Below are 129738 nucleotides of genomic sequence, written 5' to 3'. Positions count from 1 at the left end.
CCAGCAAAAGTCTTGTTTCCCAGGATGACAGGTCTCAATAATCATAATCAGCTCTTTGTGTCACAACATTTTTGTCTCTGCTGCCTGCATGTCAGGCCGTCTTCCTCTCTTTCTGCCTGAGTGTGCGGAGGGCCCGCACCCTTACGTCAGCTTCAGGGCTCTCAGGCATCTCTCTAAGACAGTGATGGCGAACCTTTTGAGCTCGGCATGTCAGCATTTTGAAAAACCCTAACTTAACTCTGGTGCCGTGTCACATATAGAAATTTTTTGATCTTTGCAACCAGAGTAAAACAAAGACTTATATTTCTGATATTTATTTTATATATTTAAATGCCATTTAACAAAGAAAAATAAAAAAAAAATGAGTTCGCGTGTCAGAGGCTCGCCATTACTGCTCTAAGAGGATCCCTTACTTCCCGGACCCAAGTGTCACAGGATGTGGGTCTTCCACTGGAGTCTCAGGAGCCACATCTCCACTCGGCAAGAACCCATGGTCTTTTTTCTACTCTTTCTCTTTCTTTCTCTTTTTCTTTCTTCCTTTCTTCTTTCTTTCTTCCTTTTTTTCTTTCTTTCTTTTCTTTCTTTCTTCTTTCTTTCTTTCTTGCTCTTTCTTTCTTTCTTTCTTTCTTTCTTTCTTTCATTCTTTCTCCTTTCTTCCTCTTTTTCTTCTTTCCCTTTACATCAGGCAGCCTCACCTCCTCTATCTGAAGGTCAGGAGGTCAGGAGGTTTCACCAACCTGAGTGTTAACAGGTTGCAGTTAGGAGGCCTCACTTGTTTTAAATCAGTGTCAAGATTGTGCTTGATCAAGTAACCAAAAAAAAAAAAAAAAAAAAAAAGGTCTTTGGAAATATAGTTATGGAAATGGCATTAAGAATTCACAGAGTGCCCTGACCGGTTTGGCTCAGTGGATAGAGCGTCGGCCTGGGGACTGAAAGGTCCCGGGTTCGATTCCGGTCAAGGGCATGTACTTTGGCTGTGGGCGCATCCCCAGTGGGGGTTGTGCAGGAGGCAGCCAACCGATGTTTCTCTCTCATCGATGTTTCTAGCTCTCTATTCTTCTCCCTTCCTCTCTGTAAAAAAATCAATAAAATATATTTAAAAAAAAAAAAAGAATTCACGGAGTGATATTAAAGTTTTGACTGTTTAAGAAAAGCCAATTCAGGTGTTTTTACATGATTTTGATGGGCATAAAATTGATATGGTATTTAGATCCATGAGAATAATTTACCAGAATGATGTACCATTTATTTTAAATGTTGAAATGCACCCTTTTCTGCAAATCACAACTTTACAAGTATTTAAATATATGATCAAAACGTTGGATATACACTTTGAAATGAAGAGCAGGACCTAATTTTTCAAAACATTGAGGGTGATGCATTACCAGGGTTAGAGGACCCAACGTCTGGATTCCACAGAATAATTGTTTGACTCTACAGAGCGATGCCCACTCCTGGTTCTAGAAGGGGCTGCCAGGCATCCTACCTCTTGAAAGTCCCTGGTGTAAGCCTTGAGGTTCTGGCTCTCCTAAGGCCTCGGGCAGCTTCTGACCTGCAGGGACGTTTGTCCTCTCCCTCAGACACTTGCGGAGCCAAGGCCATGCCATCTCCGTGGGAGCCGGCTCCACCGCTCCTGCTCTTCCCTCTGCTGCTGTCCCATCCCAAAGAGACCAGCTCCAGGTGCAGCTCAGAGGCCTGTCTCCTGGTGCCCAGCACTCGGCCCCAGCAGGGGGCAGGGTCTCCCCTCCACCCCACGCTCAGACTTCCTTCATGGCCCCTTCTGTCTGATGAGCAGCTTCTAACTTGAAACAAAAAACTTGAAATTGTGGGGCTTTCTACACAATGGCGAGCCTCTCGAGGTCAAAATGCCTAGCCGTCACGGTCTCTGCCTCACCAGGGCCTTCCTCACCTTCCCCACGAGGCCTTTGCTGGCTCCCAAAGCACCTGTGCCCCTGCACCGCCTCCGGGTGGAAACACGGAATCCACCCCTCATGTCTCTGTGGCTTCTCTCCACCACGCACCCTTAGTCCCTCTGGGACCAGCACACGACCCTGGAGGCACCTCCCAACAGTCTCACCTGGCTCGGTGAGAACCTGAGTCAAGGCCGACGTTTCTCGATGTCACGTTCACGCTGCACCTTCACACAGTGTGGCCAGGCTCTGCACCCACCACCCCTCCTGCAACTCTCTGGTGCACAACTTCTCTGGCATATCAGCTCTGCAGGCCTGGCCCTCTCAGCCCTGGACCCTGCAGTCTCCACCTCTCACTTCCTGGGAAGTGTCCACCCACTCACCTCTGTTCATTCTCCTTCCACCCATCAGGCTGGCCACGCCCACCAGGTGCCACACCGGACTTGCCACGCCCACTAGGTGCCACACCAGACCTGCCACATCATGGGCCGTGGCAGCTGGCTGCTTACCTGTCAGCTCAGGGAGAAGTGAGACTTGGGCATGGGCAGCAGCTGTCGGGGCAGGACGACAGGGACAGACATGGGAGGGCTGACAGGCAGGAGCAGCAGAATGAGAAACTGGGCTCTGGGAGGAAAAGAGGACAGACAGGGCCCCAGAGGACAACCAGACTTCCAGCTGGGGACTGGCCAGTGAGCAGAAAGGAAAGCTTCCAGGAGCACAGGCTGAGGTCCAGTGAGACTCAGAGAGAAGCAAGGAGCCGGTGGCATGGAGGTCAGTATAGAGTCAGGATCGAAGAGGGGGCCTGAGTCATCAGTGCCTGTGGCTAAACGCTCATGCCTAGGCTGGGGGGCGGGGGGAGGGGGCAGCTCTGTGACCTAAGGGACAGCAGGGTCTGTGCTCCCAGTATCTTCTCAAGCAGGCAACTGAGAAACAGTTTCATTTCTTATAAATTTATTACATAATATTATAATAATTATTATCAATAATAATAATAATATAAGAAACATAGATCTCTGTGGGGTGTATCACAACATCAGGGTCAGGAGGCCTCAGGACTGGAGCAGGGGGAAAGCCCCTGGATGGAACTCCATACAAAAGGAGGGTGAAGCGGTACTGACCCTGTAAAGTTAAAAACCCAAATTGAACGGAACCAAAAACCCACAGGTGAATGTGAGACCGAGTGTGTATGTGGCAGCCTGTTACAGTCACGGCTGCTGTGTGATCTGGTCTGTTAGTGAAGGGTGGCTGGGTGTGACTCTGCCCAGGGAATGAGGCCGCTGGGCTGGGATGGGGTGGGCGGGCACAGACCTGCGTGCCAGGCCCCTGGGCTGTGAAAACGTCTGTTTTCTGGGTTTTTTATTTTTATTAAAAAAAGCTAGAAATATAAACAGAAACTTGTGAGTGACGTGGATGGAGCTTAGTCCAGACGCCAAACCCTAGGTTTAAAAACGTCCCAGGGCCCCCCCACCCCACAGGTCATTGCTGAGTGTGGGGAGTCACAGTAAGGGGGGCTGGGATGCCCTCGGGGGTCTCTGCTTCTCCCCAGGGTTAACGGTGGCCTGACTCTAGGGTTCTCCCTAGGATCCCCCAGAAGCCTGGTGGGGGGGGGCAGACACTGCCTCCAAGGGCCCTGGGGGGACACCCCCAGCAGCAGAGCTGGCCGGTAGCCTGCTCGAGCCAGGCAGGACTCTGGAGGGGCAGGCGGGACAAACGCAAGTCCCAGGGGACAGAGGGGCCTCTGACTTTCTTTGGAAGCGGATGGGGTGCTTTCAGGCATGCACCCTGCACATGCTCCCGAAACCCTGGCACTGGTTCAGGGCCCCCCGCGGCCCGCTCCCTCCTCAGGCACACACGGGGCTCCGAGGCACTCAGTCGCACCCAGAGTTTCACACAGTCACACGCTTGCACACACACAGGCGGGACAGGAGACTTTGGGGTCTGAGGCAGAGGCTTCTTTGCTGTAGTTGCCCAACAATGTGGGGAGGAGGCTAGACCCCTCCTGGGGAGGAACCCCATGAGGGGAATGGCTGGGAGCAGGTGCCAGGGCCTGTCCCCACCCTTGGCGTGGGTCTCCCAGGCCCCCAGGCCCTGCTAGTGCCCTGCAGGCCTGGCTGCCCGCTGCCCCTCCTCCACGCAGCACCGGAAGGGTCGTGGGGCACACTAGAGCTCAGCGAGGGGAGAAAGCCGAGGCAGGGCCCCAGGGCGGCTACTAGGACCCTGGCCAACCCCAGACCAGCTGGAGCATCCTCCGCCCACGTGGGGTGGCAGTGGCAGTGAGGGGCCAGAGATGGAAGACTGGGCAGCCACAGCGGAACCAGTAGGAGGCTGGGGGCGGGAAGGGAAGCTATTAAGGACAGAGATATTTGTTCCTTTTCTCGTTCCAAATATAGAGTGGATTAAAATATGCAAAACAGGGGGCTCCTAGGCCCCCAACCGAGAACCCCAATGTCTCCCCCCTCCCCCCCCCCGAGTCACCAAGGTGTGTCCTGACCCCTCGCATGCTGGACTAGGTCCCCCCTCTGGGAGCAGCCTCCGGAAGCTGTGTGGGAGCCGGTCAGGCTGGAGACTCCTCCCCATCCCCTCCGGCTCCACCCTTTCACCCGCATTCCTGACCGTGTGCTGGGGTGGGGCTCCCCGGCCGTGGGAGGGCGCTAAGCAATGTACAGGGCAAGTCTCCGAGCCACGGCAAACAGGACGATTCATGCAACATTCCTGGCCCGGGCGCCTTAGTTGGGGCAGGGGCCGAGCCCGCGGCCCGGGGTGGGGGTGGGGGTGGGGGCCCTGCCCGCAGGGCGCGGCCGGCGCGTGGAGGGGGTGGGGCGTCAGCTGCCCTCCAGCTGCCTGAGCGCGCGCTCGATGTTCATGCGGTGGCCCACGCGCGTGACGCCCAGCTCCACGAAGTCGTCCTTGGTGAGGGCCGGCAGGTGCGCGCCCTCGATCTCGTGGTCCTCGAAGCGGTCGCGGTGCTCGCCCAGGTGGATGCTCTCCAGCCAGTCGCCCACGTCGAACTTGCTCCACAGCTGCAAGGGCTTCTGCTGGAAGGGCCTGCGCGGGCCGGGGCCTCCCGGGCCGGGCCCGGGGGTGGGCGAGGGCAGCGGCGAGGGCGAGGGCGAGCGGCTGCGCGCGCTCACGCTGCGCACCACGAAGCGCACCTCCTTCGGCTCATGCGGGATGGAGAGGCTGGACGACTTGAGGATGGTGGGAGGCGTGAGGCCGAAGGGCCGCCCCGCGCCCCCCGCGCCCGCCCCCAGCCCCTCCACCCGCTCCAGCGACGCGGGCTTCACTGGGCTCGGGGCGCGCCGCGCCAGGGGGTAGCGGCCGCCGGGCCGCACCTGGAAGGAGGCCCCGCCGCCCGGGCCCCCAGGGCTGCGCTGCGCTGAGATGGAGCTCAGCTCACCGAGGCTGCTGAAGAGCCTGCGGAGGGAGAGGGGTCAAGGCCAGGTGAGGGGCGCCGGGCGGGGTAGGGAGGGCTCAGGGGAGCGGGGTCACTGGCCGGGAGGACGCTCAGAGGGGGCTGGGACTGGTGGGGTAGCCTTAGGGCCAGAGGAAGCAAGAGGGGGGATAGCCATGGTTATTCCCCGCCATTTTTGTGGCTCCCAGGTGAGAACCAGTGCCATGCTGGTGTGTGTGTGTGGCCGGGGGGGGGGGGGGGGGGAGAAGGGGGGGACCCTAGACTGAGTGGAATGAGGAGGAAGAAAACCAGCAGCCCCTTCACTCCACAGGGGCTCCAAGACCCGCCAGCCACCAGAGGAAAGGCAGCCTCTCCTGCAAAGGGCTGCTGCCCATCCACCCGGCCCTGCAGGGGCGGCTCTGGCAGAAACCTCACCAGTCCCCATGCAGCTCTGTTCTCAGGAGACCCCGAGCAACTAGGGCTGGCTGCAGGGAGCTGTGTTGTGAGAAAGGCTGGCTGTGGCTGCAGCACGAGCCTGAACAAGTCCGTGACACCAGACAGACCACACGGACAAGCAGCACGTGCAGGGCGGGCCTGAGGCAGCGACACCATGACACCGTCTCCCTGCACAGGCCTGCGCACGGCAGCAGCAACAGCATCCACACGTGTCACAGACATGCAGTGGCAGGGACCTGCTCATGACAGGGACGCAGCACATGTGTGCGGGCATGCACACGCACACATACACACCCACACACACAATTGACAGATGGTACCTCACTTCCCAACATCATCTGGTGGGACCCTCCAGTCCCTCGCCAGCGTGGCCATGCCGGGAGGCCTGCTGGGGGACTCCCATGACACCCCCCTTCCATCCCCTAGTGTGGCCAGAAGCCTCAGGAGGCTGCCAGGGGCCCCGCAGCCCCGCGAAGCCGAGCAGAGCGGAGCCCCGGCGGCCAGGTGCAGCGCATGGACAGAGGCATGGGATGAGCATGCTCACTTACACAGCCGGCGCTCAGGACCACCGCGCAGCTAGACAGAGCAGCCACATGCAGATGGGCAGGAGAGAGCAATGAGAGAGAGTGTTAGCAGCCCGGCCCACACAGCAGGCACGCGGCCCACAGTCACGACCACAGTCAGGGCAGCCAGGGGCAGGGACCCCTGGCCGGACAACCAGTGAGGGAGGAACTCCAGTGCAGTGGGCCCAGGTGTGATGGGGGGAGGGGGCAAATCTGAAGCTGCTGGGGGTATGGGAGGAGCCCAGACTGGGGCAGATCTGGCTGGCTCCTGGTTTGCCTGAGACCTGTTCTCTGGTGTGTGAGGTACAGACCACAGAGTCCCACCCACAGGCTGTAATGACCACCCCCAGCCAGGCTCCAACCCCGAGTGCAGCAAGTGCTCAGCAGGCTTCTGGTACCTGATGTCTCGTGTCCCCTCACACTCCACTCTGCTTCCATCCCACCTGCCTCTGCTGGCTAAGGAATCCCCTCAGGGCACCCCCACCCATCTCGTGCCGTCCTGGACTGGCACCCATCCCACAGCATGGGGTGTTCTCAGCATCCAACCTCCCCTTAAAGCAGGTTTTGTCTTTTCGTCTCCCACCTGAGCAGGGCAGCCTCTCCCTGGAGACCCAGTTCTGTCCCTCCTTCCACTGGCCCTCTCTCCTAGCCTCTTTTGCTACCATCTCCTCCCAACTCATTCAACCCACAGCAGAGCCTCTTGAAGAGGCGAGACCATGCCCTCCGCCCCAGCAGAGAGGAGCTCCAAGGACACCTGGGGTAGGCCCAGGAACAGACACCAACCAGAAGAAGCCCCTGCCGGACCAAACCTGATCTCCATGGCACCGTGGAGCGGCAGAGGCAAGAAGAACGTCCAGGGGGGCACTGCAAGGGGGTGGTGGGTGCCGGAGGTAGTGACACTAGGGAGGGGGCAGTGCTGGGAAGATGCTAAGTGGCCTGTGGGATTGGGCCCAACACAGGCACCCCCACCAGGGCCCTCACACAGCAACCCTAGCCTGGGACAGAAGTGTAATGATGACTTGACAGGATCACAGCCAAGCTGCAAAGATGGTCTGTGTAGGCAGTGCTGGAGCCCTCCTGCCTGACGGGTGAGTCGGAAGCCTGGGGTGAGGGTGGGCGGGCTCCAGAGAACCTGGGGAGACTCTCCCTTGGAGGGGTGCTGGGTTCAGGGAGGTGGGCACCGGCCAGACTGGGGCTGGTGCCAGGAGGTGCTACGAGTGAGGGACTGAAGGGCCATGTGCCACCAAGCTGGAGTGGAGGGAGAGGGCCAGCTCATGCCTAAGGTACCCAGATCATGTTGGAGGCAGGAGGCCTAGAGAAGCCTAGGGCATGGTCCAGGGCACAGCAGGAGTGGCTGGGGTACCACCGCCCAGGTGTCTGCTCCTCCTTCCCTACCTGTTGGGGACAGGGAACTGCCCACATCGTCCCAAGGGCAGGAGTCCCCGCCGTGTCTGCACACCCATCACTGTCCATCACCCCTCTCAGCTGTCTGACTGCCCCCCAGCCAGGCTCCCACGCCACAGCACCTGCCAGCCTGCCACCCTGTAACACACAGTCCCATCGCCCTGACGCCCTGGCACCCCTCCTCCAGGCAGCTCAGCAGCCTCCCAGCATCTCTTCCAGCGTCTGGATCTTGTACTGTCCTGCCTCCTGACACCTCAGCCAGCCAGTGAGGTCTGGCCAGGCCGTCAGCAGGACCCCTTGCTGACCTGTTGCCTTTTACAGTGCCCTTCCCACTACCCTTCCTCCCTACTCAGGTTTCCCAAGCTGCCCTCTTAGTTGGCACTTTCTCCCCCATCTTTGCTACAGCTAATGTGCCCACATGGGTGGCCTGGCCAGTCTGGGTCTCCAAACATGCTCTTCCTCCCCCCAGGCCTCCCCCTACCAGGGGCCTGCAGCCACCATCGGCCTCCCCATGATGTCAGCCTCATGGCTGCCAGTGCCCAGCTGCCAGCAGTAACCCAGCCCTGCTCCTTGGCCCCAGCCACCTGTGAATCCAAGGTCTCACCCAGGACCTTGCATCCCACTTCCTCACAGCTTCCCTGAACTCGTGGTACCGAACACAAAGCCAGGAACACAGATGCACTGAAAAAAGACACCAAACAAAAGTGACATGACTCCCAGGCTAGACCACTTGTGGGCCGCTGGTGGCAACAGGCCAGAACACGTCCACGCTCCACGCTCTGGCCTGGCCTCTGCCTCGGGGCTCTGGGGCAGCGCTGAAATAGGACAGGCAAAGGCCTGGGGCCTCTGTTGTGTGGGAACCTCGTTTAGGGAGCTAAGCCTGAACAGGAGCACAGAATTAGACACAGGCTTGTAAGCTCCACCCACGCCAGTCACAGCGCCCACCCCTGCTGACGGCTCCAACCTTGACGTGCTACAAACGCCCCTACACCCCCTCGTCTGCAGCCCCTTCCCGATCCCCCATCACATCTTCTGGGAACACAATGCATGTGTCCCAACCTCGTGTCGCCTACAAGGACATCCTGGCCCCAGCGCCCCCACTCTGGCCAGCACACAGCAAGCGTCTGTCCAGGTTTCAGAAGAACTAGCCCTGCAGTCACACGGGGTTTCCTCCAGATCCCTGTCACACATGTGAACAGGACGGGGCCCAGTAGGAAAGGGTTTCTTTGGCATCTCAGGAACTTTTGGGAGGCACTGACTAGTGATCTACTAAAGAAGCTGACAGGCGTGAGACTACAGCACACAACATGTCAAAGGCATTAGGAAGTACTGCAGGGAAGAAACCTTTTAACTTGGTGTTTCCCAAGCTATGTTGCTACAAACTGTCCCCTATAAAGCCAGATGTGAGGGCCATACGGCTGTGAAACAGCCACAGCAGAACTGAGTGTTGCCGCGGGGCTCAGAGACTCTGTGGACCCCACACCACTTGTGGGGTCAGATCTGACCACAGAGCCTGGAAGACAAATGGAGTTCAGGCAGATGGGGACCTCAGAGAAAATGTGGGCTCTGAGCAGACAAGCGTTCTGTCCCCCAGGCTAGACCCAAAGCTGGGATCACAAAGCAGGTGGATGGCCTGGTATCAATATCCCCCAAGCCAAAGGTCCTGGCTGGACCTTCCAGGCAGTAACCAGCAGCTGCATCCTCCACCTTCACCCGAAAAACAAAGAATGCCCCCAGCAAATGGGCTGGTCATTCCTACGAGCTACCGAGCTTCAGATCCATGACACACCGGGCGGCTGAACTCGCCCAGAAAGATCTCAGGCCCCAGAGTATCTTGTGGCCAAAGGACATCAGAGCCTGGACTGAGGCACCCACTGAGTGGGAAAGGTGGGCAGAGAGGGGCATGTCTGACAGGTGAGGACAGAAGTGGGTCTAGAACACATGTGGGACTGGGACAGGAAGCAGAAGTGTGATGTATGGCCAGTGCCTGGGGCCTCTACCAGGAACAGTCCTGGGAAGGAGAGAGCCTCCCTGGACATTTGTCTCCAAGGCAGGACCGGCAGAAGTGTTGTCACTGAATGAGAAATGACTGTCAGACTCTAGCCACCACTGTCTGTAGGACAAGAGCAGCCGCGACAGGACCCAGCCACTGCCAGCCACGGGGAGCATGATCCCGTGTACCACAGTGCCCTGCGCACACGGCACACGGCACCCTGCTCCGAGGGCAGAAAGGGGAGCAAAGGGAGAGGGAGGAAGTGTGAGCAGGAGCCCAGGGAGATGCGAAGGAGAGGCAATTTCAGGCACCTGGCAGATTGGGGGCACTGAGTGGGCTCGAGTGCAGGGATTGCAGAGCACAAGTGCACTGGTTACACACTCCTAATAAATAGTGCCGACCACAGAATGGATGCATGCGCTTCTGTGTGAGACGACTGTACATAAACCCCAAGTCTGTCGCCAGTCCCAATGGTGGACAGAGAGCAGGACCCAGGTCAGACAGATGCTGCCACCTCCTGGCTGGAATGCATTCTTCAGCACGTCAGTTCTGTCTGGCCATGGAGACTGTCAGTGTCCGGTAGCAGAGTGGCTGCAGGGATGAACGGAAATGGCACGACATCCTCTCAGGTCACGCCCAGCATGCATTTCCCCACAAGGACTGGAAAATTAGCCTGGCTGCACGCTGGGGGCCAATGATAGCAGAGCCATGAGAGCCTGCCACACTGCAGTCCTGGGCGTGGAGCTTCGCAGGGGGCGCTGCCTGCCATCCCCACCATTTCACAGGAGAGGGACTGTGGTTCACAGCGTCTAAGTGGCTTGTCCAAGATGACAGCGCTCAGATGCGGCCTGCTGAGGGTTGAAATCCAGGGCCATGTGACCCCAAGCTGATGTCAGGCAATGAAGTGAGTTACCGAAGTTGGTGAAGGCCATGTCGCAAGGATGTCTGTTGTTTTAGGCTGCCTGGCACCAGTACCTCTGGAAACAGCACCTGACTTTCCCTGGAGAACCTCCTCCCTCTGTCCCTCTCAGCGCCAGCTCACTAGCTGGGCGGACCCCATGCCCAGGCTTCCGGGACAAGCCTGGCCAATGACAGCCGTGTCTCCCTGGCCCCAGGGATCGGCTCAGGGGAGAGCAGGGAACCATGGGAAGCGAATCAGAAGATAGAATTCTGCAGGAACTACTGAGTGAAGGAGGCTCACTTTCCAGTGGGTGCAGAACAGATGAGATGCAAAGAATGTGCCTTCCCACCCCATGTCTGAGAAATGAAATGAGCACAGGGTTCTGGCACAACCCAGAGCCAGGGGAAAAGAGCCCCTGATGCTGACAGGGGAGAAATGTTGAGGATGACCTGTGGGACGGTGAGTTCAGAGAAGGGAGAGTAGGAAGAGGCCAGCTGAGCAATCCCTCCCCCCTGCCCTGTGACAGCCCCAGCCGTCCCATGGGAGCCAGCACAGAGAATGACAAAATCTGGGCTCGACAACCAGTAAATCTGAGCCACGCATCTGTCCTGTGGGGTTTGTCCTGAGCCACCTCCCTAGATCTCAGCACAAAAGACAGCACTTGCATTGGGCTTCATTCTTTCATCTGTTTAGCAAATGTTTATTGAGGGTCTGCACTGTACCAGGCACTGTGCTACCCACTTTAAATGGCTTTGATTTTCATCGGGACCAAGGGGCACAGAGGGAGGAGGAGCAGAGAGGATGGGGGTGGTTGAGGCTGGTCAGGGAAGCCCACACCTCCGGGTCCTCATCCCAGCTGGACACCGGCCATGCTCACAATGCCTGCTCTGAGGGCACTTTCAACACTGCCCTGCCAGGAAGGGGGCTTTCACATGCCACTGGGAGATGGAAGAGGACAAAAGGGAAGAGGGTCCCAGAGCAAGCCCCTGGGGTGACAGGAGCGGGGCCACACTCTTGGATTTCTGCCCAGCACTGGGAGCTTCCCAAACCCCCACTTATCCTTTGAATCCTGAATTGGAAGAAGACAGATAAGACAAGCCCTTGTGAGTGACACCTGAACCCTCACTGCTTTGTGAACTCTGCCTTCAAAGTGGACAGGAAAAGGCTGGCTACATTTGGTCAAGGTAACAAGAAGTGCAGGGGTGGGGGCCTTAGGGGCAAAGAAGGGTCAACCAGTGACCAGCTCTGCCTCAGACAAGCACCCAAGGAGCCACAGGGGTCTCCATGGGGGCAAAACCCAACCAGGGCACAGGGTGGCCCCTTCAAGTTCCCACCTTGGGCAGGAGGTGGGAAAGTAAGAGAGACAGAGGGATGGGGAAGGTCAGAGAAGGCAAGAGGCCAGATGAAGGGAGCAGGGAGATGGAGTGGCTTCCATATAAGGGCGGCTTCTCCATGCACCTTCAAAACCCCACAGTCTGTCTAAGAGACTCCGAGGTGGTGCTGAGAGACAGAAATGTTTCTGGGACAGAAAACAAAAAGTTGGTGTGGGTCCCCCAAGGAAAAGGACACGAGGCAAGAAAAGCTACATGAAGGGCGTCCCGGCCACATGCAGCCACGTGGCCACAGCAGGGAGGACCCAGGGCCAGAGGGAAGCCAAACAGGGCAGGGAGGTGCGACTCTGGACTGGGCCACAGATGCCACTTAATGGCAGAGCAGCTTTGGTCCAGGGTGAGCTGCAGGAACTCCAGGTGGGAGCCTCCAGGAGAGCTGTGGAGCGGGGGCTCACCCCCAGCCTGGACCTCTGACGGTTATCCTGTCCCACTCTCAGCACCAAAGGGGTGGGGAGAGCAGCAGCCCCGACACTTCAGATCCCCTGAGAGAGCCTCTTGCCTCAGACAGACGAAGCAAGGCCAGATGAAGGACGGAGAGGTAGACAGGAGGACAGGAAGGGGTGGGACAGATGGAACCATGATGGACAAGAGGCAGACAGGGAGGCCCGTGGACATGGGACAGGACCCTCCCCAGCTGCCCTGCTCACCGAGCTGCCGCGATGGGCGACTTCTTAGAAGGGTCCAGCAGGCCGCCCAGGCCACCAGCCGGCTCCTCCCCCAGGGAGCGTGTGTCTTTGTTCAGCTGCTGCAGGCGGGAGCTGAGCTCACTGATCACAGTTGGTTTGTCATCTTCAGGCCCGGGGAGCCCCCGGCTCTCCATGGGGTCCCCCCACAGCTTGGACCTTCTCTGGAAGAGGTAGCGAGGGCGAGCAGGCCCAGCGACAGAGGCCAGCCCGGCGGAGGCGGCATGGTGCTGCTGGGCCATGAGCTCACTGTCCGAGGACTGCTTCAGCAGAGGGTCCCTGAAGGTCACCGGCCCCTTCCCCAGCGGGGACTTGAGCTTGGGCTTGGGAGGCACTGGTGGCTTCTCGAGTAGAAAAGTGTGTCCATCAGCGAAGGAGGTGTGGGTGTCAGCGAGCTCCCCGCTCTCGGAGCTCAGGGTGGACATGCTGGACACTGTGGAGATGGTGCTCGTGGTCTCCAGGTGGGGGTCGCTGGAACTGCGCGTGTCCACCTCCTCCACTCCCGAGTCGGCTGCAGACTCAGGGGCGGGGGGCAGCTCGCTACTCGCCTTCCCTGAGGCCGGGCCTGGCACCGTGGCGGGTGAGGGAACTGGGCCAGGCAGTGTGGTGGTCAGGAGGAGCCCGTTGGCAAACTCTTCGGGGGGTGGCACCAGCCCAATGCGAGCCAGTTCCTCTCTGGTCTCCTCGTCGCTAGAGGACAGCTGGGCCGGAGGCAGGTTCACAGTAAAGACCAGCTCTGGCTCCTCCTCCGAGCTGCCCTGGCCGGGCCCAGGTTCTTTCGGGGCACTGCCAGGGGGCTGCGCCCGTGGGCTGGGCAGGGGCTCTGCCACCACAGCTGACTGTGTGGGTGCAGGGGCCAGCTCTGGGGTGCCTGCGCGCCCGCGCTCCTCTTCGGCCCCTAGCCCGCTGGGCTCCTGCCCGTTGCTGGTGGCGTGGACCACAATGAGGCCGGCAGGCCGCTGCAGGGACGTGTCCAGGACGCTGAGAATCATGGACTTCTTGTCCTCAGGTGACTTCCGCTCCTCCCTGGACGCCTTCTCCGGCTCCCTGCGTGCAGGCACCGGAACCCAGGCGGGGCTCCGCGGAGAGAAGGCGGGGGAAGCCAGGGGTCCTCGCTCGGAGTCGCGGGCTTGAACATCCACAAACAGGGGCCCAGGCCGATCGGCGTCAGGGCTGTGCACAGGCGTGGGGGACCGGGAGGGCGTCTGGGAGGCCAGCGCCCGCTCCCGGGCAGCCAGCGCCAGGGCCAGGGGCGAGCTGGGGTCCAAGGGTTTGCCGGTGAGCGGGTGGATGAAGGTGGAGCCGGAAGGCCCAAGGCTCGGGCCGCTGACCAACGGCTTCAAAGCAGAGACCGGCGAGGGCAGCAGCAGGTCACGGCCGGTGGCGGCCCCGGCCCCCAGGAGCCGCTCGTCGATGGAGCGGGAGGGCTGCAGGGACGGCAGGTCGGCGCTGGGGGGGCTGCCCTCGATGGCGCCCACCGACAGGAACACGGTGGAGCGGCGCCGCTCCTCCAGCCGCCGGTCCTTGGCCGGGCCCCCGAACGCCAGCCCGCCGTCCCCGGGGCTGTAGTCGAGGCCGCCGGGCCGAGGCCCGCGGTGCGTCGGGGAGGGGTCGCGGGCGAAGCTGCCGCCCCCCGGGCCCGGGCTGCCCACGGCCAGGCCCGCGCGCTCCTGGGCCTCCTCCACCTGCAGCTGCTTCACCAGCGGGCTCTTGCGGCGCTGGGGCTTGGACGGCGTGAAGAGGCTGGCGCTGAAGGCGCCCAGGTTGGCGTAGGGGCTGTCGGGGTCCGGCGGCCGGGGCCGGCGCTTGGGGCGCTCCGGTGGAGTGGCCGCGGGCGGGGGCCGGGCGTCGCCCGCCTCGGGGGCCGAATCCTGCAGGATGATCATGGAGCGCGCGCGCTTCTGCCGCTCCGGGTAGGGCAGCGGGCCCAGGGCCGCGCCAGCTTCGTACAGGCCGGCGGCCCCCGCACCCAGACGCGCCTCCAGGCCCGGTTTGAAGCTGGAGCGCACCGTGTCGTACGCCCGGCCCGGCGGGGGCGGCGGCGAGAAGGCGGGGGGCGCCCCCGAGTCGAAATAATAGGGCGCGGGCGGGGGCGGCGGCGCGGTCTGCGGCGGGGGCGGGATGCCGCGACCCTCGCGCCCGGAGTCTTGCATCGACGTGCTCCGCGGGAAGCGCCCCTCCAGCAGGGACGCCAGCTTCTCATCCTCGCCTGCGGACAGAGGGCCCCGTGAGACTGGCCAGGCGCTGGGAGCCGGCGACTTCGGGAAGGCCCCTTGGACCCCAGCACCTGCCATCGGCAGAATCCGCCACGTCTGTCTCACCCCAGGGCAGCCAGGGATCTGCACCCCAATACCATTGCCAGTTTTGGCGGGGGGAGGGTGTTCTTGTGAAGACTGGGGAGAGGAGTCAGTTCAGATATAGGGTAGAGGGGGGCCTGGAGAAACTACCCAAACTCTGACCACACAACTTGGGGCCAAGACCTGCCCCAAACCTGGGACATAAAGGGGCTCAAATGAGATACCCCAGGAGGGTAGGAGCAGCCCTCCAGTCATGCAGATGGGGTGCAGGGCTTCCCGAGTCCAATCACAGCTCAGAACCGATCACAGCCTGCATCCAGCAGGTTTCCGGGGGGGCCTGGGGGCAGCCAGAGGCAGAGAAAAGGGTACTTTCTGAGCAGGAAGGATCCATTGCAGACACAGGGACAGAAGGGCTGTGGCCAGGGAAGCCACGCCTCTGGCAGGGAGACAGCTGATGCCCAGGTAAGGGGGTGCGTGGTGCATGTCCAGTACAGGGTCAGGTGGATGGAGTGGACCGAGAGGCTGCCAGTCACTGGGAGGGAAAGAGGGAGGATGGAAATAGAACTGCAGGCTGACCACCCCACATTTTGGTTTTACTCCCTGCTGGCTGTGCAACCCCAGGCCAAGCCCCGAGCCCCTCTGAGCTTCAGTTCTCTCCTGGGCAACACACATTAAAATAAACCCCACTCTGCCTGCCTCGGACATAGTTAGGGTCTGAGCAAGGGCAGGTGGGAGTGCTCAGAGCCCACATCTCCCTGCTGCCCACCTGCAGACCGGCAGGGCCTCCTTGTAGACACCATGTGGACACCTGTGCTGCAGGTGTGTGCACATAGGCTGCAAGTGTCATGGCCCAACCCAAGGAGAGTGCATTAATGGCTCTCCATGTCAACACACACGTCTCTTGTGGAGTGCCTTTTGGGGATGTGCACCTGGCCTCCCTCTGGACTGGGTGATATTTTTATGAATTCAACAAGATGCCTCTTGCCTGTCCCCAACCGCCTCCCCCGTTAGCCAGCCAGTGCTTGCGCCAGGCCGCCTACGCCCATTTGCTTCTTGGCCTGCTTAACAGCTCTCATATCCCCAGCTCAGCACGGTGGACTTTTGAGTAAAGAGGCCTTACTGTCTGACGTCCCTTAACCTATCAGCATTTCAGTTTCCTCATCTCAGGGGCACTGCCCTCCCTGCTCCCTCCCCCATTGTGGGCCTGTGTGAGGTGGAGCCATTTAGAGCTTACAGAACAGGGCTAAGCACCAAGATAGGACCCAGGTCGTCATCATCATCATATCAGGTCTGCCTTCCACCCCTTTGCTGGACACAGGAACACAGTATATAAACACCCACCGCCCACGTGTGTGAGACAGGTACACAGGGAAGCCGGTGCCCCAGAAGCTGCAGGGGGTGTGATCTGCCAAGTTCTAACTTCAAGTCCCTTGCCTCGGGATGAAATGGAGAGTCTGTATTGATGCCATCTTGGGTGGGCAGAGAGCAGTACCCCAGCACTTGAGTGCTGGCCCCCAAATGCTAGACCAACACCACCAAGCACAAGCAGTGGCCCAGTGTTCACTCAGTGCAGCCCCTGGGGGAGCCTCAGAGCGGCCCTGGAGGTAGGCAGGCACTCGGTGGTCCCCACATTTCCACATCAGGACCCTGAGGTTTCAAGGACTGAACCATGTGCCAAGGCCACACAGCCAGGACAAGGGGCGGGCTCTCCAGGAGTCTGGTAACTTGTTTGGCAGGCCAAGAAGAGGGGTCAAAGATGAGCACCTTTTGCCCTGGCTGTTGTTCTCAGTGGTTAGAGCACTGGCCCATGCACCGAAAGTTCTCGGGTTCGATTCCCAACCCAGGGCACGTGTCTGGGTTGCGGGTTGGAGCAACCAATAGATGTGTCTCTCTCACATCTCTCCTCCCCCTTCCCCCTCCTCTCTCCCCCTCCCCCACTTCCTCCCACTCTCTCTGAAAATCAATGGAAAAAATCCTGGGATGAGGATAAACAAAATGATGAGCCCCTCTCAGCTCATTCACGGCCCAAGCACTGAAAGGTCCAAGAGGGTGAGTGGGAAAGAGCTGCCATCCCCATCTGGGCTCATGTCCCAATGGGCAGGCACTTGGATGTGCACCTGTATGTTCTGGGACTGGGTGTAGCTGAGGGACAGCCTCTGGCAGGGTGAGGTCAGGTGGAGAACAATGCGTCTGGCAGGCCCAGGTCAGAGGGAGGCGGAGACAGATGGCCCCGATGAAGCAGAAGAGGGCTGGGGTCGGTTCCCCAACACCCCAAGGCAATTGGGAGCCCACAGAGGGTCAACTGCAGGGATGAGGGGTGATATCTGCTCTGCAGAAGTCCCCATCTGACCTGTGGGTGGAGCTGGGAAGGGAGGTCTGAAGGACAGCAAAGCTGTGACCCAAGAGCAAGACGTTGAGGCCCGGCCAGGCAGGGCTACGAAGCTGGTGAGGAGCCAGGCACCAGGCATTTGAGGAGGCAGTGTACCCCTAATTTGTCAGGGGAAGCGGAGAATAAGGAGGAAACCATGGAGGACTCCCAGGGCTTCGGCCAGTGGGAGGAGGGAGGAGGGAGGTACCTCTGAGCTCCAAAGTGGCTGCAGTCTCACCAACCCTCTTCCTCCTCCTCCCCCACAGAAAGGACCCACAGCAGTCCCTGAAGGACCATGCCACCTATGATGATGGCCTTTATCAGTAACTCACCACATGATCTCCCAGAAACCCCCACTCGTCCTGCATGTCAAACTCCGACACACCCCTCCAGCCTGCCGACACCCAGGTGTGGCTGGTACCCCGAGTTGTCTCTAACTGGACATGCTCCTTCACACTCACCACAACTGCCAAACTGAGTTGTCTGCATATGTGTCACCTCCCCCAACTGAGCCCCCACACCTGGCCCAGGGTCAGTCTAGAGTGGGCATCGAGCATCAGAGGTCCTAGGGTGAATGAGGGATTGGGGTTTGGGCAACTGGCTGGCCAGGTGGGTGAACAGAAGACAGGTACGGCAGCCGTGTGACCGTGGGCAAGTCACTTGGCCTCTTGGCCTCAGTCTCATCGTCGGTAACACAGGTACTAACTCTAGTGTTACCTCTGCAGGGTTCCTCTAAGGACTGCGTGTGGCAGTGCGCATACACAGCGTTGGCGTGCGTGCTGAAGGGGCATTTACTGGTTAACACACGATGGGTGCGGTGAGGTGTACATCGACAGAGAGATGGGTAAGTGGACAGGTCTGGGGGTAGATGGATGGACAGGTGAGCAGGAGAGGGCACTGGATGCCTAGAAGGATGAGCAGCAGGTGGGGCTTGTTAGATGACCAGGCCCAGGGTCAAAAGAGGACATGGCCAAGTGTGGGGCATGACATCAGCTGGACTGTGATGTCCCATGGAGACAGGTGCAGAGGCAGAGAGACCAAGGACGAGCCTTGAGAAAGTTCCCTGTTGGTGTGGTGTGGTGTGGTGTCCTCCTTGGGGAGGACAGAAGGACCCACCTTGGTGTGTGGGGCTGGGAGAAGCCTGAACATGTGCAGCTGAGAAGTGTCCTAAAACTTGGAGAAGAGTTACATGGACAAGGAAGCAGGAAAACCAACTGCGAATTGAAGTCCAAAAGAGAGGGCTGGTCACGGGCACCAGGAGGAACACCCTGGAGAACACTGGTGACCATGGTGGGAGCAACTTCAATTTTAGGGACAGAGCTAGCCTTCCCCCGGCTGCAGGCGGGGACAGGAGACAGAAAGTATAGGTGACTTTGGAGAAATGGACTGTGAAGGAAAGGAGAGGTATTGAGGAAAGCTGGGGTACGGGGTGGGGGCAGGTTCAAGGGGAGGGTAGTTTTAGGACCAGAAATATGACATGTACTCAGGCATCCAGCATAGAAGACAAGGCCTTAATTAGGGATGGGTGGGAGCCATGGATGGAGGGTACCCACTGGACAGGAAGCCGTAGATAGGTGTGGGGGGGGTCTCAAGAGTCTGTTTTAGCAAAGTATCTCCGAGTTTGCCAAAGGACTGACCCCCACCCCCACCCCCACCCCCACATATGTCCACATATGAGATCTCTGGGCTAGGGCCAGGGAGAGGCAGGACTCAGAGGGGAACTGAAAACCCAGTTGAAGGTGGAGAGAGAGGGTCCTCCAGCCCTGTGTCCACCCGGGTCCCATTCCCTCCGCCCCGTGCAGACCCCAGCCCGGCCGTACCTACAGACTTGGTCCGTGGAATCCCCTTCCGCAGGGAGCCTGGCAGCTTCTCTGGGCCTGGGAGGCCCTGGCGCTCAAACAGTGACTGTGGGAGTCGGGAGGGTACATGGAGGTTCCGCTCACACTCTTCCTAAACCTCATCTCACCCATGCACTATGTCCAACGTGCTGGTGCCCAGGCGCCTGCCTCCATAGCAGGGCCAGGTAGCAGAGGCCTGGGCAGAGTGTTGGGTGGGTTGATGCCAAGGTGGCCAGAGCAGACAGCGGCCCTGGGTGTGGCCCAGGTGAGGCTAGGGGAGCAGCCCAGGAGGTGCCCAGTAGGAGAAGTGGGCCAGGGGATAAAGACACACTATTTGTGGCATGAACAGGGCTGGCACAGAACCTCCCTAAGGCACTGAAAGCCATTCAGCACGGGGTCAACTGTGGCCATTCAGGGGGCTGAGGTGGCCCCAAGTGTCTCCAGGAGTCTGGGGGATCTTCACAACCACTCCTAAAGTGTGGGGTCCAAATGATGGACCTCCACCCCAGAAAATGTGCAAATACCCATGCTCCACCCAGCCCTCAGCCCACCCCCACACCCAGCCACCCAGCAGCTTACACTGATCTCGGCCGGGGTGATCCTCCGGCTGGTGGGCCGCTGTTTGACGGTGGCCGCCCTCGAGTCAGCATCCGCGATGTCAGGCCTCAGTGCGGGCTCCGTGGCGGCCGCCAGGATCTCATCTAGTTTCTCTGCACACCAAGAAGGTGTCTTCTCAGCCACCATGACCTTGAGCAGCCTCACTGTTCTGTCCTTCCCACAAGGCCGGTCCACCCCACGCTGGGCCCACCTCAGACCTCCCACTCCCCAGGGCTGCTTCCAGACCTGGGATGGGGGCCCTCACACACCAGAACCCAGGTTCTGCACCAGCCTGCCTCTCCACCCTTGGCGAGGCTCCAGGGGACCCTGGAGACACCACTCCAGGAAAAGGCCGACTGGCCCTTAGGGGGAGGACCCGGGCACACTGCTGAGAGCCCCGGTCTCCCCAAGATTCCGTGTCCTTTGACTTTCACTTTTCTCCTCAGCACAAGGGGTCACCCTCTGGGCCCAGCGCACAGGACAGCCCTGAGGTCCAGCGGGTGCCCACGAAAGATGCCAATCAATCAAGAATGAAAGAAAACAGCTGAGTGCCCCAGGCTGCTCAGGAAGCCAAAGAACCTTCGTCCAGGTGGGAGGTGCCAAGAAGAGGGTGTGGGGCACAGTTGGGAGGGACAAGGGGGACCCACAGGGCTGAACAAGGCCTGGGGGAAAGGCACCAGGAGCCCCCAGGCACTGTTCTTCTCAAATCCGTTGTAAAAGAAAAGCTCTGTTTGTTTTTATTAAAGCTGGTTGATGCTTTTCAAAGTGTTGTTTTTTATGAACACGACTTGGAGGTTTTGTTAAACAACTGGGTGTGTCTGAGAGCTATCAGGTCCAGCTGGAGGACAGATAGGTCCAGTTGGGGCCAGCGCGGAGTGCAGTAGGGTGCCCACCTGCTGCCAGGGGGCCCTCTTGTTCAGGAGCCCTGCCCACGCCATCCTTCACTCAGGTTCGAGATCCCACCCTCCCAACCAAGGGACTGTGCCAACCCTACAGGCTCACGCGTCAGGTCACCCAAGCGCTCCACGTGGGAGAACGTCTGGGGTCAGCCTCGACACCTCCTACCAGCACCTGCTGTCCCACCTCTGCACCCGCCCACAATCGCCGTGCAAAGCAGATAAAGTCCTGAGATGTCCAGTACCCAACCCAAACCAGACCCACTCTGTACACTCACTTTCCTGGCTTAACCTCTTTATGACTCAGTTTCCTCCTCTGATGAAACAGCACACAAGCGGCACCTGCCTCAGGGTTGTGAGAGCTAGCACATATCTAGAGGTGCCACCACTGTGCCAGCTCTGAGCAGGCACCAAGCACCGAGCACACGTTTGCTACAATCAGCTCCACAGCTGCCCTACAGCCCAGGGCACCCAGCCCGGCCCTGACAGCTCCACTAGAGGCTCCACCAGAGTTTCAACTCACCCGGGCCCAGGTGCAGACCAGGGAGGCCTGTTAGAGGCCCCTTGTTTGTTTTGTAATGAGGTGAATGCCTTCCCTTTGGAGCTGAGACCATTTAGGTTCCAGGCGGTTTCCAGAGTGGGAAGTGCTTCACCTGTCATCCCACAACAGCCACACGAAGAAGAAGAAACTGAAGGTCTGAGAGATAAACTGCCCAGATCACAGACCCCGTAAATGAAAGGTCAGACTTAGCTGCCAGGCTGCCCAGAAACCATAGACAAAAAGAGAGGTATGGAGAGAAACACTTCCGTGGGAATCACAGGACACGTGCTCACCTGAGCTGTGAATTGAGAGGCCCCTTGCCCAGGTCCGGAACTCAGTCCGAGACCCAACGCCACATGCTCAGTGAGGTAGCCAAGCACAGCTGCTGGCTGTGGGCCACGGGACTAGGCCAGACGAGAATTATTTTCAAATTGGAAAGAATAAAAATTCTTCATACTATAAACTAGTGAGATTGACACCCAATCCCCCCCCAAATTAGCAAGTGTATTCTTACAGCATTTCAGATCTTTAGATAAGGGAATGAAGCCCATTAGGAAGCGGGTCTGGGTCCCTGGCGTGTCTCGCCCCCGCCCCCCCCCCCCCCCCAACACCACCAGACTCACACACACAGCTGTCGTGGGGCCGGGGCGGATGCGGCTGTTTGAACAAGCGGGGCCTGTGGGGGCGATGAATCACCATCACTGCCCCTACAACTGGAGGCAGTGCGCAGGCCACAGCACAGCTCCCTGGGAGCCCCGCTAATGAGCCGAGCACAGAACCGATGTGCTCCAGAAATAGTTCGCATGTCGGCCTCAAGGTGTGCACAAAAGTGTCCAGAGAGGAGACGCCATCACCTGTTTTAACGCCTGAAAAGATGCCCAGGAAAGCACTTCACTGGGACTGGGGAAGGGGCGGCGAGGACTCAGAGGGCCAGGCTGCAGGCCGTGCAGGAGACTGTGGACTGCAGGCTGGCACAGGAAAGGCCCGTGGGTCCCAGAGTGAGGACCAGTGGGCACCGGCTACATGGACAATGAGGGGCCACAGAGCCACCTCTGGCTTCCGTGTGGCCTGGAATCCTGTTCACCGAGAGGTGGGAGAAGCTGGCAGAAGCCAGGCCCTGAGATCTGACAGATACTGGCCCTCAGTGCCCAGGCCCAGACTCTGTCCCCACATGGATGCTGTGTCCCTCGAAAGCAGGCCAGACGTACAGGGAGGAGCCTCAGAGGACATGGCAGATGAGGTCTGAAGGTAGCAGCAAGGGATGGGGAAGCCAACAGGTGGGCGATGCTGGGGTAGGAACTCCAGGCTGTCTCCCCAGTGCTGTGGGCCCTGACTCATGCTCTGAGGGACTGGTAGCACTGGGCTTGACCCCAAAACAGATCAGCACGGAAACAGCACCCGTACACCAGGCACAAGGGAGCCCCCAGAGCAGACAAGAAGCAGCAACCTGGGCCAAGTCAAGCACCGGACACTCCCACCCCCGAAGTGCCACAGCTGGGTCCTAAAACCACCCTCCCTGGCTCCAGGCCTCCGCTCTGGGGGTTCCCAGCTCTGCCTCACCAGGCCACCCCAGCTCACCTGAGCCACAAGGCCCCTGACCAAGCCTATCACATCCCCAGGTGACCCTAGCCAGGTCCTTCTACTGTGCCCCCACCAGATCCCAGAGAAAAGGCCATCAGGAGGGTACAGCCCAGGCCTCCAGACCACCCTGAGTGAACTGGAACCTCCTCATACACCAGCGCTTCCTTGGACAGGGGTCAGGCGAAGCTGTGGCCCTGGGGACACAGCAGATGACTCACCCCCTTTCCTTCTCCGAATGGAGGCTTGGAATCAAGAAACAGAGCAAAGGGGGTAAGAGGCAGGCTTCATCCTCAGCACCCGGGCCCCATTCCCCACCCCCTTTGCCCACCTCTCTTTTCCCACCCCTTCTAACAACCAGGACCTCCCAGATCCCCACAACCCCCGACCTACACTCTACGAGACCGAAGGGGCAAATCTGCCCAATGCCAAATTAGTACACAGCTTGAAACTCGAGGCAGAAACAATCACAAGCAGAGACATATGCTTTTGTGTGCATGCACACACACACGTGCACACACACACGTGCACACACACACGTGCACACACACACGTGCACACACACATTTACAGTCCACTCACACATGTACACGAGGCCCATGCAGTTCCACTCACACTCATGCACACTGGTGTGTGTCTACACACACGATGCACACACACTTGTGCACATCCACATACATTGACTCACACATGCGCGCACACACTGCCCATGCATGTTTGCGTACACATATGTTCACACATTTGTGCATGTCCACTCACACACAAGTTCACACATGATGTTCACGCACATGTTTATACATGTCTACTCACACACGATTACACACATGCACGTGCACATCCACACATACTTATACACTCGCTTGTGTATGTCCACTCACACACGTTTACATACATGCTTGTGCACATCCACTCACACACGATGTGCACATGCTTTTGTACGTCCCCACACATCCACTCACACATGTGCACACATTCGTGCTCATGCACACACAGACATGCACACACAGACATGCACACACACGTGGAGACGTCCACAGACAAGTAAGTCAAATTTTTTTAGAGAAAGGGCAAAATCCCATAAAAACCAAGTTTGGAGTCACTGAGGGCATCACTGGTTGCCCTGGAGCATTCTGCACAGGGTGTTTCCAACAAAGGGCAGGCCAGTCAGAGACCGCACACTGGCGTGGCACCTGCCCCAACATTCTCATCACAGAGGAAAAAAGACCCAGAAGCTCAAGATTTACCATGAGAAAGTGGGTGAGTAGGAGGGGACTCAGACCCACTGGACACTCCCAAGTCTGGGTCTCCACTGACCTCTGCAGCCCCAGCATGTCCTTGGTTCTTATTGAGGAGATGAGCACGTGGGAACCCCGATGCGCACTTGCCTAAGAGCACTGGGGGTGTCCTGCCCTTCCTTCTACCACCTGTCTCAGGGGAGGGTCCCTACCCAGCCCCTTCCTCTCTGTTGTTTCTGCCAGCCCCTCAGCCATTCAGGGCTTTGCTTCTCCCCCACACTCTCTCTGAGCCCCCACCCTTGCCACCTGCTTTTTTTGTCACCTCACATCTTCCTTTCTTTCCAGCTATTGAGGTCATCTTCTCGATAGACTACAGGGACCCTAAATGGTCCCATCAGTTCTCAACAGTGTGACACAGAACTGACATGTTAATACTGGCAGTGAGCCAACGGGCCTTATTTCTACCTTTTGAAAGCACCAACACTGGACCGCAAGCTGAGCTCTGTAGTACGTGGGAACCCTGATGCCGGCCTGGCTTCCTCAAACCAGGTATTTCTGGAGGTCAACACCTGGGCTGGCTTCCCAGGACAGCTGTCCTCTGGGGGACGGAATGGATTCTCCTCCAAACAGAGAAAAAAAAAAAGCCTGGGTCCAGCTTCAACCAAAGCTGTGACCCCTCAGTCAGCAGTGTGGACAGAGGCTCTGTGCTAAGCTGTTCCTTCCTCAGCCTTCCCCAAACTCTGCTCCAGAAAAGTGGATGAAGATGACGCCAACCTGAGGCTGCAGGAGTGAGCCCCTGGAAGATGAGGGCTACACAACAGCAGAGGGAAAGCCCTGGACCAGGGCAGAGAGGAGGGAGGATCTGCTGTTCGAGGGTTTCTTCACACAGAGCAGCCACTGGTCCCTGGATTACAGATCTGAGGTTGCCCAAGCACCTCTTCATGCAGAACTGGGGGCTCCCTTCTGAACGTGCTGCTGAGCATGGCTGGGTAACAGCCTCTGGAAGAGGCTCCTGGGACCCGCCCACCAGAGCCTCAAGATGGTGTCTAGCCAGACCTCGCTGCCTAGGGGTATTGGTTCATTGATCAGTTTGGACCCTCAATCAGTGAAGCAGATCAGCTCCCCATGACTAGCCCTGAACCCTTGTGACCCTGAGGCCAGAAGTCTGCTAGCTTCCCTGCTGCACTCTTGAATGAGTGGGTTTTAGCAGGATATAGAATTCTAGGTGGAAAAGCATTTTCACACAAGACTCTGAAGTTATCATTCCATCGTCTCCTAGAAGCTACTACTGCTGATTAGAAATCAGCTGTCAGTCTTCCCTTCCTTCCTAGGTCATCCAGCTTTTTTCTCTGGTGGTTACAATTTTTCTTTCTGTCTATGGTGTTCTGAAGTTTTACTATGACAAGTCTACATGTATAGATTTATTTTATATTTCCTTGCTTGGGACTTACACTTCTTTAAACTGGAGTCTCGTCTCCTTTTTCAATTTTGAAAATTACCAACCATTTACTCTTCAAATGTTGCCTCTTCCCCAAAGTTTTTATTCTTTTGTGTCTCACCTGCCCTTTGATAGTTTGTTATCTCCTTGTCTCCTGTGCTGCATTTTAGGTGATCTCTTCAGACTTATCTTCTAATTCACTGTTTTCTTCTTCAGCTGGGTCTGTGAACAACCCTGCCACACTGAGGAATCCTGTTCATCTCAGAGATTTTTTTTAGTCCCAGTGGCTATAATTTTTGTTTCAATACAGTTTTTTAGGGATCCTTTTAAAATCTTTTTCTTTCTTTTTTTTTTTCTTTTGGTACTGTCTTGTTCTTTCACTATGAATTCTGTCATTTCTCTTAAACTCTGTATTTAAACACATTATTTTGTCTCTTTCATATTCTTCTATGATTTTCAGTTCTTTTGATGCTAATTCCAGTTCTTGGGTGTGGTTCCAGCTTTGGGTCCACAACCATATCTCTTGGCTTTGTGGGGGCATCAGAGCCTCAACCCCTTGCCTTGGGAATCTACATCCTGTCCCAAGCCACCATGGACTATATGGCAGCATCAGCTTCCTGTCTTTTTGGCTCTGATTTCTTTCTTCATTTTTGAGACCTAGGGGATTCCTATTCTTTTGTTTCAAGTTAGCTATGTGTTTTTATTTTATTCATAATATTCATGGGGAAGGAAAATCCTGTCAATTCCGTTGATCTTGGTGGCTGTCCTCCATGATAAACTACAGTCAAGAGTACCAGCTTGGCCAAAACCGGTTTGGCTCAGTGGATAGAGTGTCGGCCTGCGGACTGCAAGGTCCCAGGTTCGATTCCGGTCAAGGGCATGTACCTGGGTTGCGGGCACATCCCCAATGGGAGATGTGCAGGAGGCAGCTGATCGATGTTTCTCTCTCATCGGTGTTTCTAACTCTATCTCTCTCCCTTCCTCTCTGTAAAAAATCAATAAAAAATATTAAAAAAAAAAAAAAGAGTACCAGCTTGTACGGGTGGCTCAGCCCGTGGCCAGGATGGGATCAGGGCTCAGCCAATGACTCAGGTCAGGAATAACTTTAGCAGACTAGGGAAGAACCAAGCCTACGCCAGGGTTGAAGCTCATTCTAGAACCAGGATCAGGGGCAGGACTGGGATAGATCCTGGCTGACGCCAGGGTAAAGTCTGGGGCTAGGACTGGGTATAGACTGTAGAAGGACAGAGCACATTAACAGTCATGTGACTAGGACACGCTCATGATGAGGACGCTGATGGTCACGAATATCAGGACATGGCTACGTATATCTGGACACACCTATGACGAGGCTATTAACAGTCACATATCTCGAGACATGCCCACAACGAGGTTACCAACATCACTCTGGGATTGTGCCCACAACATGCCCCATCAAAGCCCTGACACACTCTTATGTGCCTCCTGCAGCCCACGAGGGCCTGCCCGTCACTGAAGCAGTGAGGTGCACACAGCCCTGTGAGGTCAGCCGCTCGCTGTAATTACCCTGCTCAACCAGTGAGTGAGCTGGTGCTGAGAGGGTAAAACAGATGCACAAGTCACACAGCCAGTGCCCGGCAGAGCCGGGGCAGAGCCCAGGGCCCAGACTCCTGCCCTTTTCTCACGTGGGTGAAACAAAGGAGTAAAGTCAGACTGGAGAGCCACAGGCAGCACATGTGCACGCATGCAGACACACTGGCGGGCCAGGCCCTGCTCCCGCCACCACCTGGTGGCCCCATATCCATCTCCAACCCTGTCATCCAGCCCCTTGGCCCTCATCCCATCCACATGTCTCCCCCTCATCATCCCACCATTCCAGCACCCACCCATTTACCTTAGGCCTCTTCACACATCTGTCTGTCCTTCCTGCCCTCTCTCCCTCTGCCTGGCTTTGGCGCCAGCTCACTCCACCGGGCCACCCACCCTGGGCTGCCCTCAACCTCCCGCCCTCACTGCTCACCAAGTTCTTCAAGCTCAGCCGTCATGGACTTGGAACGCAGGGTCAATGTGGTGCTGGGGGCCCTCTTGGGGGGCGGCGGGGCTGCAAAGAAGAGGGAGGCCTTGGACCTCCTGTCCAGCAGCAGGCAGCGCGGCGTGGCCAGGTGCAGGTGCCACTTGCGCTCCACCGCCTGGATCTCCTCGTACTCCCGTGAGGACGTGTCACATTGCGCCAGGATCTTGTTCAGGCTGCGGCTGGATGCAAACTTCTTCATGGCGCTGGGAGCTCAGGGGGTGCTGAGGGCCGGGCTGGCCAGGGGCCTCAGGAGGTGGTCAAGAGCCCCAGGAGGGGTCACGGTGCTGGCCAGCTCTAGCCTGAGTGCCCACCCTTTAGCCTCTGAAGGCTGAGCAAGGGGCACCAGAGCCATGGGGTGGGGGCTGGGAGGGGTCCCCAGCAGGCGGGACTCTTGCTGCTCCAGGGCTCTCCCAGACCCTGGTGGCCACTGCCCCTCAGGGGACTCTGGTGTGGTCAGCTAAGCCATGGCCTGGGCTGGGCCCGGCCAGCAAAGCCTCCTGGGCCCAGGCTGATCCGCGACATCGCGCAGGGAGAAGACGCTCTTCCTCTTCCCTCAGGTGCCACCTCCCCCTTCCCTCCGACAATGAGCGGAAGGCAGCGTCAACCTCACAGTTGCTATGGCAACCCCGGCCTCCAGGCAGCTGCTGGCAGTGCAGGGAAGGAGGGCTCTTCCACACCAGGGGCTGGGGGAAGCCAGGAAGCAGGGGGCGGGGATCTGAGGAGGGGCAACCTGGGGTCAGGGGTCACAGACTGGGGGCTAGGGGGCCAGTCTAACATCAAGAACTGGGAAAGCACACAAGCCACGAATGGGGCATTTCACTTGGGTTCAGACACCTGATGTCAGCAGTCTGGGGCCAGGAGATGGGCAGAGAAACATGGGCCTGGGACCAGAGGTCTAAGGTCAGGAGCCAGAGGGGAGAGTCTGGGCACCGAGATCTGAAGCCTGACACCTCACCTCTGCGTCGAGCCCCGTCTTCTTCCGGCTTCCTTGTCACCGACACAACCTTCATGACAAGACGGTTCCCGCCCTGGCGGATCAGAGCCACCACCTGCTTATGTCCAACCTTCACCACGTTCACCCCGTTCACCTGGGACAGACAGGTAGGTGGGTGGGGGTGGTCCAGGTGTGTCCTCCTCAGGGCTCAGAGGTCAGCACCCACCCAGACGCACAGGTAAGGATGAGCCTCACCTCGATGAGGAAGTCTCCCGTGCGCAGCCCGGCCCTCCAGGCCACGCCCTCCACATCCACAGACTCGAGGTACTGAAGTGCAGGGAAGGCCGGCGTGGGGGTGAACTCCTCGATGGGGGTCTCTGCTGCAGGGGTGGGCGGGGCGTTAGGGGGGGCTTCACTAGTGTGTCCAGGTGGAGGCGGTTGTCACACAGTAACAGCCCAAGAGTGGTGCAACACGCCGAACAGATAAAACCAGGCAGAGCGCCCTGGGCTGGGCAGTGGGCAGGCGCCACCCAGGACAAGAGCCAGTTCTGGAATCCAAGGTACATCCCTCTGAGAAACTCCCCTCTCACCCCCACCGAGAGGCCCCACTGGGTCAGGCACACGAGAGCAGCAATCTTGGACGTCCACAAGGAGGTGGAGTCCTGCCCTGGACTGAGACATTCCAGACCAAGAGTATAGTCACAGCAGAGGGACAAGGAGGGGTGTGGCCTGGAGAGGGGATGGGGTGACACTGGGGACAGGGGCAGGGGCAGGGAGGAGAGCAGAGGGGCGGAACAAAAGCCCCAAACAGTTTGCAGCCCCTGCCAGCCTGACACCCAGACCCCAACCCTTCATTACCTTTGGCCCCCCGAAGCACGAACCCAAAGCCCTCGTGGTCCCGTTTCTGCAGGATGGCCACCTTGTCATCAATGACATAATCGCTGGTGGAGGAAAGCAGGGAGGGGTGAGGAGAAGCCTGCCAACACGCTGGCCAAGCTGACCCCAGGCGTGCCCCCAAAAGGGTCCCTCAGGCAGCACCCACCCTGGGAGGGCTGCCCTTGGACTGACCTGGGAGGGCAGAAGACAGAAGGCTGGGCGCCACCACTCCCTCCTCCTTCCTCTTCACCCAGGCCTCCTTGCCCAGCTCTCAGCCTCCCTTTACATTTGACATCCCACTCACATGCGTGCCCGCGTGCCCACCTGCCCACCTGCCCTGCGGTACCTGTGAGAGGTGAGGCTGTCATAGGAGCCCACAGTGTAGTGGCGGAAAAGTCGCTTCGTCCGGTCCTCCCGTGTTTCTGAGGGGAGTTTCAGTTGCTGATGGAGGGTCATATCCTCCAAGCGGCCTGAACAGCCCCGCAACCACAGTGGTCACCAGCCTCTGCCCACACCCCCTGGCCTGGTTGTGCCACATGGAAGTGTGTGTGTGTGGGGGGGGGATCCTGGGTCCTGGGCCCAGAGGTCCTGAGGTCAGAGGCTGAGGGGACCATATGGGAAATTCTGGCTTCTGGGGTCAGGGTTCAGAACAGGGCAGGGGCTGTGGGTCATCTCTCCCCCATGCACATGGCAGACCAGCCAAGGCCACAGAGAACTGGAGCCCGTAGTTACCAGCAAAGATGTCCATGTGTGAGGCACATGCATGTGGCCCACAGTTGCATGTAAGTGCTGTGCTCACATGTGCTTGTGCATATGCATGTCTCTGTGTCCAGTCATGTACCTATGTCATGCTACATGCCCACATGCACTGCCATGGAAGCAGCACTGTGTCTTCACTGCACCCCTCACACGGCCCACTGATGCTCAACCTCACGGGGTCCCTTGCCCCAGGTCCAGCCTCTGAGTGCACAGAGTCCAGGTGTGGGGGCTGGGTCCCTTCCCTGATGTCACGACAACGCACAGAGTTTTTTCCCACCTGTACTCTTGATCTTGGCGTCCCTCACAGCCACTGCCCCACCCTGAGCCTCCCTGATCCCCTGCAGACCTGCAGGTTCTTTGGGACATACCCATCCAGCACCTCCCTGCTCCAGGCTCACTTCTGCAGCTGCCCATGAACCAGATTCTCTGCCCCCCAGACCTCATAGCACCTCTGCCTCCAAGGTGTTCCCCCAGATGGTTCCACTGCCACTCACATTTCATCCCTCAATTCCTCCCTCATTCTCTATCATTTCAGTATTTCTCAAGATTAATTTATTCATTCAACAAGTATTTACTGAACTCCTGCTGTGCACCAGGCACTCTTTGTTTTAGGCCTCTGAGAATACAGCAGATAACAGAACCAAGCCCCTACCCTCTAGAGTTTACAATTCTTTCAAAGAGAGGGAGAGCAGACAAGAAATACGTATACACATGTCAAATGCTGGTAAGTGTTAAGAGGACGCAGAACAGGGTTACAGAGAAAGTTCACGGTTCTAGGGTGAGGGAGGGATAATGGATGTAAAGATGGATGGATGGGTGGTCACATGAAGGCCTCGCAAAGGCACAGGCCATGAGGTAGCCACCATAGATTGCATGGGTAAAGGATTTCCTGGGGGGTGGGCACTCAGGGTAGGAAATGAGATCAAATGAGAATCTATGATTTTTTAAAATATATTTTTATTGATTTCAGAGAGGAAGGGAGAGGGAGAGATAGAAACATCAATGATGGGAGAGAATCATTGATCAGCTGTCTCCTGCATGCCCCATCCTGGGGATCGAGCCAGCAACCCAGGTATGTGCCCTTGGCCGGAATCAAACCTGGAACCCTTCAGTCCGCAGGCCGATGCTGTATCCACTGAGCCACACCAGCTAGGGCCCTATGATTTTTGATAACCTATCTCTTCCACTAATTGTGAGCTAACATTTATTTCTGTGATCCTAGCACCTAGATAACTAGAGGGATAGATGGGTGGACAACTGGGTGGGTGGGTGGGTGGGTGGGTGGGTGGGTTGTTGGATGAATGACTATATGATGGATGGAGGGAAGGAGGGATGGAACAAGAAATAGATGGAAGGAGGGATAGAGAGCAGGAAGGATGGATGAAGGGGTCAAAGGGTAACAGATGCATAAACAAATGGGAAGGTGGACTGAGTGGTTTGATGGGGAGGGGATAACTAGATTGGTGGATGGATGGAAGGATGGGTGGACGGATGGATGAACAGACAGACAGATGGACGAGAGGGTGGGTGGATTAATGGACAGACGAATGATGGATGAACAAATGGATTGACGAACAGACAGATGGATAGATGGATGAATAGATGAACAAATGGAGAGATGGATGGAAGAAGGGATGGATGGGTAGATGGACTGATGGATGGATGGATGGGCAGATGGATGGAGGGATGGACCGATGGATAGATGGACAGACAGATAGATAAACAGATGGGTGGGTGGATAGGTGGATAGATCGGTGGGTGAATAGATGGATTGATGGACAGATGGATGGGTGGATGAATGGATGGAGGGGTGCAAGGATGAACTGATGGTAGGACGGGCAGATGGACGGAAGGAGGAATAGATACAAGTAAAGATGGATGGCTGGACAGATGGACAGGTGGGTGGATAGAAGGAGAGGTGGGTGGGTGGGTGGGTGGGTGGGTGGATGGATGGATGGATGGATGGATGGATTGATGAATGGATGGATGGACAGAGGGCTGGATGGATAGGTGGGTAGATGGATGGATGGATGGAAAAATGGGTGGATGAATGAAAGGAAGGAGGGTTGGGTACACTGGGTGGTCTGGGTGGGTTGACAGATGAGTAGATAATGGCAGGACAAGTGGGTGAACCAAAGGATAAAGGATGTAAGAGTAAAGGAAGCAGAGGCTGGATGGAAAGAAGAAAGAGCCCCTCTTAATGCACATGTCAGGGCAAGTACTGGTCTGGGTGGCAGGATCTGCCACTACCTTGTGTGATGCTCAGAATGCTGACAGTCCCCTTCCAGGCTCTCCCTATAGAGAAGGGAAATCCACCCTGCGGGGCCCCTAGGTTTACCACCCTGGCACCCTCCCAAGCACTGATCTGTTCTTTTCTCCTCTCTTTGCACACACTGCCCATCATGACGGACACCCGCTTGGACACTCCTGCACTCACCATCCTGCGTCCAAGGCCAGAGCAGGCCAGGCCTCATCACTGCTAGGTCAGCACCAGACTCCTCCTTGCCTCCACCACACCCTTCTCACATTCACCAACCTGCAGACATGTCCCCCGTGCCTGCCTGCAAAAGGACCCCAACTCCATCGTTCACTAGCCTCCCATTTTCAGATTTTGTCAACCAAAATGTATTTATTATATAACACAAATTCATTTTCCAGTTTCATTAATCAGGCACATGAAGCCAGCTGAAGTGAAAACACACAGCCTGACCCCCCTCCCTTCCAAGTACTGGAAAGGGAGGGAGAGAAGGAGGGAGAGAGGAAGGGAGGGACAGAGGAAGGGAGGGAGGGGAGGACAGCTGCCAGAGCCACAGCCTTCCAGGTGTCCTACAAACCAGCCTCCGAACAGACAGGGCTTCGCCTCATCATCTCCCCCCCACAGCTCAGGGGCTGTAGGAGGCACCCTCTCTGCTAATCCCGGGCATCAGCCTGGCCCCATGTGTGGGCACAGTGCCCCCTCCTTGGCCTCTAGGTCTCTCTCTGTCCCTACTCCAGTCTCAGAATCAGATCTTCCTTTGGATCTGGGCCTGTTGGAAGCAGGTTCCCATTCCTGGGCTGCCTCGGCCTCTGGCACAACCCAGCCCCTGGGTCCCAGATCAGACTCTGCCCAGAGTGCTGGCAGGCCCGGCCTGCACCGAGGACAGAGTTACTCCGTCCCTCCCAGCAGGCAGACTCCATAGGCCTCTCCCTCTGCCCACCCAGGAAATGCTCCTGTCTACCCAGGTACCTTCTGACATTCTTTCGGTGACAAACCCCAGAGCCACCCCCTCTAGGAGCCCTGCACTTGCCCAGAGGCCGATGGCTCCTGCAGCAGGATACTGTGTGCTCTCTCCCTTCCCAAGACTTCAGCCCACCCGCCCCTCAGCCACCTCCAACCACCCTGCCTGGCCCTCACACTGACCCTGAGTGGCCTGCACACTCCAGACAGCACCCCGTCTCCTCCTGCCACCCTGCCACAAACCCTAGTCCACTGTGCTCCCCCTGGAGCCACAGCCACCTAACGGGCCTCACACCTCCACTCCAGCCCACCGCCCCTCCCTGCACACTCAGGTGTCACCCACCCAGAGCCCGTGAATTGCACTGGCCACAGCACAGACCCTGCAGCTACTGCCTGTGTCACAAACGAGGCTGCTCCTCAGGCCGTGGGACCGGCCCTCCTAGAAATGGACCAACAGCCGCTGTCCCCCCTCTGGGACCTGCTAGGGCAAGTGAGTCGGTTTCTGTATGGAAAGTGCGTGAAACCACAGCTGGCACCAGGACGCTGCTCAGAGCACGCCAGGTGGCAGCACGCGCAGACGGGCTCTGCTACCGCCACCATCAGCTGACCATCCAGAGGACTCCTGGTCATCCTTCAAGGCTCAGCTCAGACGCCTCTGCTTCGAAGCCCTGACTCCTCAGGCAACCCTGGGAGCATCTTGTGCTAACACTGCGTTAAGGCCGCACACAAACGTGAAACCACTGTGCTGCCTGCTCTTCTCCAGGCAGAGAGCCAGCCTCTGTGATCCTGGCTCCCAAGACAAGATCCAACCCACGTCAAACACCTAATAAACATATGCTATTCTCAAATTCCAACTCCAGTCCAGACCTCCCTCCCACTCTCCCCAGCCTCAGCCTCGAGTCCCATTGCCCTGGAGCCACACAGTTCTCAAACCAGAACCAACGCTGCCCACCCCATGGGGGAGCACAGACCACTCCCAACTGAGCACATCTGGAGGACCCCTCCTCCCTCTCCCCTCCCCGTCAGGTTTGCACCAAGGCCCCAAACTCTGAAAGCCTTCCTCACCGGAACAGGCCGCCCCATCTACCCTCCACAGGCACACAATGGGGGTCGCATCCCTGTCACACACTCAGCCGCCTAGAGAGCCATGGGGGCAAGGCAGGGCAGAGCCGAGCAAACAGGAGAAGGCAGCTGCTCAGGAGCAGGTCAGAGGCCACGTTCCACACGGGACAGGAGTCCGGGCCACCTCGGGGCAGGCTTCCCTCGGGAAACTCTCAACCCAGATTAAGAGGGCACAGCCACCCAGGGCCCAAGCCCTGTGCAGATAAAGGGGCCCTGAGCCCTTGGTCCAGAGATACCACTGGTGACCACCACTGGCCACTACTCAGGAGAGGTCTCTCTAAGCCAGAAATAACGCTCGTGGGTCTGGGAGACTCCTTGGACTTCTGAGTGCTCACTGCAAGGCTATCTATTCCCCAGCTATGCAGCTGCCCTGGTGTGGGGCCTCCAAAGGTCCTCAGATCACAGCACCCAGAGGGGTCCTTCCTGGAGGCCACGGCCATCCCACCTGCTGCCCTCAGCCTGCCTGGCTGCAGGGCACCCACAACAGCCCCTCTGGGCCCAACTGGCCTCATTTCCTCTTGGCAGATCCAGGCCTCCCTACACTGCCCACCTGGACAATCTGTCCACTTTGGAAAGACGTCTCTCTTCTCACACTGACCTCATTACTTGTCTGCCAGCCATGCAGGAACCACGCACTCCAAGCACCCAGTATTTCTCTTAGGGTCATGGGGGGGGGCAGTTGTATGGTCACCGGGGGGCACATGTGGGATCTGCACAGATGCATGTTCATACATGTGTGTCCTGTGGGCACAGCACACATGCTTCCACTACTGTATGGTGTCCATAGGTACGTGCAGGGTGTGTGTGTGCCGTGTGTCTGCTGTGCACACAAGTTTGCGTCCACGTCGAATATGTGTTTGAGTTTACCCTCGTCTTTTCTCTGAATGTCCACATGTATTCATCTCCAAGCAAGGCCAGAGGGGAGCTAGGGAGCAGCCCAGGGAATGTGGGGGTCACTCACCATGCCGTGTATCATACTGTCTCATCTGCACCTCCTCCACGCAGTCGGCCGGGAACCAGCCCGTGCGGCCTTTCACGGTCCCCTCCCAGAAACCGCCCTCCCCAATGCTGAGCACTGGGGGGACAGAGGCCAGAAAGGCTGTCAGGCAGAGCAGGGCCACAGGGACCCAGGCCTCCCCCACTGCCCCCACCACCACCTCAGGCTCAGGTTCTCCCCACCCACCCATCACCCTTCCCCCCTCCCCTTCCTTTATCCTCCTGGCGTTTTCCCTGGAAAGATTTCGGGATCCACACGGAAGAGAAACGAACAGATGGGCACAGCACAGGATGGGCATGTGGGGGACAGAGAGACACACAGATGGACACGCTCGTGGGGGGACAGGAGGCAGAGGCAGGGGCCACCATCCTGCTCCTGCTCTCCCAGGTGACCCCTCTCCTCCCATTCCATCCTTGCTGTCACCCACCCCAGGGTCACTGACCAGAGTGCAGGGTCACTGCTTTGCCAGGGGATTGGGCCACAGATGGACCAGGCAGGCTGACCCTCAGGACTGTTTCCTCCCCAGGCTCCCCTGGCATAGGGCACCCACGAAGATAGGGCCCCGATGATGGCAGAGAACCCCAGACTGAGGTTCCCCAGAACAGAGGAGCCCCGTGCCAGAAGCCCTCCTAATACACAGACACCCACATAATTGTCACAGACATCACCCACAATGGCACAGGCTCCCCACGGGCACAAGGATTTCCAGGGAAGAAGTCCCAGAAGTGACCTAGGGACCCCATAACCATAGGGAGTCTGTAATGGGATAGCGTCCTTCGAACACAGAGAACCCCGATGACACAGAAACACCCCACGACGAGAGGAGCCTCGGTGGGGACACCGGGAACCCATCACGACGGAGGGACAGGAACCCCGTGCACACAGACCCCCCGGGCACGGAGCCCTTCACGTCGACACAAGGGGTCCCCCGTGGCAGATGCATCCCATCATGACCGCCGGGGCTCAAGTTCCCAGGGCGACCCCAAAATGGCATCAGCCCCTCCAGATCGCGGTGCACCCGACCCCGCCCCCCGCGCCCCTCACCCTTCACGGCCTCGCCGCGGTGCAGCGGGATCTCGCCCTCGCCCTGCGGGCTGTGCGCCTTCACGGCGATGAACTTGCGGCCGGGGACAGCGCTGTAAAGTTTCCGCTTCGGGCCGCGGGGCGGCGGCGCGGGGGGCGCAGGGGGCGCCGGGCCAGGGCCGGGCGCGGGGCCGGGGCCGCCGGGGCCGCCGGGCCCGCTCGGGCTGTAGACGAACACGTAGGTGACGGACGCGATCCCGGGGGGCAGCGGGCACGCGAAGCCGGCGCCCGGGGCCTCCATGGCGCGCGGCCCGGCCCCGCCGCCGGCCTCACCGCAGCCGCCGCCGCAGCGCCCGCCGCCCGCCGCCCGCCGCCGCCCGCCCGCCCGCCGGGGGCCCGGCCCGGGGCCGCTCCATGGGCCGCGCCGCCGCGCCCGGCCCGCTCCCGCCAGCGCACGAGCCGCGCCCGCTCAGGGCTCGGGGGCCGCGGGGCTGCGCTCCCGGGCGCGCCGGGCTCGCTCCATGCCGCGGCTCCCGCGCCCCGCCTCCCCGCGCGGCTCCTCCCTCTGCGGGCGGCGGCGGCCGGCCCTCCCCCGCTCTCCGCGGCCCTTCGCGCGCCCCCACTGGGAGACCACGAGCGAGGGGACTGCGGTGCGCGGAGGGCGGAGGGTCGGGCCGAGGAAGGCGGGGAAGGGGGCGGCGGGACCGGCCGGGGCGGCCAGGTGGGAGCTGGGGCGGGCGGGCGCGCAATGCTTCAGACAGCGAAGGTTACCGCCCAGCCAGAGGCGCTCCCCGCGCGCGGGTCTGCGCACCTGCCCCCGCCCCTCGCTGTCCGGCCTTGGCCTCCTCACGGCCTGACCGCTGGCTGTCATACATCCGGCGCCTTAATCCCCCTCCACCTGGGTCCTCTACTCCTTGGATACCTGCCCGAGGCCCATGCACACTGGTGCTGACCAGCTACCCCGACTGCTGTCCCCCGCTGGGCACCGAACCTGAGGCCTGGGTCCTCCACCTTCGCCCTGCTCAAAAGCCTGCACTGGCTCCCTAGTACCTAGGCAGGCCGGATCCACATCCTCAACCAGTAGCTCTCTGGGACTGAGAAGTGGCCACAGCCCAGCCACACACATGGATACCTTCCTTTCCCTCCTCTGGGATGTTTATGATGGCGTTTCCAACACCTCAATATTCTAATCAAGCTACTCCAGCCCTTGCTACTGTCTCTCAGCCACAACCCCACTTTCCTCTGCCCTGTGATGCTGGTGCGATCTGGGGGGGGGGGGGGGGGGGACTAGGGACTCCCTTCCAGGCTCTGCCAACATGGGGCGCCAGGGAGCCACCACCTCCCTCCACCACCCACCCCACCCCATCTCAGCTCAAATGCCACCTTCTCTCCTTGGACCAAAGGTGACCCCCTCAGAGACCCTCTCCCTCCAGGTTCACCAAACTTCTTCAGCCCCCTCCTGGCCACTCACAGGACAGCGTCCTTACTTGGATCTCTGCCCACCTCACTGCTTCTTAGCCCTGGGCCCTGCTGTCACTGTCCCAAGACCTTCAGGACCTCCTGCTACGAGCTCCCACCACTTCCAGCACTCTAGGTACCAACTAAATGTCTGTAGAAAAATAATACTGATAATTCTGGCGCCCCACACAGAGCAGGTCTTGCTTTTGCGTTTGCTAAAAGGCGAAGGAACATACAAAAGATCAATGAAAGCAGGGCATCCACACAGCTCCAAGCAGGAACGACCCTCTTCAAAACGGAAACACCCAGAAGTTTGTTCTTTCAGCCCAGGGGTGGGGAACCTTCTTTCTGCCAAGAACCATTTGGATATTTATAACATCATTCACGGGCCATACAAAATTATCAACTTAAAAATGAGCCTGCTGTATTTGGTCAAACATTTCATTAACTCACCCCCAATGCTTTGGCAGGGCCAGACGCAATGATTTCACGGGCCTTATACCGCCCATGGGCTGGACATTCCCCACCCCCGTTTTAGCCACTGGACTTTCCCACCCTTGAAAAAAATCCATGGGACATGCAAAAGCTTCAGGGAGAACTGAGATGATTTGGGGCAGGACAGGCAGGCTTGGAGTCTGGGCAAGGAGGCAGACAGAGAAGGCATCACAAATCAAGGCTAGACGAGCAAGGAGAATGACAGGTGATAAAGTGGGTTTTATAAAGCTCCTGATGCACCCCAAGCCCTCTGCAGAGCACAGGCTTAGAAGTCTGGGAATTGGATCTACCTGCTTCCTAGCTCTGTGACTTTGGACAAATCACCTACCCCACCTGAGTGTCAGGACCCTCATCCATAAAATGGCACTGACAGAGAACAGCCTTGTGCAGGGTCAAGGTTAAGCTAGAGCAGTGGTTCTCCACCTTCTGGCCCTTTAAATACAATCTCTCATGTTGTGACCCAACCATAACATTATTTTCGTTGCTGCTTCATCACTGTCATGTTGCTACTGTTATGAATCGTCATGTAAATATCTGATATGCAGGATGGTCTTAAGCGACCCCTGTGAAAGGGTCGTTCGACCGCCAAAGGGGTCACGACCCACAGGTTGAGAACCCCTGAGCTAGACGATGCAGCCCAGCTGTCATTGTGAAAACAGCTGCTTGTGTGACACACTCAACAGTGTCTCCCCAGCACCTTCCCCACGACCCGCTCTGGGGAAACTGGGAAGCTAGAACAATGGCTCCTGCCCTGGCCAGTGTGGCTGGCTCGGTTGTTTGGAGCATCATCCCGTACACCAGAAGGTTGCAGGTTCGATTACAGTCAGGGCACATACCTAGGTTACGAGTCCCATCTTGGGTTGGGTGCGTATGGGAGGCAACCAATCAATGTTTCTCTCTCACATCGATGTTTTTCTCTATCTTCCTTCCTTTTTCTATAAAATCAATAAAAATATGTCCTCCAATGAGGATTTTAAAAAAAGGAACGATGGCTCCTGCCCTGGAGGTGAGGGAGGAGAGATGCCTTAACCAGCGGCGGCTGGCCGGCACTGTGGGCCAGGGGCTTCTCATAGGGACCCCTCACCTGCCCAGATTCAGAAGGCTTCCAGAAGGAAATGACTTAGGTAGGATTAGTCCTACCTTACCGATGAGAACCCAGGCACAGAGGGGTTGGCTGACCTGTCCAAGCCTATGGTCAGCAGGTGCAAGGACTGCATGGACCCCGGCCATCTGTCTGCAGAGCCAGTGCCCCACTCACTCCCCACTGCACAGCCAGCAACGGCCAGTGGGGCTCTAGCCAGGTGTCTGTCCTGTGTCCTGGGGATGCCAAGTGCCTCATATGCCCCTGTTCTCAGGGTCCCACCGCTCACAGTAAAGGGTAAAGAGAAGAACCGCAGTGTCCTGGCTGGAGAGGTGGTAGGAAGATGAAGATCCCCCTGGAGACAGGGCTAAGGACCACCTGCAGGTTTTAAGCTCTCCTGGAGCGGAAGCCATAACCCCTACCACTCACCACCTAGCCCTCCTTCCTGGTATGGCAGGACCCTTTCTCAACCACAGGTCTGATCAGACCCTCTCCTCCCTATATGCTCCCTCAGCTGCCTACTGTCCTCAGAGGAAGTCCAGTTCCCACCAGAGATGAACGTGGGGGAGCTGCCCCGGCCCACAGGGCCTCACCTTCTCCCTTCCTCATCCAGGGAGATCCATGGGGGGAGTCCCCCGCCCCAAGTCTCAGCCCACCAGGTGCTAGACACCGTCGACCTCTCCCTGGCCGCCCCCATGCCGGCTCCTCCCAGCTTGGGTCCTGGCACCCACCAGCCCAGACCCTGCCGGGCCTCCCATCCCCTCCTACCTGATGTTGCTCTGGCTGCCCCTGCCGGCGTCAGTGCCACCGGCGTCGTTCTCTTTGTCACCACCTCGGTCCCGGTCTTTCTCCTCCTGCAGCCGCTGGAGCAGCAGCTGGTGGGGGAGGCTGCGCAGCGTGGGTCCAGGGGAGGCTGCCGGCTGCACCTCGCCCTTCAGGTTGATGTCACTGGCCGAGCGCTGCAGGGGCCGTGGGGAGGCCAAGCCACTGGGGCCGGCCAGCCGCCGCCGCTTTGCATAGCTGGGGGTTTCCCTAAATGGTACTGGGGGCGGGGGGCACATAGGTGAGGCTCTGGGCAGCCAGATGGGGTGGCCAACTTGTCCTGGTTTGCCCGGGCTCTCAGATTTTAGAACTAAAGTCCTGTGTCCCAGGAACTGCCTCAGTCCCAGCAAACCGGGAGAGTTGGCCACGTTCCAAACTGCCTGCAATTGGAGCTTCAGGGGCAGAGCCTGGTCTTCCTGTCGCCAGGCGAGGTCTTAGAACTGCTCGTTTCAGGGGAGACAGGCCAGGCCACATATTTGGTGCCACCTCTCACCAGGTGCCGCTGTGCAGGCCATGGAGCTGCTGCTCCCAGGAGAAATGTGAGGGAGCATCTAGACCAGGGGCTGGCAAACTTCTGTCAAGAACCAGTCGCCGTTTCAAGCTTCGTAAGCCACACAGCCTCTGTTGCAGGACCCAACACTGCCGCCGCCGCAGCACAAAAATAGCCACAAACATATAGAAGCAAATGGGCTGTGGCTGAGTTCCAATAAAACTTTATTTAAAAAGCAGATGAGGATTCGGAAAACATGGTCCAACTATATGCTATTTACAAAAGAATTACCTCAGATCCAAAGACACAAGCAGGTTTAAAGTAAAAAGATAAAAGAAGATATTTCATGTAAATAGAAACCAAAAGAGAGCTAAGTAGCGATATTCATATCAGACAATATAGACTTAAAGATAAAAAGTGCTACAAGAGACAGAGGACATTATGTTGATAAAAGTGTCGATTCATAGATAGATTAACAATTATTAACATATATTCATCAAACAGAGTATCAAACAAAAGTAGGAAATAAACATTGACACATTTGGAGAAATAGATAGTTCTATAATAATACTTAAGGCTTTAACACCTCACTTTCAATAATGGATAGAACATCTACAGAGAAGATCAATAAGGACATAAAAGACTTGAACCAACAGACCTAACAAGATATATACATCTGTGGAGAAAAACAGGGGGGAGGGCAGGGACACTCCACAAAACAACAGCAGAACACACACTCTTCTCAAACGCACATGGAACATTCCTCAGGACAGACCAAAGCAAGTCTCAATCAATTTTATAACACTGAAATCATACACAGTATCTTCTCCAATCACAATAAAACTAGAAATCAAATACAGGGGGGAAAAGGAAATTTCACAAATATGTGAAAATGAAACAACACAATTTTAAACATCCAATGTGTCAAAATAGAAATCAGAAGGAAAATTAGTATATACTTTGTGAAAATGAAAACAAAAATACAACGTACCAAAACTTATGAGATTCGCAAAAGCTATACTATGAGGAAAATTTATAGCTGAAAACACCTATGTTTAAAAAGGATTGAAGTCTCAAAAATCAATATCTTAATTACGTATCTTAAGGAACTAGAAAAAAAGATGCAAACCAAACCCAAAGCTAGCAGAAGGAAAGAAATAATAAAGGTTGGACAGAGATAAATGAAATAAAGACTAGATATACAGAGAGAATCAATGAAACCAAAGCTATTTCTTTGAAAATATCAACAAAATTGAACAAACCTTAGCTAGACTGACTAAGAAAAAAAGAAAAGATGGACACATGTAACTAAAATCAGAAATGAAATATGAGGCATTATACCGATCTTAGAGAATTCAGAAGGAATGTGAGAGAATGCCATGGACAATTATATGCCAACAAATTAGATAAGCTAGACGAGATGGACAAATTCCCAAAACTGACTCCAGAAGAAAGAGAAAATCTAAACAGGCCTATAACAAGCCAAGGGATTGAATCAGTAATCACAAATCTCCCAACAAAGAAAAGTCCAGCATCAGATAGCATTATTGATTACTTCTACCAAACATTTAAAGAATTAACACCAATTCTTCTCAAACTCTTCCTAAAAATGGAAGAGGAAGGAACACTTCCTGACTCATTCTGTGAGTAATTAAAAACTGGGCAAAGGACTTGAACAAACACTTCTCCAAAGAAGAGTACAAGTGGCCAATAAGCCCATGAAAAGATGCTCAGCACCATCAGCCATCAGGGAAATGCAACTGGAAAACCACGATGAGATGTCACTTCGCTCAGACTAGAATAGCCATATTAAAAAAAAAAAAAAATGTAGAACCCTCACACATTCCTGGTAGAATTATAAAATGGTGGAAAACAATTTGGCTGTTCCTCAAAAAGTTAAATGCAGAATTAACATATGATCCAGCAATTCCACTCCTAAGTATATGCCCCAAAACAACTGAAAACAGGTACTCAAGTAAATACTTTTCACACATGTTCATAGCAACACTATTTACAATAGCCAAAAGATAGAAACAACCCAAGTCTCCACCTAAGGATGAATGGATAAACAAGATGTCATATATACAAATAAAAAATATTATTCAGCCATAAAAAGGAATGAAACAGTGATGCATTCTACAATCTGAATAAAGCATGAAAATGTGTTGAGCAAAAAGAAGCCAGACAAGAGTTACATAGTCTGATTCTATTTATATGAAATATCCAGAATGGTAAATCCATACAGGCAGAAAATATATTAGTGACTGACATGGGTTGAAAGAGGGGAATGTGGAATAATTGCTTAGTTATATAGGGTTTTCTCTGGGGTGATTAAAATGTTCTGGAATTCAATAGAATTGGTTGTACAACACTGTGAATGTACTAAATACCACTGAATTATTCCATTTAAAATAGTTAATTTTATGTTATGTGAATTTAATTTTAAATGAAATTTAAATCCTCAATTTTAAAGCCTGAATTTAAATACAAAAAATGCTGACTGGAGCTGGATTTGGCCTGCAGGGCATCGTTTGCCAAGCCCTATTCTAGACGCCTGTGACAGAAGTGTGGGCCATGGACCAGCAGGCTCACCTTGAGCTGGAGCGCCTTAGAAATTCAGAATCTCAGGCTCCATCCAGGTCCACTGAGTCAGATGTGATCAGGTGAGAAGATGTGACATGAGAGTGGGTGGGGGCCTCCCTAGTACACCTTCAGACACAAGTCCGTGCGGACACGGGCTTGAGTGTGCGCATGGGTTGTTGGGGGACGTGGGTCTGAAGGTGGCTGCTCCTAGGCCAGGGTCCTGTTTCAGGCCTGGCAGTCTAGAGGGGCAGGTGGAGCTGCCAGGAGGCCCAAGTGTCCTGTCCCCTCAGGGTGACGGGTCCCAGCCTGGCAGACCCTGCAGGTGGGCTCCTTCCCTGAGGAAGAGGAAGGGGTAGAGGGGCAGAGCTTCCTCCTGCTCCTGTGTGCAGGCCCCACCCAGGTTCAGAGCTGGGATGGACACGGCAACCTGCATCTGTCACTGAGGGCCTGTCCTTGGAGTGAATGTGTGCAGAGGGAGTGGGGAGGACAGACCCCTGGGATGGTCCAGGTCTGAAGACAGGCTCTGCCGTTAACCGGCTGTGACTCAGTTTCCCCCTCGGGAACCGTGAACTAATAATCACTCATGGAGGGTGGGTTGCTGAGAAGGTAAGTTAGACAACAACAGGGTTTATAATAAATACTCATGACTACATTTGCCTGTGGCTCAGGGACATCAGGCTGTATCATCTAAGTGTGCATGTGACAAGTGAGCAGAAAGAGGTGAGCGGCCACAGAGCCAATCACCACCGGCCTAAGTGACTTGGATGCTGGCCCCAGACCTGGACCCACCTACAGCACTTCTAACCCTAACCAGAGAGCGCACCCTGGGCCGGCCAGGCAGTCAGCTGCCATAATGGTGCCCCCAGGAGCCCAAGCATCTCTGTCCACGCCACAAAAATGAGAGGCAGCTGGGGCCCTCCTGCTGCTCAGCTTGGCTCGGGCAAGCCTCCTCCCTTCAATCAGCTGGACTGAGGCCATGGCCAGAGTCCAGACCCACAGAACCGAATCCCACATGAGGTCAGAGGTGAGAAGTGGGTGCAAATAATCGTAAAAGATCATTTTTGCTTAAGAGAAATGGAGGCACAGAGGCCCTAAGCAGCTTTCCCACAGTTAGAGGACCACAAGCAGAAGAGAGACCCCACACGTCCTCGGACCCAGATCCTCCCAGGCTGACAACCACTGCAAGCTCGCGCCCAGCCAGACTGAGATGTCTCCTGCCCAACAGACCTCCAACCTCAGCACAGCTCTGTCAGCCGGAGCCAACGCCACACCACTTCACTCAGCAGATGGACGCTGCTGCCCTGGACCCGCCCACACCCAGGACCTACTACCCATTTCTATGGCCCCGGCCCTGCTCGGGCATCAGGGGCCCATAAGCGAGCCTTACTGCTGAGAGGTCTACTCAGGGGAGATCCTATAGAGCAGTGATGGCAAACCTATGACACGCGTGTCAGAGGTGAAACGCAAACTCATTTTTTGGTTGATTTTTCTTTGTTAAATGGCATTTAAATATGTAAAATAAATATCAAAAATATAAGTCTTTGTTTTACTATGATTGCAAATATCAAAAAATTTCTATATGTGACACGGCACCAGAGTTAAGTTAGGGTTTTTCAAAATGCTGACACGCCGAGCTCAAAAGGTTCGCCATCACTGCTATAGAGAAAGGTCATTAAAGGTGAACTTGGCCTTAATCTCAACCCCAGTCCAAAATTCAACCCCAGACCTGACAGTAACCTTACATTACAACCGAGAAGGGCCCTAGCCCTAAGACCCGCCCTGGCTCGCTGCTATTCATTGTTACTCAGGGCAGAAAGGGGAGCCTGGGAATCTGTGCTCCAGAGAGAGCCATGGGCAGAAGAGCTGGGCCAACCAGGACACAGGGGAGCCAAAAAGGGAGCCACTGTGTGGCCAGGTACCTAGAGGGGTGGCCTCTGGCCAGAAAATACTCTTCCTTGAAGAGGAGGCCCACCCATTCCTGCGGCTCCAGGCTCCCCACCCCAGAGAAGGATAGCAGGGTTCCTAGGACAGATCTCAGACCAGCCCACAGCCCCAGGGACTGGGGGGAGGGGACCTCCCTGAGGCTACCTGTGAGGCGTGCCCTGTGCTCCTGCCTGCCCTGGAGTCGAGACTAGACGGCATGTCTGGTTTTTTTCTGGGACCACAAGTCACTCACACATCTGGCCTTGAGGACAGCACCTCATCCCTGTGTGCTGGCATCACACTGATGTGACCCTGGACGGGAGGGTGACCTGGGCAGGGGCTCACAGCCACTGTCCCAACCCCCGGCTAGTCCTACACTTGACCTATTGGGAAATCGAGCCTTGACCCTAATTTCAACCCCCTCTCAACCTCAGCGGATCCCTAACCCCAGCACTGGCCCCAACCAACAGCCCCAACCTAACCATGCCCTTGACCTTGACCTTGACCCTGACCCTCTGTCCACTCTGCACAGGCCCTTCCCTTCCCTCAGCCCATTCCCCAGCCCTGCAGGGGCCACAGATGGACTCACAAAACAGAGCACAGCTGGCAGCCAGGGCTGGAAGAAGCAGCTCAGGGCATGAGGGCTCCCTTGTCACATTCCCACTGACCCCAGACAACCCCCACAAACCCACCTTCAACTTGGACCTGGGGTGGGCAGAACTCACCGACATCCGAGTCTTTGTGGGTCTTGATGACCTCCGCCAGTTCAAAGTTCCCCGCGATGATGGCCACCTGGGGTGGGAGGACGGGGGAGGCTCAGCCACACCACACTCCCCATCCCTGGGCCCTGGTGGCTCCTGGGGCTCCTGTCTTTGGGGGTTGGTGGCCCCAGGTTCGGACCTTGTCCCCGCCTAACTCTCCCACCAGTCTGCCCAGGACTGAGGGATGTCCTGGGACACAGAGCTGAAATCAGAAGAGCCCTGAGCACACAGGGGCGTGCTGGTCACTCCACCTATTCTCTCAATGGTCCCTCCACACACCACCTTTCCTCTCTGAGCCATGGCTCCCCACTGCCTCCCTCCTGTCACCCTCCCTCTGCCCTTCCCTCACCCCTGCATCTGGTCCTCCCACAGGCCCTCCACTGCCATCTCGGCACCTGCTGGATAGCATGGTGGCCTGATCTGCTCTCCCTACATCTCCTTGGTAGGCCCCAGCTCTCTCCGTGGTCCCCAACTCCTCCCACACATTTCAGGAGACATGGACACCCCTCCATCTAGTCATCCGGTGCCAAGAACCAAACCCGGCCAGAGAAAGGACTCAGAAACATACGGAAATTAGTCAGGAGCTGAGACCACCCTTCTGACCCCCGTCACCTCTGCACCCTCCTGTCTCTGGAAGGTCAGACCCACATCTGTTCTCCCCTGGCCCCAGAGCCCTCTGACCCACCTGTCCCAGAAAGTGAGAGTTCACTATCCACGGTGACCACCCCCATCAGTCAGTCCCCTACTGCTGGCCACCCGGTCCCCCACCCCACCCGGGGGAGATTGCCTCAGGGAAGAACCAAGATCCAGAGAGGTCTAGCCACAAAGAGACAGACACCCGGGGAGTGGCTTCTCGCTCCTGCGCATTCTGGTACCTGGAAGGCCGTCTGGCTGTTGTAATTGCGGACATCCTTGTTGGCGCCGCGGAAAAGCAGGACACGAGCACAGCTTTCCTGTTGGCAGTGTGGGAGTGAGGGCCATGGGGTGACAGCACACACCCACACATTCAGAGCACACACGCATGGCATGAGAGGAGCAGGGCAGGAGTACACACCAGGTCCCATCTGGCCCAGGAGGCCCAGATGCACACAATGCACACCTGTGATTCAGAACACACGTGTGTTCAGGAAACAGACATGCACACGTAGGCCTGCAGGGCCACAGCTCACTGCAGACGCAGAACAAGCATGCATGGAGAGACACCGGATCAGACATGTACACACATGTAGTCACTGCACGGGATCACCCGTACCCACACACACGTGTACACCTACAGTCACACCTGGTTGTAGAGGGCACAGATGTGCAGGGCCGTGTTCCCCGAGGCATTCTGGGCCCCCATGTCAGCTCCGTAGAATAGCAGGTGCTCCAGGTGCTGCACGTGCCCAAAGCGGCAGGCCTAGGGGAAGAGGGGGGTGCTGCTGGGCCTCTGACAGAGCCTGGGACCCCCACGCTTGCAGGGGGGCTGGAATCCCAACTCCTGCAGAGAGAGCCAAAAATGCCCCTACGCCCGACAGAGCCCAGGACCTCACCCCCCTGACAGGGCTCCCTGCCCACCTGGTGGATCTCCTGCCAGCCATTCTCATCAGTGGTCCCCAGCTGAGCATGGTCGTGGAGGAGCAGCTCACAGCAGAGGGCGTCCCCGCCCCCCAGGGCGCTGTGGTACAAGGGCGTCAGGCCACGGCTGTCCTTGTAGTCAGGTGAAGCGCCCAGGTCCAGCAGGGTCTGAGGGCGAGGAGCCTCAGTGTCCACGCTGGACCCAACTTCCTCCCCATCTTGGTCCACATGCCCCTCCAGACCCGGCCCCACCGGTACTAACGGTCAAAGCCGCGGCGTTCCGCTGGCGCGTGGCACAGTGCACAGCCGTGAGCCCGTCGCGTGTGCGGAAGTCCAGGTGGGCACCACCATTCCTCAGCACCTTCAGCAGGTCCGTGGCATTGTCCAGCTGGGCCGCCAGACTCAGGGGACACTCTGGGTTCAAGGGACAGAGGAAGGTTATGTTCCGGCCACTCCAGAGCCATGCTCCTTCCCCGACTGCTTCTCACCTCCTGAGTCAGGGTCGTGGAAATTGGGGTCTAGCCCTTTGTCCAGCAGGCGGGCCACCTTGTCTGTGCTGTGCAGCTGGACGTAGTCCATGAACTTCTTCAGGTTCGCCTGGAACACCCGGACATCCTGGTCAGCCCCATCACAACCACCATCATCAGGCCGTCACCCACCTTCCAACAGCCAGATTCAGGCCTCCTGGGGAGCGTCCACGCTGCCCCGGCTCCGCGCCTGATTCTAGCGCCTCAAGGCCACCCAGGCAAGGACCAGCCCACCCACCCCCCGTCCCCATCAGGGCTCTGTTAGGGGGTCTAAGGTGGCCTGTTTCTTCCCTGGCCCATATTCCACATGCGCTCGCCCCCTGGCAGGCCTCCCGGGGTCGTCTCCACTTACAGGTGGCCCCGCTTCTGCCAGGACCTTGCCCAGCAAAGCCCCCGAGTCCCTGCTGCTACAGAAGCTTCGTGCACAGGCAGGTGCCCGGCTGGAAACACACAAGCACACCAGAAACGGGAGAGGGCAGCACGGGGACCACCCCACAGGAGGGGGTCTCCTCAGGTTGCTCAGGACGACTGAGGGAGAGGCCTCAGCCGGATCCAGGGTGGGTGGTGTCAGGGTGGGGCAGCTGGAGCCCAGGCAGGAGGAGACACAGGGCCGTGGGATGAGGCTGAGACTCGTCCCAGAAACAAGCAGGGCTCGCTGAAGAGCAGGAGTCACCAGTGTCACCTGGCCAGCGGTGCCCAGGGGCGGAGCATCGACCTACGAACCAGGTCACAGTTCCATTCCTGTCAGGGCACAGGCCCAGGCTGCGGGCTCAATCCCCAGTGTGGGGCTGCAGGAGGCAGCCGATCAATCGTTCTCTCTCATCATTGATGCTTCTATCTATCTTTCCCTCTCCCTTCCTCTCTGAAATCAATAAAAATATACTTAAAAAAAAAAAAGGAGTCACCAGTATCCTGTGGGACTTTGGAGGAGAAGTAACCATGGGAGGAACCAGGGTAACAGGGTCACAAAGGGGCCACAATAGTCTCTGCAGCCACAGCGTCACATCGCTGACCACCACGTGCTCTGGGCAGCAGAGAAGTCTGGCATGGAGATTCCAAGGTCACGGAGGGGTCACTGGAGCTTGTCTAGGCTCCAGAGAAGTGCCCAGCAAGCAAACATCCCCTGGCTCATGGGAACCTGAGGTGGGAGCTCAGGGGGTCCACCTGTGGGGAGGGCCTCTAGCACTACACTGCCCCTCCCGCATTCAGAGGAGGCAGCAAGGTGCCCCCTCGCAATGGCATCCGGGAGTGACCTACAGGGGTGTCCCAGCACAGGCCCGAGTCAGGCAGATCTGGGTTCAGCCCAGCTTCACTGGCTGCAGTGAGCAAGCCACTTAACTGCTCAGGACCAGTACCTTCCTGTGCCACACAGGGTGACAGTCCCTTCCCGGAGGGAACTAACGAGATGCCTGACTCCAAGTGCCCAGCCCTGGTGACCACGGAGTGATCCCCTCTCCGCCAGTGACCATGGTGGTGCTTGTTCACTTCTCTCCCCTCCCCCGCCCCAGGTTCTCACCAAGGCATGTGCCCCATCGCACTCCATCCTCCTGAGCCAGGGTGGGCCAGAGGTTCTGATCCTACCAGAACCCGGCACCAGACCACCTACCCCGGACCCGTGAGGCCTGGAGTCTGCCCAGCCCTCCAGCCCCCACCCCTGCTCTGTGCCCCTGACCACAGGACAAAATAGGCTGAGCCGAAGCCGCATGGCTGCCTGCTTACCTTCGTGTGAAGCTTGGCAAACTGCTTATCATCGATGAGGTTCTGGGCATACACTCGCCTCTTGTATCGAAACTGCTCGGGTAAAAATAAGGCAGGGAAAGGCATCCTCCTGGGCTGAGTGAACGCTCGCACAAAACCAAGTCCTGCTTACCTCTGCGGCTCAGGCCTCACGCAGATCACCCCCTCAGCACAGAACCCCTCTCGCCAGCCACACAGATCCCATCCCCACCACCATGGGCACAGAGCCAACCAGCTCAGAGGGACACACGCCTCGCCTAGCTGTCCCTGGCCTGCGGTGGGCTTTCTGTCTCATTCCTGCCCCCAGGATTCCCTGAAAAACCCCACTCCTCTTCCAAGACCTGGATTCAGGCTTCCCTTCCCTGACACCCACTCTCTGAGCAGAACTGACCCAGGGCCACCACAGAGGCCAAGCCAAGTGGGAGCTCAGCTACCATAATGCTTATTTCATTGTTCACTGCACTTGGCATCCCTCCGCCCAAACCACGAGTCTGTGCCCCATGCCTGACAGGGCACTGCTGGCCTTTACAGCACAAATGGGTGAGCAAATGAGGAGGCTTAGGTTTGCCTTCACAGGCTCCCGGGAGGAGGCTGACGACACACAGATAACGCGCTGGCTTACTCCACACACGCTCTGGGCGCACCCCTGCTCGCACCCCAACCCCTGGAATCACGCTCTGGGCTCCCACCGCACACGCTGCTGACTGCAGGCCGGCACACTACTCCCTGCACACACACACACACACACACACACACACTCACACCACACGGCTCGCTGCACGCACCGCACACACAGTTCACATCGCTCCCTGCACACAAAGCCCCCGCTCCCACACGAACTGCTCACGCCTCGGAGCTCAGTGGTCGCACCACGCGCGCCCTCCTCCCGCCCGGGCCGCGCCCGGCCGCCGCTCACCTCCAGGTAGGGCAGGGGCGTGTCCAGGTTCGGCGGGTACTCCTGCAGGAGCCGCTCCTCGTCCAGGAACTTGCCCGCGCGGCCCCGGGAGGGCGGCTGGAAGAGCCCGTAGTTGAGCGCGTCCTGGAGGCTGTGGTTGAGCGCGCAGAGCACGCGCTGCTTGGCGGCCCACACGGGCGCGGCCGGGTCCAGGCGCAGGCACTTCTGCGGCGGAGCGGGCGCATGAGCGCGGCTGCCCTGCTCGGCAGCGCAGGGCCCCGCGCCCCGGGCTCCCCGCGGGAATCCGGGACTCGGGAGCCCACGCTGCGGACCGGCGCCTCCACGGCCACCAGCGAGGCCCCGCCCGCCCCAAGGGCGGTGCTTCCCCGGGCCCCGCCCCGCGGGGCGCTGGGGAGGGTCCCCTCGGAGGCGGCGGGGGAGGGGTGAGTAGCCGCGGGCCGGGGGTCCCCCGCGCCCAGCTCGGAGTGCACGGCGGGGGGCGGCCGGGCGAGGGGGCGGCCGGGGCCGGGCGCGGGCTCACCGTCTGCTGCAGGTCCGGGATGCCTACACGCACGACCACGGCGCCGGCCCCTGGGCCGTCCATCCCCGCGCCGGGGCCGGGGCTGCTCGCGGCCGGGAGCGGGGTGCTCGGGGGCTCCACGCGGCGCCCCGGCCCCCCCTCGCCCCCCGCCAGGGCCCCGTCGGTCGCGCTGTGCGGGAGGGGGCCGGAGGGGGCCGGGGCCGACGCGGGGGACAGCGGCGCCGAGGGCTCCGCTGGGGCGGCGGCGGCGCGGCTCAGCTGCATGGGCCCGGGCTCCGCGGCGCTGCTTCCCCGGGGGCGGGGGCGGCGGGGGGAGGGGGCCTGCGCCGGAGGGAAGCGGGGGCGGCCGGGGGGCTGCGCCGAGGCGGGGGCGGCAGGGCTCGGGGCCAGCCCGGGGCGGGGCGGGGCGGGGCGCCTGGGAGGGTCCTGGGTGAGGTGGGCGGGGGGTGCGGAGGGGGCACCGGCGGGCGGGGACCTGGGGGCTGCCGGGTGCGGGAGCCCTGGGCCTGGGCGTTGGGAGTGGCTCCGGCTGCGCCGAGCCTCCGCGGACCTCGCGGGAGAGGCGGCGAGGAGGGTCCTGGAGCTGGGGAGGGGCGCCGGGAGGAGGGCGGGGGGAGGAGAGAGAATCGGGGATTAGTGTCCGGGAGCGGCTGCGCCCCGCTCTCCCGACCTCCCCGCTCGACCCCCCTCCCCCGCCCCCCACCACCACCGAGGCCCGGGACTGACAGGTACGGAGCCTGCCCCCGGCCCGGGTCCGACGGTGGGGACCTCGGGCGGGGTCGGGCCTGTGCGCTCCCTGAGCCAGGCCACCTCGCGGCCACCGCGTTCCGCGCGGCTCTCCGCCGAGTTTGGGGAGCTCGCTCCGGACTCGGAGGCCCGCCTCGCCTCCCCACCCCCTCCAGGCTCCAGGTTCGCCCAGATCCGACGCCCGACGCCCCCTCCCCGTCACCTTAGCGACGGCAGGATGGGGGGCGCGACCTATGAGGAAGGGTTTAGGGGAGGGGGCGCTACTAGACTCCACCTGCGGCAGGAAGAGAATTTTAGTTTTACCCGTTGTCGTGGCAACGCAGGAGGGGTGGCGAGTGGGTGGAGGAGAGGGGAGCGCAGGGAAGAACTAGCTCTGGCACCACCACCCCGCGGAGCCTGCCCGGCCCCCCACCCGCGGGGCCTACGGAACTACCCCAGGGCGTCCAAACGCTGCACCCCAGGGCTCTGGGAGCAGCCGCCACTAAACGTCGCAACATCCCTAAACCCCAGAGAAATACCTCCTGACTCCCCCAGAACTCCCCCAAAACACGGCCCTGCCCCTCCCAGCAGAGCCGCGCACCCTCTGGGAAGGCACACTGCGAGCCCTCACAGCGCACACTTGTGAGCCCTCACAGCCCGGCCAACATGGGGCACCCTGGCGCCTGGAGAAAATGCGCTGACCTCGGCCGCCCCCGCCTTCTCCAGGCGCAGCCCTGGATTCCCTGGGCTCCCAGGAATACACTTGAATGAACCCACACACAGAACACCTCCCGGGCCCTCCCCATGGCAACCTGGAAACACCCTCACCCCACGCGGAAGTGTTTGACATTCCCTCCAAGAACAGCCGGCTCCCCACAGAGCCACCACCACCACCAGGGCCTCCCACCACACCACCCGTGCCCATCCCTCTGCCTCCGGGGCAGCCTCTGGCCCCCTCCTCCCCAGGGCAGGGGCCGCGTCCCAAGGGCCAGCTCTACCCGCAGAGGGAGCCCTGGCCCCTCCACCCCCGTCCACCTACTTTAGGGAAAATCTCTGTCCCCCAGGATCCACTGACCCCACAGAGCCGCCTCCAGCGCTGACTGTGGGTCTGTCTGTCCTGCTTTCTCAGCAGACACTGCCTGCCGGGAAGCGTTGCCCCAGGATGCCCAGACCGCCCACCTCCCTGTCCAGGCCCTTCCCAAGGCCACTGGCCTGGCCTGAGTGCGGGAGCTGAGGGTCCTCTGGGGACTGGAGCAGGATGGGAGGGGTGGGGAAAGCGGGGAGCAGGAAGGGGCGGTTGGAAGCCCACTTATCTGCAGGAAGCACCTTGGGAAGCATGAGAGTTTGGGTTTCCTGGCCCAGCCCTGGAGAGAGGAAACGACTGCGTCCGGTGCTCGGTGTCTCCACCATCTTCCTGCCCCTTCCTGCCCCTTCCCGCCTCCTCCCTCCCCAGTCACCCCGGCCCCCAACTCCATGCCCACCCAAAGCGGCCCTGCCACCCCCCATCCATACCACTACCACCTCCACCTGCCTTTGCTCCCAGCGGCTCCTCCCATTGTGGCCGCTGCAAGGCCATGGACAAGCTCACCGAAGTCCCTGACAGACGCCAGGAGGAGGCTGTGCCTCTCCCCCACCCAGACTCGGAGCAGCCCTAGTCCTTCACCAACTCCCTGCAAACCTGCCTGATGGCCACATACCCACCTGCCCACCCAGGCTGGACCTCACAGGGCCCTTCCTGCCTCCCCAGGCCTCCCTACCTGAGCCCTGAGCCCTGAGCCCTGATGCCCAGCCCCTTGGGAGACACCCTCCATCGGACTCATGGTCTCCGCTTGGCCCGGCTCAGCCCAGGGTGATAACAGAGCCTCATACAGTGCTGGCTCCGCAAAGAGCAGGGCACACAGGATGGCACATCTGCATGAAATCCAGGCCCACACTCCCCGGCTCCCCCACCACCCGCAGCAGCAAAAACAGCACACCCAGAAGCCCTGCACCCACATCGGGGCCTCTGTGCCTGCGTGTGGCGGGTCTGCAGACATGGAAGCCAAGGACGCGGGCGTCTGTGCTCTTTATTTTGTTGAGACTAGAAGACCCCAGGCTCCTGTCCACCTGCCTCAGTAGGTCCACCTTTGCCTGGCCCAGCCCTGCCCCCTTGCCTCCCTTGCCTCTGTCCTTGAAGGTGAGGATTCACCTGACCATGGCCTCCCTCCTTCCTTCAGGACCAGGGTCCCAGAAAGATCGTTGTTCCCTACTTCTTCCCCACATTCTCCCACCACAAACAAGCTTCCTAGGGCCTTGGGGAGCACATGTGAGCTAAACACCCCAAACAGTGCCTGGCACAGGGCAAACCCAGCCCTGGATGGAGCCTGCCCACTGGCCCTCGCTGCTCCAGCCTTCACTCCACCTCCCCTGAGGCCCCAAGTGCCCCCTGGTCAACTCTTCTGACAAGGTGTTTGCCTCAACTGACCTTCACTGCAGCTCAGGTGTGCCCCCTCCTTCACCCCTCCCGCCTCCTCTAACCCTCCTGGGGCCACTTCCTCACTGAATTCCAGCCCTGCCCTCCTCGTGCCTCAGCGGCCTAGACCCACATCCACCCTGGAATAACACCATAAGCTTTCTTTCCTGGCTCACCTGACTCCTCCTTGAACCTCACACCCTTGGTTTCCAAAACAACTCATGGGGGCAGGGGCTTCTGCAATCAGGCCTTCCCTGTCTGCGCTTCCTTTCTGCCCAGTCTATACTCTTTCCCCCAGTAGACTCAGCCCCTACCCCCTCACTCCCATCTACTTCTCTGTCTTCAGCAGCACCTACTGTCAGGTGCTGTATGGGACTCACTAGTTTAGTATCTGTCTTGCCACCAGAACATGGGCTCTCTGTGGGGAGGGAGCTCGACCTGTTTGGTTGCCAATGTGTCCAAGGTCTTGAAATCGTGCCTGGGGCACAGTAGGTACTCAGCATATATTTGCTGAGTGGATGAATCAAAGCTTCCGTTCTAGGCTGTTCACACCTACCTGCCTTCAGGACAGACATCTCCCAAACTCCAGATGAGTTTGTAGGAGGCAGGAATCCTTGAAGGTTCAGTTGATTATAAAACTGGATCTGGTCTTTTCTGTGGGTAGACTTTTTTATTGCTCCTAGTTATTAATGCCTATCAGTATATTTAGGTATTTTTTCATCCTGAGTCTGGTTTGTTAAATTTACTAGGAAAAATTTCTAAAGAATCTTTTTTTCATCTTGTTTATCATCTCTATTTTCTATTTGTTTAATTCTAATCTGTTTATTTTTCTCTGCCTTTTCTTTTATTTCTATGATTCATTTTCTAGTTTCTTCAATGGACACTTAAGGCTATAAATTACCAAATGCCACTTTAGCTCTGTCCCTTGAGTTTTGATAAGTAGTATTGTTAATTAAACCTTGTTATGACTTTCTAATATCAGTTATATTTTTTGGCTTGGGAATTGCAGAAAAGTATGCTTATTTAGAAGTATGCATATTTTTGTTAAATTTATTTCTAAGAATTTTGTTATTTCACATTATTGCAACTAAACTTTTCAAGTTTCATTTTATAACTGTTTATTGCTAATACATAAAAGTACACTGATTTTGTATGTAAAATTTTATAGCCTATAACCTTGTTAAATTCACTTCATTCTAGTAGCATTTTTTACAGGTTCCTTTGGATTTTTCTACATAAACAGGGCATCAGCAAATACCAAAATACTTCCTCCTTTTGAACCTTTATGCCTTTTATTTCTTTTTCTTGCCTTATTGCAGTGGCTAGGACCATCAGTACAGTGTCATATGGAAGTGGTAAGAGCAAGCATCCTTGCTTTGCTGTCAGTCATATGGGGGAAATGTTCAATTTTTTCACTGTTAAGTATAATGTTATCTGAAGGTATTTTGTAGATTCCCTTTATCAGATTGAGAAGTTTCCCTCTGCATCATGTACAGATGTCTGTCTCTCTAAAGGAACTTATTGGAAACCTTACCCAATGACTCCGCTTACCTCTCATTAGCCAGAACTGGGTCTGTATGCAAGTTAGGCTAGGAAATGAGGTTCTTTCTTAGGTGAGCACATTGCTGCCCCTATAAAACCATGCTGCTGTGAATAACGAAGAAGGCAAGATGGATATTAGGATAGGCAACTAGCAATCATGCAATTCTAGAGGAACAGTCATTTACATGCCAAATTTTTAACTTACTGTTCTTTGTCATCTAGGTTCTATTGTTGCCATTTACATAAATGCTACTTATAATTGTCATTTTTTTTTCTGTATAAGTTTCTGGCTACTTTTAAGACCCTGTTGTCTTTAATATTATTCAGTTTCACACGATGTGTCTAGATGTGGTTTTAGTTTTAGTTGTCCTCTTTGGGGTTTGTTGTGGTTTCTGACTGTAAGGAGTTATGTCTTTCATCAAATCTGGAATTTCTCTGCTATTATCTTCTTCCTTTTTTAATCAGCAAAGTTTATTGTAAAATAAAAAACCAATATTAAAAAAATGTGATATAGCCCTAGCCAGTTTGGCTCAGTGGGTAGGGTGTCGGCCTATGGGTTGAAGGGTCCCGGTCAAGGGCACATGCCCAGTTTACGGGCTTGATCTCCAGTAGGGGGTTGTGCAGGAGGCAGCCAATCAATGATTCTCATCATTGATGTGTCTATCTCTCTCTCCCTCTCCCTTCCTCTCTGAAATCAATTAAAAATGTATATATTTTTAAAATCCTATATAATAAAAGCCTAATATGCAAATTGTCCCCTCGACTGGGAGTTCGAACACTCTCTATGACGTGTGCTGACCCCCAGGGGGCGGCGCAGAGCATGGCGGGCATCAGCGACACAACACGGGCAGCAGGCGGCAGTGGAGGTGCTGCTCGCCCCATGGGCCCTGATGAGAGCAGGACTGTGGAGGGATGGTGGAGAAGGTGAGCAGGCAGCTCCAGGCCAAGGCGGGTGCGAGCAGGGCCTGATCGCCCAATCGGTCTGGCCTTGGGCTGGGACGGGGAACTGGGGGTGGGTCGTGGCAACCAACCTCCTGTGGCACCTACCTGGCTGGGTTGGGGGGAGGCGCGACCTCTCACCGGCTACCTGGGGGTGAGAATGATGGGATGGAGGTGCGGTGAGAATGCGGGGTGTCCACCAAGCTTGCTCTCACTCCCTCTGCCACCCTACCCCAGGACGCCAGGGCTCTTGTGCACCGGGGAAGTCCCCACGATCAGGTGCTGGGCACCTGTGAGGAGCCCACCCGCACCCCCGCGGCCTCTTTGGGTGAGCCAGGCCACAGCCACCAGGACAGCAGGGGCCAGTCAGGCTCCTCGTGAGTTCACACAGGAGCCGGTCTGGGAGGCTGGCTGGGAGAGCATGCTGTCCGCCTGGCTTCTGCGTGGCGCCCCTGGTCGGCCCAGAGGTCCACGCTGCGCCCTGGCCTGCATCTCCGCGTGGGGACTCGGGCATCGTGGCTCAGGCAGAGGGGGGCACAAAGGGGCCCAGGTGCTGCCCAGGGCCCACAGGTCAGCTGGGACCTGCCCTTCCACGTCAGACGCGTGCACTTCGATCGCCAGCCAAGCCTAGGGACTGCACCTGTGCACAAATTTCATGCACCGGGCCTCTAGTGTGATATGAAAGGGGAGGAGTGGGGGGTGCAGGTGAGGAATACAGATATGCCTTACAGACTATAGAAGAAACTGATCCCGAGCATTTGGGGGAAGTGAAACAGATCTTGGGAGACATAGATCCTGCACTGGAGATGGAACCTTCCAGAGTGTGGGATGAGGTGGATTCTTCTCAGGTGGTGAGGTTCCCCTGACTTCAGACAGGATTTGGTCAGACCAGCAGAGAAGGGACTTAGAAATTCCCTCCTCTTAACTAGCTGCCCAGCCATAGAAACCATTAACCCACCTGCAAATGGGGACAGGAAACCAGCACCCCTAAGGGAGCCTGGTCCCAAACACACATCGTTTCATTAACCCTCACAGTAAGCCCCATAAGGCAGGTATGACTATTGACATTTTATCAATGTGGACAATGAAGTTAGGAAATTCAACTTGAAATAGCTTCCCTGGCTAGTTTGCTATTATCTTCTTTAATATTGTCTCCTCAGTATCTCCTATTGAAAATATGTTAGACCTCAAGGATTATCCTCGAAAGCATTATGTGAAGTGAAATAAGCTATCACAAAGAACAAACATATGACTTTACTTACAAGAGGTATCTAGACTAGACAGATTCATGCAGACAGAAGGGAGAATAGAAGTACAGGGATTGGGGGCAGAGAGGCTAGGTAGTTATTGTTTTGGGGGTACAGAGTTGCTGTTGAGGATGATGAAAAAGTTCTGGAAATAGTGGTGATGGTTCTACAGCATTATAATATATTTAATGAAATTATAAAGTGTGACATTTTTTCTGCAAAATGTTCTCATCCCCGAGTCCAGTGGTTCTCAACCTTCCTAATGCCGCAACCCTTTAATACAGTCCCTCATGTTGTGGTGACCCCCAACCATAAAATTATTTTCGTTGCTACTTCATAACTGTAATGTTGCTATTGTTATGAATCCTAATGTAAATATCTGATATGCAGCATGTATTTTCATTGTTACAAATTGAACATAATTAAAGCATAGTGATTAATCACAAAAACAATATGTAATTATATATGTGTTTTCCGATGGTCTTATGAGACCCCTGTGAAAGGGTCGTTCGACCCCCAAAGGGGTCGCAACCCACAGGTTGAGAACCGCTGCCCTAGTCTATTTGGGTGCTGGGTAATTCCTTCAGACTATCTTCAAGTTCAGTAATTCCCAGCTGTGTCTAGTCTGCTATTTAACCTGCCCATTAAAATGTAGTTATTACATATTTTTGTTCCTTTTCAGATCTATCAGATTTTTCTGTTTCTCTTTTTTCTGATCCTTTTCGATAGTTTCTCCAGGTTTTCAATGGCATCTTTTATCTCTGTGAGTATCTTCAGCATACTTCCATGTTTTGTGATTTTATTTTTATTTTAAAATATATTTTTATTGATTTCAGAGAGGAAGAGATAGGGAGAGAGACATAGAAACATCAACGATGAGGGAGACTCATTGATTGGCTGCTTCCTGCATGTCCCTATTGGGGATCGATCCCACAACCTGGGCGTGTGACCTGACAGGGATTGAATTATGACCTCCTGGTACATAAGTCGGCACTCAACCACTGAGCCATGCTGGCCAAGCCATGTTTTGTGACTTTAGATTGTGATCCCATGTTTGCCCCATTCCATCCGTGGGATCCTGGGGGACTGCGCTGGGCTGATCATTTGCTCAGGCAGTGCCTCAGTGCTACCAACCAACAACCTTCAACTGATTCCAGACCACTCCTCATATATATTTAAAATTCACACCCATTTGAAGGTAAATGTATATTTCCGAATTTTGGGAGATTTGATTTACATCTTGTGGTGACATCATTACAAAATCTTTTTCATTTCTCTTTCCTGGAGAGCAGGGGTTTTTCTCAGTCTCTCTAGCTTCTCACTGAAATTATGGGTCTTTAAAAGTCCTGACTGTGTGAGAATCTAAATTCTAACTTCCTGTATTGCATGGGCCTAAGCCTGTCTTTTGTCTCCTGTGCGGCCATTAAAACCCCAAGCTCTAAGTTCCTGGTGCTGAGACTGTCCCCGAGGTCATATGGGCTAACCCTGTGGCTTTTAGATTCCACTTCATTCCGTGTCTCTGGGAATACACCTTGCTTTCTTTCAAGCTCAGCTATGCATCTTAAAAAAATGCTTATTATACTTTTGTCAGCATCTCCAAGTGCTTTATAATACAGGGGCTTTAGATTATTTTGTTGAAACTGTTTTTCTTCTTCAGCCACAGCAGTCAGCCTGTAGAAGTGTTTATTGATTTTTTGCTGGGCAGATATTAAACGAATGCATAAATGAACAAGAGAACGTTCTGCATTTTAAAACGTTTATTAGACATACACACCAGAGCACAAAGCAGGAGGAGCAGAGAGGTGACTGACGGGCCCCTCTAGCCAACCACGTCCTCTGAGTCACTGACGATTTTGGTGTCTTGATCATGAGTTGCCTGTGCATCCCAATCCTGACCTCATCCATCTCCACCCTCGAGATTCCTGGCACTATGGCTCCCTCTTCCTTGACCGCTCACCTCCCTGACCGTAAAAGTTAGGGTCTGGGTGTAGGTTGCAGACGCCTAGTTTGAGCAGAAAGGGATTGAATCCACGAACTTAGTGCTACAGAGTCATTGCAAACACACTATCCCTGAGGTCCCCTGGGGAGTTACTCCTGTCGCCACAGTCAGCAGCAGCAAGCTAAGGCGTCAGAAAGCAAATGCCCTGCTGCCAGCTCCCTGCGGACCACCCTCTCAGCCGATCTGTACCTCCCACCCCGCTTGCACCCAGTAGAGCCGTGCCACGGAGTTCTGGAATCGATTTGGGTAGAAATGCTGTGGACCACTCCCAGACCCACAAATCCCTGTTGCCCAGTCCTGCTTGTGCTGCCTTCACCCTCCTGGGATGACCGTAAATCCTTGTGGCAGCAATAGCAGCACTTCCCTGAATGACTAGGTGGAGCAGAGGGCCGCCATCCCTGCCCAAGTTGCCAACTGGACCTTCTGTGAGCATGAAATAAACATCAATTGTTTTAAGTCGCTAGCATTTGGGGGTTACCTGTCAAAGTAGCTGGTTTTTCCTCAACTGACATAGGAGGGAGCCGCCGGGGCCTCCACGGGGCTTCTCACCTGAGTCTCTGCCGGGATCTGCAGGTAATATTGCATTGGCCTGCTGCTTAGTGCGTCCATCCAAGCCGAACGCCTTGAGAACCGGAGAAATTAACACAAGATAGATTCATATTCCCGCTGTGTCCATGGGGAGGTGGCTGTGGCCCTAAGTGCATGTTTCATCTGAGCCCTCCGATCAGTCAGTGGACTGTGGGTGGGCGGGGCATCAGAGAGTCTGGGAAGTGTCATTAGCTCCGAGCCAGAGCCCAGCTGTTCCTGAGAGCTTGGGGTGTCCCCGCCCCCAGCGCACGCGCCATCCTGGCGGGTCTGCACATCCCTGTGCTGGGGGAGGGGGACCAGGCAGGGGAAGACCACAGGGCCTGGGTGTTTCCGCCAGGTCTTTCCCTCTGGCAGAGGCTCCGGATATGCGAATGACTCATGTCCAGGAATTGGACGGGGAGATGTGACTGCATTGTGAGTCAGGTTCCAGTCGTGTTCCTGAGACATGGGGGTCTTTCCACCTCCACCCCCACCTCCAGTGACAGGGCCCTGTTTTGTCCTAGGGTGACTCCATGACCGATGAGCCAAAGGTCTCTGAGGCCACCCATTCTTCTTGACCATCATGGTGACCGCCACGGTGACCTGCCTGGCCACATGGTCTCTGTCATCCCACGATCTCTTTACCCATTTATTTTCAAAAAATATTTTTTCTTGCCCTGACTGGTTTGGCTCAGTGGATAGAGCATCGGCCTTCGGACTGAAGGGTCCCGGGTTCGATTCCGGTCAAGAGTGCATGCCCGGGCTGGGGGCATGATCCCCAGTAGGGGGCGTGCAGGAGGCAGCCAATCAATGATTCTCTCTCATCATTGATTTTTCTCTCTCTCTCTCTCCCTCTCCCTTCTGCTCTGAAATCAATAAAAAAAAATTTTTTAATATTTTTTTCTTGATTGATTTGAGAGAGAAAGAGATCGACCCGGGGCCCCACCCATTTCTCTGTACCCCATTTCATTTCTGCCCTCTAGAGGCCAGCCTCCCTGCCGCTTTCAAGGTCAAGCACAGTACATTCCTTTCAAAGGTGCTGCTGCCCCTCACTGCACCTCTAATGTCGTGTGAGGGGGTGTCCTCAGGCCCTCCCAGAGGAGAGTTCAGGGACCTTGAGCAGGTCAAGCACAAGACATTCCTGTCTCTCAGTCTTTGGATACCTTTTCATATCCACCCAGTGCAGGATCATCTTCCTCCAGTACCCTGGCCTCGGGACTTTGCAAAAGGGTGCACTTGTCCTGGTGTTTAAGTCTCCTCCTCCTGGAGGCTGGGCTGTGACCCGTGTGCCTTCCTCAAGCCCTTGGGCCTGTGGAACGGCAGCCGGCTATCAGCCCACCTCAGCCGGACCTGCACCAGGTCTGCAGGGGCATCCTGGCTGCCAGACCATCAGTCCCCAGGCTGCCGCTTGGAGGACCACATATTGGATCTGCTGGAGAAGATGCTTCGAGCTCCATCTAGTTCCTTGAAAATTTCCCCTCGCCTGGTCTGGGCAGAATTTCCTTCTGGGACGGAATTGACGTTCCTGATAAAATGCTCTTGAGATAATCCAGTGAACTTCAATGACGGCATGACTTGATTTGGAAACGGTCACCAGACCCTCTGAGGGTCTTCACCACAGGTTTTCTGTGTTGAGTCTGAGACGGATCCTCCTCCCGCCCTGAGTGAATCCCTGACGTGGCCCCTCAGGTTCCTGCCCCTGCGTGCACCATTGTCATGAAACCTGACCGCTGCTGGGTGGCAACCTGTCTTCATCTCTCCACCCTGTCCTTGGCCAGATAGCCCTCTCTTCCCCAGGTCTCAGCGGGAGATCCCTCCTGTCTGCCGTTCTCATGGCACCTGCCCAGCACCACCCAGCCCCCACACGACAATAACAGTAGTAAAGATAGAGACTCGTCACATGCCAGCAGTGGCGTAGCCCTGCCCACCAACCAGCTGAGTGCATAAGATTACTGTCCTCCATTCACAGGAGCCCAAGAGCAGCAGCTCATACCTGAGCAGAGAGATGGGAGAGGGACCAGGGGCCAGGGAAGTCCCCACTGAGAAAGTAGCATCCACCAGACTGGAAGGAGCTATGCCAGGACCAAGAATTCCAGATGGGGCACAGCAAGGTCTGCAGCCTGAGGCTGAGGGTAGGGGACAGAGGGGGCTGAGGGGCCGCACCACACAGAGCCACCTCCCACCCGCCACCGCGCCCCTGGGCAGAGCCTCCCCTGTCTGCCCCACTCCATTCTAATTTTTTAAAATATATTTTATTGATTTTTTTACAGAGGGGAAGGGAGAGAGACAGAGAGACAGAAACATCGACGAGAGAGAGACATCAATCAGCTGCCTCCTGCACACGCCCCACTGGGGATGTGCCCGTAACCAAGGTACATGCCCTTGACTGGAATCGAACCCGGGACCCTTGAGTCTGCAGGCTGACGCTCTATCCACTGAGCCAAACCAGCTAGGGCCCCACTCCATTCTGATAGGGGTATAAGGGTAGAATAAAAGTATGGTTTTGTTTTTCCCCTCTTGTCTTAATTTCTCTTTTCTTTCCCACCCTTTTACTAACAGAATATGTATTAAGTAATCAAATGTATATATTTAACCTTATGTTCTGGCTAAGATTTTATTGCAGTTCTTAGTTGACCAGGCAAAACCAAAAACTTTAAAAAAAAATTCTTTATTGTTTAAATATTACACGTGTCTTCTTTTTACCCTAAGCTGACCTCTCCCCAGCCGCTCCCACCCCCCAGCGCATGCCCTTACCCACCTACTGTCTGTGTCCAAAAACCAAAGACTTTTAACCCAGCCCTGAACTTACACGCCTGGCCACCATGAATGTGGAAGCAGATCAATTTAGTCTCAGAAACACCAGGATGACATACACCTGATCACTGCCTGAGCGGTCATCCTCTGCCACGACTGTCCACTCCCCATCAAACCAGCACAACATACTCAGGGGTAACTGTTTCTTTTCAATTCTTATGAAGTCTCCCATGTCACATCAAACTTATAAAATTAAATAAATGTGATTGCTTTTCTCCTGATGACAATTCTTTGTCAGTTTAATTTTCATGCCCAGCCAGGGATCCTGTGAGGGTCAAGGGAAACTCTTCCTCCTCTACAAGAGCCAAAGAGCAAGGGGAGAGGGGTGACAGTGAGTGGAAAGTTACTACGAGAAAACAGCAGGGATGAGGGGGAATTCTGGCTAAATCCACCCACCAGGACTCCTGCTGAAGGCGGGCAGGTGAAGGACGCAGAGGGTCCCAGGCAAAGGCTTAGGGGCTAAGTTTGGTTGAGCAGAGAATCTGTCACCTGCCACATCTCCCTGGCTGAGGCGTGCACCTATCTGTGAGGAGGCTCAAAGGCTAATTCCAATGTGACCCTGATATTTGAGGGGAGCTAGCAATCTGAATCCATGCCAGCAAGCTCAGTGTACATTCTTGATAACCTATAGTTAAGTCACTACCTCTCTCCCAGAAACTGGTCTTGCAGAACCTGTTACAGAGGCCATAAAACTGTGAACAGTGCACTGCCCCAGAGGTGAGTTATTATTATTAACGCTGGCACCAGGCCAGACCATCAGATATGGCCTGGAGACTCCCACACCTGGGGGCCTTCTTGCAAATCCCGTGAAAAGGACCGGAAGCATAATCCATATTTGTGGGACAAAGACCCCAGAAAGATATAAAGAGAAGCCCCCTGCATGTTACTTTACTCAGATGTGGAAAGTTATTCCGGGTCCGCTGGCGTAAATAAACAGTGTCACTCCTTTTCTGTAAAGCGTCGCTTGGTTTTTCTCTGGTCTTTGGCAACATCTTCAGAGCCCAGAATTGAGATCAACCACATGGCCATTGTGTGACGAAGGGTAAGGAAATGAAGCTGGGTGGCCAAGTGGGGAAGCAGGAGTGGTGGTTGCTGAGGGCAAGGAGGTAGACAGAGCAGAGTGAGGGGCAGCAGAAGCCTGGCAGCTGGACTCCGGTGCCCCAGGTCCTCACATCAGCTGTGTAGGAAGCATACCTCTATGCTTCATCTTCATAGAAAAGAAACAGTATGTGGCCAGGTGGTTACTGAATCTCCCCAGAGCAAACAGGATGTGAGGGGTGGGGAGAGGGACACATGGTTGATAGCATATCCTAGGATGATTCCCCTAGAACAGTGGTCGGCAAACTGCGGCTCGGGAGCCACATGCGGCTCTTTGGCCCCTTGAGTGTGGCTCTTCCTAAGCCTTAATTAGGAGTACCTGAATTAAGTTAATAACAATGTACCTACCTATATAGTTTAAGTTTAAAAAATTTGGCTCTCAAAAGAAATTTCAATCGTTGTACTGTTGATATTTGGCTCTGTTGACTAATGAGTTTGCCGACCACTGCCCTAGACCAGTGGTTCTCAACCTTCTGGCCCTTTAAATACGGTTCCTCATGTGGTGGTGACCCCCAACCATAACATTATTTTCGTTGCTACTTCATAACTGTAATGTTGCTACTGTTATGAATCGTAATGTAAATATCTGATATGCAGGATGGTCTTAGGCGACCCCTGTGAAAGGGTCGTTCGACCGCCAAAGGGGTCGTGACCCACAGGTTGAGAATCACTGCCCTAGATAAAGGGAGGTGGAGGCAACTAGAAAAGGCCCTAGCCCATTTTTTAAAATAACCTAACGGGAGTCAGTAAGACCTAGGTGACCTATTAGGAAGTAGGTGACCAAATAGTACTCAGCCAATGAGGAACTGGAGGAGGGACTAAGTAAATAGGCTATGTTCCCTCCTGAACAATGAGTGCCCACTCTCAAGAGTGTTATTAAAAGTCTCATTTTCGCGGTGCTTCTGTTTCCTAGTCGGTCATTTTAAATTTGGACAGGGAGCCAGTTCTCACAGCCGGCCCAGGAGCCTTTAGGTGCCCATGTTCCCACAAAAGCAGCTTACCCACCCCACCCACCCCACCCACCCCACCCACCCGACCCACGCCCAGGAGATGGAGGTCTCTCTCATCGCTGGTCCTAGAAAGACAAGACCCACACCTTGCAAGGCCTCTCTGCTAACTGTGGGCGTGAGTTCCAAATTAGCAATGGCCCAGGGGTCCAGAGCCATATCCTGCACCCTGGTGGGCCGCCTCCCACTCAGTATCTGCCCCAAGCTGACCCTGCAGCAACGCCAGAAAGAGCTCACAGCTCCAAAGGACTCAGCCACCTGCAGAGGCTTAGCTTTGAACAAACATAGCTGTTGGCACACACACCTCCTCCCCCATCCAGAGGTCAGGGCTGGGCTGGCTTTGTGGTCCCGTGTGCAAACACCTGAGCAGCCTCCAGACACCACAGGGGACAGGGCCAGCCATTTGCATAACATTACAACCGAAGGCAGGCTCTTTCTGAGAATCGGGGCAGGTCTCTGCTGCCCGGGGTTTTTCCCAGCTTGCAGCTGAAAGAGCAGAAAGAGCCTTTGGTTGGTTCCTTTTAAACTCCCGTCCACAGCGCCCACCAGCTGTGACTGCTCCAATTACAGGTTCAAAGATTTCTGGGCAGCAGAGAAACTTTCTGTCCAGGCCGCACCCCCTCCCCCAAACTCAGCTCCCACGCACCAGCCCAGAAACCAGGCTAGAGGCGGACAGCCAGGGGATGGTTCCTGGCGACTGACCCCTTCTTTCCCCATGAAGTCAGCAGCGCCATCTCTGAGCCCTTCCATTTTGGCTCCCCACACTGCCCCTTGTCTTGAGTCGTGTCCACAGCAGCTCCCCAGACAGGGCCGGGTTTCTAAGGAAGCAATGTCCTGTCCCCCACCCCAGTCCCGGAGGCCTTTCCACAGCCTTGTCCCCCACTGCCCTCCAGGGTCAGAAACCACGGTAGTCAAGTCCTACTTCTCCCAAGGAGTGCCCTGAGCTTGTGGAGGAACCTGAGGCCAGAGAGCTGCCCTAGGGAGGGTTCTGGGGCAGTGGCCGCAGGGGAGCTGCTGAGTGGAGCAGCGCACGGAGCACAGGAGTACCTTACCCACCGAACAACCGCGGGGCCCCTCGCTTACTTGGAGACAGCTAAACAAACTGGGAACCAGAAGAGGAAGTCATCTGTCCAAGGCTGTTTGTCTGTCCATGACAGAGCCTGGACCATGCATCTTCTCTTCTGATGGGTCCTTCCCATTGGTGTGCCCTGGAGACAGCCCAGACCCAGACGCCGCGCGCGCAAACGCACACACTCACGCACATACACACTCACGCACACGCACACACACACAAGCGCGCACACACACACATACACGCACACACGCAAGCGCACACTCACGCACACACACGCACACACACGGGGAAGGACGGGTTTGAAAGAATTCGCCATCTAGTGTTTCAAAACCAGCACGAGTGGTGTTGACGGAATCGCCGGCAGAGGTTGGCTGGTTCACCCGGCGCTCCGGACACGCCCTGCGCTCAGGTCCCAGCCCCGCAGGTCCGGGAGGCCGGGACAGCCCCCGCCACCTAGGCGCGAACGCCGGGAGCCGCACCCACCCTCACGCCGCCCACCAGGCCCGCGCCCCGGGCTCCAACGGCTTGGAAGCACAGCGGCCCCACGCGCACCCCTTCTCGGCCTCCCGGCCACGACCCCAGACTCCGACCCGCTCACGGTGCGAGCAGGCCCGCCCGCCCAGCTGGCCGCCCACCTGCCCGGACCCTGCGCCCCGCCCCGCCCCGGGTCGGGATCAGCGCGGCGCGTCACCAGCGCGCGGGGCGGGCCGGGGCGGCCGATGCGGAAGTGCCCGCGAAGGGCGTCACCACCCACTGCCCCCTCCTTACTCTGTCCTGTTCTCGCCCGCAGCGCCGGACCCGCGGGTCAGTGTCATGTGACTTCTGGCCCTGACCGCGAGCCTGGGCCGCACCCCTAGGAGAAGAGGCTCAGGTCTCTGCGAGAATCTGTAGGTGTCGTGGTCCAGGAGGGTCTCCAGGGAGTTAGATCCCAGGACAATGTTGCGGGGGCGAGGCTTCGGGAAGGGATTGTCTTTTGTCTGACTTGGGATTAATGGGGTCTGGGGCCTCAAGGCAGGGGGAGGGAGAACCCGGCGGGGGGAGGGGGAGAGGGTGGGGGGTGGCGGGGGCGGGGGGGGGGGGGGGAGACTGCCTGGTCTGGGGCCTCCCGCAGAGCTTGCTGGAGTTCGTTTGCCTCCTTTCCCAAGGGTCTCTGGTGACAAGCCTGTGTGTGCCGCATGCCATGGCGGTGCTGTGGGCCCTCGCTCTGGCCTTGGCTGCAGGTCTGGCCTCTGCCCACCCACCGAACATCGTGCTGATCTTTGCTGATGACCTGGGCTACGGGGACCTGGGCTCCTACGGCCACCCCACATCCACCACCCCCAACCTGGACCAGCTGGCCACCGCGGGGCTGCGGTTCACGGACTTCTACGTGCCAGTGTCTCTGTGCACACCCTCCCGGTGAGCAAGGGGGCAGGGAGCCCTCACCCCGTGCCCACCCTGACCACCCAGCTCCCCCCGGTTTCCGCTGGTCTGCAGTGAGGGTCATAGTTCCCTTCTGTCTCCCGGGTGCACCTGTCTTCGTTTCTCACTGTCTCACCAACTGTGACTGGCTCTGCAGGGCTGCCCTCCTGACCGGCCGACTCCCAGTTCGGTCGGGCCTGTACCCTGGCGTTCTGGAGCCTGGCTCCCGAGGGGGCCTGCCCCTGGAGGAGGTGACCCTGGCTGAGATCCTGGCTGCCCAAGGCTACCTCACAGGGATGGCTGGCAAGTGGCATCTTGGGGTGGGGCCTGAGGGGACCTTTCTGCCCCCCCACCAGGGCTTCCATCGATTCCTGGGCATCCCATACTCCCATGACCAGGTAGGAACAGCCAGAGCCCTCAGCTGCCCCCTATCCACTTCCTCCTACTCCCCTTCCCTTGACCTCCCAGCTCCACCGCACAGCCTAGACCAGCGGTTCTCAACCTGTGGGCCGCGACCCCTTTGGGGGTCGAACAACCCTTTCACAGGGGTCCCCTAAGACCATCGGAAAACACATATCTAATTACATATTGTTTTTGTGATTAATCACTATGCTTTAATTATGTTCAATTTGCAACAATGAAATTGGGGGTCACCACCACATGAGGAGCTGTATTAAAGGGTCGCGGCGTTAGGAGGGTTGAGAACCACTGACCTAGACCCTAAATGGAGCCCTTTCCCCAGGGCCCTTGCCAGAACCTGACCTGCTTCCCACCGGCCACCCCCTGCCATGGAATCTGTGACCAGGGCCTGGTCCCTGTGCCGCTGTTAGCCAACCTGTCTGTGGAGGCGCAGCCCCCCTGGCTGCCTGGACTTGAGGCCCGCTACGTGGCTTTCGCACATGACCTCATGGTCGATGCCCATCGCCAGGGCCGCCCGTTCTTTCTGTACTACGCCTCCCACGTGAGTAACCCTGGCCCCATGTCCCGGGCTGCCCTGCCCCCTGCCCAATGCTAACTCCAGGCTCTGCCCCCAGCATACCCACTACCCCCAGTTCAGTGGGCAGAACTTCGCCGGGCACTCAGGCCGCGGGCCATTCGGAGACTCCCTGATGGAGCTGGACTCGGCCGTGGGAGCCCTGATGACAGCCGTGGGGGACCTGGGGCTGCTTAAAGACACACTGGTCGTCTTCACCGCAGACAACGGGTAGGCCCCAGGGAGGGCCTCTGCGGGTGATTTCTCACAGGCGTGAGCCTGAGGTCTCCCCATCTTGACCACAGACATAGTGGGATAAGGGGAGGTCTCAGAAAATGCTGGCCGCATTATGGTGACTTCCAGGTCACAATCCATGAAGCTGGTCCTGGTAGGACAGGGAGGAGACAGGCACCTGGTGGCCATTTCTGGGCACGTAACTTAAACGTCTGGGGCTGGAGCCACTGGGGCGAGTCGGAGACACTGATGACCGCTTGTGTGTCCCAGACCGGAGACGATGCGGATGTCCCGCGGCGGCTGCTCTGGCCCACTGCGATGTGGAAAGGGAACCACCTTTGAGGGGGGTGTCCGAGAACCCGCCTTGGCCTTCTGGCCAGGCCACATCACTCCCGGTCAGTCTGCAGGTCCTCTCCTCGTGCAACCCTGGCCCCACCTCCCCAACCTGATGGTGAATTGAGCGACCACACAGCCCTCTGTCCCCAGGCGTGACCCACGAGTTGGCCAGCTCCCTGGACCTACTGCCCACCCTGGCAGCCCTGGCTGGGGCCCCACTGCCCAATGTCACCTTGGATGGCTTTGACCTCAGCCCCCTGCTGCTGGGCAAAGGCAAGGTAGGGCCAGCCACCCCACGCCCCAGCCCTGGAGTGACTGTGAGCAGGTCACCTCTTTGAGTGGCATCCAAGTGCTGCTGCTGAGTGGGCAGAGCCAGGACCTAACGCAGGCTGATCGGTGTTGGGGCTCTGCCCCTGCCCCTGACTTTGCCCCCAGAGCCCCCGGCAGACTATGTTCTTCTACCCGACCTTCCCCGATGAGATCCGTGGGGTCTTTGCTGTGCGGAGCGGGAAGTACAAGGCCCATTTCTTCACCCAGGGTAACGTCCTCCCCTGACCCCGCTGACCCCTCGGGCCCCAGAGCCTGCCTCCACCTCTGTGCACAGATGTGTCTCCCACCCCCCCAGGCTCCATCCACAGTGACACCACAGCAGACCCTGCCTGCCACGCCTCCAGCCCTCTGACTGCCCATGAGCCCCCATTGCTCTTTGACCTATCTGAGGACCCTGGTGAGAACTACAACCTTGTGGGGAGTGGGGCCGAGGTCACCCCCCAGGCCCTGGAGGCGATGAAACAGCTTCAGCTGCTCAAGGCCCAGTTTGATGCTAGCATGACCTTCAGCCCCAGCCAGATGGCCCGGGGCGAGGACCCTGCCCTGCAGATGTGCTGCCAGCCCAGCTGCAGCCCCTGGCCCACCTGCTGCCACTGCCCAGGGCCCCTGCGCTGAGGGCACCCGTCCAGGCCCGTCCCCCGTGGCTGAGGCTCAGGCATGGACATGTTTCTACCTGATACCCCAATAACACCAGGTCATACTTGCAGGCGTGATGATTCCTCTAGTCCTTGTCATGGCCAGAGGTAGGTGCTATTCTGCTTGTGCACAAGTGAGGAGACAGGCCTAGAGAGATCCGGCAACGTGTCTGAGGTCATGGCCAGTGAGGCTGGGCTGGGGTCTGCTCCATGGCATCCTGGCTCCTGTGATTGCAGGCCCCTTCACGGGAGCGGCACTGAGCACCCGTGTGGCCAGGAATGGGGCGGGGATGGTCGAGGGCACCGCAGACAGGAGACCCAGCAGGTGCCGAGTGTCCAGAGAGCCGGGTTCTCCTGGAGGCACAGGGACAGACCCCCTTGGCTCTTACCAGAAACCTGCCTGAGGTGCGTGATGAGCAGCACATTCCAGGTGGGGACAAAGGGGCTGGGAGCCTGTCAGACTCAAGGAAGATACATGGGCAGCTTCTGAGATCCCGTGACCTGGCCCACCTCTGCCCCCAGAGCCCCAGACAGACAGACAGACAGAGCCCCAGACAGACAGACAGACAGAGAGAGCCCCAGACAGACAGACAGACAGACAGAGCCCCAGAGCGCTACGTTCCGGCCTGTGCACACGTTTCCTGTCCCCTGGCTTCCCCTCCCACCCAGTGTAAGCCATCCCCCCGGCAAAGTGCTCTTAAAAATAGGTCAGGTTTGGTTCCATCCCTGCTCAGAACATCAGGCTCAGAATAAAACCCAGGCTCCTTAGAGTGGCCACCGTGCCCACTGAGGCTGCCCTCACCCCTCAGCCTTCCTGTCCCCTCATCGTAGGCTCTGCAGCGAGGGCCCCCTGCCTGCCTGCCTGTGTCCACACAGTGGCATGAAGCCCTCGTGGGTCCCCACGTGTGTGCTGGGAGCAGGGGCGCATGTGCTCCCTCAGTGTTGGCTGGGTGAGAAGAGTGCCATCTGGGTGCTCGGGGCCCAGCGAGCCCCCTCCTCCTGGCAGACCAGACAGACATCCCCTCATTACCAGCCCACCTTTTCCATGTGGGCAGAGGCTCTGAACCGTGGAGGTACGGCCTCTCCCTGTCCCAGGAGGGCAGTAGCCACTCACAGTCCCGTGCCTGCTCCAGGGTGGCATGAGGGGAGTCCTGATCCGGAAGGTCAGGGCACGTCTGCTGGGATCCCTGGGTCCTCTGGGGGCTGTGCGCACCGCGTCACTGGGCCTGACCAGACATTGTGCAGCTGCCACGCCCATGCCTCTGGCCATCCACCGCCAGAGCTCACAGTTTAAGAAAATAAACCCTGCTGCTCACGACACTGCTGGTGGTTGTCTGTGACTCGCGGCCGAAGGCGGTCTTCCTGGCGTGACCTGTGGTCGGAGGTGCGGGGGCTCCTGTGCATGTGCAGGTGGGCTCCTGAGTGGGCCTGCGTGTCAGACCCGTTCTCCAGGTGACTCCCCCACCACCCATGGTCTGGTTTGGGGGCTGCACTGGCTGTGCCCCAACCCCTTCTGTGTGGGGGGCTCCCCCTACAGGGCGGTAGTTTCCTCGGGGACCCCTGCAGCCACTGCATCGCCTCAGGAGGGCCACCTGCACTGTGGTCTGAGCGGAGGCCCTGGTCCTTGGGGGCAGGGCACGCACCCCCGACGCCTGCAGCTTCTCCCCCCGCGGGGCCTACGTTCCTACGTTCCAGGCCGAGGACAGAGGCCCTGAAGCAGGGCCGCCCTCCGAGCACCGGGTCCCAAGGCTGAGCACAGTCAGAGCTAACGGAATGCTCAGACCTGCACGACCTGCAGGCCCCTCCCCGAGGCCGGTGGGCTTCCCTGTTAGCTCCCACGTTTATTCACCACCCAGGGCCATGCTTAGTGCTGGGGCACAGGTCACCAGAGGGCACCCATTCCCGCTCCATGGCACCACCATCCCACAGAGAAGAGGAGCATCGACCCTGGGGTCAAAGACCGCGTGGATTTTCAGTGGCAGAAGCCTGCGGTGCTGTGGGTGGGGGTGTGGAACGTGCCTGGGAAGGGGCCTGAGGGAACCTTGAGTGCTTCCAATGTTCCCCATCTTGACTGGGGGGGGGGGGTGGACATGTGTGTGAAGCAGTCGAGCTACACACTTAAGATGTGTGCACTTTATAATGTCGTGTATTTTATACTTCAATAGAAATAAACATTTAACGTGATGAATGCCACCGAGGAAGAGGACTTGTTCCTACAAGAGTAATCACTGCCCTAACCGGTTTGGCTGAGTGGATAGAGCATTGGTCTGCGGACTGGAAGGTCCCAGGTTCGATTCAGGTCAAGGGCATGTACCTGGGTTGCGGGCACATCCCAGTAGGGGGTGTGCAGGAGGCAGCTGGTCGATGTTTCTCTCTCATTGATGTTTCTAACTCTCTATCCCTCTCCCTTCCTCTCTGTAAAAATCAATAAAATATATTTTTTAAAAAAGAGTCATCACTGGTCGGGAAGGTAACTGAACCAGAAAGGAGGCTCCCCTGTCTGCTGAGACTGTCCCCCGAGTTCAAGCCACACCCGCACCCAGGGTGGGAGAGGCCGGTGGTCCTCCCACCCTCCCATTGCCCGGGGGCTTTGCTGGGATGCTCTTGGGAGCAGAAACGGGTGCTTGTGTCTCAGCTGCGTTCGTGGGATGGCCCTCCTCCTGCAGGCTCTCGTGTGCACACACGTGCACGCACAGTATGTGCCACACGAGCACGCACTTTTATACACGTATCGTAGCCCCAGATGCTGCCATAATGTCCACCAGCCCTGCCCTGTCTTCTTTGCTGTTGATTTTAAAGTCAGCCCCTTTGTCCTCTCCCCAGGCCAGGACCTCCTTGGGCCCCATGTCCTCTGGGAGGAGCTGAGTGGGAACTGGCAGACAGACAGACATGTTGCCTCATCCTGGCTGGTTTGGTTGTGGATAGAGCGTCGGCTGAAGGGTTCCAGGTTCAATTCTGGTCGAGGGCACAGGCCCGGGTTGTGAGCTTGATCCCCAGTAGGGGGCATGCAGGAGGCAGCCGATCAATGGTTCTCTATCATCATTGATGTTTTCCTCTCTCTCCCTCTCCCTTCCTCTCTGAAATCAATAAATATTTAAAAAACAACAACAGCCCCCGTCAGATAGGGTGTCAGTCTGCGGACCGAAGGGTCCCAGTTCAGTTCCAGTCAAGGGCAGGCACCTCAGTTGCAGACGCCTCCCTGGCCAGGGCCCTGGTCGGGGCTCGTGTGGGAGGCAACCAATCGATGTGTTTCCCTCACGTGGATGTTTCTGTCTCTCCCTCTCTTCCGCTCTCCCTGAAAATCAATGGGAAACATCCTCAGGCGAGGATTAAACAACAACAATAAAAAAGATGCCTCTGTGGGTCCCCTCAGGAGTGGACCCAAGACAGGCTCCCACCACCCTCCCTGCTGACTCCTGGCCTCACCTCTCTCGCAAGTGACCAGAAGGGGGAGCAAGAGGGGCCGTATCCATGGGATAGTTCATTTCGCCTCTTCTCCGAATGTTTTTAATTACAAAATTAGTGTGTGCTCGTTAGAGCGCCCAGATAATGCCTGCATCTCAGTCAGACGCAGGCAACGCAGCCTGTGTGCCCACACCACCTCCATGTCTATGCGAATCATACATGTTCAACTTGGCTCTAATCTGCCTTTCCGTGACTGATGAGTCTTGTCACCACGCTACCTACCCCACGGCCTGGGGTAGGAGCAGCAATAACAGAGGGGACAGCCCCTCCTTTGTGTGAAGATCCTCCACAGGGCGGTCACAACTGTGGGGCCCAAGGCCTGCTCCCCCGAGAAAGGAGAGACCCCGGGGGAAAGGGTTGGGCTGTTACCTGAGCAGACAGGCAGTCAGGGTCCTGCTGGAGAGAGCAGTTGGGGGCGGGGGGGGCCGCAGGGTTCCATAGCAAGAGCAGTAACACTTTGTCATCACTTTGCAAACACTCAGCAACAAGGAAGGAGCAGCCAATTCGATGCTGAGGGTCCAGAGCCTGCCGTCCCCGGAAAGCACCAATTCCTTGTTAGGTCTCCCCAAAAAGGAACTTAGTGGGAAGGTGTTGGGAACTCCCAGAGGGGGAAGAAGGCAAGCCCAGGGCACCTCAGAGGTGGGGGCAGGTGATTGGACACCCTTCCCTGGAAGTCACTTCTGGGCAGGAAGGGGCTGTAGACCCAACAGGAATGGGGTGCTCCCTGGGGATGGCAGGCTCCAGACACCCAGCCTCTCGTGCGGTTGTGACAATAGAATGGTAACTGGCACAGAAGAGCATTATATACTAACCCGATCCCAGCAAAGGGAGGGGAGGGGAGCGAGACACAACCTGGCAGCCAGGGGCCGGGTGCCGAGTGTTTGTAGAGGACGGACAGGCGACGGGGGGGGGGGGGTGCTGCTTCCTGGGTCCTCCTGCTCCTACCCTGCCCCCCTCTGAGGACATGTCCCCCTGGGGAGGAGCCTGCTGACCTCAGGCCCTGAGAGTGGGCTCGTGGGGGGAGGGGCCAGGGAAGCCCTTTCTATAGAAGCTGAAGGGCACCGTGAGAAATGGTCAGCTTTTGTCTTCCTGTTCTCTGCACAGAATTTTTAAATACCAATTTTAAGGTCTAAGCAGGCTGCTGCCCTCTCCCACACACTCACAAGCATCCACACACACTCGTTATGCGCACACACACACACACACACACACACACAACACACGACCTGAGCCCTGCGGTTCCCGGCACACCCCCTCCTCAGCCCGGCACTCCAGTGCGGGTGCCCAGCACTGTCTCTCCAGCCAATTGAGTGTATCAGGGAAAATCCCCAGGGGCCCAGTGTGGCACCCCAGGGACCCCTGGCATGATCTCGGAGAGCACTGATGGGTGAAGCTTCTCCTGATTCCGTCACTCAGGGGTCTGGGTACCCACTGCCATGGGCAGCACCTGGGCCCCCGGCCCATTATGTGTCCCCCAGAAACAGACAGGGTCACACCAAGCAGAAAGTTTATTGAGGTGCTGGACTGCGGGGAGTTTGCAGCGGCAAAGCAGACGCTGGTGTGGCGGGGCACGGGGCAGGGCACCCTTCTCTGAGCAAAGTCTGGGGCTTGGGATGAGCCTCAAGAACTACTAGCAACCTCAAGGCCCTTCTGGGGACCCCCTCCCTGCTTCCCCCTGAGCTCCGCATGGGGCAGTGTGGGGGTCCCTCTCTTTGTCCCTGTAGTCAAGGAAGGGGTGACCCCTGGAGATTCACTATAAAAATTAAAATTCCTTTTAAATTACTGGGGAGGGGCAGGAGGGACTACCTGGGAGCCTGATGCCACAGTCACCTAGCGCCTCGCCTTCCTCCACACCCCTCCCAGCTCTGACCCCAGAGTAAAGGGCAGAGGGCCGAGTTTGCAGGCACAGGGGCAGAGACAGACAGAGGAGGAGGCACACAGAGAGAAAGAAGATCAGAGGGAAAGCGGGGGACAGGCCCCTGTGGAGTGAGCAAGGAGAGCCCCCGAGACCCCAATCCAGTCCTTGCCAAAGCCGGCGGCCTCTGAGGTACCCCCCTCGCGGCACCTGGCGCAGAGTGTGGGTGGCTACTCCAGGTAGATGTCCTCTGTGGGGCAGGCGTACTCCAGGTGCTCCTGGTAGTACTCCAGGAAGGCGCGGCTGGGGAGACAGCGCCGGCCACACCATCAGGGCCGCCCGCAGCTTCCCTCCCACCGCCTGGGCCTGCCCGTCCCGAGGGGTCACTCTTCAGTCGTCCTGGTCACTACAGGCCTTACCCCCCATTCCCACCCATCCTCCCACCCAGGCACTGTGCCTGTACCTTCACACTCCCAGGATCCCCCAGCTCCCGCTCAAAGTTCCCACCCACCTCTATTGCTTCTCTTCTGAACTTCCCTTTCCCTGTCTGCCCAAACCGCACCCCCACTCCTTCCTCTGCCCCCAAATCTCAGCTCCGGGCCCATCTCCCCAGCGGCACTCCCGAACACGGCTGGCCCCCGGCTGGTCCCACCCTCACCCCTCCAGCCCCACTCACCCCACGCTCTGGGCCACAGGCCTCATCGACTCCTGGGAGACAAAGACGTGGCAGGCAAAGCGGCTGAGCAGAGGGTGTTTCGTGATGAAGCCGAAGTAGCTAGAGGGGCAGCGTGGGGCCGTCAGAGCGGGGCAGTCACCTCGGCCCCCAGTGATCGGGCCCGAGGGCTCGGGCAGAGGGTGGGACAGGAGAAATGTGGGGGTCACACGACTGAAGGATGCAAAGGCTCCTTCAGGGCCCAGCCGCAGCGCAGCCACCTCGGGGAGTGATGGTATTAACTTCTCCTCCTCAGGGATGTCCAGCAGCCACTTCCTCCTGGGAGCCCGTGCTGTGGCTCCACCCGGAGCCAGCCCTGGACCACAGACCACAGCGAGGCCTCGCCCCTGCCTCCGGATCATCTCAGCCAGATCACACCTGGCGTGTGTCACCCGACACCCTGAGCCTGGGGTCCTCACACCCACAGCTGCTCTCTGAGCTCTAATGTGAGGCCGGACCGTGGCCCCTCCTCAGCAACACCCTCTTCCTGGAGAACCTGGCACCTGGCTGTATTCACCTCGCCCCCGCCTGACTCTGCTTCATTTCTGCCTGTCCTCTCACCCAAGACATCAGTGAAAATCACTCCAGAGCGTCCCACAGCCAGAGACTTGAGGCCCCCCCCCCCCCCCCCCGCACTGTGGCCAATCGATCCACGTTGACTGAACTGGGGTCTGTGGTTCCTCCAGACGGGAACCTGTGGCAGCATCATAGCTGGTTGTCCATGAGCACATGGCAGCCTCATCTCAGAGGCCCTGGTCAAAATCTCATAGAGCCCTGGCCGGTGTTGCTTAGTGGACAGTGTCGGCCTGCGGACTGAAGGGTCCCAGGTTCAATTCCGGTCAATGGAAAAATATCCTCAGGTGAGGATTAACAACAACAACAAAATCTCATTCATGGTCGCCAACACCCAGATGCTGCTTACCAAGCACCGGGCACCGTTCTAAGCACCTGAGATTATGCACTCCCGGGATCCTCACGGCAGCCCTATGAGATGAGGCAGCTACGGCACAGAGAGGGTGGGAAACGTGCCGAGGACACACAGCCAGTCGTGATCTCCAAGGCCTCATCCAAGCACAACGGGCTGCACAGGCCTGTTCTGCCACCAACCTCACCATGAAGCAAGCTAACCTGTTGGCAAATGTGACTTCCTAACTGTGTCAGCTCTGGGCCAGGCTGAGTCTCTCCTCCCCCACTGCCTCCACATCTGGATCCAGAACCACTGGTCTGACTGCCCTTTTCTCAAGGACTCGAACCTGGTCTCTTTCTAGCCTGGAGGCCCCAGCTGGGCAGCCAGCTTCTCTCTGTTGAGAAATAAGGGTGTTCTTGTTCCCCTGTGGTTGGTGCTGTCCTCGGCCCCCATGCACATGTCTGGTCTGAGCCCAGGCACTCTGTCCAGCCCTCCACCCCTCAGCCACCTCCACACGGTGGGCCCACCACACCATCCCTGTCCTCAGTGGACGCAGCCAGACGGGCTCTGACCTGCTGACGGGTGGCCTCAGCACCTGTTGCCAGCCCCGCCCCAGCAACGTGTCCTTCCTCCAGCAGCCCGCATCCTTGTGAGCCCCTGGCGGCCTGTCTCTCTGGTTACCTCCTCTCATCTCCTTCCTCCAGGACATGGGGACCCAGTGGGCAGCAGTCAGGCTGGGCAGGAAGCCTGCACCCTCACCCCCTCTGGGGACAATGCTGGCACAGTCCCTCCCGTTTCACGCCTGACACTTCTTGCTCTGCCTGGCTGTCTCGTCCCCTCATGGCCGCAGTCGTCCACCTGCTCTGAACCGAGACCTTCCCTCAGGTCTCTCCCACACCCCAGACCCACGTGACCCTGGCCGCCTCCGCCTCCCTGCATCTGCGGATGAGCATGGTGCCTCAAGGCTGCCAGCCCTTGACCTGGCAAGTGGATACTACCAGCCCTTCACCCAGACAGCACATCTGCGGCTACCTCCCATCCACCTGGGTCCTGCCAGTTCCACCTCCTCAGTGCCCCCAGGACACAACACCTGGATGACCTCAGCAGCTACCTGGCCCACACCTGGGTCCAGCCACTCTGCACAGCAGCCAGAGCCAGCTTGTCAACCCGACTGTCACCCTGTGGCCGGTGGGATCAAGTACAAGCTCCTTGGCATGGCCAGAAAGGCACAGGTACCCCTGTGTCCCTCCAGCCGCCCCCAGCTACTCCCTGAGAATCCCACTGCCCTTGCCCGCACCTGGGCTCAGCCGCCTCCCTGGAAGACCCCTGTCGCCGTCAGACGTGCCTTCCAAGCATGCAGAGTGGTCTTTAGTCACCTCCTGAACCCCAAACCCCACCGCCTCTCTGCAGGTCTGCTCATGGGAGCCCCACACAGACGTTCCCCCAGACCCCACAAGGCTTCCAGCACCCACTCATCTGTGTGCCTGTCTGTCTGCACCCGGACCAGATGGGAGCCTGTCTGACCTGTGTCTCCCGGGCCCGGGGGCAGCCCTCGGGGTTGGTGGGAAAGGGGAGGGCCGAGGCTCTCACCAGCTGTTGCGAGGGTGGCAGCCGCAGAAGGAGATGTTCTTCATCTGGAAGAAGTGGCTGCAGTGCTGGAACTGGAGCCGAGGGCAGAGGCCGGTTAGACGGGCGTCGCCCAGAGCCTTCCTGCCACCCCGGCTGGATGTCCCCGTCAGACCGCCCGCCTCCCTGTGCCTCGGCCCCCGCACCCCACCTCAGGTCCACCGCTCAGACTCAGCTTGACCCCCCGAAGCGAAATCTCGAGGTCACAGGAGGCAGGGGGACGCAGGTGGACAGTCAGTTTCCGGGCAGTGGCGATCTGGGGGAGAAGCCAGAGGAGAAGGGGTCCCAGGGGCCTCCCGTTCGGGTTGCAGGTTCTCAGGGCTGATTCTGGAGCACGTGGGCCAGGGTCCTGGCCGTTTCTCAGTCTTGGCACCGCCAGTCACCTCTCTGCACTCAGCCTCCCTGGGCTTCCTTCCTGCCCTGCAGCCAGGACCACGCCCTCCCCCTGCCCAGCCCTCCCTGCCTGTCCCTGTGGCCTGCCTGGGGGTCTCAGGGACAGGACTGTCCTGCTCAACCACAGGACCAGCAGATGAGCTGCTAGTCACTAACTGCCCACTGAGTCCATGACAAGTGAGCAAATGACCCTCAGGAAGGCTCAGTGAGAGCTGGTCTGGATTTTCAGACAAGAAAAAGAGGATGGGCTACAGGAAGGTGGAGGCCCCACGGAACCTGCCCAGAGACACCAAGGTGATGCAGGACAGCTGTGAGCTGGGTGGGAGCTGCCCCCTGAGGGCCCTCTAACCCTCTGTGGAGGTCTCGTCCCTCTGGGGGCTCGGGGGCCCCACCTCACACTGACCTTCTGCATGGCTGCACACAGGATGCCGTTGCCCTGGTGACAGGGCACCTCCACGGAGCCCAGGAACTGCACGTCGAAGCGTTCCACCCAGCAGGGGCTCCGCTTGCTCCCTGGGGGGTCACAAGGGGCCCAAGTCAGGGGAGTTGAGGGTCTGAGGGGACAAGATGCTCCTTGGAGACAGGCCTCACCCAGCAAGTCCTTGGCAGGGCCGGGCACCGCGTGGGCATAGAAGGCAGGGAAGACCCCGCGCTCCCCTGTGCGCATGTTGAAGCCGCGGAACCAGAAGTCGTCCTCCTCAGCCTCCACCAGCACCGGGTCATCCACGTCCAGCTCCAGCTCATCAGGGTGGCGAGGGATGAACCTGCAGGCCGGGGGCGGGTGGGTCAGGTGGGTCAGGGGGAGGGGGAGGCGGACTGTGGGCCGGAGTCCACCACGTCCCATCGCGTCACAGAGGCTGTACCTGAAGACAGCCCGATGGGTTTGCTCTCTCTCCTCCCCGTTCACCAAACAGGAAAAGAGGCCAAAGGACTCGGTGCCTGAGGAAGAGACGGGAGACAGCTGCTCAGAAAGGGGCGGCAAGTACTTCCAGGCCTGGCCAGGTTCCCCTCCCAGATGCTTGGTCCTGAGTCAGGGAGGGAGGCAGAGCCCGCCCACCCCTCCCCAGCCCATCAGGGATCTGGGGGAAACCCAAAGCCTTTTCCTGGGCTTCCAGCCCCCCACCCCTGCTGGACATCCCTGTCAGACCCCCAACCTCCCCACCCCTCGGCCCCTACACCCCACCTCGGGTCCACTGCTCACACTCAGCTCCGCCCGCCAAACAGAATTCTCGGGCCCTGGGCCCTCCCGGGACCCCTGGGACCTGGAGCCACCCCCCCCCGCCCCCCCGCCCCCCCCCCCCCCCCCGCCCCCTCCACTCACTGGAGGACCGCGAGGTGCTGTTGACAAAGACGTTGAGGAACTTTTTGGAGAAGGTGAGGTCCGGGCTGTCCGGGGAGGCGCCCTCGGGGCCCTGCCCCTCGTCCAGCAAGGTGGCCGCCTCGTCCTCGCTGGCCTCCCCGCTGTCCTCCCCGCTGCCCAGGCCGCAGCGCCGCAGGCTCACCAGCTCCAGCTGCGTGTGCTCGTCCACCACCAGCGTGTACTTGACCGCGTCGTACACCAGCGAGGCGTCCAGTGCGACCTCGGGGCCCGCGGCCCTGCCCCCCCGGGGCCCCGCCTGGTCCTCGGCCTCCTCCTCCTCCTCTTCGTCCTCATCCTCCTCGGAGCAGGCAGCGGAGCAGGCACGGCCTGGCCGGGCGGCTCGGCCCGGGGCCGCCCACAGCGGCGTGATGGTGTCGCGGGTGGGGTTACTGAGGAAGAGGCAGGGCCCGGGCTGCGCGGTGCCGGCCCGGGGCGCCGGGGGCGCAGGCGGCGGCGGCCCGCACAGCGTCTCCATGTCCACCAGCTCCACGCCGCCCGGGCCTGCAGCCCCGGGGGCCCCGCCAGCCGGCTCCCCCGGCTCCCCCGGAGGACGCGGCGCGGGGGACAGGCACTGGCCGGGGCAGAGGATGGGTGAGGAGCCCTCGGAGATCATGCGGCTCACGAGGTTGCTGAGCAGCCAGGGCGAGTCGGCGTCCTCGCTGAGGTCCGGCTCGGACTCGGAGCCGGACTCGTACTCACTGTTGGTGTCCTCGGGGCCCACGGGCAGGAAGGCGGGGCGGCGCGGGGGCGAGGGCTCGGCCTCGGGCTCGGCCTCGGGCTCGGGCTCGGGCTCGGAGGCAGGCGAGGACGCCTCCTCGATGGAGTTGGTGAGGTGCGAGGAGCGGCCGCTGCTGCTGCTCAGCTCCAGCTCCGTCTCCGAGATGGACGAGATCATGCGCCCCAAGTGCGCGGCGCCCGCCTCCGAGTCGGAGCCCGGCGAGGACAGCTCCTGGCTGCTTCGCCGGCCGCGCTCCCCGCTGGTGCCGCTGCCCAGGTCAACCTCAATGCCGGGGTCCGAGGAGGGCGAGGCCTCACTGGGCGCTGGGGGGCCCGGGGCCCGGTTCCCTTCACAGTCACAACCTGGGCCCACAGGTGACTGCGCCCCGTGGGGACGGGCGGCGGTGGGTGGGCGGGTGGCAGGCGGCTCTGGGGGCGGGAGGGGCCTCGGTCAGCAGGCTCACCGGCCTCCGCTCCTCCCTCCCTGCCTCCTGGGCCTCCACAGTCCTGCTCACCTCGGAGTGGCTCCTGGGGGGGTGAGCACAGCACTGTCTCCTGCCAGGAGGCTGGGGGCCCTGGGACGAAGCCCCCATTGTTGTTCAGGGAGTCCTGCAGGGAGGACAGAAGAGGCTCTCAGGAGGGGCTCCAGCTGGAGGTGAGGGTGGGGGGAGGAGCCACAGGCTGCCATGGGCAGCAGAGTCCAGGATGGTGGGCCTGGGCACTCACCTGGGCTCCCAGGGGAGTCAGGTGGAGTGTGGTGGGCCTGTGCTTGTGGGGCTCCTCCAGGGAGGGGGAGGGGATCAGCAGCTCCAGAGTACCGGCTTCTGAGCCAGGTCTTCCCCCCTCCTTGTCCTCTCCTTCTTTCTCCTCTTCTTCCTCCTCCTCTTCCTCCTCTTCCTCCTCCTCCTCCTCCTCCTCTTCATTGTCATCGATCATCTCAAACTCCTGGAAGTCATCCTGGAAGGAGCAGATGGGGTGTGGCTGCTCCGAGCGCCCCAGAGACAGGCTGTCCTGCAGGAAGGAGGTAGAGGGTAGGACAGGGTAGAGCTGGGTGAGTGTGGGACAGTGGCTTGGGGTCCTGGGTGTCAGAAAAGGGAAAGGCAGGCCCTAGCCGGAGTGGCTCAGTGGTTGAGCATCGACCTATGAACCAGGAGGTCACCATTCAATTCCCTGTCAGGGCACATGCCTGGGGTTGTGGGTTCGATCCCCAGTAGGGGGCGTGCAGGAGGCAGCCCACCGGTGATTCTCATCATTGATGTTTCTATCTCTCCCTCTCCCTTCCTCTCTGAAATCAATAAAAGTATATTAAAAAAAAAAAAAGAAGAAGAAGAAAAGGAGAAGGCAGGAAGCTATAAGTCAAGGAAAAGAAACCTCCAGGTCTCTGCTCCCCAACAGAGCAGTTTTTGTGGGTTTTGTGTTTTTTTTTAATCTGCTTGAGATACGTAAGGATCGCTCTGGTTCTTGGTCAGGGCCTGCATGACAGAGATCCTCAGAGTGACCCCAACCCAGCTGCCGACTCCTCTCACCACCCAACCCCATCACCTTCAGCACCACCACTCTTCTCTGCAGAGCAATCTGACTACAATTCACAATTATTAGACAACATTTGGCCGTCTTCCCCACCAAGCTGCTGGCCCCACCGGGGCAGAATGTCCATACTGAGCACTGGTGTACCCCACACCCCAGAACAGGACCTACCCACAGCTGAGACTCAGTAAATATCAGACAAATGCAGGAAGGAAGAGACAGCTGGCACCAGGATCCACCAAGCTTGCACCAACCTCAGGGCCTCCGACAGTTAATCCCTGGGGCCGCTCTCTTTTCCATTCCCTCCCACCTCCTCATCAGCCCAGCTCCTGCCCGCCGTCCCTTGGGCATGCTCCTGAGCCATGGCCACTGGAAAGTCTCGGTGGGGTCCTCCTCCCCCTCGCTGTGTCCTCAGGTGGAACCCTGCCCCTGACGCTCAGGAGCCATGGCTCTGACATGTCTTTCTCCCCTACAAGGTTATAACGCCTGCGGGCACGGGCCACGCCTGTCCTGTTCCCTCAAGCACCTGGAGGCGCCTGGCAGCTGCCACATGGCAGTTGCTCAGAACTGTTCTTGAATGAATGAAAACAGATCATGGAGAGACAGGAGGAGAAAGAAAGGAAGGAGATAGGGGAGGAAGTTTCAGGTGGAGACATGAGGCAGAGAGATGCAGGTGGGGACGGGGCTGGAAAGGAGACAGGTGAGCTGGAAGGAGGTAGATCTTTCTGGGAAGCCCTCTGGGCACAGAGGGCACATGAAGCATGGGCATATCCGTTCCCCCAAGCTAGTCCACGGACGGGGGTCAAGGGAGGACCATTGGGGAAGACCCTGGAGCAGGGCCTACAGTCTGTTAGAGAAAGAGATGTGACTTCCAGGAAGTTCCCAGGCCAAAGGCCCAAAGGAAGGAGGAACCAGAGGATCTCTTGCTTCGAGGCTGAGTGCAGACCTACCCTAAAACCCCAAGTGAAACCTAAGCGGGGCCTACGTGAGGCTCCCCTAAAGAGGGTCTAAGCCCCGTCCCTCCCCACCTTCTCGCAGTGGTCCGAGTCATAGCTGAGGCCCAGGCCACAGTCATCGGTGATCTCAGACAGGTCTTCATCGTCAAATTCTTCCAGGCTTATGTCCTGAGGAGGCCTGGAGAGGAGACTCGGTCAGAGAGCAAGGACAGGGCTCCCGGGAGAGCTGGCAACCCTGGGTGCCCTGGCTGGGAGCTGGGCCCAGGAGGGGCCATGGGAAACCCAGCTCCTAGACCCCAGGGTCTCCACAGCCCCCAACTTCCAGATCCACGTCCTGCTGTCATTGTGACACCCAACCTCTGTTCTCCGGGGGATCCCCCCTATCGGAGCCATGACCAGCCCAGGGGGCCACTTGTCCCTCTGCCCTCCTCCCAGGCCTCCTCCGTGGGCTCAGCCCAGGCCCCTCCGGGTGGACGCGGGCGTCAGGGGAGTTAGGCTGAGCAGAGGGGGGAGGGGAGCCGAGGCTGAGGCTGCAGCGGCGGAAGCAGAGGGAGGGGTCGCCCCTGTTCAAGGAGCCAGTCTGGCCACTTCGTCTCTCCTCTCCTGCCCGGCAGGCCCTCTCCCCACCGTGGTCCCTTCCCCAGGGCCAGGTTTGATTTCAGCTCCCGTCCCGAGCCCCGCCAGCCCCGCCTGGCCTCCACAGAAGAGCGGCCCAGCAAGGCCAAAAGGACAGACACTCGCGCGGAGGACGGCTCCTGCCTGGCCAGGCCGCCCGCCCCCGGAGGCTGCGCCAGGGCCTGCACCCTCCGCCCGGGCGAGCCCGCAGGGCTGGTGCGGCACGGATTCCGGAGGGGAGGGGGGCTGAGCAAGGGGGAGCTGGGGAGACACACAGCGGAGGGTGGTCACTGGGGCCGGAGGGGGTGAAGGACAGACACGGGGAGACCCGCACAGAGGGCGGCGCGGGCAGCAGTGCAGGCCTTGGGCCGGCGGGGGCCCTGGGCTGGGGTTCCCGCAGGCGGTGCGGGGGAGGGGGGGGGGGCGGCGGACGGTGGCGGGAGGGAGGGAGGGGGCCGGGAGGACCGCGGGGAGGGGAGGGGAGAGCCCGCCAGGCCCGGTACCTGCAGCCGGGCGGCGACAGCGAGTGGAAGGTGGAGAGAGAAAACATCTCCGCGCGGTCCGCCATCTTCTCCGGGGAGAGGCCTGCGGGGGAGGGAGGCGCCCCGCGTGGCCCCCTTGTCCCCGGCTCCCCCCTCACCTCGTGACACGCCCTGCGACACCCCGCCCGCGACACCCCTCGACACCCCGCAGGACACCGCGGCGGAGCGAGCGCCGCAGGGGGAGGGGAGAGGCGGAGGCGGCGGGGAGGGGCGCGGCGCGCTGGTTGGAGGAGCGGCGACGGTCTGACGCGAGGCTCTGGTTGGGGAAGGATCGAGCGCGTGCTTGTTTGGGGCGGGGGCGGGTGAGGAGCGGATTGGCGGAGACGGGGATCGGGTTCCGGTGCAGGAGGGTCTGCGGCTGGGGACAGCGTCCGCAGCAACGATCCTGCGGGCGGGGAAGTCGGGGAAGGCGCCGGCCCGGTTCGCAGACCTCTGTCGGGTTCACTGGGGTTTGGGGAGGGTTCGTGGCGTGGGTGCGCCCCGGCAGCTGCACCGACGTCTCCAGGAACCAGAACAGAAGAGTTGGGGGTCCCAAGCTGGGCAGCGCGTTGAAAGGGGCTGGCGAAGCCGTTGGCTCTTGGGTGTTGGGTGCTGACGCGGCCTGGGGGAGCTGTCCGCTTTTGGGTGCTGATCGAGCCCAGAGGAGCTGTCCGCCCTTGGGTGCTGATCTGGCTGGAGGAGCTGTCCAGCCTGGGGTGCTGGCTGGGAAAGCACAGAGACCGCTGCGGAGGATGCTGGTCCCGGCTGGACGCAGAGTGGACCACAAAGAGGCTGCTGCCTGGGGCTGACACTGAGCTTCCAGTGTCTCGTGCAGACCATGCGAGTGGCGAGAGACACTGGGTGAAGTTCTACCCCGGAAGCTGTGCTCAGTCATTGGAAAGGTTTTTCTTGAGCTCCAACTATGTGACTGGCATTGTTTAGGGTTCAAGCTGCGTGAGAAGAGCAAAATCTGAAATTGAGCTGAAGATTTAGATTTGGTGAGCGTCATCTGGCGTTGGAGTGAGGGGACAGTAGATCATGGCTAGGAAGACGGTTGATAAAGGCAGGTTAGGCAGCCCTGGCTGGTGTGGCTCAGTGGCTGAAGTGCTAGGCCATGCACTGAAGGGTTTCAGGTTCCCTTCTCAGTCAAGGGCACATGCCCGGGTTGCAGGTTCAATCTGGCCTGGTCAGGGCATGTGTGGGAGGCAACCGGTCAATATTTCTCACATCACTGTTTCTCTCTCTCTCTCTCTCTCTCTCTCTCTCTCTCTCTCTCTCAGTGGGACAATGAATTGAAGTTGAAATAATAAATACAGAACAAAATTGGCATTTTCACACAAATCTTCTCACTGGCTAGTGTCATAGTCCCAAACAGGCCTGGACTGTAGCCTTCGTATTAATTAGCTCTCTTACATATGAATCCCAGAGGATTTTCTGTTCACTGTGGTAAGTGTAAAGGGAACACCCCAGCAAAGTATTCCAGGAAATATCAGACTGAGGAATGTTTGGTGAGGATGGCTTCTCCAGTTCCCCCAGTCCCTCCCAAAGATGCACGGAATTGGTAGTGATAGTGGTCGGCCCGACCAGGGAGAGGTCCTGATCTTTGTATTCAGCCCACCCCTTACCCCTGCTGGCTACAAATTGGAAGCACTTGATCAAACAGTCACCTTGGGAATGAGAGACATAAGGGCAGAACAAGACAAAGGGAACCTGGATCCTTAAGATTCATGTAATACGGCCAGCATTTAAGCCCAGGACTGACGTTCTCTAAACTGGTGCAGAGGATAAATAAGCATGCCTGTGTAAACTGCATTCAATGGTAAAGGTTGTTCACGGAGCAATTCCAGGGACCACAGTGTAGTCTGTGTGTCCAGCCACATACCACGTCACTAAAACGTCCTTTCACCATAAAATTCAGTTGTTCAGCATCCTTGTGATTCATGGCCAAATACTGTCCTAATTGCTACAGAATATAATTCAGGATAACCAGTTTGGAGAGAAATTTAGTAACATTAGTAAAATTGAAAATACACATATCTTATGATCCCTATGATAAACCATAGCAGTGGTTCTCAAAATATGGTCTGCAGATTCCTGGAGTCTCCCAACATTAGCAAGATCAAAATTATTTTGTCATAATTTTGCCTGCCACTGTGCTGTCGTTTGTGTCGATGGAGCAAAAGCAATGGTGGGGAAAACTGCTGGCTGGCTCCTCCTACTAGTAACCATCGAATTCTTTCCCTGCCACATGCTCATGGGGGGAGGGGAAGAAGCACTTTCACTTAATAATTTCGTTGATGAAGCCATAAAAATTATTAAACCTTGACAGGTAATTCTTAATATTCAGGGTAATGATGTAAAGCACCGCGTATGGAGGTACAATGGCTATTGCAACTGATTACACAGTTGTCGAAACTGGCAGCTGAACTAGCCACTTTTTTCATAAAACACAATTTTCACTTGAAAGTTGACAAACCACAGTTATTTTGACGTGGCTATTTGACAGAAATAAAAAGTGAATGTGGCACTTCAAGGAAAACAATGGTATTTGTTGCCAATGATACAATTTGAGTTTTGAAACAAAAACTAGAATTTTGGAAAATCTGTGTCATCACTATGAGCTTAAAGTTTCTCAATATTTAAATATTTTTCCAATGAGAGTGGTGGTATGTTAACAAGTGACATTATATAATAAAATATGTCAAAATTTGGAAGATCTACATAACTCCATGAACCAATATTTTCCAAATGACCCAGGAAGGCATGATGTTTCAAAATTATGCATGAGTGAAAGACTCACTCAGCATGCAAGGCAGGCCAATGGATTTTAATGTAAGAGGACAAAACGGTTCACTGATATGGTTTCAAATTCCAAATTGCAACTTACCTGAGTAACTACTTTTTGTCTGGTCTTGGTGTATAGTCTTAACAAAGATGCACAGTTATCTGAAAAAGCTTTGGAAAAGTTACCAACTGTAAATTTATGTTAGGCTGGATTTTCTTCATATATTTGAACCAAAACAACATATTGCAAGGGATTGACTGCAGAGACAATTATGGGGAACCTGTTATCTTCAACTAAGCCATATATTAACAAAACTTGAAAAAATGTAAAAAGGCCACCCTTCTCATGAATTTTTTTTATAAAAGTTATTTTTATAAGATATAATTTGTGTTAACATGTAAGGGTTTATTATCATTTAAATGAATAAATAAATCATTCCCCCTTGAATACACCATACTTCAAGTATTCAGGCAGAAAAAAACAAATCACGTTCAAGGGAGAAAAATTAGGCTGGATTCAGAAATTTTCAACTGCAATATTCAAGGACAAAATGGGGTGATGAGCTGAAAGCTGTGAGGGAAAGAATTCATGATGGTGGTGGTTGAAGAAATGATCCCCCAAAAGATACCTATGTCCTAATCCCTGGATCCTGTAAATGTCACCTTATTTGGGAAAAGGGTCTTTTCAGAAGTGATGAAGGGTTTTGAGATGAGGAGATTACCCTGGGTTATCTAGGTCAGCCCTAACTGCATCACTGTTCTCACTTGGTGTGGAAGCAACCAGGCAGACTCAGGTGCATCGTGCCAGTGCCAAGCCAACTCCTCATTGCCCATTGAGTAGCAGCAACCCTATCTCCTCAAAAATAATCAGGAACAATAACCTCTCCTTTGCCTGCTGGTGCACCAGCATGAGGCGCTCAGTGACTGGTGGATTTCAAGGACTCAGATTCAGTGTTGTGTCCTTCCCTGGAACCAGGGGAGGTGCCCTGTGGAAGTGCTCCCTACCTGGGACCCAGGGGCTGTAATCCAGCAGAGCTCACTCTTGCAGAGACAGAACATACAAATTCTACAAGTGGGCCATCAAGAATAATGGTGAGAGCCCTGACCGGTTTGGCTCAGTGGATAGAGCGTCGGTCGGCCTGCGGACTGAAGGGTCCTGGGTTCAATTCCAGTCGAGGGCATGTACCTTGGTTGCAGGCACATCCCCAGTAGGGGGTGTGCAGGGGGCAGCTGATCGATGTTTCTCTTTCATGGATGTTTCTAACTATCCCTCTCCCTTCCTCTCTGTAAAAAAACCAATAAAATATATATATATTTTTAAAAGAATAATGGTGAGAGACAGTTCATCCCAACCCCTACTACTTGGACATATCTTTATTTCTGGATTCACATATTATATCTACTGGAGACACAGATCCATACACTGGGCTTTAACGCAAGTGTACATACCCCAGCTCCTCAGGACACTGTCCAAGAACTGGCTCCTTAGCTAAGTCTTTTTAATATATTTTTATTGATTTTAGAGAGGAAGGGAAGAGAGATAGAAGCATCGATGATGAGAATCATTGATTAGCTGCCTTCTACATGCCCCCCACTGGGAATTGAGCCCATAACCCAGGCATGTGTCCTTGACCGGAATCAAACCCTGGATCCTTCAGTCCGCAGGCCGATGCTCTATCCACTTATCCAAACCAGCTCGGGCCTTAGCTAAGTCTTTAAGAGATCATTCCATCTTCCTATGAGACTGGCTGCTTGGAGACAACACAGAAGGTTGGAGAAGCACGGGATCCTGTGGCAACCCACACACTGTGTACCTTTCACTGTACCATGAGTTTCTGGGCCCAAGGTGATGTTATATACGATTCCATGCTGGTAAATTGTGTACTCTCTAAGCTCCTGCAATGTGATGCCACGCTGAGACACTGTGAGAGGAAAGAATAACCCACACCTAGAGGTGTTGACTCCTGGGTGAAATCACGGGTCAGCAAGTCAACTAAGGATGGTACCATACCAGGAGCCCAGCACTGAGCATGGCTGCTAACAGGTCAGAAACCCAGCAGCAAGAATAATTAGACGGACCTTGATAAGAGAAAGCCCATTTTGGCGAACATACCCAGCACCTCTGCCACCTTGGCAACTCCATTCACAGGCCCACTGCACAAGCATGGGGTAGCCAAGGGCAGAAGCTTGGACATCTGCCCATCCACTTTGTGGTTGAGTGACCCCTCTGCAGGGGGTATAACATGAGGCACAAAGATGCATCCACTTGTGACCGCTCCCATAGGTCCATCTTCTTCTCCAGCCCTCCTTGTCTCCAATAATCCCTCTTGCTCTTTCTAGTTCCCTGACCAACCAGCAAGACATCTGTCAGGACCCAGAAACCCACCACTCCTCTGTCCACTCCAGTGTCTGCTTGAAGCTCTGCCCGGGAGGACTTGCCCTCATTACTGTCTCTTAGAGCCACCCCCACCCTGAATGGGACTTCAGGGCAGCAGTGGTTTTTCAGTTCATATCTACACAGCAAGCTAACCCATTTGTGAATCAGACATGAATTTTCCTTCCTGTAAAAGACTGCTGCCCTCTGGACAAGCCTGGGTTCAATCGTTTTGCATTGTGCAAGGAGTTGCTACTGAGCCTGCCTAACCTATAGGTGTGGTGATCAGTCAGTATCTAGCTCAGGACAGGCAAGATTCAATCACGTGGTCATCTGATGTCCCATCATCAGGCACTCAGTCCATGCTTGAGCCCAGTAGTGTTGCACAAGTTGGTTTCAATCAGTGAGTAGTTCTCCACTGCACCAGGTGTGGTCTTGCTTCAGACCCCTAGGAGTGTGCACTGCAAACCTGTTGGATCCTGCCAAAGCTGTCGTACAGGGTCCCTATCGACTGCAAATAAGCTCAACTGTCATCCATTGGTTCTAAGTGGCAGGGGAACCCACCCTGTAATCCGGACCTTCAACAAAGCCACCCTTTGCTCTGGGCCCCTTCCTAGTCACCCAATAAATGGGTCACAACAGCCCTAACCGGTTTGGCTCAGTGAATAGAGCATCAGCCTGCAGACTCTAGGGTCCCGGGTTCGATTCCAGTCAAGGGCATGTACCTTGGTTGCAGGCACATCCCCAGTAGGGGGTGTGCAGGAGGCAGCTGATTGATGTTCCTCTCTCATCTATGTTTCTCTCTATCCTTCTCCCTTCCTCTCTGTAAAAAATCAATAAAATATATTTTTTAAAAAATAAAAAAATAAATGGGTCACAACAGTATTCCCAAGTGTGGTACGTGCTGACTCCAAAATCCAGAGCTGCATCAAGTGCCACGCCTTCTTCATGCAAGACACAGCGATATCCTGATCTTGGAGGCGATGCCCTGGTTTGCCCTACAACACTGCACCCCTTAGAACCCCTGCTGACGGGCTCCAGAACTTCTGAGGACTTAGTTCTCATTCTCTGGCATGCATTGTCTTACCAAGGATAGAGCACTGGTCACTTCTTTCTGCACCATGTCCAATTAGCGTGTCATCGATGTTATGTGGGATGCCTGGGTGATCAAGGTCTCAGTGGATTATGCTGTGACAGAGAGTTACAACAGCCGTGAAGCAAGACAATGCATCTGTTCGGCTCTCCTTCTCATATAAATGTGAACTGCTTTTGGAAATTCACTCTTCACAACTAGAGACTGAAAAGACCATTCACCACCCCAATCAGTGTCTGATCAAAGCCAGAGGTATGCTCATCGGTCCCATTAAAGACCCTTCATCTGACACAGCTGCTGTGTGACGGGCCACCATCATTTACTTGAATCCATCTGGCTTTTGCAAGGGCCATCCAGGTGAACTGAACGGGATGAACTAGGGGCTACCACTTTGTCTTTGAGAGTGACGCAACCTCCGCAATCCCACATGGCAGCTGTTTCTGATTTACTATCCTGGATTGGGTGAGTGCGCTGGGGAGTTCCAGGTGTTCCCCTCGATCTTGTTACCATAATTCTCATCCTACAGGCCAGGAATCCATGTACAGGCTCTGCCCACAGCGAGGTACAACCACCCCAAGTGTGCACTGGGGCCAGAAACAGAACCCTAGGGCTTAGGTTCATCACCTGACTCCCAGAACCCCTCTTCTATCCAGTGGCTCACCATGCTTCAGGGGTCCTGCACAGTATCAGCGCAGACCCTGAATCTAACAGCCCTGAAAGGTCTGGAGGGGCCCTTTTCCAAAGTAAATCAGTTGCTTTAAGAGGCTCTTGGTCCCTTAGGGGAACGTTTTTGTATATACTTATGGTAACATGGTAAGATCCTTCCTGGAAGGGACCAGGCCTCCCTTTCAGCCGGTGAGCTGCAGGTTTCCGGTCTGGCTCAGACTTAAACAGGGCGAGGGGTTGTGCTTTCCCGCTGCGGCAACCGACGTTCATCTTCTGGTCACCGATTCTTGATTTCTCTCTGATTATTCAAATCAAACCACTCGCCAGCTGCCCATCCCCCACAAAAACCACACACACACACACACACACACACACACACACACACACACACACACGCCACGTCCAACAGGCCTGTCCGTCACCGATCCCCGGGGCCAAGGCCTGTGGTTGCCGGGCAGCAGCGGAGGCCCCGGAGGCCCAGGGGACCTGGCGCAGCTCCAGTGTCTGCTCCGCGGCGGCCGAGCCTTTCCCTCCTGGATTAGACCTTGTAACTGGTTCTAGGCCTGGAGACAGAGGGGCAGCGGGTGGGGCAGGGGGCACTGGTTTCAAGCAGGACAAGAGCTTCACCCGACAAGGGGTCTCAGCGGCGGTTAGGAATCCAAGGTTCGTGGCGTCATTAGAATTGTCCCAAGGGTCACAGTGTTTCCTCACATCCAGTGTTTATTCGGCACCTCCACGGGCCACGCCCGCTCAGCCTCCCCTGGGTGACCACGCTCGGGACCGGCCACGCTCATACGGGGGCTCCCTTCCTCGCCGCAGCCTCAGGGAGACGCAGGGCGGCCGGTCCACTCCGGTTCCCGGCGAAGCCCGTCTTCCCTTAAACACACCCGCCCACGCACTCCTAGGACGCACCACCCACCCACGTGATTGGTCAGCGTGACCCTCCGCTCACGACAATTGGCCGGCGTGACTCCGCTCAGGACGCCTCTGATTGGCGACGCCGCTTCCTTTTTTCCCAGCGGCCCCGCCCGGAGCGGGAGCGAGCAGGGGCGGGGCACGCGAAGACGCGCAGAATTTGGCCTCGGAAAGGGCTCGGGACCGGGCCACGGAGAGAGCCGAGTGGCGCCGCGAGGAGCCGAACAAAGCCGGAGGGGCCCGAGCGCGACCGGAGGGCGCCCGCGGGCCGGAAGCGGAGCCGGGCGCAGCCGGGCCCGCCGAAGAGGCTGAGCGCGCCGGGCGTTGGGCCGGGCCGAGCCCTCGGCATGGCGGCTGAGGGCACTGCGGTGGCTGGAGACGGGACTGTCGGCGGCCGCCTGGCCAAGGACAGCGTGCGGCAGCCTAAGTCCCCGAAAGCGGCCCCGAACCAGCGGCGGGTCTCAGCGCAGTCGCGAGACACCGAGCGCCGAGCCCACCAGTGGTGCCGGGAGTACCTGGGCGGGGCGTGGCGCCGGGTGCGGCCGGAGGAGCTGCGGGTTGACCCCGTGAGGTGGGAGGTCAGGGGTCAGCCCCTGCCAGTGGCGGGCCGGGGCGGGGGCAGGCTCGGGCTCCGAGGATGCCCCGCGGTTCCGCAGCCGCTGCGTGCGGGGCAGGGGAGGACGGGCCGGGCGGGGAGCCGGCGGCGGCTGAGACTCCGGTGTGGTCCGCAGCGGGGGCCTCAGCAACCTGCTCTTCCGCTGCTCGCTGCCGGACCACCTGCCCAGCGTCGGCGAGGAGCCGCGGGAGGTGCTGCTGCGGCTGTACGGGGCCATCCTGCAGGTGAGGCCGGAGCGAGGGCTGCCCCCGGGGCCTGGCAGGCGGCACCGTCCCGCCGAGGCTCAGGGCTGGGACTGGCGGGTTGTGGGCTGAAGCTTGCGCCGTGCTGGGAGCGGGACGCAGACCCTCCGCGCTGCCCAGCCGCTGGCCGTGCGACTCCCGCCCCTCGCTGTCCATCTTGCTCCAGGGCGTGGACTCCTTGGTCCTTGAAAGTGTGATGTTCGCCATCCTTGCGGAGCGGTCCCTGGGGCCCCAGCTCTACGGAGTCTTTCCAGAGGGCCGGCTGGAGCAGTACATCCCAGTACGAGGCACCTCCTTCCCCAGCCCCCAGTCCCTTCCCGGTGTCTGCCCTCAGGTCCCTGGCCGCGAGACCCTGACCTCCCCCGCTGCCCCATCCCTCCCCCCTCCTGCCCCAGCCCCCTCACCACCCTGAGAGGTTCCTGGGTGCAGAGCCTGCCACTGAAAACGCGAGACCTTCGAGAGCCCATGCTGTCAGCAGCCATCGCCACGAAGATGGCCCGGTTCCATGGCATGGAGATGCCCTTCACGAAGGAGCCCCACTGGCTGTTTGGGACCATGGAGCGGTGAGTCAGAGGCCTCCGCAGGGCTCCTGCACACCTGGCTGGACCCTCAGGCTGGGCTCTGACAACGTGTCCATGACTCTGTCCAGCTGGCCCCTCAGTGGATCTGGTGTCCCAGGGCCTCGCATGGCCTCTCACAGAACGGGCTTCCAAACATTTGCCAGAGAAGCCATGCAGTGACAGGGAAATGGCTGGGACAGCCTGGCCCAGGGCAGACAAGAGAGCCGGTGGAGAGGGACAGTGGAGTGAGTGTATCCTGTTCTTTGGACTTCAGGTACTTAAAGCAGATCCTGGACCTGCCCCCCACTGGCCTCCCCCAGATGAACCTGCTGGAGATGTATCGCCTGAAGGATGAGATGGGCAAGCTCAGGTGAAGGCCGGCAGGACAGGACGGGGGGGGGGGGGGGGGGGGGGCAGAGAGCGCAGGCGGTGCTCCGGGAACCGGCTTTGCCTGAGGGGCCGCACAGGGGTCTCTGACCCTCCTCTAGTCACTCCTACCCAGACGCATGCCCCTGTGCCCTGCAGGGAGTTGCTCGACTCTACCCCATCACCGGTAGTGTTCTGCCACAACGATATCCAGGAAGGTAGGAAACGTCATCTGAGTCTTCCAACCTAAGGTGCAGGGGCCCGAGGGCCCTGGAGTGACCAATACCCCACTACATCCCCCAGGGAATATCTTGTTGCTCTCAGAGCCAGAAAATGCCGACAGCATCATGTTGATCGACTTTGAGTACAGCAGCTACAACTACAGGTGAGACCCATGGCCTCCCGTGGGTCTGTCCTCACAGAGCCCTGGATCTCAGACCAGGCCTCCATCTCTGCCGCCCAGCAGATTTGGGGACTGAGTGTCCACCTTATTCCCCCAGGGGCTTTGACATTGGGAACCATTTTTGTGAGTGGGTTTATGATTATACGCACGAGGAGTGGCCTTTCTACAAAGCACAGCCTGCAGACTACCCCACGCAGGGACAGCAGGTATGCGGCTGGAGGCTGGGGAGTAGAACTTGGCCTGTGAACAGGAAGGTGAAGCCTAGATGGAGTGGTGAGAAAGGGGGTTAACTAGGAAGTGCTCCGTGCTCCCCACTTCCTGACTCTGGTCTGTTGATCTTAGCTCCACTTTATTCGCCATTATCTGGCAGAGGCAAAGAAAGGCGAGATCGTCTCCCCAGAGGAGCAGAGGAAACTGGAAGAAGATTTGCTGGTAGAGGTTAATCGGTGAGGAAAGGTGGCTGGGCGGGGTAGAGCAGGGTGCCGAGGAAAGGGGGCCTCGGAAGCGGTAGATGGTGCCGGTGCCAGTGCAAAGTGGGGTTTGGGGAGCAAGGCTGATGGGAGGAGTTGGGACGGTAGGGGTTAGGGCAGTGGGGGAGAAGTTGGGGCTCTGGGATTCAGGCGATGTCAAAAGTGCTCCCAATCCCCCTGCTTTCCCCACCTCCCTCAGGTATGCTCTGGCGTCCCACTTCTTTTGGGGTCTCTGGTCCATCCTCCAGGCATCCATGTCCACCATAGAGTTCGGTTACTTGGTGAGTAACCCAGCTGGCCAGTTAGGTGGGGGCGGAGGAGTTCCAGAGGCTCTGGTCCTGCCTCAGGACAGCCCTGGGAGGCTGTGGGCAGATGGGGGCTGTGGGAACTCCTCCCAGGCCTGCTCACCGGTGTGTGGGGTGGTCTCCTCCCCAGGAGTACGCCCAGTCTCGGTTCCAGTTGTACTTCCAGCAGAAGGGGCAGCTGACCAGCCTCCAACCCCCATCCTGACTCTCCACCCCACAGCTGCTTGGATGTTCCCAGAGCCTCCCCTGCAGGACCTTGGGGGGGAGGGGCAAAGAGCAGGAGGCCCTGGGGACCCCCGAGCCTCCAGTGAGATGGGCAAGGAGGGTGATCTCTTCCCCCAGTTTGAGCAGGTCCCCAGGAGCGGGAACCCCTGGACTGTGTACCTTGAAACAATAAACGAGCTTCTTCCTTCACACCCTACTCTAGCCCTGCTCAGTCCAGCAAAAAGTACCAACAGGGATGCACACAGACTGACCAAGTGACCACTGCCCTGAGCCTCTGTCCCTCCCGAAAAGCATGGCTGTTCAGTGCTCTAGGCTTGAAAGTGGTTCCGGGTCCATCCTGCCGATTGGAGGCCCCTCCCTTTTCCCTCGCCCCGGGTCCAGCTTCGAAGTGATAAATCCTCGGAGTAATGGTGCAAAGAGCGCCCTGGGTGGGGCTGCTCAGCCCTGCGCCCTGGAGATCAGGACACAGGCCGCAGGGCTGACACGGGTGACCTTTCCCCTACATTCGACTATTTTTAGCTCCAATGCCACCCGCTCACGTGAGACCCAGAGCCCCGCCCCACCCACCACCCGCCGGGTCCCCAGACCTCTGAGCAATCTTCACCTTGCGGGAAGCTGCCCTCCCACTCCCGACTTCCGCCATGGAGGGGAGGGTTCTGGTTGCCGCCCCGCATCTGTTTTCTCAACCCAAATTTGGGAGAGGGTGTCAGGTTCCGGGGAGGGCGGGGCGGGGTGGCCGGCCTGAAGGACGCGGGGACACGGGCCAGAGCGACCGGCCCCACACGCAGGCAGCAGTGAGCCCGAGCTGTGAGTGGAGTGGGGGGCAACACAGGGCCCCCCCCCAGGCGGCCCAGAGCGCAGTGCGGTGGCGAGGACGCGACGGGCCCCCTGCGGTCGGGGCTGGGGGCCCCGGACCCCGCCGCGCTCCGGAAGACAACGCTTCCCCGGGCACCTCGCCTCCACCCGAGGCCGCCCTTCACTGCCCTACGGGAGCCTGACGTTTTCAAGGCCTTGACCCCCTTCCTGACTCCTGCGCCGGTGCAGCGGGCCCTGCCCTGGACGCGGGCGCGAGGGTTTGCCACCGTCCAGCCGGCCGGCCGTTGGCAGGGCTGGGAGGCCGGGGTCGGGCGGGCCTGCGCCGCTGGCTGGGCGGCCACTAGCTCGGTGGGGGCAGGGGCAGGCTGGGGGCGGGGCAGACCTGAGCCCACCCGAACACCTTTCTGCTCCCTCCCAGGTGCCAGCCAACCCCCAGGATGGCGGAAGCGCACCAGGCTGTGGCCTTCCAGTTCACTGTGACCCCAGATGGGTTCGACTTCCGGCTCAGCCGGGAGGCCCTGAAACACCTCTACCTGACTGAGATCAACGCCTGGAAGAAACGCCTGATTCGCATCAAGGTGCGCCCAGGTGGTCTCCTGGCCTCTTCCTGCCAGCAGGTGCAGAACAGAGCCTTGTGGAGGCGGGGCCGGGTGTCAGCTGCTGCTCTGTAGTCAAGGTCCTCCACCCCAAGCTTGGCTGGCAGTTCTGCTGAGGAACAGGCTCCAGCAGTGCAGAAACCAGAGGTGTGCTCAGGTGTGGAGGGGAGACAGGTGTGCAAGAAGTGGCATCAGGCGCTGAGTAACTGGGTGCTGCAGGTATGGGGGTGTGGAGGAGGGGAGAACCAGGCGTGAAGTAGTAGGAACACAGCAGGTGACCAAAGGAGAAAACCCAGGCGAAGACCAGGACCTCACAGGTGCTTGCTTGCCGGTAAGCATGCCTGTTTCTGCTCCACAGAATGGCATCCTTCGGGGTGTGTATCCCGGCAGCCCTACCAGCTGGCTGGCTGTCGTCATGGCAACAGTGGGTTCTTCCTACTGCAATGTGGACATCTCCAATGGGCTGGTCTATTACATCCAGAAACACCTCCCTGAGAGGTGAGGAGCAGGGCCACAAAAGAGGCTGGGTGAGCCTCAAAGCCAGGGTTCCTCAGCTGGGCAGGCACAGGGCAATAGCAACTAGAGGCGTAGGAGCAGCCCTCCCCTGGGCCACCATCATCTCAGTCCCTAGTCCGTGTGTGTGTGTGTGTGTGCGTGTGTGTTGCACTTAGTTGTGAGTGTGCCCAGGAAGGTGCCTCCCCCGAAATGGTTCACAGCGGTGGAGGGTGCAGGGTTAGAATTCCCCTGAGGCTGGCCTCCGTGCACCCCCTGCAGCCCTTTCCCCTCTCCCCTCCTCCTACAGGTATGTCCCCTACCAGACCCCACAGACACGGGCAGTGGTCAGCATGGCCATCTTCTCCACGGGGGTCTGGATCGTGGGCATCTTCTTCTTCCGCCAAACCCTGAAGCTGCTGCTCTCCTACCACGGGTGGATGTTTGAGATGCATGGCCAGACCAGCCGCAGCACCAAAGTCTGGGCGGTGAGCAGACGTGGTGGAGGGCTTCAGGCATCTGGTCTGAGACCTGGGCGCCCCCTTTGGGGCCCTGAGCTGGAGGGGACAGGCAGGGGGCACCGGTGCCTGCACGTGGGTTTGTCCTAGTTCTGAGAGCTTGGGACTCAGCTCCTCGGGTGTTGGCTAGTTTGTTTCCATTCTGTCCCCTGGCTCCCAGCCCGACACACTCTGCTCTGCACCCCAGGCCTGTGTCCGCCTTCTGTCCAGTGGGCGGCCCATGCTGTACAGCTTTCAGACGTCCCTGCCCAAGCTTCCCGTGCCCAGCGTGCAAGCCACCATTCAGCGGGTAAGGGCCGGTGTCAGGCATCATGGTGGGCAGGGTAGGCTGGACTCGGGACTTGTCCCCTTCAAAGAGTGGATTTGGGGCTGGGTCAGAACAGGGTTGGACAGAAGCAGCCACTGCTGTCTGGCCCCCACACTGACAGTAACCTGGCTCGATAGTACTTGGAGTCTGTGCGGCCCTTGTTGGATGACAAGAAGTATCAGCGCATGGAGATACTAGCCAAGGAATTCCAGGACAAGACTGCCCCCAGGCTGCAGAAGTACCTGGTACTCAAGTCGTGGTGGGCAACTAACTATGTGAGTCCCCTTCTGGGCTTACCCTCACCCCCTTCATATCCTGGCTGCCTGCAACCTGCCCTCTACCCCAGCCCTAACCTCGCACCCACCCGCAGGTGAGTGACTGGTGGGAAGAATACATCTACCTTCGAGGCAGGAACCCCCTCATGGTGAACAGCAACTATTATGCGATGGTAAGAGGTAGCCACGTGTCCTGAGCCCTGGTGGCCCTTTCCGCAGACAAGGGGGGATTCTGGGGTGAGGCCTGAAGGAAAGGGAAGATGGGGGAGTCCCTCGGAGAATAGTCAGGAAGCAACTGAGGGGCGATGGGATACTGAGGGTCCGGAGAATCCAGTAGCCCCTCGCAGGGTCCCTCGGGCTCACTTCGCTGTCCAGCCCAGGCGCCGTCACTTCCTTCCTGGGTTCCCTCAGTGGCCTCCTGGCCGTGGTGCCATTGCCAGGGAGTCCCCTGGACAGGCTTGCGTGACATCTGTGGATCCAGAGCTGACGCTCTCAGCACTTGGGAGGCCACATTGGCCCCTATGTTGCATGACTGGCCCTTGTCCCGCCCCAGCACCGGCCTGTGCACACAGCCATGTGCCCTCGGTGCTCTCCCACTGTCCAGAGCTCACTTTCTAAAAACATGTTTTTATTGGTTTTAGAGAGGAAGGGAGAAGGAGAGAGATAGGAACTTAGATGAGAGAGAAACATCAACATCAATAGGCTGCCTCCTGCACACCCCCTCCTGGGGATGGAGCCCGCAACCCATGCCCTGACCAGGAATCGAACCTGTGACCTCTTGGTGCATGGGATGATGCTCAACCGCTGAGCCACACAGGCTAGGCCACAGCTCATTCTGAGTCGCATGCTGTCCTTCCCTTCCTCCCCACACCTGTCCTCCCAGAAACTCACACACAACTCATCTGTACCTGAGGTTTTAAGCTGTTTATTTTTTGTTTTGTTTTTTGTTTTGTTTTTAGTGGTGGGAATCCCTTTCTCAAGGCAAACTAAAAAAAACACAAGCAAATAGGTTATGGAAAAACAGCTCAGGTCAGAGCTGGGGCCGAGGAGTGACAGGGTCAGGGGGGCATCTCATCTTTGGCAGGTTCACCTGACAGTGAGCACAGGATGGACTGGGGAAAAGGGACAAGATCCCTCAGGCCACGAGCAGGGAAACCAGGTGGCACCGCACACCTGTCATGCTGCCCCTGCCCTGCAGCCTCGGCTCTCTCTCGCAGGACTTTGTGCTCATCAAGAACACGGACGTGCAGGCTGCCCGCCTGGGAAACATCGTTCACGCCATGATCACATACCGCCGCAAGCTGGACCGCGAGGACATCAAGCCTGTGAGTTGTGTTGGGGTCGAGGGCTGGAGGGAGAGGAGGCCTTGTCTTAGCCATGCTGTGCCTCCCTCCTAGGTGATGGCACTGGGCATCGTGCCCATGTGCTCCAACCAGATGGAGAGGATGTTCAACACCACGCGGATCCCGGGCAAGGAGACAGGTATGGCCACCGCGTCTGTGGTGAGGCCGTCAGGGAGAGCCCCTTCCCTCCCGGCTATGGGCCGCCACGGCTAGGTCCTGCCACCTGCTTGTCACCAGCACCCCCGCTGTCTCGGGGTGTAACTGTCAAGATGGCCAGTTTTTTTACCAAAACGAGCCGCCTGCTGCTTACAGGCATGACGCTAGTGCTGGGACCCTGAGTCCCCTCTGCGGGGCCCCCGTGCAGGGCAGGCCTCCTGAGTGAGGAGCACCCGCAGGGGTGCTGCTACCCTTGACTGACAGGGAGGGCAGCTCGCGGGTTTGGCAGGGGCAGGAGCAGAGCCTGTGCTTCTGACACTGGGAGTCTGTGCTGTTTCCTCGAGCTTGGTTTCCTCTTCTGTGAAATGCCCCTGAGGACTGTTGTTGGCATAAACGAGAGGCATGGGAGCAGCCAGCACAGGCCCTGGTGGAGGGAGGGAGGGAGGGAGGCCCAGACGGAGGCCTGGCTCAGCAGGAGCCACATGGGCCACGGAAGGCTCATGGCGGGTGGGCCCCACCCAGGGCTGCCGGCAGGGAGGTGCTACCTGCCCACGCCCTGGCTCTGTCACAGACGTGCTGCAGCACTTCAACGAAAGCAGGCACGTGGCCGTCTACCACAAGGGCCGCTTTTTCAAGGTGTGGCTCTACGAGGGCTCCAACCTGCTCAAGGGCTCCAACCTGCTCAAGCCCCGGGACCTGGAGCTGCAGTTCCAGAGGATCCTGGATGACCCCTCCCCGCCCCAGCCCGGGGAGGAGCGGCTGGCGGCCCTCACTGCCGGTGGAAGGTATCCCAGTGGCATGTCTTCCTGGGGAGAGGGGCTTGGCCCAGCCACAGCCAGGTCCGGGGCGGGCGGTACCCTGTCTGCGGCCTGAGTGGCCCCACCCCAGGACTTGGAGCCAGAGGCATGACCGAGGAAGAGGCGCGCCAGGCACAGCATCCCCTGTGCAAACTGCGCCCGCAGTGGTCAGGGCATTGGTGGCAATGGCAGCGGGGTGGCTGCCATAACCTCTAACTGGGGGGCAGGGACACCTTCTGGGACAGCCTGGCAGCCCACCATGCTCAGCTCCAGGCCCAGCCAGGTCCTGGGTGGTGCCCTCGTCCCTGGCCCGACTGGCCCTGCACTCACCTGCTCTCACCCCAGGGCGGAGTGGGCACAGGCGCGCCAGACCTTCTTCAGCTCCGGCAAGAACAGGGCTGCTCTGGATGCCATTGAGCGCGCCGCCTTCTTTGTGGTCTTGGACGAGGAGTCTCACAGCTATGACCCCGACAACGAGGCCAGCCTCAGCCTCTACGGCAAGGCCCTGCTGCACGGCAACTGCTACAACAGGTACAGCCCCGCCCCGCTGCAAGCAAGCCTCCCCCAGCCTCTGTCGTCACCGCATCTGCTGTTCCCGCAGGTGGTTCGACAAGTCCTTCACCCTTGTGGCCTTCAAGAATGCCCAGTTGGGCCTCAACACGGAACACTCGTGGGCAGACGCCCCTGTCATGGGGCACCTCTGGGAGGTAACAGGCCAGAGAGGAGTCCTGTGGGGCAGGCTGTGGGGGGCAGCGGGGGACGAGGACAGCTCTGAGCCCGACCTTCTCCCTGCAGTTTGCTCTGGGCACTGACATCTTCCACCTGGGCTACACGGAGACTGGGCACTGCGTGGGCACACCCAACCTCACACTGACGCCGCCGCAGCGGCTGCAGTGGGACATTCCCGAGCGGGTGCGTAGGCCCAGAGGGCATGGGGACAGGCATGGGAGAGTGACAAGTACCTGGATGCTCTGCGGCCCCCTCCCCTCCAGCCCAGCCCCAGTGGGTGTGGCAGAGCTCTCCAGTCCAGATTGGCCACAGGGTGAACGGACATCCGGGGCCAGTGGTGGTTAGAGAAGCTGTGAGGGATGAGCCTGGTGTTCACGGGGCACGTGTCAGTACCTCTCTCCCCCCGAAGGTGTTGAGAGCCCTGAGACTGCCCAGCACAGCCTCCTGACCCTCCTGTGTCTCCGCAGTGCCAGGCGGCCATTGAGAGCTCCTACCAGGTGGCCAAGGCGCTGGCCGACGACGTGGAGCTGTACTGCTTCCAGTTCTTCCCCTTCGGCAAAGGCCTCATCAAGAAGTGCCGGACCAGTCCCGATGCCTTCGTGCAGATCGCCCTGCAGCTGGCTCACTTCCGGGTAGGGGCCCTCGGGCTGGCACCGTGCAGGCAGCGCCGGGCGCAACCTGCTAGGCTCACCCCTCCGTGTTTCCCAGGACAAGGGCAAGTTCTGCCTGACCTACGAAGCTTCGATGACCAGACTGTTCCGGGAAGGACGGACCGAGACTGTTCGTTCCTGCACCAGCGAGTCCACAGCCTTCGTCAAGGCCATGGTGCAGGGGTCCCACACGGTGAGGTGACACCCCCCGCCTCTGCCTCATGCTACCTAGAGGATCAGGGCTGCTCACTGCTTCCCTTCTGCCCCCCAGAAAGCAGACCTCCAGAATCTCTTCCGGAAAGCCTCAGAGAAGCACCAGAACTTGTACCGCCTGGCCATGACGGGGGCTGGCATCGACAGGCACCTCTTCTGCCTGTACGTGGTCTCCAAGTACCTGGGGGTCAGCTCCCCTTTCCTGGCTGAGGTCAGTTCCGTTGATGGGTGTGTCCCCTGTCCCCAAGACCTCCTGGAGGGTTGGGCCAGGCTTCCCGCTCCACACCTCCCAGGCCTGTGGTCCTGGCACTGAGCATGGAGTTGGTGTTGTTGTGAGGGGGATGGACAGACGAACGTGTAGCATGTCAGGGGTGATGGGTGCCCTGAGGAAAGTGAAGAAGCTAAGGGGAATCAAGCTGGCAGCACGTTCCTGTGGAAGGGACCTCCAGCGTCCAGACAGTAGGAGGGGAGGGCAGAACCGATGGAGGAACAGGTGGAGGAGGGGAGGCAGAGGGGCGGGTGGGGCAGCTGTTTTGTGCAGATGTGATGGTGAGAACTGATGGGGGTGGGGCAGCGGTCAGGGAGGCCCTGTACCGTGTTCCTCTCGCTTTCTCAGCCAGGACAGTGCCTGGCTCATGCAGGTGCTCAGACAACACCTGTCAGCAGGTGTGCACTGAGCACAGGTCTCTGAAGGCCGCAGCCTCCCGTTGCAGGTGCTTTCTGAACCCTGGCGCCTCTCCACCAGCCAGACTGCTCAATTCCAGATCGGCATGTTTGACCCAAAAAAGTACCCCAATCATCTGGGCGCTGGTGGCGGCTTTGGCCCGGTAAGTGACCTTGAAGGGGGATGAGTGGATAGGACGGGGCCCGGGGGTTTCAGTGGGGATTCCAGGGCCTCAAGGTCAGACCAGATCAGGAACGCAGCCGTGGCCCTGCCCTGCGTGGAAACAGGTGCCGGGGACCCCACTGGAGCAGGACCGCGCCAGGCCGGCTTCCCTTCTGCGTACAGCTCTCCCGCTGAGACGCTCACTGGGCTAGTCAGTCAGGGTTCTAGAGACACCCCCAGAGTGAGGCAGTGACCTGGAGCCTCCTGAGGGAAGCTGAGATCCTGGATGGGGGGGTGGGGGAGGGGAGGAAGCTCTTGGTTTTCACACTTTCCTAAGTGTGGTCCTGAGCTCAGGAAAAGTGAAAATGCAGCATCTGGTGTGGGGCCCCTCCTGGGAATCTTGTGGGGATCCCCAGGCAGCCTCAGCTCGGCCTCGAGTGCTCAGTCTAGCTTACCTCTTCTTCATCCCGGTGCTGCCTCAGGTGGCGGATGACGGCTATGGGGTTTCCTACATGATCGCGGGTGAGAACACCATCTTCTTCCACATCTCCAGCAAGTTCTCCAGCTCAGAGACGGTGAGTCTCCTGCTCCCACTCAGCCCTGAGCGGGGGGGCACCACCCTGGGCCCTGCCTGGCTAGGGAGAGTCCTCTTTGGTGGGGACAGAGGGTCTGAGTCTTGGCTCCCACAGAACGCCCAGCGCTTTGGGAACCACATCCGCCAAGCTCTGCTGGACATCGCTGATCTTTTCAAAGTGTCCAAGGCTGACAGCTGAGGGCTGGGGAAGTGCCAGCTGCCCTTCCGTCCCCACGTGTGGAGGAGTGGGCCTGTGGTCAGCTGGCAGGCCCCAGGGGTGGCCATGCACAGGTGCCCAGGCTCCAAGGACAGCTCTGGCGGCGGGCGTTCCCCAGGCAGACACTGCTCCCTGAGGACCCACCAGGTGGAGGTGGGGTTGGTTGGAGCAGGGAGGGACTTTCGATTTTTTCTTGCTAGATACTAATAAAGATAAGACTGTGGGATCCTCCCTGAGCCCTTGGGTTCCTGTGTTTTGTGTGGGAACTAGGAGGCTCTCCCCTGCCCCAGCTCAGGCCAGAGAGGTGGCAAGGGAGGAGCTGAGGCTGGGAGACTGAACGGCTTTGACCTGCTTGGAAATGTGTGTCTCTGCTGAGGTCACTGTCCACACCCTCTATGTGCACTTGGAATAAATTATGGCTTCAGAACTTTCACCTGTTCCCTGAGTTCACTTCTGTTTGTCTGCTGGGGAGTGGGGCCGCCTGCTTCCTCTGCACAGGCGTGCCTCCACAACCCTCTGCACCCTCTGACTTCGAGCACATCCTCGTGGGGCCTCGGCCTCCCCGCCGTGCTGCAGCCAGGCCTGAGGTCAGGGGTCAGGGGGTCATGCCCATGAGGCACACAGGATAGTCTGCAGCAACATATGCAGCTTCCCTCAGGTCAGCTTCTCTATTAAAGCAACATTAAAAATAAACAAAAAATAATTTTTATGGAAAGTACAAGTAGCCCTGGCTGGGTGGCTCCGTTGGTTAGGATGTTGTCCCAGGACAGCAAGGTTACGGGTTGGATCTCTGGTTAGGGAACATATAAGAAGCCACCAATGAGTGCGTAGATAGATAAGTGGAAAAACAAATTGATGTTTCTCTCTCTCAAAAAATCATAAATTACATAAAAAAGAGCAAGTATGAGTAGGCACTCCATTACTGTTGCTGCATGCTTGAGTGAATCCAAACATCAGCATTCTGTAGGTGCTAAAAACCCACAGTGAATTAGCTATAGTCCTGGGCCTTCTCTGATGAACCCAGTGTCTATGGAACACCCCCCACCAACTTGGCTCTGTGCTGGGGATTCAGTGGTGAACAAGGCACCACCGACCCCCGTGGAATTCACCGCCAGGTGAGGCAGGCATGGGTCAGGGGATGGAGTGGCTGGCAGGGAGACCAGGGGGCTTTTGGAATAATCCATGTAGCAGGTGCTTGCTGAGTACCACAGTGTGCTAGGCACTGAGCCACAGCAGTGAGCAAAATACAGAAAGTACCCCTCCCTGTGGGGCTTAGTCTAGTAAGGAGACAGGCAGTCACCAAGAAGGATAAGTTACATAGCAAGTCAGAGAGTAATAAGTGCTAAAGAGAAAAGTAAGTAAGGGGATGGGAGCAATGGGGGAGGGGGACAAGTGGCAAAGGCAAGGAGATGAGGGCACGAGCCATGTAGGTACTGAGGGCAGAGATTCCTAGCTGTGGGGACAGCAGGAGCCAGGGCTCCCAGGTGGGTGGTGCCTGCTACAATAGAGAGGCAATACTGGAGGCTGTGGCTGGGGTGGAGTTCGGGAGGGAAGAGCAGGAGGGGACAGGTGGAGTGGGGAATCAAGGGGCTCGTAGGCTGGATTCCAGCTTCCTTGAATGATGGGGGAAGCCGCTGCGGTTAGAGCAGAGGTGACATAATCAGTCCTAAATTTTAATGGGAATTTCTCTGGCTAATGGGGATATTAGAACAAAGTGGGGTACAGTAAGGATAAGAAGCAAGGACTCTCAGAGGGTGCTGCTCATGGTGGCGGCAGGGTTGGGTGAAATGACAGAACTCAAACAAACTGAGGATCAGGAAGCCAAGACCATCAAAGGTAAGACTGATAAATCTGATAGGGTGACATTGAAGATAATTCATGTTTTCTCTTTTGGGTAATTGGATGATTAAATGAGTTTTCTTTAATGTTGAATTTGACATGTCCGTAAGAAATATTGGCTCAGCGGATAGAGTGTTGGCCTTCGGACTGAAGGGTCCCAGGTTCAATTCCGGTCAAGGGCATGTACCTTGGTTTCGGGCACATCCCCAGTAAGGGGGTGTGCAGGAGGCAGCTGATGGATGTTTCTCTCTATCCCTCTCCCTTCCTCTCTGTAAAAAATCAATAAAAAATATATTTTTAAAAAGGAAATATTCATGGATTCTTGAAAAATAAAGTAAAAGCTAAGGAAATCACCCTGGCCAGTTTTTCCCAGTGGTTAGAGCGTTGGCCCAAAGACTAAAGGGTCTCTCGATTCTTGGTTAAGGGCATGTACCTCGGTTGCAGGTTTGATCCCAACCCCGGTCCTTCACATCAATGTTTCCCCCCCCCTCTCTTTCTCTCTCTCCTCCTCTTCCCTCCTTTTTATTTTTCTCTCTAAAAATCAATGGAAAAAATATCCTCAGGTCAGGATTAAAAATAAATAAAATATTTTAAAAAGCTAAGATCTAGGCTCCTGGCAATAGCTTTGAAGGAAGTTAAAACCCTGAAAGTGCATGGGAGGACCCAAGGGCAGAGGCTCCTAACCTCTTGGGAGTCTCCCTGAGAGGTTTATAAAAGTACACCTGTGCTCACAAAATGTTGCCTTCCATTGCAGAGCTTTCTTCCCAGACCTCTGCCTTTCTGGTGCCTGTGTAACCTACCCTGGGGAAATGTCCATTTGGGTGGGCTTCTGGGCACATCAGCTTGCCCAGCCCTGGGAGAGCAGCAGTGAGCAGAGTTTTTATCAGCTGGCTTTTAATTAATGGTAAAATTCAGCCAAAGTTATCTGACCTGTTCTAGGTTAAATAACCACTGTGCACAACCAGGGCATAAACCTCTGGTGAGCACCTATCAGACCCAAACAAGCTCCTTGTGCCCCATGGTTTCGCAGATCTGACCTAGTTAAGGTTAGTCACAACAGATACACCCTGAAATCTCAATAGAAGTTTAATTCCTGCTCAGTTGGCTGAGACAGACTCTGCTCCAGACATTATTCAAAGGCATGTGCTGACAGCCCTCCCTGACTTCCTCGGGTCACTCCCAAGTTGCCTTGGGCTCAACCTCTAGCAGGTATATAAGGCAAGACAGAGGATCACTCATGGGAGGCTTTTATGGACCTGGCCTGGGTGACACAAAGCACTTCCATCTACATCCCTCTAACCAAGACTCACAACATTGCAAGGGAGGCTGGGAAATACAGTCTAGCTGTGTGCCCGGGATATAAAGGAAACATTTGGTGAACAGTTACCAGTTTCAGAAGCACAAGGGCATGGGCAGGTCAGACTGGCATCTCTGGGCATCCTGAGAGCCCATTCTGGGCCTGGGTTCTCCAGGGTGTTTGAGACAGTCCACCTCCCTCTGCTGGGCAGGGTACTCCAGGCCCCTCACATCCCAGCTCAACTGGTCTCTGAGTCTCCCTGTCACTCCCCACGAACCCTGAGCCCAACATACTCTCCACTAAAGTTGGCCTTTCCTTCACTGAACTGGCTGCCCAGAATCCTGTGCCCTTCCTCAGCCTGGTAAACTTCTCCTGAAGCCGCCTTCATTGCGTTATTCCTGATTCATGTTTTTCTGGGCAGTCTAAGCAAATGGCGGAGTGAAGGAAGTATGCAGGGTGGCTCACAGGTGGGAAGGGACAGGAAGGTGGCAGCTTGAGGAGGGTGTATGGCCCAGGCAGCAGACTCCTCAATAGATAGGCAAGGACTCATTCTGTGCCCAGGCGATCCAGCTCAACTCTAGTTGTTTTTTCTGCTCTGCAATCAGTCTGCTAAGGATCGGAATTCCTGAGCGAGAACTCAGTGGGTCCCAGTTTAGGAATTTCAAACACAAGGTGTTTATGAGGCTAACTATCTTCCAAATGGGCTTCTCTCCCCCACTTCCCCATCTCAGCCAGTGGCATCACCCTCTAACCAGTAACCAATTCCTTCCTTCCTCCTGAACTTGCCACATTACAAACCATCAAGTGTACTTTCTAAATGGCTTTACTTCCTTCCACCGTGACCACCACCTGCCCTGTCCACATCTCCATCATTACTCATCCAAACATCAGCAACAGCCAACTCCCTCTCTAGCCTCCCTCCAGCAGCCCGAGAGGCCTCTTCACCATGTCACCGCCCCGCCTACCACCCTTCTAAGGTGTCCATCCCCGTCTAAAGACTGAGCTCCCTGGACTGGCTTACCGAGGCCCGAGCGGTCTCTCTGGCCTCCTCCCGACCACAGCCCTATGCGCAGCCTCTCGAAGGGCAGGCAGGGCCTCTCTCTCCCCGGTCCCTGCTTGGTGGTTTGTGTTCCTACCGCCTGGAGGCCAGCGGCACCTCGCAGACCTGGTTTGGAGGCTTTGCACGCTCAGCTGCATGTACTAGTACCTGGGCCCTGCCTGCCTCATCTCCCCGAGCCTCGGCTTCCTCTTCTGTTAAGACAGATGCAACAATGACGATGTGGTAGTTGTGAAGACTGTCAGTGTTCAGGCATCCAGCTATTCGTTGAACAGATGTTTATTAGCGCCTGCTGTGCCAAGTGCTGCCTGGACACCGCCGACACAGCGGTCCAGTGAACAGGGCCGCGCACGATCTTACCCTCAAAAAGCCAAGAGGAGGAACGCAACTATCAGAACAGGGAGCGCCCTCTCCGTGCAGCTCTACGCCCCCACCTTAGCCCCTCCTCCCCCGGAGCCTGCAAGACTCCCGCGCCGAGGGACCAGCCTCCGGTGGCCCCGCCCCTTCGACTCTGGACCAGCCTCCGGTGGCCCCGCCCCTTCGACTCTGGACCAGCCTCCGGTGGCCCCGCCCCTTCGACTCTGGACACAGCCAATGAGACCTCGAGGCTGGAACTCGGAGCAGCCTGGTGGGCGCAGCCATGTGCTGGAGGCCCCGCCCCTTCCTCTCCAGAATATTAGCCAATGAGAACAAGAGGCCAGCTCCGGGGGGCGGGCCTGGTAACGGAAAGGGGCTGGTCTTCCGGAAGCGCCTCCTCAGGCCCCTGGCCCTGGCGCTTTGGCGGAGCTGACAGAACCTGTGCCCTGGCGGAGCAGGAGGTGAGTGGCTCTGACGCCCTTGTGCCGGCCACCCGCCGGACCGGCAGAACCCCCGCATCAAGGGGCCGTCACCCCTCACCTCCACATCCCACCCAGTCCCCTCACCCCTCACCCCAGTCTCCTCACCCCTCACCCCCCTCCTCAACCCTCACCCCAGTCTCCTCACCCGACTCCTCACCCCAGTCTCCTCACCCCTCACCCCTCATCCTAGTCTCCTCATCTGACCCCTCACCCCAGTCTCCTCACCCCTCACCACAGTCTCCTCACCCTTCACCCCTCACCCGTCTCCTCACCCCTCACCCCAGTCTCCTCACCCCTCACCTCAGTCTCCTCACCCCTCACCTCAGCCTCCTCACCCTTCACCCCAGTCTCCTCACCCCTCACCCCAGTCTCCTCACCCCTCATTCCAGTCTCCTCACCCCTCACCCTTCACCCCAGTCTCCTCACCCTTCACCCCTCACCCCAGTCTCCTCACTCCTCACCCCTCACTCCAGTCTCCTCACTCCTCACCCCTCACCCCAGTCTCCTCACTCCTCACCCCTCACTCCAGTCTCCTCACTCCTCACCCCTCACCCCAGTCTCCTCACACTTCACCCCTCACTCCGGTCTGTCTCACTGCATCTTCTTTAGATGGCTGAATCTGACCCTGGGGAAAGAAACTGCGACAACATGCTGAAAATGCTGTCCGACCTGAATAAAGACTTGGAAAAGATATTGGAAGAGATGGAGAAAATCTCAGGTAGGCTGTTTTCCCAGGCAGGGTGCCTTGGCCCTTCTTTCCAGTAGCTCACATCCTCCCTATACTTTCAAGCTCAAATCCAGTGCCTTCTTACTAAGCCCTTCCCTGACCACCTCTCAACTTCTATACCATGTAACAATTGTACCACAGAAATTGACACTTTCCACTGAATAGTGCCTTGAATTATTTTCTAGTTATTTTATGTGTTTGCATCTAATTACTGCAATTGGACTGTTATCTTTTTGAGAGCAGAAATAATAACTAGGCACACACACAGTACCAGAGCTAAGCTCAAGTATTCAGCAAATGACAAATGATCCTATCTAATAAAAGAGTAATATGCAAATTGACCATCACCCCAACACACAAGATGGCCAGCAGGGGAGGGCAGTTGGGAGGGACCAGGCCTGAAAGGGAGGGCAGTTGGGGGCGATCAGGCCTGCAGGGGAGGGCAGTTAGGGGTGACCAAGCTGGCAGAGGAGGGCAATTGGGGGGGGGGGGACCAGCCCTGCAGGGGAGGGAAGTTTGGGGGAACCAGGCCTGCAGGGGAGGGCAGTTAGGGGTGACCGGGCCGGCAGGGGAGGGCAGTTGGGGGCAACCAGGCCAGCAGGGGAGGGCAGTTAGGTGTGACCAGGCCTGCAGGGGAGGGCAGTTAGGGGTGACCGGGCTGGCAGGGGAGGGCAGTTGGGGGCAACCAGGCTGGCAAGGGAGGGCAGTTAGGGGTGACCGGACCAGCAGGGGAGGGCAGTTAGGGGCAACCAGGCCGGTAGGGGAGGGCAGTTAGGGGCAATCGGGCCAGCAGGGGACAGTTAGGCGTTGATCAGGCTGGCAGGGGAGTGGTTGGGGCAATCAGGCAGGCAGACAGGCAAGCGGTTGGGAGCCAGCAGCCCTGGATTGTGAGAGGGATGTCCGGGATCGGGCCTAAACCAGCAGTTGGACATCCCTTGAGGGGTCCCAGATTGGAGAGGGTGCAGGCTGAGCTGAGGGACACACTCCCCCATGCATGAATTTTGTGCACTGGGCCTCTAGTATTAACATAACATGTGTGAACAAAATTGCCTGGTAAAATGCCGTGAATCATCTAAATAAAGAGTTCAGAGTAAAAGTGCTAAGAGTGGTAAGATGCTGATGAGAGGTACAGCTCAGTGGAATAAAGCAGCAATAGAGTTGAACAAATGTCTCCATTTTTATAAAAAATATTAGTCTGTTATTTTATTCACCACTAGGGGCTCAGTGCATGAATTTGTGCACCTTGCAAGGAACTGTGGGCCGTTAGGCTGAGGTGGGCACAGGGGTGGGTCTTGGCCCATCCTCCACACTCCCGCCCAACCCCTCCTGTCGCAGACCCGCTCCCGCTGCTCCCACTGATGGCGCCAACCTGCTCACACCCGCTGACAGTGTGGAGCGATTGGGACCAGCGCCAGCAGCGGGTGTGAGCAAGGTTGGCACCATCAGTGGGTGCCAGTGGCAGCTGCTGTCCCTATTGCCCCTCAGGAGCAGGGGGAGGTGGAGAAGACCTCAGGTGATTGGGCCAGCAGCCGCCACTTGCATCCACTGATGGTGCTGAGCGATCGGGGCTGGCGCTAGGCACTGGCAGTGGTTGCAAGCAGCAGCTCCAGTGCAGCTGCAGATATGAGTGGGGCTGGCACTGGTAGCAGGTACGAGGGCCGGCCAGGACCGTGGCATGGGGGAGCAAAGAATTTTCAGTAACCACCAAAGGCTCACCCCAATGACAGCGACTGGCACCCCGCCTTAGTCTGGCACCCCCACTCACTTGCTCCACCATCCTGCTGCAGCCGACACCTGTCATGTTCTGCGTGCACCCCCTGATAATCAATGCACATCACAGCGACCAGTTGTTCGGTTGTTCTGCCATCTGGTCTATTTGCATATTATGGTTTTATATACATAGATGTTTCCACTAAGTGGTAACCAGCAGTGGTAGTAATACCATTATAATTTCTTTGATTTGTTCTTTACTAATTCAGAATATGTATAATTCTTATAATTTGTGAGCCTAAGTTTTGCTAGAGAAAAGCATAATGTAAAATAAATTTTAGAAATCATGCATACTCTATTCAAATGAAAACGAACTATTTTTAAAGGCATTATTTGTTTGAAAATAATCCCCATTTATTACAACAGCCTATAGAAAATTTCTACTTAGAAATGTTTGTAATATTTTTGCCTGTGTACTTGAAAATTTCTTATATTTTTTAAAACTACCTTTTTAAAAAGTTGTAGAATTCATTTTCTACTATAAGCTATGTAGTAATTCCTTCAGTCTAATTAAATATTCTCTTATTTAACAGCATTTGCTGAGCATCTACCATGTGCTATTCTAGGAATAAAAAGTTGAAGAGATGCTCCTTCATTAGTGAAGTGGATAAAAGCCAGAAACAGGCATCAAGATAAATAAATATAATTTAAACATATAAATTAAACTTAGAACACAATTTTATATATAAAATCATAATCTGGCAAATGCTAATGGCATACATTGAGCACTTGGAAGGGAGCAGAGAAAAAGGAGAAGCTAACTGGGGAGGCAAGAGAGGCATTAAACAGAGCATTTGTGAGGTCAATATAATTTCTGTTTCCATATCTCCTTTATTGGTAAGTGGGGTCCCACCTGGGCTCCTCTCTACATAGACTTTTCTAAGTAGCTTCCACAGATCAATTTGACTTTTACAGGAATAATTAAGACATTTGTAACTCAAGTTGGTAACACTTTGAATCTGTGCTTCAGGGTAACACAGTGCAGATCAGAGACAGTAACTAGTGGATTCTGTGTCTTTGGTGATGGTACAAGCTTCACCCTTTCATCAAACTCTGTTTTCTTTAATTTCACAGTCAGTAGATCTTTGTTATCTGCATGGATCCATCTTTTTTATGGTCCAGCCTGTAGTGCTTTCGTGAGATTGGATTTTCTGAGCAGCAAAGGTGCTATTGGTGGTGGAGGTAGAGGCAGAGAAGGGGGCGGAGAGGGTGCAGGTGGTGATGAAGGAGAAGAAAGATGGTCAGGTGACTGTGGCGGCAAGGGAGGGCATACGGCTCAGGATTCTCCAGAGGTTGTCAGAGCACTGGAGGGCACATTTGTAGGTTTACCACTCATGTGGCATGTTTGACCACAGGTTGTACAGGAAGAGTTTTCCGAGACAGTGTTCAGTACTTCCTGAAGCCAGCATAATTCACTTTTCCTTTTTTTTTTTTTTAAATATATTTTATTGATTTCTTACAGAGAGGAAGGGAGAGAGATAGAGAGTTAGAAACATCGATCAGCTGCCTCCTGCACACCTCCCACTGGGGATATGCCCGCAACCCAGGTACATGCCCTTGACCGGAATCGAACCTGGGACCTTTCAGTCCGCAGGCCGACGCTCTATCCACTGAGCCAAACCGGTTTCGGCACTTTTCCTTTTTTAAAAAATTCAATGTATTGGGGTGACATTGGTCAACATGATCATATAGGTTTCAGGTGTGGGTTTCTATGTTAAAAGATCTATATATTGCACCATGTGCCCACCACCCAAAGTGAGATCTTCTCCTGTTACCATATATTAGGAATAATTCACTTTCCAAAATGCAAAACTGTTGTTTAAGACTATGAAGTTCTCAGTGGCTAAATGGGATGGAAAGATGGTATCTTTCAATACTTCTAAACTCTGGGCTATGCAGTTTTAGCACCATTTGTATATAGACCATCGTCTATTTGTCCAGTGTTTTACTGCATCTTTGAAATTGGGAAATTTGAAATTCCAGGATGATCTCAGCCAGCTTCTGCTAAGGAGTGTGTGTATCTGTTGAAGGAATAACCATGCTTTCAGGTGAGGGTGGCAGGATAGGGAGGTTGCAATTAGCTTGGACACAACTAATAAGTTGCTTATTAGTTGTGAGAGGCTGCTTTAAAAAAAAAATTGTTTGCTTTCCGCTTTCTTCTTCATTATTTGAACTTGGGCATGATTTTAATCTAAGAGCCCAGGGAAAAGATAGAGTCCAGGTAGTAGCCTCACCCTTGCCATAAAGAAAAAATCAAAATTAAAACCTTATGGTAAAGAGACCAATTCTAACATGGTCTTTCCACAATTAGTTCTCCCTATAGCTTGTATCTTACTTTTTAATCTCAAGACTATATTATGAAGACCTTTTCTGGTATCCATGTGTTCATCTTATTTACTACTTTTAACTGCACTATAATATCCCATGGAGAGCTACTACTTTTTGCTTCTCCATTCATCCCAATGATGGACACTTAGATTGCCTACAACTCTTCATCACCAAAAACAGTACTGCAGTGAACATCTTCATACATCTATGCCCATGGATCAATACTTTTAGGGGACACTACCAGATAACCTCACAGAATGTCTGATTCAGAACTTACTTCCACCAGCAGTGCCTAGGGGTTCTTAGATACCACAAGCTCACAAACACTTAAAATTATCCAGCTTTCTAATTTTGCCAGTATAATGCGTGTAAAATGATAGCTGAGTGTTTTCATTTTTATTTCTCTGATGAATTCCAGACTCTTCTCATATGCTTGTTAGTCTTTTGGGTTTCCTCTTATGGAACATAAGAAATAGTATACCGTAAATACTTAAAAATATGGACACTGGTGCTTGATTACCTGGGTCAAATGCTGCCTGTGCCACTTATTAGTTGTGTAATCTGGCTAATTCCACTTCTGAAAAGTAAAGATAATTATACTAGTAGTATCTACAGCTTGAATTTAAATAATTTTTTATTAAGGTGAAATGTACATAACATAAAATTAACCTGTTTAAGTATAAATGTGATGAAATTTAATATATTCACAATGTTATGCAGCCACCAACTCTGTCTGGTTCCAAAACATTTTCATCACCCATAAAGGATGCTCTGTACCCATTAAGTGGTCGTTCTCATACCTCTCTATCCTTGGCCCCTGGCAACCACCAGTCTGTTTTTACTTTCTATGAATTTACCTATTTTGGATACTTTATATAAATGATTCATATAATAGTATGTGACACTTTGTTTCTGGCTTCTTTGACTTAATGTAACATTTTCGAGGTTCATTTCTATTTTAGCATGTATTAGTACTTTACTCCTTTATGTCCATGAATAATATTCCATTGTATGAATGTCATATTTTTAATTATTCATTCATCCATTGATGGATATGTCCACCTTTTAGCTATTGTGAATAGTGCTGCTATGAACACATGTGTACAAGTATTTGTTTTGAGTACCTGGTTTGCAATTGTTTGGTGTATTACCTAGGAGTAGAATTGCTAGGTCATATGGTAATTCTATGTTTAGCTTTCTAAGGAATGTCAAACTGTTTTACACAATGGTGCACCATTTCATAATCCCTCCAGCAGTATACAAGATTTCTCCACTTCCATGCTAATACTTGTTATTTTCCAGGGTTTTTGTTTTTTAAATTATTGAATTTCCTGTCTTATCAATTTGAAGTCGTTTCTTATTTATTCTTGATATTAACCCATTATCAGCTTTATGCACTGTAAATTTCTTATATTTTACCATTTTTATGAAAACTTTGTCCATATTGTCCTTAGTTTTAAAAATTTTATAAAAATAAATCCACCAAATTTTGCCTTATGGTTTGTGTTTTTTAAGAAGTCCCTACACCTGCTAAATTTTGATCTATAAATGTTATTTGTACCTTTCATACTTATATCTTTAGTATATCTGGAGTACACTATCCTTTTTTCATTGATTTTTTGTGTGTGTGTGTGTTATTTCATCATGTGCTAAATTCCCATATATACTTAGGTCTATCTCTGAGCTTACTTTTTTCTTCCATTGGTCTATTTGTCTGTACCACACTATTTTTAAAATAGGAATTTATAAGTTGTCTTGATATCTAATAGGGCATATTCCCCCTTTTAACTTTTATTTTTTAAGATTGACTTAGTTTTTAAATCTTTTTTTTTTTCACACTAGAGACTCAGTGCACGAAATTTCATGCATGGTTAGGGTCCCTAGCCGCTGCTGGCTACCAGCTACCGGCTGCCGGCTGCCGGCCGGGGCCACCCTTCCCCCGGCTGCCTGCCACCACCACTAGCCAGGGAGGGGCCGTGGATGGTTGGCCAGTTGGCCCCATCTCTGGTCAAACTCCCAGTTGAACTCCCAATTGAGGGGACAATTTGCATATTAGGCTTTTATTATATAGGATACATTTTTATAATTTATAAATACTGATAGTTTTACCTTCCAATCCTTACACCATTTATTTCTTTTTTTCTATTCCATTTACCAGCATATCCAATAACAGTAATATTAGTAGAAGCACCCTTGTTTGATACCAGTCTTATAGGGAATGTATCCACAGTTTCTCCATTACGTATGAGTTTGCCATAAGTTTTTGGTATATCACCTTTAGTAAGTTAAAGATGTCGCCTTCTCTTCCTAATTTGTTAGAGTTTTGATTGTTTAAAATCACAAATAGGTATTATTAAACTTTATTACCTGCCTTTTTTGCATTGAGATATTTCTATTATTTCCCTCTTTTTATAAATGTGGTTAATTATAGTGATTGAATTTCTGATATTTAAGCATCCTTGAATTTCTTTCACAAATCCTGCTTAATCATAACACATTATCTTAGTACACTGTTAGATTTCATTAGCTCATGTTATATTTAGGATTTCACATCTATATTCATGTGAGGTAGGCCTATAATTTTTCTCATGTTGTCTTTGGTTTTGGAATAAACCAGCTTAGAGAAAATTACATATTTACTAGAGGCCCAGTGCATGGATTCGTGCACATTGAAAGGAAATTAATTAGAAGAAATATTTTAGAGGCCAGGGAGGGATCGCAGGAGGGTGGCTCCAGGGAGTGTCCAGCCTCTCTCGTCCAGTCCTGATCGGCTGGACCCCAGCAGCAAGCTAACCTACCAGTCAGAGCCTCTGCCCCCTGGTGGCTAGTGCACATCATAGCGACTGGTCAAACGGTCGAATGAACAGTCAAACACTTAGCATATTAAGCTTTTATTATATAGGATTTTTTCTTATCTCTATTCTCAAATTTTCTGCTATATAAGTGGAATGCCACTAGGAAACGCTTTTCTTAAAAAATTACACCAGCCCATATAGTGAGATTATTAGTCTTCCTTCTTTTCCTAATTTTTTGAATTACTTGTATTAGATAAGCATTAACTGTTCTTTAAAAATTTGGTAGAATTTCACCCATTTACATTTTAAAACGTTGCTTGGTCTGTTTTGCCAATTATTTGAATTAGCTTGTGGCCTGTCACCTCCAGGCTTGTCATCATCCCATTTCCTGGTCAGCTAGCCCTCTCGTCTCATCCCTGCGCTCTCTGTCTTCCAGTTCTACTTTCCAGACTCCCAAAGCAAATCCACTTACTGTATCACTAGTTAGTTCTCCTCTCTCCTAAACAGATTTTTGGGACACTGTCCTCATCCTTTACTAAATTCTGCATCTAGGTGCTGTCCACCAATGGTCATTGGTGCCAATTCAAATGCTAACAGGAATCCCCAGTTTGGAGTGAAGAAAGAAACTTTCTTTGGTGCAAACAGCTGCACGGTAATACAGCATGACTATGAACACAGTACTGCTGTGGAAAAGCTCCACAGGCTGCGTCACAGCTGCCCTGGGCCAGGCCCCTCTTCAGCAAGGAAGCTCTGCTGTGAGGTGGTGTTCAGGGGCAGTCTTTGGTAGGCTGGGAGCTGGCTTATATAGACAGAAGTCCCAGCCCCTCGTCCCTGATTGGTCAGAATAGAGCTGCTCCAATTGGTCTGAGCTGCACAGCTCTGATTGGATTGTGAAAGCCTCAGTCCTAATGGTTGAAATAGGATTCCAGGAACTCCTTTATAAGGGCTGGCTCAGCTAGCAGCAATACAATGCAGGCAGGCAGGCAGTTCAGTGCAGAGGATTCTCCTTGACTTGAGAACCCTTCTATGCAGAATTCTATGCAGAATGGCTGCTAGGCTCTGCTTTTTTTTTTTTTTTTTTTGCCCAGGTAGCCACCAGGAACAGTTCTTGGTCCTCGGAGTTCACAGCATACAACTTGGCCATTGTTTCTTAATTTCCGTGCAAGGACCTTGGCTTTACCCAGTGGGTTTTCAAAGTGTACAGGCAAGTTCTGATTAGCCTCTCAGAATACCTGCTGTTCAGGCCCCACCACTGATTATGACCTTGGCTTTGCTACTGCACAATCCTTACCAAAAAACCCCAGAGGGGGCCTGCCCTCACTACCTGACTTGTAATATGACTCCTCCTACCCCATTTCTCTATCACAACACATACTACTTATTTCCTTCACAGCACCTTTCACAATTTGAAATTGTCTTGTATGTTTATCTGTCTCCTCCCACTGCAACTAGTATAGATAGATACTGCATGAGGGTAGGGGGTGTCTATCCTCTGTACAGCTTTATTGTCATGGCTGCCTGATAAAATGCCAGCATAAAGGAGGTGCTCAATAAATACTGAATGAATGAAAACTTGAGACATATATTGCTTGAGAGTGTTCTGGTGATTGAGTTCTGTTCTATGTATTCTATATACTTTTTCTTGGATCAAATCAGAAGAGAGCTGTGCACTTGCTGTTGTGTTTTGGAGTCTCATTGAAGTGCCTTTTCTGAACTGTGCTTTGTTGCTATGCCACTAGCTTTCTTTCACCTGTGATTACAATTATAGTCATGGAAGAATACCTTGCGTTTAAGGTAGGATGTCATCAAGGGCATTTTCAACTACATTACACTTCTCATAAAATATACCTATAGGACAGGTTTTTTTCCTTAGGATAAAAGATTCTTATACAGTGAGTTTGTTTTTATTTTATGGTCACTGAGTCTTGTAACTGAGCATGTTTCCTTTTCTGCTTTGGCCTTAGGAAACTCAGCTGGAATTCCAGCTGCATTATAGGATTATATGAGATTCATTTCTGTGAGCATTTTTTTATCTTGAATTTTAATTTCTTACCTACCCTAACTCTTTGCCCTAACTACCTCAATTATTTATTTTATAGTAAAAGTTCCTTCTTTCTTGAGCACCTAAAATGTGCTAGGCAGTTTACTTAATCTTCAAGGGGAGCCATGAGATTGGGACGTTGTCAGACCCTTACAGATGAGAAGGCTGAGGTGAACAAGTTTAAGTCGCTTGTAGGCTCCACAGCCAGCAAGTGGAGAGTTGGAATAAAACTCTGACTCTCAGTTCATGTTCCACCTGCTGTCCAGTTGGTCTGAAAGAATGGTCAGCAGCCTCCCCAAACACCAAAATTATCCAGATGCTTGTTAAGATGCAGGTCCCTGGGCACCATTCCCAACTTGCTAGACAGAACCTTTGAGTTGTAGGAGGGGCCAGCAGTCTACATCTTAACAGGTGTCCCAAGGAACTCCCATGCTTCTGAAAGTTCAAGAATCCCTGCACTTGCTGTACAGTCATAGCCCTCCGTCTGTTGAGACACTGCGCACACCTTTTCTAACAAGCCTTCCCGTCATGCAGAAGGGCTAGGACCCTCGTTCTCTGTAGTTCTTGAGGGCAGAGCCATACTAATGGGGTGGGTACTACAGAGAAAAGGGGGTGGAGTTTCTGTACAAGCAGCACATGTTCACCTGTAGGCCTGGGGACACTGCCCTCAAGTTGCTCTTAAAGGGAAAGGGCAAGGAAGTCGGTCAGTGTAGTGTGAGCACCAGAGGACACCTAATGTGGGGTGCAGCAAACCTTCCCAGAAGGAGAAGCTCTGGACTGGCCTTTTAATTAAAGCACAGAGATGCCTGGGTGGAGGTGGACAGGCATTCAGGCCACTGAGCACGAGGTAACATGAGACTCAGGACCTTGCAGGAGTGGGAGTGGTCAGCCAGACCTGAGCCTGTGAGCTTGGTGGGTGTTAAGACTTCTTAAGGGTCACCCTTCAGCCACTAGCTGTGAACTGTGGCTAGGTAACGGTCTTTGTTTGCTCTCATTTTTCCTAGCATTTCATATCAGACTGGCCTGCAGCCTTTTAGTGCCATGGCTGATATATCCAGAAGTTAAGACTTGTGTGAGATTAGGGAAGTTTCATTACTGCTCTGTGAAGGGAGTAGTTTTAATCAGGGGGGGTGGGGGTAGGAGGTTGCGAGCCCTGTATCAAGTGGCTGCCCAGCTTTCTCTCCTTAGAATAGTTGGATCACTCAGCCTGGTATGGTCCCTGGGGTGCTCCGGCACCACAGCCCCATCCTGGGGCCTGACCAGGCCTGTCTGGTTGTTGCAGTGCAAGCCACATGGATGGCCTACGATATGGTGGTGATACGCACCAACCCCGCCCTGGCAGAGTCCATGCGCCGGCTGGAGGACGCCTTCCTCAACTGCAAGGAAGAGATGGAGAAGAACTGGCAAGAGCTGCTCAGTGAGACCAAGCGCACGCAGTAGGCCCCCGACCCCACCCCGCAGCCACCACGCTGGGCCTGTCTGCGTGCAGAGCCACAGCGGGTGGAGCCTTCTCTGCCTGGCAAAGAAACAGTGACCCAAACACACAGCTGCATGCATTGCACCTGTTTCTCAATAAACTTATTTTCAAGCACATCCTGAGGACTCCTTTCTGCCCCCCCCAGTTCCATGTGAAACCTTGTGAACAAAATGTGGGGAGTGGAAGATGCAGATGCTGCCAATGAATGAAGCATATGTAGTGACAAGCATAGAATAAAAAGCAAAAAGGGCCAGCCAGGGACAAACCAGGTCAGAGGGTGGGACGGGCTGCCGTATTCAGATTTATTTTCCTTCCTGTGGAGGGTTCCAAAGTGGGCTGTGCCAGGTGCTCATATATGTGACCTATGTTCTCAGAATTCCCCTGAGTGTCATGCCCATTATCCCCACTTCACAGGTGAGAAGACAGATGTCTCGCCGAAGTCCCACAGCTAATAAGGGGCAGAGCTGGGGTGCGCCCAGGTCTCATGTAAGAAGAGAGTTAGTGGGAGGTGGGGTGGGAAATGGAGGGGCTGAGCAGGTGGGAGAGTCCCCACAAGGCTGCAGAAGGACATGAGCCCCAGCAGTCCTGGTCTAGGCTGGGGTTATGGGCAGGGGCTCCAGACAGCAGAGCAGTGTCACAGACAAGGGTTTCAGACAAAGAGGACCTAAGAGTTGTTTCTGGGAACAGCCAAGCCAGGTTCCCCAAGGCCTCAGGACGGGCAGAAAATCCCAGAGGCTAGAACGTTTTTCTGGAGACATTTGTTCCCTGTTCCCTCTTCCGGCCCCTCATGGGCCTCTTGCCTAGCTGGGAGCCCTAGGGAAGCCATCTCCTTCCTGGGCTCAGCAGTTGCGGACTCCTCAGCCAGCCAAGTCCAGGTTCATGGGGACCCCGGGGTCCCTGGCAGATTATTTCCAGGCAGTGTGGTTGGTGCTGTGACAGGAACCTGGCCGGTGGGAGTCCTTTGCCCCGAGGAGGGTTCCTGAGAGCAAGCTGAGGCACTGGAGCAAGGACTCAATAATAAAGCAGGAGGCACATGGGTGTGGTAGGGATGCCCGCCACCAGCTTCCAGGTACAGGGAGCCTGGCTCTTGCAGGAGGGGAAGGAGGGCCAGACATGAGGCTCATTATAACAGAAAAGGAAAGTTGTCCCCGAAAGAAGAGCAGCCCCTTTGCCCTGCCCCACCTGCCTCACAGCCTGGCCCAGAGTCTGCCTGAAGAGGGGCACGGCAGTCCTGGCGCAGCTCAGAGGGAAGTCTGTAGCGGGTCCGAGGCGGGCAGCGTCAGGATGAAGGGACAGAGGACCCCTTTGCTCCCCAGGGGGAAAGGCTGCAGCTCCTTGGCCTGGAACTGGGCCGTCCCCTCGGAGACCGTGAAGGTGGCCGTGACCTGGTGGTTGAGGCAGTAGATGGTGTTGCCCAGCACGGCGCAGCGCAGCGGGACAGGGTCCGGCAGGGGCAAGGGGGCGGCCCTGCTCCAGGAGCCTGTCACAGTGTTGTAGCGCATCACAGCGGCACCCACCCCCCGCAGCAGGTCAAAGCGGTACAGGAAGCCCCCCAGTGCCACCATGTCGCTGGAACGCCGGTGGCTGGCGCTGTAGGGGCACTCCTCCCAAGCATCCTTCACCGGGCTGTACCTGAGCAGGCGGTAGAAGAGGTGGCCCCCAGTGACATAGATGTCCCCACGGCAGGCCACAGCCTCGTGAGCCACAGGGAAGGTGCCTGCGGGGAGGGGCGCACGTGAGGTCCAGGTGTCTGTGCGGGGGTCGTAGCGCTCCATGCTGTACAAGCACTCGCCACCGATGGCGTAGAGCAGCCCGTCCAGGGCCACCAGTTTGAGCTGGGCCCGGGCCTGCTGCATGGGCCGCACCTGGCTCCAGATGTCGGTCAGAGGGTTGTAGCAGAAGACCTCATTGGAACAGACGGCCTTGGAGCCGGAGCCACGGATGCCGCCTGCCAGGAACAAGTAGTTGTGCATGGTGCAGAGGCCACAGCCCCGCAGCGGGGCCTCTTCTGGCACCTGGGTCAGGAGCCGCCAGGTGTTCTCTTGGGGGTTGAACACGTGCAGGTGCGATGGAGGAGGCAGGGGCGCAGGACCTGTGGCAGGAGCCTCTTCCACTCGAGGGCCCCTTGTGAGCCCTGAACGGCTCACCTGGTAGAGGCTGGGCAGCACGAGGACCCCCAGCACAGCCTGGCCCCTGCCAGTTCGAAGGCTCAGGATGCGCTCCCGGTCGGCCCCACTCAGCTGCCGGTAGAGGTTCGGATCGCCCAGCACGTGCAGCAGATTGTCGCTCATCAAAGCATAGGTCTCCTGGGCCAGGACGGGCTGCCCGTGCTGCTGGGCAAAGGCCAGGACATCCAGGCAGCTGCCCAGGTCCAGCCGCCGCTGCAGAGCTGCTGCCGAAGCCGGCTCCCGGGCAGGGGAGCTGGGCTTCCGGGGCCCCTCCACCACCCCCCAGGTCCCAGGCCTCTGCAGAAACACCATGAGTTTGCGGGCCTCTTTCTGCTCCTCTGTGAGGACCTCCCTGCTGCCCACAGGGCTGGGCCCCTTCCCTGGCGCCTCTCCTGGGGCCGCCTGGCTGACCTTCAGCTCAGAGCTCTTGGCTAGTTCACACACGCTGAGTTTCCGTGGCTTGGGGACAGGCTGTGGGTCCCGCCTGGCAGAGGGAATGGGTGCAGGGCCAGGCTTCCTCTGCTCCGACAGCGACAGCGGAGCTGGGGCCCTGGGCACTGCAGCCTCGTTAGCCTCAGCGCTTCTGGGCTGCGGCTGACATCCTGCCTCAGCCAGGTCCCCTGTGCCAGCCCCTGTAGCCACCCCAGCTGGGGAGCCGTGCCTGTCCTTGAGACTAGGGATGGCCCCTTCAGGGAGAGGACCAGACTCCCTGTTCTCCGAGGCTGTGGAAGTGCAGGGCTCTCTAGGGCTCTCTGGAGCTGCCCTTAGGGCTGTCCCTTGGGGCCTCTCTAGCCTGGGGAAGGGGTGACTCCTAAGAACCATTGAAATAAGATTTCCCCAGCTAGTTGAGATCTGCCCCTCCTGGTTGCCCTTGCGAAGAGTCACACTAGGCTCCTGACTTGCAGGCTTTGACTTACTTGTGGGGACTGGGGCTGGGGCTGAGGCTAGGGCAGGGCCTTGGGCTGAGGCTTGGGCTTGGGCTTGGGCTTGGGCAGGGATTGGGGCTTGAGTTGGGGCTGGGGCAGGGGTTACAGCTGGGGCAGGGGCTGGGGCTGGGGCTGGGGTTGCAGCAGGGGCTGGGGTATGGGTTGGGGCTTGGGTTGGGGCTGAGGCAGGGGCTGGGGCTGGGGCAGGGGCTTGGGTAGGGGCTGGGGCAGGGGCTGGGGTAGGAGCTGGGGTAGGGGCTGGGGCTGGGGCTGGGGCAGGGGCTGGGGCAGGGGCTGGGGTAGGGGTTGGGGTTGGGGCAGGGGTTGCAGCTGGTACTGGGGCAGGGGTTGTAGCTGGGGCAGGGGTTGCAACAGGGGCAGGAACTGAGGTGGGAGCTAGGAATGCAGCAGCAACTGGGGCTGTGGCTGCAGCTGGGGCAGGGGTTGAGTCAGGCGCTCGGGCTGTAGCTACAGCTGTGGCTGGGGTTGCAGCTGGGCCTGGGGCTGGGGCTGGAGCTTGGGTTGGAGATGCAGCTGGGGCAGTGGCTGGAGCTACTGCTGTGGCTGCGACTGGGGCTGGAGCTGTGGCTGTGGCTGGGGATGCAGCTGTGGCTGTGGCTGGGGATGCAGCTGGGGCTGGGGATGCAGCTGGGGCTAGGGCTGGGGGTGCAGCTGGGGCTGGGGATGCAGCTGGGGCTGAGGCTGGGGATGCAGCTGGGGCTGTGGCTGGGGATGCAGCTGGGGCTGGGGATGCAGCTGGGGCTAGGGCTGGGGGTGCAGCTGGGGCTTGGGATGCAGCTGGGGCTGAGGCTGGGAATGCAGCTGGGGCTGTGGCTGGGGATGCAGCTGGGGATGGGGATGCAGCTGGGGCTAGGGCTGGGGGTGCAGCTGGGGCTGGGGATGGAGCTGGGGCTGAGGCTGGGGGTGCAGCTGGGGCTGGGGATGCAGCTGGGGCTAGGGCTGGGGGTGCAGCTGGGGCAGGGGATGCAGCTGGGGCTGGGGCAGGGGATGCAGCTGGGGCTGGGGATGCAGCTGGGGCTGGGGATGCAGCTGGGGATGGGGATGCAGGTGGGGCTGGGGCTGGGGCTGGGGATGCAGCTGGGGCTGGGGATGCAGCTGGGGCTGGGGATGCAGCTGGGGCTGGGGCTGGGGCTGGGGCTGGGGCTGGGGATGCAGCTGGGGCTGGGGCTGGGGCTGGGGATGCAGCTGGGGCTGGGGATGCAGCTGGGGCTGGGGATGCAGCTGGGGCTGGGGATGCAGCTGGGGCTGGGGCTGGGGCTGGGGCTGGGGATGCAGCTGGGGCAGGGGATGGGGATGCAGCTGGAGCTGGGGCTGGGGATGGGGATGCAGCTGGGGCTGGGGCTGGGGATGGGGATGCAGCTGGGGATGCAGCTGGGGCTGGGGATGGGGATGCAGCTGGGGCTGGGGCTGGCACTGCTCTGAGATTTTCATCCTTGGCAGGACCCTGGTCAACTCTGAGGAGCAAAGAGTGTGAAGGAGAGATCAGACGAGTCGAGGCTGCAGGTAAGAGACCTCGGTTGGGAAGTGCTTTGGTCAGGGAAGCTGAGGGAGAGAGGGGCTCAGGCATGAGTAGGGGGGGTGTGGCTGAGGGATGCGGGGAGGGGACACAACTGAGGCCGTCTGTGGCTGGCGTCCCTGTGTCCAGACAGCCAGCCACCTGTCCACTGCCCGGCTCCCCCTGGCCTCGCCCGGATCCTCTCCCTTTCCCAACACTGCGGGCCCCTTGCTTTTCTGTCCTGCCTGAATCTGAGCGGAAGAAAGAGTGGTCTCCAGAGCCGTTCACCCCAGCCTTTCCCATAGTGCAGATCACTGTGGTCCCCTCTTGGGACAAGAGTGGGCGTCCCCACTGCTGCCCCTCTGGCCGTGGTTCTATGAAGCTCTTGGTGACAAGGACCTCCCTCCTTGCCCAGGGCCAGCCTTCCACAGAGGCTGGGGACCCCTGAGACTCCCCGGGAGCCCAGGGCCCACCTTCCCTGCTCTCACCAGGTTTGGTCCCTGAATCCAGAGCTAAAACTTGGTCTGGCTGGGGGCTGCTTTTCCCGCACCCCTTCTCTGAGCCATCTGTCAGACGTCCAGTCTGCACAGAGTCTGGTGGGGGAAGCTCATGCCGGTAACGGGGCCTCTGGGCACCTGCAGGGAAGGTGCTGGCTGCATCCACAGCGTCCCACACACTCACCACCGCACCCAGGCGCAGGGGGTCCAGCTTTGGGAGGCGCCGGGTTTTCTCTCCTGAGCTGTCATCCACCTGCCACCGCCGGCTGCCTGGCCGCCTCCCCAGTGAGCCAGGTGGCCCCGCTCCGTGTTTCCAGGAGCCGGTGTCCTGTTCCACCGTGTGGATCGGGGCCGGGTGAGCTGGCGCCTTGGCTGCGAGGCCTCCTGCCTCCGCCTGCACCTCCATGTCTCTGTCCCGACTCGGAGGAGTGAAGTGTATCAGGAGCGGGGCAGGCGTCCCCCCTGCTTTGCTCCTACCCCGGGGGGCAGCACCCGGCCTGGGCGTCTGCTTTCCTGCACCTCGGGAGACTTCAGGGCTGGCGTTGCCATGCTGCTGTCCCAAGGCCCCTCCACTGGCCGCCTCGCTGGGTGTCTTGGGTGGAGCTGCGGCCGTGGCAGTCAGATCTTCACTTCCGTGGGGCTGGTGGTCCTGGGCACTTGCTGTAGCTGGACTCGCCTGGCTAGGTCCTGGAGGCTCTGGCTTCCTCTGCCCGGAGCTGTGTCCCTCGATGCCACCACTGACCTTGGACTTTGGGGTCAGGGCTGGCCCAGCTCCTCCCGCCTGAGAAGGCTGGGCACTGGGGCCGGTGGATGCTGGTCCTGCTGCCTCCTGGTCCTGCCCAGAGCCAAACCAGTGCAGGGCCAGGGCCGTGGCAGCCACGACAGCCAGCGCCAACAGGGTGAGCACAGCACTGTCCCAGTCATCGTCCCCGTCCCCGTCCCAGCCCCAGCCGGGGCCACCAGGTTCTAAGGCGCCCTGGATCATGGTGCTGGGCCACCTGGGAGCAGGCTGGAAGCTGTGTGTGCCTCGCAAAGCCAGTCCTCCGCTCAGGCCTGTCCTCCTGAAGATGGCATCAGCGGTGTGCCCCGCCCAGTTAAGGTGGCCCTGGACTGGGAGGGGTGGCTCTCTGTGCCTGTACCTGGGCTTAGGGGCTTGTCAGCAGGACCCAGCTGGAGGTACCAGGAGACAATTAGCAACAGCTCCAGGGGCCTCTCCAGGCCCCCCACCCAGCTCCAGCCCCCATGTTCCAGAAGCTCCAATGGCAAGCAGCATACCTCAATACGGTTCCAGCATCCCAGCCAGCCTGCTTCTGCCTCATAGACCATCGTGCCCCCAAACCCAACCCACATCCCAGTGCCCCTCCTCTGAGCCTGGGTCCAGCCTCAGGGGGCTCTAGCAGGGAACAGTTACCCATAGGGAGATGTTATCTGTAGTTTTAGCAACACGATGCAGCCCTGATAAAATTACCAGAAACTCGAGAAGACGATTCCACTGTAGGCCAGTGGGGGATGGGTGGTGGTAGGGCCATAGCCTTGGTGCCAAGCCACAGGCTGGTCTCAGACTAAGGAGGGAGGGTGTGGGTCCAGCACAGAGAAGACTAAGCCTGCTCCAGAGGGGCAGCCTCCGACCTCCGCACTTCAAGGTGCGCAGAGGGGGCTGGCACTGTCCTCTCCCAGGAAACTTCGGGGCTCAGGAGGGGGCCCCTCACCCTCTCCTCTACCAGCCTCGGGACTTTCTCTTGCCTGAGCTCAGCAGACACTGAATGGTTTTCAAAAGCAATTTCCTGAGTTGTCAAGAGAAAAAAAGTGATTTAAATAAAGAAAGCCCAGAAGTTTGTATTTCCCTTTATTTGGCCGGAATGATTACAGCCCACCCAGCCCTTCTAGAGCCCCCTGGGCCTCCAGTGTCTTGACTGCCCAAGTGCTGCTCTCGCCAGGCCCTGGAGCACCGAGTCCAGGCTGATGCCACTCCTGTTACCTACTGTCATCATCCAGCCCCGAGATCCCCCAGAAACCTTCCTCCCGCCCTGGGTGCTCCATCAGCCTGACCCCTGGGTGTCCTGTCTCAATCCAACCTTCCCTTGTCCTGGCTGAATCACTCCACTCCCCCCTTCAGCACTGGGACTCAGGGCCCCCCCCCCCAAGGCCGGCGGGCAGAGGCTCCCGCTGGGCAGGCAGCTTGCCTCCCCTCTGGGCCTGGTTTCTCAGGGAAAGAGCTTTGCCTCTTCCATCTGCTTCTCACTTAAGCTGATCTCAGGTGTAAATCTTAAGACGGTGCCAGGTGGGGCCCAGACATGAAAAAGGGACTGAAGTCCCTGGTACAGAGCAGGGCCCCCCACAACGTGTATTTGTTCCTTCTTCTGGGACAGGGGACTTCTCCCTGGCATCAACGAGGTGGCCAAGATGCGTCCCTGGCACCCAGCCTGGGCTCCGCTGAGCCTCAGGTATCTCACCCATCAGGTTGCCTCACAGCTCCCCGAGCATATTAGATGTCAGCAAGAGGGTGGAAGGTGGGCCCAGGCCTTAAGGTGGCCCTCAGGTGGGGGCAGGCCTCCTGGACACGGCCCTTATTCTCTGTCCTGTTTCCAGGCTCTGCCTCTTGGTTCAGTTTGGGATCCGAAGACCTTGAGAGGATGTAGATGACATCCTTCCATGCACCCCATCAGGCACCTCCACCCAGCTTCTTAAGACCCCTGTCGCAGGTCTGAGCTGCAGGCTACTTCAGAGAACAGGAGAGGTGTCCACCAAGTGATCCTTTCAGACGCCAAGGCAGGGAGGCACCGAGCACAGGAAATCATCGCTACCAACTTCGCAAGGTGCTAAGGACCACGATGGGTCCTGGAGACACAGCAGTGACCAAGGAAGGGTCTAGTCCCATTCTCTGTGGAAAGAAAACACCTCCCTTTGTCCAATCCAGATCGAGGGCAAAACTCGGCCCTTGGTGGAGACACTATTGGGAGGTGGGGACATGTTCCCTCCCTAACTTCCCAGAGAGAGTGAGACTGCACTGCTGGGAGGAGACACGTTCAGAAGCACATGTGATCACACCACAAACCATGAAACCTAACAGTTATTCTAGTTGTGCTATGACAGCATAGAGGTCACGAATTACCATCAAGGTGAAAATGAAAATCAAAATGGGTCCCTGGAACGTCCCTTAGGTCAAGAGGTCCTTTTTCCAGCTGCTGTCCTAGTCAATACAAGGAATAAGGAGGGAATCGGGCCTAGGTACTGGGAGCTTCCATTTCCTCAGAGCTGACACAAGCAGGACAAGAATGGAGACAGTCTCCCCCTACCAGCAACCATCACCACCCACAGGCCAGGAGCTGGGGCGGGGAAGGACATCCAGATGTGAGCTGGGCCATTGGAGCTCACAGAGCCCACCACACGTGATCCTCAAGCCTGAACACAGCTAGGTGGTGCCCCAGCCACCACTGTGTCCTTTCCCATTTAGTGGAGGAAAAGCATAGTGAAATGGAGACATAATTCCAAGATTAATACAATGGACAGCTAATGTACATAAGATGGTAGAGAGCAGCAACCCTATCAAATAGAAGGTTTCTCTGTTATTGG

General features: G+C 56.8%; 7 protein-coding genes and 1 pseudogene across 8 annotated transcripts; 4 read left to right on the top strand and 4 right to left on the bottom strand.

Moving 5' to 3' along the window:
- Positions 1-2844: 2844 nt before the first annotated feature.
- On the bottom strand, positions 2845-51595 carry SHANK3 (SH3 and multiple ankyrin repeat domains 3; the record flags this gene model as incomplete). The annotated part of the gene is made up of 22 exons (XM_081084070.1): positions 2845-5324; positions 12657-14901; positions 19178-19262; positions 19775-19905; positions 23029-23052; positions 27480-27560; positions 28489-28621; positions 28723-28847; positions 29326-29408; positions 29690-29765; positions 35403-35516; positions 36483-36685; positions 40264-40537; positions 46039-46105; positions 46950-47027; positions 47357-47473; positions 47632-47799; positions 47894-48045; positions 48120-48228; positions 49878-49949; positions 50812-51198; positions 51332-51595. The coding sequence occupies 22 exons, from the start codon at positions 51593-51595 to the stop codon at positions 4733-4735; spliced, it is 5580 nt and encodes a 1859-aa protein (XP_080940196.1). The 3' UTR covers positions 2845-4732.
- A 15920-nt stretch (positions 51596-67515) lies between these two features.
- ARSA (arylsulfatase A) lies at positions 67516-72025 on the top strand. The gene is made up of 9 exons (XM_081114576.1): positions 67516-67684; positions 67943-68195; positions 68356-68596; positions 68941-69159; positions 69233-69402; positions 69676-69800; positions 69892-70019; positions 70177-70279; positions 70367-72025. The coding sequence occupies exons 2-9, from the start codon at positions 67978-67980 to the stop codon at positions 70684-70686; spliced, it is 1524 nt and encodes a 507-aa protein (XP_080970702.1). The 5' UTR covers positions 67516-67684; positions 67943-67977; the 3' UTR covers positions 70687-72025.
- A 3636-nt stretch (positions 72026-75661) lies between these two features.
- On the bottom strand, positions 75662-85494 carry MAPK8IP2 (mitogen-activated protein kinase 8 interacting protein 2). The gene is made up of 12 exons (XM_081081008.1): positions 85343-85494; positions 84297-84402; positions 82468-82752; positions 82257-82350; positions 80986-82170; positions 80528-80603; positions 80256-80428; positions 80068-80177; positions 79423-79527; positions 79236-79306; positions 76703-76801; positions 75662-76329 (listed from the first exon to the last, which is right to left on the bottom strand). The coding sequence occupies exons 1-12, from the start codon at positions 85405-85407 to the stop codon at positions 76257-76259; spliced, it is 2442 nt and encodes an 813-aa protein (XP_080937134.1). The 5' UTR covers positions 85408-85494; the 3' UTR covers positions 75662-76256.
- Positions 85495-93324: 7830 nt separating this feature from the next.
- Positions 93325-96570, top strand: CHKB (choline kinase beta). Its single transcript, XM_081081050.1, has 11 exons — positions 93325-93763; positions 93924-94032; positions 94217-94330; positions 94480-94613; positions 94885-94980; positions 95136-95194; positions 95280-95361; positions 95477-95585; positions 95722-95825; positions 96049-96130; positions 96285-96570. Exons 1-11 carry the CDS (start codon positions 93540-93542, stop codon positions 96357-96359), a joined length of 1188 nt encoding a protein of 395 aa, XP_080937176.1. The 5' UTR covers positions 93325-93539; the 3' UTR covers positions 96360-96570.
- A 599-nt stretch (positions 96571-97169) lies between these two features.
- On the top strand, positions 97170-105566 carry CPT1B (carnitine palmitoyltransferase 1B). The gene is made up of 19 exons (XM_081081011.1): positions 97170-97186; positions 97614-97773; positions 98150-98289; positions 98594-98771; positions 98989-99090; positions 99246-99383; positions 99479-99556; positions 100601-100708; positions 100781-100865; positions 101454-101667; positions 102025-102210; positions 102281-102386; positions 102475-102591; positions 102876-103040; positions 103117-103251; positions 103330-103482; positions 103985-104098; positions 104580-104672; positions 104787-105566. Exons 2-19 carry the CDS (start codon positions 97633-97635, stop codon positions 104868-104870), a joined length of 2337 nt encoding a protein of 778 aa, XP_080937137.1. The 5' UTR covers positions 97170-97186; positions 97614-97632; the 3' UTR covers positions 104871-105566.
- Positions 105567-109820: 4254 nt separating this feature from the next.
- Positions 109821-121118, top strand: SYCE3 (synaptonemal complex central element protein 3). The gene is made up of 3 exons (XM_081081113.1): positions 109821-109899; positions 110530-110638; positions 120864-121118. Exons 2-3 carry the CDS (start codon positions 110530-110532, stop codon positions 121019-121021), a joined length of 267 nt encoding a protein of 88 aa, XP_080937239.1. The 5' UTR covers positions 109821-109899; the 3' UTR covers positions 121022-121118.
- Positions 112222-118684, bottom strand: LOC308512614 (proline-rich protein 11-like; annotated as a pseudogene). Its single transcript has 3 exons — positions 118625-118684; positions 113205-113813; positions 112222-112262 (listed from the first exon to the last, which is right to left on the bottom strand). The product of its transcript is annotated as a proline-rich protein 11-like (transcript).
- Positions 121119-122299: 1181 nt separating the features above from the next.
- Positions 122300-124084, bottom strand: KLHDC7B (kelch domain containing 7B; the record flags this gene model as incomplete). Its single annotated transcript, XM_081081061.1, has 1 exon — positions 122300-124084. The coding sequence occupies exon 1, from the start codon at positions 124046-124048 to the stop codon at positions 122300-122302; it is 1749 nt and encodes a 582-aa protein (XP_080937187.1). The 5' UTR covers positions 124049-124084.
- Positions 124085-129738: the final 5654 nt, after the last annotated feature.

This window comes from Myotis nattereri (genome assembly GCF_964212035.1).
Source record: "Myotis nattereri genome assembly, chromosome: 2".
Lineage (NCBI taxonomy): Eukaryota > Metazoa > Chordata > Mammalia > Chiroptera > Vespertilionidae > Myotis > Myotis nattereri.
The sequence above is the reverse complement of the archived record's forward strand: the minus strand, read 5'-3'. Positions and strand labels throughout refer to the sequence as shown.

Coding starts and splice junctions, on each gene's coding strand:
- CPT1B (XM_081081011.1), top strand. CDS start 97,633: ATGGCGGAAGCGCACCAGGCTGTGGCCTTCCAGTTCACTGTGACCCCA. Junction 97,774..98,149: donor AACGCCTGATTCGCATCAAG/GTGCGCCCAGGT, acceptor TCTGCTCCACAG/AATGGCATCCTTCGGGGTGT. Junction 98,772..98,988: donor GCAGCACCAAAGTCTGGGCG/GTGAGCAGACGT, acceptor TCTGCACCCCAG/GCCTGTGTCCGCCTTCTGTC.
- ARSA (XM_081114576.1), top strand. CDS start 67,978: ATGGCGGTGCTGTGGGCCCTCGCTCTGGCCTTGGCTGCAGGTCTGGCC. Junction 69,403..69,675: donor GTCTTCACCGCAGACAACGG/GTAGGCCCCAGG, acceptor TGTGTGTCCCAG/ACCGGAGACGATGCGGATGT. Junction 70,020..70,176: donor TGCTGCTGGGCAAAGGCAAG/GTAGGGCCAGCC, acceptor CTTTGCCCCCAG/AGCCCCCGGCAGACTATGTT.
- SYCE3 (XM_081081113.1), top strand. CDS start 110,530: ATGGCTGAATCTGACCCTGGGGAAAGAAACTGCGACAACATGCTGAAA. Junction 110,639..120,863: donor AGAGATGGAGAAAATCTCAG/GTAGGCTGTTTT, acceptor TGGTTGTTGCAG/TGCAAGCCACATGGATGGCC.
- CHKB (XM_081081050.1), top strand. CDS start 93,540: ATGGCGGCTGAGGGCACTGCGGTGGCTGGAGACGGGACTGTCGGCGGC. Junction 94,331..94,479: donor GGCTGGAGCAGTACATCCCA/GTACGAGGCACC, acceptor TCCTGGGTGCAG/AGCCTGCCACTGAAAACGCG. Junction 95,195..95,279: donor CCACAACGATATCCAGGAAG/GTAGGAAACGTC, acceptor TACATCCCCCAG/GGAATATCTTGTTGCTCTCA.
- MAPK8IP2 (XM_081081008.1), bottom strand. CDS start 85,407: ATGGCGGACCGCGCGGAGATGTTTTCTCTCTCCACCTTCCACTCGCTG. Junction 82,171..82,256: donor CCCCCAGGAGCCACTCCGAG/GTGAGCAGGACT, acceptor TCCCGCCCCCAG/AGCCGCCTGCCACCCGCCCA. Junction 80,178..80,255: donor CCCTGCCAAGGACTTGCTGG/GTGAGGCCTGTC, acceptor GTGACCCCCCAG/GGAGCAAGCGGAGCCCCTGC.